This window comes from Epinephelus moara, chromosome 3 (assembly GCF_006386435.1).
Source record: "Epinephelus moara isolate mb chromosome 3, YSFRI_EMoa_1.0, whole genome shotgun sequence".
In the NCBI taxonomy this organism is placed as follows: Eukaryota; Metazoa; Chordata; class Actinopteri; order Perciformes; family Serranidae; genus Epinephelus; species Epinephelus moara.
This window is the reverse complement of record NC_065508.1, coordinates 4,851,630-4,995,808: the sequence shown is the minus strand read 5'-3', so window position 1 is coordinate 4,995,808 and position 144,179 is coordinate 4,851,630. Positions and strand designations below refer to the sequence as shown.

Here is a 144,179-nt window from a genome sequence, read left to right as displayed (position 1 = left end):
TATATAAAAATGTAAGTCACCAAAAACACCAGCAAATTGGCAGGTGGGTTGCAAATTCCACCCACTACTAATGCACAAATGATTCTCACTGACCTCAACATAGTGCTTTAACAATCAAGTTTAAGCTTTCAGACTTCTTTTGAAAACAGCTTGGCTTAAAGTCAAAATGATTTCACAATTTTAACTTTTATTGATTTGCAGCTTTTCTCTAATGGTGTGCTGCTCTAAAAATGTCAAATTTCGAGTATTCCAGTATGCTCAAAATCATATTCTTTTTAGAAGCTGTCAGAGACTGTTGGTCTTTCCAGCTCCTCCTGGAGACTCCCAAGGTGTTCCCAGGCCAGAGGAGATATATCGTCCCTCCAGCATGTTCTGGGTCTGCCCTGGGGTCTCTCTGCCCAGGAGGCCTGCGCTCCCTTCTGATATCTGAGCTCCTCACCCTATCTCTAAGGCTGATCCCAGCCACACTCTGGAGGAAAATCATTTTGGCTGCTTGTACCCGTGATCTTAATCTATAGAACCTTTTACACTGCCTGATTTTCTGCGAATGTTGGGCCGTTTTGCCGGCAAGCTGCGAGTGTTTAGACACACAGAGCCGGATTGGCGAGTTGATCGGAGGTGCCCAATTTTCCGCCTTGTAGGGTAGACATATTGGTGGAACCCTTTTAGTTTAAACAGACCGAGGCAGCCATCTGCAACGGGAGGAGCTGTTGATGACTTGTGGGAGGAGCTGTTGATGACGCGGCACGTGCGACCCACTGGCGGTGGATAAACAGGAAACAGCTGATAGCAGGAATTAGCGAGCAGCTAGTAGCAAGAGGGAAACACAAACCTGACAGACACTGTAAAGATGAGCAACTGGGGAGACAAGGAATTGTGCGCCCTCCTTGTCCTCACATACTAAGAGGCCATTAACCGTCAGATGACGGGGACGGTGAAGAACAGGCCGACTTACAAGAGAATCGCAGAAGGACTGATCAGCCGCGGCTTCCCTCCCACGTCACTGTTTACGTCACACGCTGAGCTACACATTTTGTTACTTGCTCACGCCCCCCATTGCCCCGAAAAAGTATAAACAAAAGTAGGCAGGCGGCATTTTTTTATACTGCCAATGCTGAAAAAAGACTGATTGGGCTTTCCTGCAAATTTGTACAATTCCTATCTAAAAAGGTATCTTCTCTATCATTACCCAAAGCTCACAACCATGGGGGAGGGTTGGGACGTAGATGGAACACTACACAGTCAAGCTCAGCACCCACATCACTGCAGACACCGTGCCAAATCCATCTCACGCTCCATTCTACCCTCACTAGTGTCAGTACTTCAACTCCTTTGCTTAGGGCAGTTACTCTCTCCCAACCTAGAGGGGGCAATCCCCCGTTTTCTGGCACTTCAGTTAAATTCAATTCAAAGAGGCTTTGCTGGTTTGGGAAACATATGTTTACATTTCCAAAGCAAGTGTGAAATAAGAACAAAAAATGTGTGTACAATAAGTAAAGATCTCCCTGAATTTGGTTGACAGCGCTGTGGATTGGGTACGCCTCTGACACACCCACCAAACAAGAGAAAATGTACCTCAAAGCCCATTGCATACCGTTTCGCACCTTTTCAAGGACACATTGTTCCACCTGGAAACCGTAGCCAGACTTAATGTGCCCCTTGTGACGTAGTAAGACTGAATAAGTCTCCTTCATCATACAATTTTTGAAAATTTCCCCAAATTCTTTGCCAGCACACCTGAGAAAAGAAGGTTAATGTGTAATTTTGTATTTATTTTTATTTCGTTCAAAAGTGTATCCCCAAACCAGTTAATTGTTGGGAATTATTTTTAAGTTTTGTAATGTCCGTCTGTCTGCCTTCCTGGGCTTGGAGCTGGTGGGTGGGGTTGGAGAGGTCATCAGGAAACTGCCTGCAGCTGGGTAGATGCAGACAAGGTGTGTGCATCCTCTTGTTTCTGCCCATCTGCTGCATCTCGTGTAATTTAAAAGCTGACATGCCTTATCCTGTGCTTCTTTGTCAATTTCCAAACTCAAATTCCCAATCTCCTGTGGAAAATCTTAGGCCAGTTTTTGGGATTTCGAACAATCTCTGACACTTTCCGCCAACAAATAGAGCCAAACCCCTTGAGTGCCATTTTTGGCATTGCCCCCCACTTGGATTTGTCTCGGGCAGAACTAAATGTGTTGGCTTTTACCTCCCTATTAGCCCGACAAGTTATCTTACTTAGATGGAAAGATCCCCCTTCTTTCCTTGTACAGTCACTGTTTTGTTCATTATGGATAATTAATAAAAAGACCATTGAAAGAAATCATAAATATCCAATATGCATAAAATAAAACAAAAGGTACATATTCAGCTCAAGTAAACAGAATGTCATTTAATTTAAAAGTCATCCTGTCAAAACCTACAAGACATTCCCTGAGGCATTTTTGATATTCATACATATTGGTAAGTTGATTTGCTCAGTACTTGAGTGATAAGGTGGTTGTCTTTTAATGTAAAGGTTTAGAGTTCAAATCCTGCTTTTGCCAACTGCACATGGTCTAAATCTTTTCCTTTTCTGGGATAAGTTTTGACGCTTCTTACATAATAACATTATTTATGCATAAATTAGACATGGAACACATTAGATCTTGAACAATATAAAAATCCAAAACAAATGTAGTCATGTGAAGCACATTTTCACAGAAAGTAAATATATATACTTCAACAGAACATCAGCATAAAGTGATGAATTATTTTAAAGAAAATGAAATGTTCTGCCTCTTGTCAATTAGATAAGAAACAAGCATCCACATGCTCAAAAATCTGCTTGATCTCCGATCATCATTTAGTTACAGTTTTTATAGTTTTTGACTGACACTCCAAAACTGTCACCCAACAGCTGCTAGCGGAGGCAGCAACCAGAAAACTTTACTGTATTGGATTGTCTTGGAAACAAGAAGAAACTTGTAGTTTTCCACTAGAAAAAAAAAGAAGTTTATGATTGTAGATTAAATGGCTTCCAAAAATAGATTTCCCAGCGTACATCACTGACTGCTCTGCAGTGAAACAAGAAACATTTTCACCTTCAATTCTTGTGAAAATTAAACATTCCAGTCAGAAAGAAACATCTGTTTGTCGTTCGTGTTCAGCGCACAGAAACGCTGAAGTTTTTCTTTTCTTATTAGGTACCTTGTAATAATCTCAAAGGACATGAGTGAAACTCTGTTCAAAGTACTTCGGGTGTTAAAACTGTTTTCTAGGGATTTCCTTTTTTTTTTTCCAGAGATATTGGAAAACTACAAAGAAGCAGACAATGCAGAAGGAATTTAATTTGATCAACCACAGCCTGTAGCTGCAGCAATAGATGATGGATTTCCCTGCGGTACAGCAGCCCTGTCCTATAACTGGAATATTAAATTATATTCCTCAACACAGGTTCCACTGGGTCTTAATATACATACAGTGTGTGCGTGTGTGTGTATGCGTGTGAGTGTGTGTGTAGGATGTTGGAGATGAGCAGGTTCATTTGGAGTGAGCTCAGGTGGAGATCCTCAAGAGACGTTCACAAGGCCTTTGAAGATACTTCCGCTCATTCACTTTGCATTACTTATGGGAATGTGTTTGCGCTCGTTATGCATGAATCAATAGTCAAGAAGGCTGGCGATGAAGTGTAACGCTGGTGTGCATGTTGATGCAGCCCACCGTGAAACCATTTTAAATGCAGGATCAAACTGTGTTTGTTCTTGAGGGCTGCACTTTGTTAGCATTGTAAATCTCTGGAATTAAAAGGCCATACTCTGACCATTTTGTTTAATGTGTTAGTACGATTTGCATGTTTAAACATTGCTGATGATAACCTTTAAAAGCAATACCAATTTCCACAGAAAGTACCCATTTCCTTTAACTGAGCAGATCAGTTTCAGCCTATTTTCACCTGACTTTAACACCTCCACATGCTGAAAGGTTGAATTTCATAGAGCAAGAAACATTATCACCACAGTTTATGGTAAACGAGGTTCTCTTTTGATGAACAGCACTACACATCTACCAGATCTCACGGACAGAAATTACAGATACAGCCACATTTGTGTGGCGCTCACTTTCAGGCATGTTTTTTAGATCTGTTTGTCTGTAATTACTGTGTTTTGTGTGTTGATAGTTATGAGTTGTTCACTGACACACAAGTAACTGACAGCTGTGATGTGTTGCCTAGCAACAGCAAGATGCCTCTCATGGCATAGAATAAATCAGTGTGTTTTGGATAAGAGCTCCGGGGAAGGGCTTCATGGTGAGTCTCACGTGACCTCCAGTCTAAGTGTTGAACCACAGTATTTGTGCTGTGCATGGTATTTTTGAACTGCAATTTGTTCAGTCATTTTTTTAAATAACATTTATAATAATTGAAAAAAATGGATCCAACTCAAATAAGTTTGAAGTCTCAAAAAAGATGCAAAGATGGACATGTGCAATAACAGCCCTATTTTTTTTTCTCTTCACACACAAAAGAAAAAACAAATTATATTTCAGCCACCGGGCCCCTTGTTTCCACATCCTCCCTGCTCTGACATATACAGAGCAGCAAAGCATTTTGTGCCTCTGGAGGTCTGAAATTCACTTCTTTCAGTGTGGTTAAATCCGCAGGGTTAATAAGCACCACAGGGTGCTGCCGGAGGAGGGAGTTGAATCGATAATCTGATAGAAGGCTTTCAAGACAAAACAAGGTGTCCTCCAGCTGTGGTGCAGCTGAGCTGATTGAATCCGACGTGTTTTATTACAAGTCCTGGCATGCTGCTCTGTAGTTTACCACCAATTAGGTCCACCGTCCCTCTTACCCTTTCACCTCTACGAGATGAACACTATATATCTGTACACGCAGACTGATGGCGTGACCTGCATCTCAAAGCAGGAGCTGGTCTCTTCAGGCCTCACACACCAGTGGTAGTTATTAGCCTGTAATCTCCCTGTCCATGTTGTTATGTCAGATATAAGGGCAATCCATGCTGCCAGGGTTGTGAAAGACTTTCGGGATTGTTATAAACAACATTTTAAAACAAGATATAAGAGAAAAGATATGCCTCTCTGTAAAGCATCATAGCAGCCATTTATCTGACCCTTCACTAAGCTCTGCTCCCTGTTTGTTAGCTGCTGCAACTCCGTCAAATTATCAGAGCGACAAGGAGCTGACACTGTGACTAACAGTCACTAATTGCACCCCTCTGAAGAAATAATATCTCATTTTTGGAAATACAAAAAAGTTCTTTTAGAGAGAAGCAGAAGGGTCAACAATAACGCCATGTTCACACTGGACATGAAGACACTCAGATCAGTCAGTCAGCAATCTCCTGGCCAGTCACACCAGAAGTGCATTCACCGTGCCGGTCCTCGGCTCTTTTCTAATCACACACAGAGATCTGTCTCTGCTTTCGTGTGTGTGCGTGTGTGTGTGTGTATCTGTGTCTGCTAGTCCCTCTCGCTCTCTGTTTTTACAAAACAGACAAATATGTGAACGCATGGGGTGCATATTTTATCATCATCAGATCATTTATATCATACATAATATCTCCTTTATATCATTTACAATAGATTATCAGTGTCTTTTCTTGCCAGATTCGCTCATGGCTCATTGAAAAAAATAGAGGAGACGCTGAAACTATTGCTGTAGATCCCGAGCGGGCCATGGAGCTCAGTGCCCCAGTGCATCCTGTGTGAACAGCCCCATTACTTAACTAGGGCCCCGTAAGGACGCTGGCAGCGCTCCACAGAAAAGTGTCTTGCTTTGCAGTGCTTCTGCATCCAGCGTGAACCCGCCGTAAGGGTTTGAAAGATATATTCAGGATGTCAAACTGACTCAGCAGCAAAAAAAACAAAAAAAAACAGGTAAAAAGATAAAAATAGAAGCTAAAGCCTACAGATCACAGTGTAGAAGTGAACCAACATATCACCTGGTGAATCAGACTGAGGACAGTGAAACTGAGGCGCAACAGTGTTCTTGTAAAGCAGGGTGGGCCTCTATTCACACAAACAGCAAAAGCAGCATGTATAACTTAAGTATACCTTCAGTAGCTGGCATAGCATAGTAATGTAACATCAGTCGTCAGTCATCGGCACAACATTTTACCTTTAGTAGCTTGAAAGCCACAAAACAGCCTGGAAATCTAAAATGGTTGCATGAGAGCACAGTCATATAGTTGATGGAGCTATGATATTTTAGTCTGCGTTCACTGGCAGGACTTAGTGACGGGTCGATTCAGGCAAATCACCAGCTTTCTATTTGTTGTGAAAATGACATTGTCACCATCAGTTTACTTTTGTTTATCTGCTTTTTTGCTTTTTCATGTCTGTTTTTAATCAAGTTGAAGTCTTGGCTGTCCCCTGTCTGTCAAACACACACACACACAAAAGAAGAAAGAAAAAGCTGGAGTGTTTCCATCAGAACGCCTCAGTATTTAGTTTTGGTTTTGCCAGTAAAAACTGTAAAAACATATGTTCTACAAATGAGTGAAGGGGGAAAAAACCCAGAGGGAGGGAAATTGGCAGTTTCCTCACATTTACATTTTTATATATTTATAATCTTTCAGCAGGAAAGTAAAGTAGAGGTAGACTGGACAGAAAGCCCCAGGGAGCCATCAAGTTGCTCTGAATATTGTGCTGCTGAAAGTAGAGCTTAAAGAATTCTGCTGAATTCGGCTTACATTGTGTGACTCCTGCTAAGAAGGGAAACTATTATACACCTTCATACACACATCCGTCTGTGATGCACAGACAGACTGTTGACATAAAGTGCGAGTCAAATGAAAACAAAAGGGACCGCCAAATTTCAACATCCAGTAGTGCGACCTTTAGTCTTACTCCTTTAATTGATTAAAGTCTTTTGTTACACCAAATAATACTGAGTAATAACTTAACTGATCAGTGATTTATGGTGCGGTTAAATGCTTGTTTACCTTACCAAACTTGCCCTGTGTCATGCCTTACCTCACTGCTGACTGTTTTTATTATTCAACCAAGACCAGATTTTTACAAACCTTAGCCTAAGTGCTTTAAAGGGAAATTTCGGTTTATTTCAACCTGTCTCCTATCGTCCTAAATTTGTTTCAAGTGACTAGTGACATAAAAATAATAGTTAGCATGTTAGCCGTTAGCCTAGATACAGCCGGGGCGCATAGTAGCGTCAGACCTGTTAAAACATAAGTGAACGGGCAACCTTCAAGTGCAAAGTTAGTCCACTAAACAAGCTTTTTTTCCACAAAGACCACCTCATATCGTTAGGATAAATGTCAGAGAACATATAGAAAACGACATGTAAACGTGTTGTCTTACCTTACCGGTGTGGTGCCATGTTTGTTTACCATTTAGCTCTGCTTTCCAAAGCGCGGCCGAAATATCGCGAGAACAAGCAGCAACAGTGGAAGGCAGAACCGGACAGTAGCCTGAAAAGTTCATTCATTTATTTTATGAAAGATTTATAGAATAATGGCTGACTTTTTGCCAGACTATTATTTTTATGTCACTAGTCACTTGAAACAAATTTAGGATGATAGGAGACAGGTTGAAATGAACCGAAATTTCCCTTTAAGTGCATTAACATAAACAATATTTAAATCATGCTGTAGCTGCTAGAATAAGGAAAACAAATGAAAATTATATGCCGTGTCTCAAATTAGATACCTCCATTATTACACTTACATGTAGAACAATGTGCAAATTTAGACAGGTTAGTGTTTCTCAAATCAAACATGGCTGTTGCACATTTACGGAAATAACTGTCTCAAGATTTGACAGCTTTTCCTCTACACACCAGTCGATCTCCCAAGTTGCAAATATTTCATAACTTGCCAGCATCTAACTACTAATCTCTATATATAGTGAAGAAAACAATTAAAATGCATAAACATAATTAGCTTACGCCACAACACATGTAAGTCAATGCCTGATGATAAAATGTGCCACTGTTAGCTAGCTAGCAAGCTAATGTTAGCATTCATGTTATGTTTGTGGTGTCAAACTATTACAGAACTTACCCAAATAAACATACTGATGGCTTACATCCAACATCAGTGTAAAGTGCTCAGAGAATGAGTCCTACAACATGAAAATTAGTTACCATTTTTGCACTCCTGGTTTCCTTTTCTCAAAGTCAATGGTTTTTTGGATAGGTTTTTGGTTAGCTGCCTGAAATAAGGTCTTTGGTTAACAAGTTTTCAAGGCTTTCACATTTTGTTCTACAACATAAAATATGTCTTTACCCCACTCATGAAATTTGAAGCTTTTATGTGTCTTAAAAAAAGGCAGTAGCTAACATGAGGCTAAATGAGACCAAAGAAATGATGGTGATGATGGTGGCAACTTTAAAGGATAACTTCAGTATTTTTCAACCTGGGCCCTATTTCCCCATGTGTATGTGTGCGTATGATTCATAGGTACAACTCATTCTAAAATTGGTTCAGTATTGAGGGAGGCGGATGCAGCCAGCAGCCGCGAAACGAGCTAAAACGGTAACGGGGGCAAATGCGTCCCGTATAAGTTTGCGCATTAAAAGTGCTTTTTTTCGCCACTGACCGGTTCAGATCGCCAGTGCTATCTCTGTAGATAGCATACTAAGCGTTTCCCTTACCTCTGGGCTGTGTGTGACGTCATCTCGCGAGAGCTTTGCTCCACTGTGTCTGTAGCTCTCTCTACTCGTGGGACAGCCGTTTTCTTGAGGAAGAGGTGTTTCGGGATTGGATGTCTTCTCTTCTTCGGCTGGCAGTAGTCATCTTGGGAGAAGTGAGCACTGCAGACCCGATGGTCTGCAAGGTGCAGTGTCTGGACAGGAGTGTTAGCATCCATTTGTAGCACAACTAGTCACAACTTCAACATCTCGCCGTCCGACAAAGGCAGCCTGTGAAAGCTGTACGGGGTGTTGCGCGACATCCTGTTCTTGCAATTCGGATAAGCACAAACACGAACCATTGTTTTCAATCGATGCAGTAAAACTCTCAGCTGTACTCCGGGACAACCAGCGCCACTCGGTGCGGCGCTCTGCATGGCTATGGCTATTTACAGAGATAACACTGGCAATCTGAACCAGTCAGTGGCGCAAAAAAGCACTTTTAATGCCAAACTTATACGGGATGCATTTGCCCCCGTTACCATTTTAGCTCGTTTCGCGGCTCCCGGCTACATCTGCCTCCCTTAATACTGAACCAATTTTAGAACGAGTTGTACCTATGAATCATAGGAAATAGGGCCCAGGTTGAAAAATACTGAAGTTATCCTTTAAGTCTTGCGACCATGGTGTTGGTCGATGACAGCCTAAGGTTAGCCTTTTACATCTGGTGATTGCAGTTATGCTTCAAAAATCATATCTGCTAGCTTACATACAATGTCAAACGTCATCCCTGGAGCACTCTGTAGTGGTGGTGACGAAAAATACACATGTATAAGAATACAATGTTCCGGTTTTCACCGCAGTAGTTGGCCAACATTTCACAAGTTTGAAATGTGTTTGCAGTCCAGCCCCTTGTGCAACATAGGCAACATGGTGACCACTGAGGATGAGATGTGTCCAATGTTCCACATTCAACTTTTTGACTGTTAATGAGTGTACCATCCAGATATTCATGGTCTGCATTTTGCCATACCTGTCAGTGTGAATGCTCTTATGTGCTCAAAATAGCAGGTATAACTACAGAAGTGAGTCACTGCAATTGTCAAGAAATATTTTACTAATTGGATAAATATCAATATTTTGTGAATTACCAAATATGTTAATCAACAACAATTCCTTACTTTGTTCAAAACGCATTCACAAACACATTTTAAGAGATTATGATTGTGCCAAAAATAGCCGAAATAAATAAGCTACATAAATAAATGTATGACACTGGTTGGTCTCAACGCTCTGCACAGTTCAACAACGCCATCAGCGAGACTCCATCTCTCTCTCAGCCTCAGCTTCCCGCTGCGATGCTCTGAGTCACCAGGATATCCATCCAGTTTTGCAGCTGCCTGGGGTAGAAAAACCCATTGAGAGAAAGTTTGCTGACCATGCTGTTTTCTCTTTGTGCTTCACATTGATCCAGTCACAACATGGAGCAGCCCAGTGACAGAACAGCTACATGCCACTGGTGATCTCTGTGCAGCCGGATTTTGCTTGGGGGGGACCTTCTTTGTATCAGTATGCAGCTCTGTTCCTTTTTTGCTGCTTACTATTGGAGCTCTTACTGTCCTTTTGCTTTTACACATGGGTACACTCTAATTATCAGAATTTAGACAGAAAATCAAAGCCGTGGTGAGCTTTTTTAAAAAAAAGGTAAAGTAATGGTTCTCTTTTATTTCACGGCATTAAAGTTTTTATTAAAGTTTTTATGCAGGACTTTATGGTGTCATCAAGTAGGGTTGTGTTTACCATACTCTTGAGAGTTATTATTGTAAGTGGAGAGCTTTTAAATGTTGATAAAGTGCACACACGTCAGCGCAGCGTACACAGAGGCAGTTAGAGCTACAGGCTATAATGAGGCTAAAAACAGAGTTTAAATTATGTTTTTCCAAACAACTTTTTATGTCGGGCTTCAGGACACTTGGATCACTACAGACGAGCAGTATGGAGATATTTTGTGGTTTCAGTTCTGTGTTCTTGGATGTTTTAATCTGGGTCGCCATCAGCCATTAGGTGTGCAGTTGTGCTGCTACCCACTTGCCCCCTCAGATCTTCGTTGTGAGGACTTCACCAGAGCCTCCCACAGCATATGGGTAAGTAGATAATGGCTGAATTTTCATTTTTGGGTGCACTATCCCTTTAATTATTTGTGAAACCTTATTGTGACCTTCTAGTAGGTAGGTTAAGACGTCTCTAGAATACGCCTACTCCAAGTTACAATTTATCGTGAGCCAACACTTGCATAACGCTTTACATTTTAGAGAGCTAGCCTCCTAACATGTTGTGGCTGGGTAAACTTTAGATGTCAGCTGAAAAAATAATGCATGAAATTGTTGGCATTGCATTACAAATCATATAGAACTAAACAATGCAACTATACATTTCTGTGTGAGAGTGATGTAGTATGTAACCTCTGTAAGCCTATGATGCTGCCTTTGTCTCATTCTTTGCCATCTATGTATTATTACTGCTAATCTGATACCAACAATTCTTCCTCTTCTCCATGCTATTGGACAGATGGACTCACAGATTTATACACACAGAGCCAGACAGTGAGTGAGTGGCAGTGTGTGTGTGTGTGTGTGTGTGTGTGTTTCTGAGACAGGGAAAGACACCGAGTGATACAGATGACAAACCAGGACTGAGGCAGTTATTGTCAGATGACAATCTTCCTGACAACTCCGTCTATGTTCACACTCAACAAATCCAAAAGGATGACTGTTCGCTCGGCTCTCTGTCCATCTGCTTGCTTCCTTGCACCTCACATCACTCTGAAAATTTCACCACAGTTCTTTTCACTATAATACTAAACTAATTTGACCACATACGCTATTGGTTCGTTGAATCCTCTAATATGACCCATGGGAGTGTTTTTCTAAAGGCCAGTTCATACCAAAGATTCCAGACGCAACGAAACGGTTTCAGGTCATTGCTGAGAAAAGTTGCAGTGGTCTGAATGACTCAGTTGCATATTGGCTCAGGCTGACTCGTGCAGTTGCAAGGGATTCAACCTGTTCAATCGCGGGCAATGCGTTGCAGACCGTCTTGAACCTTGTAACCAATCAGTGGCAAGCTTGTGCTTTTTTTTTTTGTACAGCTGGATACCCTTGTGGGCCGTACGCATGGGCACACGCACAGTAGTAAACATGGCAGACTTTCGGACAGAGGAGAGAGAAGACAAGCTCTATTATCTTTTGGAAGCACTAACCTGTTTGTATAACACCAGTTTAAAGAGCTACTCCAACAAAATTAAAAAAACATAACGCCAGAAGTTATATCGCGGAGAAACTGGGATGCGGTAAGTTGTTTAAGTTGTTTGCTTGTAGGTTTACGTGATGTCACCAGAGCCAGTCTAAGCTCTGTGTGAACTGTACTGTTGCAAGAGCCTCTCCAGTCACACAAACCAACTAAGGAAGTCTTCTGTGGACCCAAATGTTGGACATGAGCTGATATAGAGGTAAGAAAATGTAAAATGAAATTAAACCCAACAATATCACTGTTGAAATTAAGACAAACTACAACCAGTTGTGGGTGAGGTCAGATTAGCTTTAGGCTGAGAATCAAAGCTCTGTCCTTAAGACGTTGACATATGTTCTGCACTGAATATCCATGGATAGGTGCGGTCAAGCCGGCACGCACATGGTTCCATTCACAGTACAACTGAGGGTTCGTATCAGCCCCCTGCAGTAAAAACTGGAGGGCTGGGAGGTGAGCTTCCCATCCTCCTACTGCCAACATCAGGTGTAACTGAATCCAAGAAGACACTGTTGGGCTGTAAAACATACCTTCACCATGGTGCGGCAGCAGCTGCTGGCTGGACCGCAGTGTCATTGAGTTGACTGGCATGTGGAACAAGAGATTATAGTATTTATTTGTAGCATGCGCAGTTGGGATGCTTGCTATGTTTACAGTCCATATATGAGTTTGTGTAGGCTCTTGCAGACATGGGAGAAGCGGAAACTATGAATTGGGCCTTAGAGGGTATCAGGCTAACTGTGAGGAAACCTTGAAACACAGAGGAGAGTTTTTATTTCCCTGCAGAACCAGCAGGATCTAGAGATCTCCAAGGAAGAGCTACAGTAAGGGAGCGGAGTGCTGGAGAAATGAACAAGTGAGCTCCCCCGCCTGCTCTGATGCTACCTTAATTATGAATCTGACATTTTATAAATGGATGAAACAATTTTTGTGTGCTCAGTTGAACTGGTCAGGTGGAATTTTCGGGTTAACAAATGTCACACTCGTATTGAGATTCATGCTGAAAGGGAGTCTGAATGAGGAGGACTTGTGTGGAGAGATGAGAGGGAATGAGGGCGGAGGGCTCCTTACATCTCATTTGGGTTCTGCTACTTGATTAATGTGGCCCTTCTTTTCAGATTGGGTATTCACCAAGAATTCTGATGAGACAATCAGATTTCCACGGCAACGTTATTCCTACAGCACAATGAATGACTGCACTTTTTATAGGGCCCATTGTTTTAATGATGGATTGCACGTTGCATATTGAGAAAATTGAATACATTACAAGTTTTAATAAGATCATGGAAGTTTTGCAAGCCCTGCTTTTCTACAAATATGATGAAAATATAAAGACATAAAGCCGCTATCCTTGTCTGAATATTTATTTTTATGTTGCTAAAAGTTAAGTGATATTTTAGATAATGCTGAATAAAGTGAAAGTGTAGTGCAAAAGTGTCACTTGTTCTGAACCCACTAAGAATAAACAGCCAGAAACCTGACACTGCAGCATATAGTTGACAGTTACCTTATGGAGGCAATGGCCTACATTGTCAAAGACTATTTATACATGTATGCATGTATGGTTCACAGGGGACATGACAAGGTGCCCCTCTATACATTATTTATCCATTACAAATATAAAATATTGCATGCACAGCACAAAGACACCCCGGAGATTTTAAAAGTGACACCAAATAACTAGGAACAAGTAAGGTCTCAGTCTGAATCACAGAAACAGATTAAGATAAAAATGTAAATTTGCTAATCTGTCCAGTTAGCATAGGTTTATTATCAAGCACTGACTGTATCTGTGTTTACTAAGACAAACAAACAAACAATCAAACAGAAGGGATTCAAATTGTTCTTAAGCCTGCCAAGATAACGTAATAGCACTATCAGATGAAGCATGTTGGTTTGATTGAGTGTGGAGCAATTTACAAGTGAAGAAGAATGTGTGTTATCAGTACAGCCAGCTGCATGCCTACTGTGAACCACTGAGCAGGAGCTGGCATGGGAAAAGTCTTCAGCTAGTGATCTCACTGATAAGCACACCTTTAATCATGAACGGAGGACTAATTAGTGAAATCACCTGTGTGGCGGTTGGTTTGAATGCAACCCTGCAGACTCTCTGAGGGTTTGCAAAAAGAGATCACTGATTGAAAAAAAAGGAGCTTGAGGAGCTTCTTTGTTCACATCAAAGTTGATATACACCAAACTGAGACACATTTACAAAACTGATGCACAACTGCCAGGCTATTGTGTACTGTCTAAAAATGACAGAGACACATTTTTGTTTGATTGGTTTTCCACTGTACTCTCTAAAATGAAATGGTAACGCTTTCTATGAAGAGCACATCTATAATGCATTATAAGGACATTCATAGTGAATTATAATGTATAATGTAGTCTATAGCCATGTTTCCATCAGCCTGTTTAGATGCGCATCTAGAAGTATCGCATCGGAAAAATATGATGGAAACGGCAAAATTCGAATTAAAATCCCCTGATTCGCACAAACTAAAATACGCTCGCTTTAGCCGGGTTTTGGTTGATTCGAAAAAATGTTGATTCGCAAAACGGGGGATGGAAACAGTTATGTTCGAATTAAGTCTGACATAGCGCACCTCTCTCCATGGTGATATCCACACTCCGGGTCGGGAAGGCGGTAATGCATTTACAAGCTGGTTGCCAACCACCAGAAAACGTAGAAGAAGAAGAATGCAAGACTTGTTTTGTTTCCGGTTCTGCGGAAAACTCGCGGGAGTTAGTAGTTTTCACCAAAGTCCGTACATTTAATGGAAACACACAGGATTCGTATTTCTTTTAATGCGCATTTCCCAATGATTCGAATCACTTTTGGATGGAAACATAGCTATTGACTACACACATAAACACTCATGCTTCCTGATGCACTATTTTAACAGTCATACAACATTATAGATGTGACTTAAAATGAATTATAAGTGTCTAGTGTCTTATGGATGCCGATTATAAAGTAGAGGTTGACTGATGGGGCTTATATTGCATTATGAATACCTATACTCAACTATACACGGCCCATTTCAGAATTGCGGGTACATTTCAAGTTTAGACAGAAAACAAAAAATAAGAATTTTTCCATTAAACTTTTTTTCATTCTCATAGAGCATACTTTAAATTTTACATTTCAAGTATTTGCTAACCTTAAACCTGTAAGATTTAAAATATTTAATCTGAAAATCAGTGTACTAACAGAAAAAATTGGTCAACTCTGTTGCAGACAAATTGGGTCAAATAAATATAGTACTCAAATGTAATACAATTTAAAGCCATGTCTTCCCTAGGAGAACTGTTGTCTTTACATCCATTAATTTAACATTAAGTCTTGTAGAATAAAGACTCTTTTTTCTGGAGTAAAAACATTAACACATTTAACTGAAAAGTAGTAAGATGGTTTGCATTTTCTCTAAATACAGCTTTAAAAATAAATGAAATGCTTTGAAATTTCATATAGTGAGAATGTTAGTTATAACACAGCTTCTGATCAATTTGTTAACAATACAACATATTTAATGATCAGTTTTTGAAACAAAACCTTAAACAAACAGAGTTGACATTAATGTAACAGAGCTGACATGAATAACAGAGTTGACAACCCATACTTAAAATACCAAAAACAGTAACATTTGCCTGCCTGACTGAAACTTTTAAAACCATTTTAAATGTAAAAACATTTAATCCTAACAAATACATCTGAATTGCATTCAATATTTCATGAACTTGAACAATAACAACACTGAGCTGGATAAAATAGCTATCACAATATTGCTAGACTGATGATCATATTGTGGTAAATTCGGGGACAATCAGGAGTTGAACTTAGCTTCCCCAGATCATACACAAGCACTCTAACCAATCAGCCAAAGAGTCCAATCTATTCAAGTTAGACTAGAGAGCCCATGGTGGTTATTGCTGCCCTTTCAGGAGGTTTGGCCCCCATGCTTCACCACACCAGCACCTTCACTCCCTCGAAAAATTAGTCAAATTTCTGCTGCTGACAGCTTCATCTTCATCTACCTAGAACAAAAATTATTCCATTTTCTTGACCTGGAAAGCCACAAATCTAACCTTTCCAATAAAACTACCCAGAACCCATAATAAATGTATAAACTAAAGCAAAATGCTCAGAAGTGATTGGGAACATTTGACTCTGTTAGTCATCGTCAACTCTGTTATTGTTCAAATCTTTGAATGATTAACAGAGTTGACGATAACAGAGTTGACATTTTCCACCATTTTGTGCCTTAACTCCATGTGCTAGCTTAAAACCCAGATACCTCATGTCATGTATAAAAACATAATTTTATGACTTTTCATCATATTATTGTTTTTTAAAAACTGAATGTGAGATTCACCATAATATCACAATAACAGATTTGACATATAATTAATCTACTGTTGGTGTATTCTCAACATTTTGTATAAATTAATGAGAGAAGAAGTAAAACATACCATAGCTGTGTTCGAAATCGCTCCCTATCATGGATATAGTGCACTATATAGTGTGTTCGCCATTTTGTAGTGTTGTTCGAATTCTCCGCGGTTAATTTCATTCACTATATAGTGGACTATAAAATACCCACAATGCACAGCAAATGTGAGTGAACAAACGATGTACCCTACATTTTACTCCCGTATACCACAATGCAATGTGGTTGTCTTTTGCCAGAGGAGAAGAACAATTTCCAATGTCCTGTATTTGTATCTGTTAGCTAATGCTACCATTAAAAACTCCGACACAAACGTACTATCTCAACTGTAACGTTGTCGACGTATGGAAAATGCATTGGGATAAAGAATTATTTTTATACACAAAAAGAAAAGAAACGAATAGGATGCTAGTCGGTAACGTTAGCTCACGAGCTAACAATAGCCACTTAGCTCGCACGAGCTAGGTAGCCTGTAGCTCGTGCACTATCGTGGGCTATTACAGCTCACAATGCAGACACACAACCGTAGCTGACAAAACCAAACGTCCACACCATTTCAACAGTTTATTGACAAAAAGTACAACCACCATACAGTTTGATCATCCTCCAAGTGCCCGGTTTGTTTACATGATGCTCGGCGCGTCCACTTGCGTCACAGGAGTATGCGGCGCAGCTACTGACGCAACGACATTCAGAAAATTTCAGTTAGTGTCCGAAATCTCGTTCAGTCGTTCCCCATGTAGTGCACTACATAGTAAACACGAAATAGGGAATAGTGAGTGAGTGAGTGAGAGGATGGTTTCGAACACAGCTCATAATTCCCCCCAAATGTTTTCTGCAAGAGGAAGTGACATCACTGGGTGCAGGTCACATGTTTTTATTTGAATGTTGTAGGGTTTTTTTATGTGGTTTTATAACAGAGATAACAGAGTTGACCAGATCATAGGGACAGATAAAAAATATATATATTTTTAATGCTGAAATCCCATTTAACACAGAAAATAAATACTCTGTGCAACTGATTTTATAACTATTGATAGAGTAAGCACAAAAAACCTGCAAATCATACTGAATTATTTCATGTTAATTCAAGTTGAATGTGTGAATCATGAGCTGAAGACAGTCAATAACGGGTGGGGTGGGAATCATTTACTTAATATTTTATGTATAAATTGTGCCTAAAATACACATCAAGCATTATTATTGATTGAAGTTCAATATCATTTTTTAAGATTTTTTGGGGGGAAATAACAAAAGGTTTTTCTGGGAGACGTAAAATGTAACCGCAATTCTGAAATGAGCCACACACTCCATACTATTCAAGGGCTCTGGCTCGGAACATGCCAACTGCTTAATGCCACTGAAGCGACTGTGTCATATCTTTGGAAAAGGAGGAGCAAGCGGAGTGATAGAGTGAAGAAGGAAAAAAGTGGATAATATTTGCCGCAGCCATCAAAATCCCCTGCAAATATGCTAGGCTATAGCTAGCAAGCTAACCACAGTAGAGGCTATTTGCAAGCTAACACTGGCTACTGGAATGTTTGCTATTAGCCTACAAGCTAACCATATGTTTTAACTAAAGATTAGGCTACTAGCTTAAGAATTCACATCATGTAACCACTTATATGAGTGAAGCTAAAGAACTTCAGTTGACATACAGTTTACTTGTAGGCTAATAGCAAACACTAAAGTAGCTATCATTATCTTACAATATTGAGCATGTTTAGGATGGGGACGGTGGCTAGCTAGCAAGCTAGCTATAGCATATAGCATACTCCCTGGGGCTTTCGAGGGCTGCAACAATTTTGGTGAACATGTTGTCCATTTTGAAGCTAACAATCTTGCAAATAGTGACTCTGCAAGATCCCCAGTCTGCAAAATCTTATTCTGTGACTAAAACCTCTCTGGCTCATGGCACATTTTCTTTAGATGTGAGGGGGTGTCAGACTTTAGTCATTTCGAAGTGTTTTCAAAGTATTCTAGTGTATGGTAGACATTAATCACTTATGATGCCTCATAGACTCTTTTAAACACATGATAATGCAACACACTTTACTTAACACCAGCAATGAAACTTTATGATGAAGCATGTATTATTATAGATGCATCAATAAGTGCTTACTTAACACATACAATGATAACTTATGATACTGCATGCAGTCACTAGCTATGTTTCCATCCAAAAGTGATTCATATCATTGGAAAATGCGCATTAAAAAAAATACGAATCCTGTGTGTTTCCATTAAATGTACGGACTTTGGTGAAATCTACGAACTCACGCGAGTTTTCCGCAGAACCGGAAACAAAACAAGTCTCGCATTCTTCTTCTTCTACGTTTTCTGGTGTTTGGCAACCAGCTTGTAAATGCATTACCGCCTTCCCGACCCGGAGTGTGGATATCATCATGGAGAGAGGTGTGCTACGTCAGACTTAATCAGACTTAATTCGAACATAATTGTTTCCATCCCCCATTTTCGAATCAACATTTTTTCAAATCAACCAAAACCTGGCTAAAGCGAACGTATTTTAGTTTGTGCGAATCGGGATTTTAATTCGAATTTTGGCGTTTCCATCATAATTTTCCAATGCGATACTTCTAGATGCGCATCTAAACATGCTGATGGAAACATGGCTTATGAGTCCTTACTACAGCTGATTGTTGAAGTGTGTATAAGTGAGTATAGGTGGTGCCGTAGCATTGTTCCGACTTCTCATTGTTTCGACCTCTCATTAGTCCGACGTCCCGTTGTTCCGATACGTGATTATACTAGGCTATACTGTATTTGTGTACCATAGAGGATCAGCAATGCAACAAAAGTAGGCTACTGGTCGAGATACAAGTGTCGTAGAGAGAAGAGAGTGAAACACCATAACCTCCTGTTATTAACTCTGGGGTGTGAGTTGTGTGGGGAGCTCTCCACGGTGCTGAATGGCTCCCGGCGGGCGTATTTCTGCCTTGATGGTGCACCGCGACCGGCTCTGAGTCAGCTGGGAAAGGCTTGAGGCGAAGCAGGCTCTTTTTCATTTTAACCCACACCATGATCTTTTCCTAACCCTAACCAAGTGGTTTTTGTGCCTAAACCTAACCAGACCTTAACCACAGGGCATCATGATGATTTCGGAACAATGGGACTTCGGAATAATGGGTTTAATATCGTCGGAACAATGGGATGTCGGACCAATGGGCTGTCGGACCAATGGGCAGACCCCATATAGGTATTCATAGTGTATCATAAGCTTCAATAGTCAACCTCTAGTCTATAACTTAAGAGCATCCATAAGACACTTGACACTCATAATTCATCCTAAGTCACATCTATAATGTTATATGACTGTTATAGTGCACCAGGAAGCATTATTTGTGTTTATGAATGTAGTCATAGAGCATTATAAATGCATTGTAATTTACTATAAATGCCCTCATAATGCATTATAGATGTGGTCTTCATAAAAAGTGATATTAAAGTGCTGACTTTCAGCTTTAAGGTGAGTGTATTCATGATGGGTGGACAGTGTAGGACTTGTAACAATGCCAGCACATAGTCCTGTAGCTATACTAAACATACAGAAATGACTAGGGAGATGGTTTTCTTTAAAATCAATTGCCAGAATAAATGTACATTTCTGAAAACAACAGCTATGTAAAATTTGTATGCTTATATAGTTGATATGTTGACATTTTGCATTTCTTTGTTTGAAAAACACTGTGATTAATGTGTGGTTATATTCATGCACAAAAGCCACTGGGTTACACAGCAGTGCTCTCTAAAAAACATTTTATCTTCAGGTCTCAAGCCATCCACCATCCCCTCTTCATCACATTAGAAATGGTGATATGATACAAACGAAAGGTACAATGTAATGTGCCAATCGTTTGCATGCACACTATCACCACTTTCTTCTTTTTTCCTTTTCTTGTGAATGGGTGTAACCCTGCATGAGTCATTGCTGCAGTTAAGCCACTTCAACATTTCATGCTTCTGCAAACTGACATGTCATTTTGCACATAACTCTTTGACTCAGCTGTTTTTTTACACACCTGAGGTGTCAGTCAGACTACATGACCTTTTCTCACCTCATGTGACCTCTCTTGTCAACAAGGTATTTTTTTCTGCTTTGTTTGGTTTCATTCACTGCAACATTCTCAAACCTGCCCTAAACCTCTGCCTGGACCCGACATTGTTTTTATCATGTTCATAGTTGCTGGTGCATTTGCCCACAGCTACTGTGTGTCCCCTCATCCATTACTGTCACATAAAACAAAACCTGCAACTCTGGTGCCAGTAAACGGCTTTATTAAAAATTCTGCATTGTGAGTCGTCAGCTTTGTGCCACTTTTGCAAACTGCAGCAGCTTTAAAAGGGAGTGACTGAGTGCATCAATCAGCAACAAGCTTCTGACTTAATGTTGAGCTGACAATTTGATTAATTAAATGCTCATTCCAGATGCTTTATGACTGATTATTCTAGTTTTGCAGCCACTGCTGAGTCGAGCCTTTGATGCAGGTTTTTAAATTTAAAACTCGGTGTGTAGTAATCATAATTTAGATAGGTACTGTGTGTGTGTGTGTGTGTGTGTGTGTGTGTGTCAAATTTCTCCATTCTTTTTTCTTTTTTTTCCAATTAAAAGTTAAAAGTTAATTCATCAAAGTTTAATAAAAGTAATAGATGTTGAGAGTGGGACAAGTTTCAATTCCCCATCCACTCAATCAGAACATATGAAAAGAGGTAGGTTGATGGTGCAGGTAAAATACAATGACAGGCTGCCTCTTGCACTAGAAAAGACAAAGCATCTCATCATGCACCACAAAAAGATCTGTTATTTAAAGGAGACATATGAAATATATAATGTTTGGACTCAACCAGGAACTTTTTTAAAAATGAAGTAAGCAAAACTAGAAACTGTCATCGCAATTTTGTATATGATGGGAATCCAGTCTTGAAGTACTGTTGTTTTAAAGACTGTATCTGCCAAGATGTGAAACGTTCACACTGAACATAGTTTTTAAAAAAAAGAACATAAACAGATACATTAACAGATTATTGGGATTATTGGGATTGGGATGATGCAGTGATGCTGGCGCTGTGCCTGTCCGTTGTGGTGAAGAGGGAGTTGAGACAGAAGGCAAAGCTTTTGATTTACTGGTCCATCTACGTTCCAACCCTCACCTATGGTCATGAGCTGTGGATAATAATCTAAAAGATGAGATTGCGGATACAAGCGGCCGAAATGAATTTCCCCCATGGGTTGGCTGGGCTCAGCCTTAGAGATAGGGTAAGGAGCTCGGACATCCGGAGAGAGCTCGGAGTAGAGCTGCTGCTCCTTTGCGTTAAAGTTGAGGTGGTTTGGGCATCAGGATGCCTCCTGGGTGCCTTCTGCTGGGCACGTCCCACTGGTAGGAGGCCCCAGGGCAGACCTGGATTACACTGGAGGATAATACTGTATATCTCATCTAGCCTGGGAATACCTCTGGGTCTCCCAGGAGGAGCTGGAAATACTTGTTGGGGAGAGGGACATCTGGGGTGCTTTGCTTGGCCTGCTGCTCCCGCGACCTGGCCCCGGAAAGTGGATGAAATTGGATGGATGGATGGATGGATGGATTATTGGGATGTAAATGTAAATCCCAGGAGACAGTGACATTTTTCACACACAGAGAACAATGTGAAAGATGCTAATCACACATCAGTTATTTGCACAGTGGTTTCAACACAAGTGAAACCTTGGCCAAAACCTTCCTAACCTACCTTAACCTTCCCATGGACAAAACTAATGAAACCTTATCTTAGCTTCAAAAAACTAAATGTGGCTGTAACTGATAGCTGTCAGAGTTACTATTAAGGTCATGAGAGTATGTTGTATTATTGCATAGAAACAAGATCAGGCTGAGCTTTTAACTAATTAAGTGGGAGAGTCCACATTCTTTACTTCACCTTTTGGGATTGATTCCAAATCGCATACCATACTTCTCTGAATTTGATTTCCGTGTGAGTTTAGCTGAGAAGGTGAGACGCTGTCATTCTGTCACACACGCCTGTATGAACCCTCCATCCCCTTTTTGCTCCATGCTCTTACGTCGGGACTTTCACGGTTGTCCTTCTGTCAGACAGCCTGTGAGCTGTGATGATGTGTGGGCGGAGAGCTGGGTTGATGTAATGAGCCAGAAAAGCAGTGACAGAGGAGAAGCCATGAGGAGCAATCCTGCATCCATCTCTGTCTGCAACAGGTCACCTGGTGACCTTCATGTGCCAGACCCTGAAATCTCGTGAGGTAAAACAGGACTTTCTAACACAAGAAGCCAGGGATGAGTTTGTACTCGTTTTCTCTAATGAAATCCGGACAATGTCTGAAGAATCATGTCTGGACATTGTCTGGAGTTTCCCACAGTGGATTGTGTGTGTCAGAAGCATTCTCACCTATTGGAAAAACTGTTTGGTTTAGGCCAAGTGTGGCACCTGGGTAGAGCGTTCAGGTGGCAAGAGATGAGACGAATAAACCACAGTTCCATAGCTTCCATAATTTGGTCATAAACAACAAAGTCTGTTGCTGTTTCTTGAATTTGTCTGATGGTTCAGCTTCAGTTTTTACCAGTAGAAGTTCCTTAATCTTGTCTTCTCTCCAGTTTGACATTTGTGTTGCCATCTTTGTGTAAATGACCCTTCTTCTTCACCTCTGATGTCTGTTTTCTTCTGGTTTTGTGAAAGCTGCATGACAGAAACATCAACGTCATCACCATGCCTACTTGAGTTTTTAACCACATCTCACCATCTTAGGTAATCGCCACATTGAGTTTGCTCATTTGTCATGGTCACAGACAGGTCATGATATTAGGTGGTCATATATGGGGAAACGTTGTCTCAGCTCAGCGATTTTATTTCTTTTTTACAACGAGTACTTGATGCTAACTGGCTGCAGGGTATTTGTATAATTATGATACTGTTGATTATTTTTATATCACTACTGTGTATACACACACAACAGACAAATAACTCCAGCTAGATCCCACCCACACTCACATGTGACTTCTGTGACCTTTCTGATCTCTGCTTCTTTACATGGCCTTGCCTGGAGGCAGACACACACACACACACACACACACACACACACACACACACACACACACACACACACACACAGAGTATCAATTTTGCCACAGCAGCCTGTATATAAATGCAGAGCAGGGAGCACAATGATGCATCATTATCCCTGAGGCCTAATTGTGCTGCAGTCTTTGGGTTTCATAATCTACGGCTGCAAGGCTTTCTTACCGTCATGTACAAATGTTACTTTCTTCTTTATCCTCTTCTTTGCTCGGGAAAGCAAAACAGCAACCTTTGGATCTTAAACTAATTTTAAATAGTATTTTTTGTTTGTTTGTTTGTTTGTTTGTTTGACCAAACCACTTCCCTTACAGTGTGGCTTTTACTGTATGAGAACTCACATGTATCAGACAGACAGAGGATGAATGGACTTTGCTGCAGGGTGATTTAAGTACTTAGTACTTAGTTTTTATATTCTGTCACACTTATACTAGTTTGCTATTGGCACTGTAATTTATTAATTTTCCAAGCTATGCACAAAGCCACTTTTGAAGCCCGCAGGGAGTGAGTGTTTGATACTTAGCATTAGGTTTCCTGTGGAGATGCATTTACCTTGACACCAACCCAGCCACCAATATAAATATTGTCACTGTACATTTTTGCACACCATGAATATGTAACATTATATGTTCTTATGTTGCAGATATGTTCAAATCTTAAAAATGTGGTCAACGTGTTTGTGTTTTGGTACAAAAACCTCTGGTTAGGAGAAGATTATTATTTAGGCTTAAAATTTTAGTGCCAAAATCACAGCTGAGAAGTGCTGCCAATATCTAGCTTAAACACACCGAGTTTTGGTGACACAGTTACATTGGACATGCTAAAAAAAACAATTAGTTTTACTGTTTGTTGGTCTAAAACAGTGGTCTGCAGCTTGGCAGCCATCTTGCCTAATCTAACTCTATCCACCATCCTCTCCTGATAACAAAATCAGCTCATACTGTATTCTAGTCCATACCCATTGGTAGCTTTGTCACCTTCTACCTATGCCAGTCCTCAAGGCCTATGTGCAGTTTCACATAGATTGACCACGTCAGTGAGTAGAAAAACGTGGGACAGACAGAATGACACACTGACAGTTTCCGTGATTATGTACAGCATACCATACCATGACTTAGTCATACCAAAAATTAGAAAACAACCCAAACATTGGTCCACAGGGGGAGCCACAGTGATCGGTTGCATTTTAGCCATTTTGAAGCATTTTTCTGTTGTTATAGCGCCACCCAGTTGCCAATTAGAGTTAAATTTCTCCAGTCACCTTGAGGCGTCCTGTTCTACATATCTACCAAGTTTAGTAAAAATCCATATGGAGGTTAGGCCTAGATAAGAAATGAGCTCTCTAGCGCCCCCATTTTGTTTGATGGGGTCAATAATGGAGGGGTCCCCTCAGATTATGTGTGGTCATATGCCTACAAAGTTGCGTGGTGATGGGTGAAACCCTTGAGATGTTATACACCTTTATGTGATGAGCCACGCCCTCCGCAATATTCATTGCCTTATAGAAGCTCAGTTTTAGTAAGTTTTCAAACTTTTGCCAAGAGGGAACTTTAGATATTGGTCCCTAGATTATGTTCACCCAGTTTCATGCAGATTGCTCAAAATTCCTAGGAAGAGATCCATTTGAAGTGTTTTTCAAAAAATTCAAAATGGCGGAAAATCTATATGAGTGGAAGTTATGGCAAATGTGTTCCTCATGAGGAGAGGCATCTCTGTGCAAAGTTTCATGTCTCTACGACATACGGGGCATGAGATATGCCCATTCAAAGTTTGCAATTTCAATCGGTTGCTATAGCGCCCCCCTTTGGCCAATTGATGTAATATTGCTTCATTGGCATCCTCCCATGACCCTCTACCACTGTGCCAAATTTCACATGGATTGACCAAGTCAGTGAGGAGAAAAACGTGAACAGACACACAGAGTTTTCGTCATTATATAGTAAGATAAGATGCGTATATGTAACCAGTACGTCACTTCTGACACATTAATATGACACATATGAAATGTAAAAATATAACATATCTGTGATTGGTGGAAACATACAATGCCAACATTTTCTTATGGGGCTTACGAAAATGGATGGATGGATGGATGGATGGATGGATGGATGGATGATACGATACATACCAATTCTAGACTTCAAAAAGTCAATTTATTAACCAGTGAGTGATGTCATAGACATTGTCATGCAATACTGGTTCTATACAGTCACCAGCTATAGGTCCCAAATCCTGAAATTATATGTTTCCAGAGTAATGTGAGTTTTCAGACAAGAGTTCATTAAGATTTGATGGTATTTGATAACAAGAAATGACTGAAAGAAATATTCCACACTTAAGAGGTTTGACTCTTAAATGTCATTGATGAAGGGTAGCCATCACAACATTATGCAAACTGTGATTACATTAAATCACATTTATTCCAAGAGGTCTTTGTGGGTTTGTTGCACAGTGCTTCACAATATGATATTTTCTTCCACGATGTTCACCAGAGTGTCTTTTTCAACCCCTAATGTCATAGTTCTGGATCCATACTCTCTGAGTTGTGAAGCATCCATGTAACTTGAGCTGAAAAACAAGAAGCTTTTCCTCATTTATTATTTAGTCACTTCTCCCTTCGCTCGCAGCTCCTTTTCAAGTTTAGCAAAACTGGCAGGCTGTGTTTACGTTCAGCTCCGGTCTATTATTTATGCAAGATAATCGTCAGTGTGCATGAGTGAGTGTCTGTGTGGGCGGGTAGTGTCGACACAATACAGTATGCATGTAGGGTATTGAGGTGTGTGTGTTTAACAGTCTGGATGTGTATGTCTGTGTTTGGTTGAGATCACTGTACACATTTTTCACACTTTGGGTTATAGGCTGTGTGTGTGTGTGTGTGTGTGTGTGTATGTGCTCTCAGTTAGAAATACATTCTATTTTGGTAGCCTAAACCATTAATGAGACAAGAAACGTATCAACAGAGCAAGCCTTTCAGAGGAAGCAAACAACAAGGCGGTTGGAGTGCAATTCATTGATCTGATTGAAATAATGGATGTGTCTCAGGCGCGACCACAAAGAAGAGAAGCTAGATATCAAGTATGTGTCTAAAGGTCTTGTTTGGCAATATGCAGTGTTGGGGAGTCTACATTAAAACTGTAGTTTACCAAACTACCAGCTACAGCTACTACCATGAGAAGTGGTTGGAGCATGGACTGGACCGAGGTGCGGACATTAATATGATTGACGCTGAGAATAAGGACCTCGGCAGCAAACTGAAAGAGTATGACACCTAGATAACTAGACTTTTATCTATCGCAGGCATCATGGCAAGAAAGTGATTACATGATTCAATCTGAAGAACTGGCAACCCCAAAATCACAAAATAGTAAATGAAGTTGTCAGCACTTCCTAAGGAAAGCCTATGGCTGAAAGGTGTCCATTGTCGTCTTCTGCCTGCATCATTAAAAGTGTCATATACGCATCTGTGGGAGCTGATGACTTAATTTGCAATTTTAAGAAATGTCAACACACTTTCTGCAAAACTCACCATCTATGTAATGTTGTAAATGAATCTCATATCAACAAGTTAAGAACCAATATTTACATAATGATAGTAATGCTCCTCCAAGAATAACACTTCAATCCTACATGCATATACTCTAAGGGGGCGATCACACAGAGATGAAACGCTAGAAGCGTGATGCCAGTAAAACAACTGTTTTCCTATGACACGGCGCGTCTGACTGGCGTTCAAGCGTCTTTTTAGACGCGCGTTTTTGTAGAAGCTTCTTTTTAGACGCGCGTAGACGCTGAAAAGTTAAAATATTTTCAACTTTTTGAGTGTCAGATGCCAGTAGCACCATTCGTCACTGTCGTCATTGGCCCAGGCAGCCAATCAAATCCTCCTTCCTGTTTTGTTGTTGCAGTTACGGCCGTTTGGTCAGTTACGGCAGTTTACGGCAGTTATGAGCGACAGACAACACAATGCAATCCGAAGACGAGAAATTTATCACAATGCAATCCGAAGACGAGAAATTTATCCTGACAATATTTGATTTTTAAGAATTATACAACACGCACACCTCAGTACTCAAACAAACACAGGAGGAGACACGCATGGAGCTGTGTGAGCAGCGCACGCATGGAGCTGTGTGAGCAGCGCAACAAATTTGTCTGGTGAGTACAATGTAATTGACGACGACGACGACGATATCATCGTAGCAGCTAGTTAACTTTCAGACAGTGGGATATGTGAGAGGGCTGGTGACCTTATTTCGTTGTTCACAGTTTTTGTGCTGCATTTTTATGTATGAAAAGTGCTATATGAACAAAGTTGGTTTCGATTAGATAGCTTGTGATAGTTTCATGTAAGCTACTGTCTCTACTGTCTTTGAGGGAAACGATTGATTCAAGTGGAGACACAGGGACATGACAGGAGGTGTGAGTGTGTGTGTTGCACACGCACCCCCGCTCCACAGGCGCTCCTTGCTGTTTTTTTGTCTAGCGCGCATTGAATAAGTGCTTCCAGCGTTTCAAGCGTCTTTGAAGCGTCCGCATCTCTAGCGTCTCATTTCTGTGTGATCGCCCCCTAAGGCGGAATTTACACTTCTGCATTGAATCGATGCCGTAGCTATGGCGTAGGCTCTGCGTCGATGTAGAGCCTACGCCATAGCCTGACATGCACCTCCCCAGAAATTTAACTACAGGTTGCGGTGATGCAGAGCTCCTGTTTATTTTTGTAAGCTGAAACCATTTCTATCAGTGGAAACAACTTTTGTTTAGTTTAATTTCACAGATAAGAAACAATAAATTGTGTAGATACTTAAGCCTCCACAAAGATAGCATTTTAAGTCTTGTGTGTGATTTATCCTTCAGGGATTTATCCTTCAGGGATTTATACTTCGGGATTTATCCTGGCTTCATATGAGCAGAGGGAATCTCCGCTCGTTGCTAGGCTAATTTATACAATGTAAAATGCCATAGACTTGTGTTAATTATGTTGGCATGTTATATTTGTTTGAAAAGCATGTTTAGTATAAGACAGTTGTTTTGTCAGTGAATGTTGTGAGTTGTAATGGAGCCAAATTATGTGCCGTTACCTTTGTTAAATGTTGCTGTTGTCCCTGGTTTTATATGAGAAGATGAAAATTTTGCTAGCTGCTAGGCTAATTTATACAATGTAAAATGCCATAGACTTATGCTAAAAACGTTAGCATGTTGTATTTGTGGGGAAAATGTGTCCAGATAAAGACAAGTGCTTTGTCTGTGAATGCTGCGAGTTATAGTGAAGCCAATTTGTGAACTTGTGTTTGGAATTGTCTCTATTAAGCCATGTTTAATGTGTGTTTAATGTGTGTTTTGAATCAACTAAACTTTTAACACTTCACAGAAACCCTGCCACCTACTGTTTTGGGGGTGTAATTGCAGTATAAATCCCGCTTAAAGAGGAAATGGTAGCTCATATATATATATATGTATATATATATATACGTGTGTGTGTGTGTGTGTGTGTGTGTGTGTGTGTGTGTTTGGTGGTTGATTTTGTACTTTTTTGAGGAAGATTTGAGGAAGAAGAGCAGGGAGGAGGATGAAGAACCCCTGTGCCAATAGTAAGAGGAAAGGGAGTAGTTAACTACAAGACAAGTCTCTCAGCTCACATAAGGAAGACGGTGAGTACATGCTGACATTTCCTTTCCTGTTCATTTCATATGATTCCCTTGCTGTCCGTGTCATTAATGCAAAGATGAGAGATTCAGAATGTAACATGGTGGAAAACCTCATCATAACCTGTCATTAGCAAAAAGGCTGGATTTTCCTGCTCTTACACACTCAGGTTTGGAGTGTGAGCTGTGGAGGGTGTAGTCTACAGTAACACTAAACTAAACAAGCTTCTTTCCTATTCGTCTGCGTACAACTTATTTTACATTATGTGACAAAGATCATTTAGAACATTGAGATATGTGTGTGTAAAGTTGATAGCGATTGAGGCAACCTTGTGGCAGAAGTGTGTCTGGCTCAAGAGACAATCTCAGCAGCCAGCAGCCTCCACCCAAACTGCTGCAGATTTCTCACTCTGATTTCACTGCTCGTCTTTGTTTTGCGCAGGAAAAAAAAGAAGAATAAGACGCTGAGGGAGAAAAACGAGAATGTGACTGCTCAGGTATGACCTCCATGTCATATACTACAGCCAAACTTTGAAGCGTTTAATGGTTGGGTACATGCCAAAGTCACTGATTGAATTGTAGAAAAACCACAGCCACATCTGAGAAGGAAAGTGTTTAGCAGATGTTAATTTCCAAACGTCCTACTTTGAATCCCACTCTCGCTGTGAGCTGCTTCTCTTTCAGCTGGAACGACTCTCTCAGGGAGAGAAACTTAAGGATCAAATTCAGAACCTGAGGGCAGCTGAGCAGGAATTTAAGGTAAAACTTTGTTTCTCACTTTAATTAATATAATGATATACAAACCCCCAAAGTGCTCACCTGTTCAAATAGCTCATTCACTCAGTCAAGTTGGTGAGTTGATGAAAATGTCACTTAATATGAGTGTCTTTGTTTCTGGCAGAAATCCATGACATTGACTCAGATTAACGATGAGATTGAGGCGCTTTTTAACACCATCAAAGTATGTACAGCAGCTGAGCAGGAGACAGGAGGAGCAGATATTGTACTGCCTTATATTTTACTGGTTCTGCTGGTAGAACAGTGGAATTTGGAAACATACTTGAGCAGCATTTTAAAATAAGCCAGTCTGGGTGTAGTGCATTTCAGTGGTTGATGTCAGTGTTCTGTTACAGCAAGCTAACTCCAATAACAGATGTTTGTCTGGAGTTTTCTCACATCTGTCTGTTGTCTGGTTTGTTAGAGCTGCAAAGAGGACATCAAGAGAACAAAGACAGGCGCTGGGCTCTTCAGCGACGGTAAATAAAATATCCAAACACCATTATTAAACATATTCACACAACCACACTGGGACTGAGACCCAAAACTAAACATTACAGCTTTATTTGACCAGCCATGGTGAGCGCTTCCACTAGTTCCACATTGGGAAGTTCCACTTCTTTGCTTTCTTGCTGAGAATTATATGAGAAGTTGCGCTGAAGATTCTCAGGCATCCAGGTCATGGTAATCATAAGTGTTATATCGTAGGCAACTGGACATGCTTGCGTTTCTTGAAGACGTTTCGCCTCTCATCCAAAAAGCTTCCTCAGTTCTTAATGACTGGTGCGGAGTTGCAGGCTTTAAACTCTGTGTAGGTGTGAACCTTTACAGAGTCATTGACACGTTATATTAAAAACATCACATATTGTTATTGTTAATACTGATGCATCAATGCACAATTGTATCATTGTAGCTGCTTGAGGTGGAGCCAGATCATAAACAGTTGAGTGGTTTTGTCAGGTGGTTCCCAATCTAATTTTGGCCCCTTCAAAGAGTCACAGGATGAATCTGATGGGTCATGAGACAATTGATGTGTTAGGAAAGAAGGTTTTGGTCATGGACTTTACACGTCCACATACGATGTGCAAGGTACCCTGGGTGCGTCGGTTGTTGACGTTCTGGGACACCGTGTCAAGTTCTCGTCTTTCAAAATACACTTCCGTTTTCACAGGAAATTTAATGTTTGCATACAGTCTCCTTCAAAATAAACACCCTACGTCAGTACAACACAGCAAATTGACTTTTTTTTCCGTCAGCAACAAACACACATGTTTGGATCTAGGCAACAAAGGGAAGTGGGTAGGTTTAGGAAAAAGAACAGGGTTTGACTTTAGAATCTTACAGGTTGCGAACAGTTGCTGTTTGTTGGACCCATCCACCACCACCTCGGGCCACCCCACTCGGACTTTCACTGCCCTAACTTTCGTCCTTGTCCCGCAGCGTTTCCCCCTGCTGGGCACCGTATCATGCTGACGTTAAAGGACGCCTTTTGTCGTTGGTTTCTGACACTGAAAGACCGTTCTCGTGTAGAGGAAAAACAACACTTTTTGTAGAACTGCTAAAAACTAGACATCTGAAAAGTAACTAGCAGCCCTCAACTACAAACTGCTTTTTTGCGAGGGGTTACACACCAAAACAGTTGGAAACCATTGGTTTAATTTTCTACAAAGCATTGCATTTTATAACATTATCATGAGCTGAAAAGTAACTAGCAACTAAAGCTGTCATATAAATGAAGTGAGGAAAAGATTTTCCTTTGAAATGTTGTGAAGAAGAAGTAGAAGTTGCATAAAATTGAAATATTCAAGTACTTAGGTACAGTTCTTGCATACATGTACTTTTTTGCTTTCCTTCACTCTACTCCAGAATGTGTTCAAGCACGTTGGAGGTGTTTTATCTTGATGAGGTTTGTCAGCAGCACATCCACTGAGGCCGACTGACACATCACAAGTCAACTGCCTGCTCTCTGACACTGCAGTCACATTGAAGGCCACTCTAATAACTGGGGATTTTGAATTAACACTTAAGTTCAACATTGAAATCATTAGCCATTAAACGAAAATATGAGTAATTTGAGAATTTAATGTTAATAATTTAGTGGTTAAATGCCTCCTGTCAACCAACAGTCTGCCTGTGACAGTGTGGACTACACCTCCTTAATCAAATGCTGCAAGAATCAAATTATTGAGAAAAAAAAAGATTTCCATCAGTGTTTTCTCTCTAAAAACTGTTTGAACCAGCCCCATTTTTCTCATTTTACAGCAAGAAATTCCTTCAGTGTTTTTTATAGACTAAGAAGGAAAGACACTTTCACAAAAGCCAGACATAAAAACAGCAGACTCAGAGCCTTTTTATTTGAATTTTTAGGTCTGAGCCAGCACTCAGATTGAAAGTGTAGACATGACTGAATTTAGACTGAGAAATAATCCTCCAAATATTCTCCTGTTACATTTTATTCTGACTCATGTCAGCGCTGTTCTGCATGAGAAACTTGTGTTTCTGTTGAAAAGGCTGCCCTTCTATTAAAACCACCATGTCACTTTTGAGGTATTCTTTTTCAAACCAGAATGAAGCTCAGCAAAGGCCTCCTTCGTCTGTGAAGCCTGACAGAACAGAGAAATCTGACAGACAGCTTGATGTAACACTGATTCTTGTCAGAGGAGAGAGAGGACGGTACCTGTGAGGTGTTAAAGCAGCGTCTGTGTCAGTATGACTGCAGCTCTCTTCCAGAGACTGAACAAGGTGTTTATGCTTTACCTTATTTTTGCAGTACTTTTTAACAAGATCTGAACTGATATTCATTCTAATAGGCACAAAACTCTTAAGAGTTATCAGTTAACCTAATCCCCAATCTGCATGTCTTTGGACTGTGGGAGGAAGCCGGAGTGCCCGGAGAGAACCCACGCTGACACAGGGAGAGCATGCAAACTCCACACAGAAGGGCTCCCACACCCGGGATTGAACCGGCAACCCTCTTGCTGTGAGGCGACAGTGCTAACCACCACACCACCGTGCCGCCCACATTTTTTAAGTTCTTGGTGATATAGGCCATCAGTGATGACTAGAACCCATTGTAGTCAAGCAGGCAGACAGTGATGAGCTGGATTGCAGAAGAGGATCTAAGAGTACTGGAGGGTGTGACCTTTTGAGTCTTAAGAACTATTTTTTAATAAATTTGTGTTTGTTTTATTTTGATAACCATGTCGTAGGTGAAAGTGATTTTTAATCTGTGTGACCTTTTGAGTCTTAAGCACTATTCGGACGGGATTAGTTTTACATGGGCACGTGGGGTAATGTCACTTTACCACAGGACGTCGGTAATATTAACGGCCGATTCGCACGGGATAAGAAATATCAGTAAAACTACCACAAGTGGGAGGGGTAAATCCATTCACGCACCGCCGTCCGCTCCTGTCGTCATGTGCGTATTAGGGCTGTCAAAAGCACCATGAAATTGAGTTCGAATATTTTCTAATTAATTTAGTAGAGTTCGAATAATATTCGAATTTATTATTATTATTCTTTTTTTTATTCTTTTTTTTTTTTACAAAAAAAAACAAAAAAAATAAGATGCTTATTGCTGACGCAATATGAACGTGACACTCGGATGAAAACACCCGTTCTGACCTCACTGAAGTTCCAGGTATGATCAACTTCTGCCTCGCTATCTGAGCAAAGTTTGGATACTTCAGTGCGTAGTTTTCCACCACAAGAGTGGATCCTGGTCAGCTCGTAGTGGTGTCTCATTCTCATTCTGGTAACGTTTCATCTCTTCTTCAAGAAGGGTAGGCAGGGAGGCAGCAGGTGCAACACTCTCCCTGTTTGTCTCCCCGAACAGGTCACACATCGCGGACAGCACAGTGGGTGGTGTTGGCGCAGCGGGCTCCTCCGTCGGCGCCTCTCCCTCCGTTGCTATGTCCCTCTCTGGCCCAGCTTGTGCGCGAGCCATCTCCGCCCGAACAGGATTCGCCGTGATATACAACATTATTGATAGTATTAATTAATCATTAATGATATTCGAATTATTAAATTTAGGTTTGAACTTATAAAAAGTATATATATTCGAATATATTTCAAACTTCGATTTTTTTTTTGCCAGCCCTAACACACATATTTACTGCTGGTCTATTCGCACGGGATTAGTATTACCTGAGGTAATTTTCCGGGACCCTTTTACAGAAGGTAAAAGTCACGGTAATCTTTACTGACATCGTGCGGTAATGATTACTGACATGGCACATTCGGACGGGACTAAAATCTCTGGTAATTATTACTTTACCCCACGAACCTATGTAAAACTAACCCCGAATAGGGCTTTCTAGTGGTTAAGTGCTGTATTAATTTCCTGTGGGTGAAATTCCCCGAGGTGGCATTGTCAACAACACTACAAAGCAGAATAAGAGTCTCCTGTTTTTGCCACAAAAAGATGGAACTTTTTCTTGTTTTAAACAGATATATACTCACGCTTGCAAATAAGATATGTTCCTACAATACAGGTGGTGCACAGAACCACAATGCCTTTCCGTGGATACAGCAGAGTGAAAGGAAGGAAGCCGCTTCCAGTGTTTATTCTGTATCATCCTCCACCCCCGCTGGTCAACCACCAACGCATGTCCTCACAGCTGTTGTGCTACTTACGGCTATGAATTAAAGTATATGATTATGCTACAATTGAACTAAGAGAGCTGCAAATAGTTTAGTGTGTTTGAAGTAATCGATAAAAAGATAAACTCATATTAGTCCTACTTTACTTCCCCAGTTACTGAGCTCGACTTTTTGACTGTACCTACCTAACTACACATCGCAACTACCGAGGGGAAAGATGTTGTAGTCATCATCAATTTCATTTTACGACTGGATGGAAGAGAAGATATTCTCACTGAGAGAGCGTGTAATACACTTCTTAAATAACTCCTAATTCATACTCTTGAGATCTGAATATTTTAAGTGTTTTGGCCTGGCTTACATTTCTAGGATTTCTAGAAGTGATTCTCACAGCCCTGACAAACACTGGCACAGATATGAGGTTTGAGAATACATTTAAGAAACAGCTACACTTTGATTTGCATACTGACAATGAATGGGGTTAGTGGCTCACTTGAACGGCACACATGTCGACTGAATCAGGTTACAGTAATGATCTCTCACCGGGCCACTGAGTCCCTCTCCTCACTAAACATGCTGACAGTTTTTGGAGAAGCAACACTGATGTGAGAATCCATCTTAAATTCATGAGGACTACTGCTAATATTTAATATTTCAGAGTGTAAAAACAGAAGACAGCTTGTGCTGCGAGCTGTTTGTATATTTGTAAACACTTACAGTTTATGGAAAGAAAAGCCAGGATGTGACAGATTATTAAAAAGCTGTCAGACTGTCATGGAATACATCTACTAGCACCTATTTAGGCATCCATTTTTCATCCCAGAAAGCAGAGGTAGAGCAAGGTGGGGGATGTGGATGGGAGGGTGGCATCTGGGGCTCCAGTCCTGAATCTTTTCTCAAAAGCCCCAAAACTTTTAAGTTGTAAGGACCTTAAACTTTGTGTCATGCAGATAAGCCTACACTGTTAATCCTACTATGCTGTTTCTTAAAGAATTCTAATAATTGAGTAAATGGTAGAAATCTCAGGAAAAGCAACTGAGGCAGGCATCAGGCAGGACCACAACAGCAGTGTAACCAGGACCCACGATCCAGGCGTAGCTGCAATTTGAGGGAACCTGTGAGACAGTGGAGCATTAAAGGCTCCAGAGAAGAAGTCAGTGACATACATTAATAGGATATAAATGTTATCAAATTAAGTAGAACCAACTCAGGGGCTCAGTGTATCATAGGAGGTCCCTGGAGCCTATGTCAGCCCAACTAGGGGCTGGTACAAGACAAGCCTGAGCCAGCCCTAACTATAAGCTTTATCAAAAAGGAAAGTCTTAAGTCTAGTCTTAAATGTGGAGATGGTATCTGCCTCCTGGACCGAAACAGGAAGATGATTCCACGGGAGAGGAGCCTGATAGCTGAAGGCTCTGGCTCCTGATCTATTTTTGAAGACTTAAAGGGATAGTGCACCCAAAAATGAAAATGCAGCCATTATCAGGTGAAGTTTTAGAGTCCTCACATCACTTGCGGAGATCCAAGGGGAGAGGAGGTAGCAACACAACTCCACCTAATGGAGGCTGACGGCGACCCAGATTCAAACGTCCAAAAACACATAATTGAAACCAGGTGTTTTTGGACGTTTGAATCTGGGGCATTGGGCCTTGGATCTCCGCAAGTGATGTGAGGACTCTAAAACTTCACCTGAGCTTTCCTCGACATATGGGTGAGTAGATAATGGCTGAATTTTCATTTTTGGGTGCACTATCCCTTTAAAGAATCATGAGTAATCCTGCATTCTCAAAGCGCAGTGTTCTGGTGGGATAATGTGGCACTATGAGCTCTCTAAAGATATGAGGGAGCCTGACCATTTAGAGCTTTGTAAGTTAGGAGAAGGATTTTAAATTCAATTCTGGATTTTACAGGAGCCAGTACGTCAGTACATGTGCCGCTGCATTCTGGATCAGCTGGAGAGTTTTTAAAGGATTGTTAGAACAACGTGATAATAAAGAAATGCAGTAATCCAGCCTAGAGGTAACAAATGCGTGGACCAATGTTTCTGCATCTCTCTGAGACAGGATATGCCTAATTTTTGCAACATAACGTAGATGAAAGAACATAGTCTGTGAAGTTATTTTCAGGTATTTTATCATCTCAAATGGCTTGAAAATAGTTCATAAAGATTCCATAATTAGGTAAAAAATCTCCCTCTGACCCCCCTAGGTTTGGGCTGACCCCTGAATGATTACAAAATCTGGCTCCGCCACTGCCATAGAGGATCACTAAACACTCTAAAATTCACTCTTTTGCCCACAACAGTGCATTAGATGCATCCCAATACAAGTCCATGTGTTGCAGTGGTTTCTCCTGGGAAATTTAACTTTCATCAGTCACAGTTTCTCTCCTTCCTGAAATAGATTTCCAGCCATTACTGGAGCAGCTGGAACAGGGGAAATTGCACCAAGTTTTTTGCAGAGAGTCATTTGGCGAAAATGTAGTTATTGACTTCATAGGACCCCAATGAGTATCTTCAAGTGGAGCAAACTCGTTGTCCTTCAGAGCGCTCCTTCAGCCAAATTGAACTGATGTCAATGTGTGGAGACAAATGGTCAAATTCCATTCCTAGCTCGAGTTATGTCGCGTTAATGAACAGAACCAATTTCCACCAAATTAAAATTCATTTGCATGAGGCTTAAGTGCATCTGCCGGATACATTTCCATAAGCCAGACAGGGCTTAGGGGCAGCACTTGAGGCGTTACTGTGCTTGTAATAACTGAATTAAAATTTTATTAGAAGCAGCTAATTTCAAGTGAAGAAAATTACTCTGACAAGTCGGAGGGTTTTTGGGACACTGAATGGAGGCGAGGCGGGCACATTAGAGAGGCTCTTCACTCTTCACGCTTCTTTATGTGACAGATTCATGCTGCCGAACATGGAGCAAGTTTCTGAAGGTTATTCTGTGTGTGTGTGTGTGTGTGTGTGTGTGTGTGTGTGTGTGTGTGTGTGTGTGCGTGTGCGTGTGCATGCAGTTTTTAGTGTTTGATTTAATGTCTGCAATGAAAATTGCTCCATGAAGGATTAATGAATTTTATGGGCTGGATGAAACTGAACCAAGTAGGTCATGTTTACAGTATGAAGTCTGAAGATTAACACACAGCCAACATTTCCAAGAGGGGCTCTGCCTGCATTGGTGATGAGAAAGAAACTGGCTCAGGGAAACTTAAACCTGCTTTTTCGATATTAATATTGAATCAAATGAATCTGTAATATGATGAAAAGCTACTGGGCTGAAATCATAGAGATAATTTTCACCCACTTCTCCCAGATTAATGAATTTTTTAGCCTCTTTTGACCCATGGTTTTAGTTTTACAACATTTACTGTTTGGTTCAGGCTGAGTGTTCTCATCAGCCTCATTTCCACCCATAGCAGACAGTCGCGTTTAACAAACAAGCTCTTGTTAACTTGCTGTAAGCTACACTACCAGCCCAGCACCAAGTGGCGACAAAGTTAGCAACTAGTATGTAAAAAAAGTGGAACATAAACTATATAAAAGGCTCTCAGGCATAGTGGTGAGCAAAACAGAGCGAAAAGGAGAGTAAATGTTTGAATTCATGAGGGGTCGCAAACACAATACCAAATTAATGCTAATGTTGTGTTGTGTTTGATGACTGTCCAAAAGTGGAATTCTGTGCAAAGTGTTGGGATATATGTGAGAAGAAGTAGCTTGTACAACATGTTGCCCGATACATGTGTATATCAGATCCAAAAGGCCCCATTTGACAGTGGGGCGAAAAGCTGTTCAGAGACCAAGACTTCACAGCATGAAGCTGTGCGGAATGAGAGTGTCCATTTCATAAAGTTGTAGGAATTTTTGAAATCTAATGTCAGTCAGATGTGGGGGGATGGAGTTTCTCAACCCATCTGGCCATTCAAAAAGCACCTTTGAAAAAGCATACTGGTGCCTTAACACATTACTGATTACTCAGAATAACTTTATATGGCCAGGGCTGTGATAGTTCCACAACAACAACCACTCCCATGGCAAACAGAATAAAGACTTCCCCAAACACTGCAGTTGTCCAATATTATGGTAGATTCATTGGTAATGTATTGAATGTCTTGTGGGTGTGGGTTAGGCAGGTGGTAGGAGGCAGGGTCAGCACTGTCACACTTGGGGGTTGGTGGTAATGACACATTAGCTGCTATCAGCCGCACCTGGAGGGAGAGCTGGGGAGGCCTTTGAGCTGAGCGGGCGCACCATGAGGGAGACGCCAGAGGCAAGACATTCAGAAGACAAAAGAGACTGACAAAGCGTTTGACACGCCACCACGAATTATCCATGTAAATGCACACTCACTCTGAACAACCACAAAGAAGAGTGAGCTGGCCGGCCAACTGGTGTGATGGAACAGCACCCAAAGGGTGTCCAGTGGAGTCATCTGGTCCAAGCGAGCTGGTCTTGAGGAGCAAGAGTGGTGGCCTGGGGGTGAGTCAACCACTAGCCCCATAGATAGCTGAGGTCACACCCATCCAGGGAAGTCCAGGCGCATTTCTCGTGTTTGATGCAACACATAGGGAGCGGCACTAAGTTACAGGCTTGCTAGACTTAGTTGATGAGGTTTCACTAGCCAGGTTTAGCAAAGCAGCGTAATACCAAGACTAAATCAAGCATGGGTGCAACACTTTAAACATTCTAATTTGAGAGAATTGTTCTTTTAAAAATCAAGTCTATTTTACACATATTGAAAGACTTCGTAAAGGTCCAGTGGAATTCTGTGAAGAAAAGAATGACTTAATTTATCACAGCCGCGGGTCTAGGATTTCTAGTAATTTACCCAGTGTTTGGGGCGTCGGTGGCTTAGTGGTAGAGCTTAGTGTACAAGGCTGTTGCCGCAGCGGCCCGGGTTCGACTCCAGCCTGTGGCCCTTTGCTGCATGGCTCTCCCTCTCTCTCTCTCTCCCCCTTCACACTTCACTATCCTGTCAATTAAAGGCAAAAATGCCCTGAAAAATATATTTAAAATAAAAAAAAAATAAAATAAAAAATTTACCCAGTGTTAAAAAGAGTACTCCAGTGGTTTAGCATTGTACTTCTACAACACATCTTTTTTTTTATTCCATACAAGGCTTTATACACCTTTTTCCACATCTTAAGTAATACCCCAAGACCTGTAAACTCTTTCTGTAAACTCTTGTAATTTTTTCCTTTGGAGAGAAAGGTCGGACATCATTTGATCATCATCATTATTCCTAATTGGTTGGTCTTTGTAAGACACATCCAGGTTAGGTATTCAGACTGAAGGATGTGTGTTGGAGGGTAGCTTTAGTTTACAGACACTGGTTCTCCCTTGGAGATTTCCCTGATTTTCCTTAAGGATAAAAAAAACTACAGCAGAGCCATAATGGCAGATAAAACTCTCAGTTCATCCTTGCCAAAATTTGAAATTGCAGGGTTGGATTTGTTTTTCTCAATCCATCTTGATCTGCATTAACTGGTGCTATGAGGCATTCATCTATAATCCACTCTGCACAAGGATAATGTCATTGTGTGCACTTGACTGGTTTTTGCATCAGGTGTTGTTATTGGCTTTCTAAGTGTATCTGGATGTGTCTGGAGATTCAGATTCAGGTAAGTGTCAGCATAATTAAACTACTTTGTTTTTCCAGCTATTCTACATCCAATATGAAGATTTGCATTTAGAGTTACTGGGTAAGTGCTCTTCTTCTTTCGGAGCTGCCATGGTGGAAATCATCTGTTTCCACATCTTCCTGTTCTCTAGATCCTCCTCTGTCACGCTAACCATCTGTATGTCCGACCTCACCGCATATACTGTAGATGCCTCCTATTTGGCCTCCCTCTTTTCCTCTTGCCTGGCAGCTCTATCGTCAGCATCACCACCGTCAGCTTAATGTGAAATACATTGCTCTGATTACCTAAGCATTTGGCTTCCAGTGCCCTGTCCAGTGTTCTGATTTAAATTAACTTATTCAGCAAATGTCCTTTATTGTTTCAACTTACTTACCATGTACCAAAGCATATAGTGAATGCAAATGAGGACAATATGCTTTTTATTCTGCTGTGTGGCCTGTAAGGGATTTCTCTGATCCTTCCTGCAATGGCCTTTTATGAAAGAATGAATTGCCATTTTTTTCCTCCCTGTGTTTGCTTCTTTTGTTGGGGGAATGAACACCTCTGTGAATGGATGAGAGGATGAGGATGTGGGCCAAACATGAGAGTCAGTGTTTGTAGAAAGGCAGAGAGGAGCTTAAGGTCGACAGTGGGTTGAGAAAATCAACGTGTGGATTGATCAGAGGCAGGTCAGGGTTGCCTGGGTTACAGGACATGAAAATGTCACCCAGTGGATTCAGGAGATCGATGAAATACATCAGTGATCTAAAAATGAATTCCAAAATAGACTGGGAGGAAATGTAGGGAGATTAAATCAGGAGATAAAGTTATTATTACTGAGTCCTTCCTTCTAGAGCTTCCATTTTGCACTGATGTTCAACAATCATTATACATCTTTTGTAGAAAAAGTACATAGATTTAATGATAATAATTTTTACTTTCACAGTGGTGGAGAAATTATCAGAATTATCTCCCTCTCTCCTGACAATACTGATTTCTGTGCTCATGTGTGTTGCTGAAAGCATTGTCATGGAAATTTTATGGGGTCTGTTGAAAAGCACTCTGGGAAATGTAGGAAATTGACAACTGAAGAAGGTGAGGCAAGGCTTGAGGATAAATGGATACAGAGATTAAATTACACCACTTGATCAAAAAAAAAACACCTCCTGGTGTGCAGTAAACTTCACAGAGCAGTGATATATACCGCGGTGAGAAGGTGGATTTTTCTTTAGTTGTCATCATCCTATCTTAAAAAAGCCCTTGAGCATTCAAATAAATGCACCGAATGTAGGATTGAGCGCGCCGCATGCCATGAGATGTGGCTTAAAACAAGATGAAATGGAATTAAAATGATAGGCCATCTCAGGGGTGCTGAACGAAAAGTGTTTCCTTTTCAGTTTTCTGGCTTTCAAGTGAGCACTTCTGTGTGATCTTAGAAACCCAGGCTTCACATCCATCTCAGCTCCGCCCTCCCTGTACAAATCTGTCAGTTAGGTGAAGAATGCTGCTTTTTTTTTCTTTTCTTTTTCTCGCTGTGGATTGGCCTGATTTTGCAGATGTCGTTCCACAATGTGCTTAGAGGATCCAGAGCCTGCAATCAAATACAAGGGTCTCAATCTTCCACTCATGTATACAATTTATCCTCTTCAAGGGTTTAATGTCTCCTGTGTGATATTTAAAGGAAGAACCCGAGATCATACGAACTGAAATACTAGAGAGAAACTAGATTAAAAGTCTTAAACCGCAGTAGCAGCCCCAGGAGCTGCAGAAAAGGTTATTTGGGCATTCAAATAAAGAATGTTCACCCTCTATGCAAGCATGGATTTGCTCTGCAAAGATAATGACAAACTGCCTTGCTGGTAATTGTGTACTCATGTGCAGAGCGTGATATATGTGGTCCTAGAGGTAGGCCCCTGCTGTGCTGGGAATGTTATGGGTTCATCCTCTGGGGATCAGAAATATGCTTTGTAATTTCATGCTGCTGGTCCCTTCTTTAAACAACTTGTTAGACATTATCACGCCAAGCAAGACAGTGGCAATTCATGTCACCGCAATGCCCATTGGATTTGTATTGCCTTGGCCGAAGTGTTCGTAAAGACCAAACTTTTTTTGGTGACAGGTGTGCTTCCAAGTAACATCCCTCTAACCTTTCTGGTGCAAACCTTCTAACCCCGTAGCCTGAGGAACAGCGACAGAACATAGCTGGTTTGGTCCAGCTCCCATGATAAAAAACATGCCATAGGGTCTGGGAAATGTAGGCCTTGCCAAGGTCTATATGTTAGCCTGAAGGATCAGACAAGCAGAATCATTTCAGCGAACATATGTTTCAAAATTCTTCGAGTAAATGATCACATTTTAACTTAAATAAATGTTGGACTTAAGAACAGTGGGGGATCATTTCAGTGTTGCTGCATGTTTTACCCCATTTAACACAAATCCTGTACGACTGACATCAGTGCTGACAAACTGAAGCATAGTCGTTTTCCATCCTTCTATGCAGTCTGTGGTGTTTATGTTAATTTCTGTACACTAAGGAAATGAACTTGCAGAGACTTCGAACTTGCTTGAGAAAGGTAATCCATCACAGTAGGCATCATGTCAGCTTTTATTTTTGTCAAATTACATGGCTATGCAGTGCAGTTGCTTTCCTATTTGCTGTCCTGATCATGTCAGGAAATAAACTGAAATGAGATAGCGAAGACTAAGTGCAAAGACTAATTTTCAGCATTACAAAACTGACAAATTTTTGTCCATTATAGCACTTTTTGGCATTATTAATGGTACATCCCACAAAGGGGAATATTACCATACAAATATGATAGTTATTGTTCATCTTGCAATGCTGGTGTGGACAGTTTTAAAGCCTGCATGACTGAGTAGTGACCTAAAGTATATGTAATCTCCCTGAAGAGTCTGCTTCTGCGCCCTGAGTCCTGGTTGTTGCTGCTCTTGCAGACACGCAAGAGCATTAACCATTGCTGTTGACGATACTAAACTCAAGCAAGTTTCATGTCTTTGTGAGGTGATTTTCACAATGTCGCTAAATAAACAGAAAAGACTGGCTGCCTAGACTGTGGGGAAAAAACACTAAAAAAGTAAACAACAGCAGTAAATAGTTGATTTGTTGTAAATGGACTGAAAAAACAGAAACACCAGTATAGACCTTGTTATGCAATGTAAACTCTAAACTCTAATTTCCGACTGACATTCTTTACGGCTTTCTCTCAGCTGAAGAGTCAGTGAAGAGCAGTTTGGCTCCTGTACGCGAGCTGCTTTTGGCTGTGTGCCTGGTGCAGGCAACCTGAACAGAATATATAGCATGCTGTATAAATCTGCTCAAAGACGGAGGTGACAGCAGCATGTGTGTGTCGCCAACAACAGCGAGTAACTGACTGCAGTACAATGAGCTGCAGTTTCTGCTTGTGGCTGTCACAACGCTGTTGTTATTCTGCAGTTTCAGTCTGTGATTTACTCACGCAGGTTGGTTGGGTTTATGTAAATATAACAACAGGTATTTAACTACTCTCTGAGCCTCATATAGAATTTGGAGTGGAAAAATATGATTTGCTTAACAGCGAGAGGGATGATGGGAATATGCAGAGTAAGGGACAAGCTGTTGTGTTGAAGGGGAGGAAGGCTGCTGTTTAAACTTAAAACACTTTACAATTTTGACAGTATCATGGCCAGTGTTGGGCTCCTTGCTCTAAAAATCTAATATATTACCCATTACTCGTTACTCTTTTCAAAAGTAATAACATTACGTTACATATTACTCCCTGTCAACAGTAATTGGTTACGCTACTGGTTATATTACTTTTCCGTTACACCCCATAAAGTTTGTATTTGGGTATCTCCCCTAAATTCAGATGTGTGCCTCTGTGTGAATGTCAGGGTTATTGCTGTTAAGTGCAGCTAATGCTAGATAGCATCCATTTACCTGTGTCTTCAGTTGCCTGTAGCTCAAGCAACAGCCAAGAGCCTGCGAAATTCTGCCAGATGATGTAAATGACGTCATCCAGTGGAGTTTGGCCAGGGGGTGAGAAGTTACATCTTGGCACTGGTAAGACGGAGGAAAGTTTATCACTGATCATTTACACATACTACCCACATTGTTTTCATACAATACTGGTTGGAAATCAGCAAAGTACTGTTTTAGGCACCAGTGAGTGGGTGGGCTGGTGCTGCTGCTCAGCTCTTGACCTCGTGTGGCCTGCTCCAATCAGACACAGAACTCTTAATGGCAGATGGCATGGGACCCTGCCTCAGATTCCTGGTTAGTGGACACAAAGTCTGTCAGCTAACTTAGCAACAAAGCAAACAAAGTAAGTTAGTTGCAAATTTGCAGGAAAGCCCAATCAGTCTTTTTTCAGCATTGGCAGTATAAAAACAAAATCGGGGAGTGCAGCAAAATGCTGCCTACCTACTTTTGTTTATACAGAATGCGCCTTTTTCGGGGCAATGGGGGGCGTGAGCAAGTAACAAAACGCGTAGCTCAGAGTGTGACGTAAACAGTGACGTGGGAGGGAAGCCGCGGCTGGTCAGTCCTTCGGCTATTCTCTCATAAGTCGTCCCGTTCTTCACCGTCCCCATCATCTGACGGTTAATGGCCTCTTCGTCTGCGAGGGCAAGGAGGGCGCGCAATTCCTTGTCTCCCTAGTTGCTCATCTTTACAGTGTCTGTCAGGTTTGCGTTTCCCTCTTGCGACGAACTGCTCATTCCTGCTATCAGCTGTTTCCTGTTTATCCACTGCCAGTGGGTCGCACGTGCGGCGTCACCAACAGCTCTTCCCATAAGTCATCAACAGCCCCTCCTGTGGCGGAAGGCCGCCTCGTTCGCTTTAAACCAAAAAGGTTCCGCTAATATGTTTACCCCATACGCATCGGAAAATTGGGCACCTCGGATCAAGCTAATCCGGCTCTTTGTGTCTAAACACTCGCAGCTTGCCCGCAAAATGGCCCAACATTCGCAGAAAATCTGGCAGTGTAAAAGGGGCTATAGAGACAGGGTTTGGGATGCATCTAACCACCCCCTTTACTAACCCAATGCCTTTATCCCACACAGATCACACACATGTACTCTAATTTGGCTTTTAAAGATAGTCTGACACACCAAGAGGAAACTCAAAGCTCCCGCTCCACGTGCTCTATTGTTCCTCTAACCAAAAACATGTGTTTATAAAAAGCAAAGACCTCTCTCAGTCACCATTCTTGAGGTGGCTATCTTTGTGGTTTTCTTTTGTCCAGCATATGTTTTTAGGCCATGCAGCCTCCATTCTGAACACAGACGGTCAATTTGTCTTTGTCTGTTCATGGTCATACACACACACACACACACACACACACACACACACACACACACTTTTGGTGTCCATTCAGTGTATAAAAGTGAATCTTGCCAACCGCTTCTATTTAAGGCTCCAAATCCTTTAACCATTACTACTGTAATGAAAATTTTGGTTAGATCATTATCTTACTATATAATAATGAAAACTCTGTCTGTGTTTCTGTTCACGTTTTTCTCCTCACTGACTTGGTCAATCCATGTGAAATTTGGCACAGTGGTAGAGGGTCATGGGAGGATGCNGCAACTGGGTGGCGCTATAACAACAGAAAAATGCTTCAAAATGGCAAAAATGTGACCGATCGCTGTGGCTCCCCCTGTGGACCAATGTTTGGGGTTTGTTTTTTCTAAGGTTTGGTATGACTAAGTCATGGTATGGTATGCTGTACATAATCACGGAAACTGTCAGTGTATCATTCGGTATGCTGTACATAATCACGGAAACTGTCAGTGTATCATTCTGTCAGTCAGTCAGTCATTCTGTCTGTCCCACGTTTTTCTACTCACTGACGTGGTCAATCTATGTGATACTGCACATAGGCATTGAGGATTGGCATAGGTAGAAGGTGACAAAGCTACCAATGGACTAGTTTTGATTATTAATCAGAGTTCCAAATTGATAGTTTAGTATATTTTATGAGACTTAGAAGCTAATTAATATCCCTTTATCGTAGGGTGGTGCCCCTTTATGATTTAATGTTAATTAAATCATATTATTTAACATAATTAATATTCATTTTTTTATACTTATTAATTATTTCTGATAGCTAGTTTAGAGCTTGCAAGTCCCCACATTGTAAATGTGGAGTGTGGACAGAAAATCAATGGTATCCAGACTGGAATATGCACAAACAAGTGGCAACGTCATGAAAACGTCCTTGTAGAACAGCTCCAAACTGCCTTTTTAAACAGCGAGGCGTGTTAAAGGATTTGACCCGAATATGTCCACCCATGTCCCTGGTGACTTGAGCCTGCCACTGCAACACTGCCACGGCCGTGATTTTCCATTAGTGTGTGACAGCGGGACCGTTTATAGCAGTGAAGCCCTGTGGAGAAGCAGGTTAGCTGTAATTATTCAGCTGATAGGTTATGAGCAGCCTGTCACACCTCTCATGGCTCCCTGGACTGAAGGAATCAGAAGCCAGGAGCATTTGGTTATTAGTTAGACTAGCAGCAGGCGTCTCACCAGAAGGAGAAAATGCACTCTTGGGTACATCCTGGACAGGTCATCAGGCAATCACAGGGCTGACACATTGTGACAGAGAACTATTCACACTCACATTCAAACCTGCAGGAAATTTAGAGTTCCTCTAACCTCCATGTCTTTGGACTGTCCAAGCATCTGGAGAAACCCCAAGCTAACCTCAGAGAAGGGCTGCCAGCCAGCAGGTTCAAACCCTCAACCCTCTTGTTCTGAGGCGATATATGAGCGTATATATTGTATTTGTTTGTTTCAGTTTTTGTATTTGGCTTGCATCTATCTTTCTGTTTAATGCTAATATTCATATTGCACATCATCAGAAGGAGTGGATGCAATTTGCAGGGTCATAATATGATGGAGGCAAATGTGGAACTGGAAATGGAATTCAAGTGACAGTGGGTCTCTCCCCCTTTGTGAAATTGACTCGACACAGCGCATTACACATAAAGCACCAGAGTCAGTAATTGCGAAGATTACCCGCCATTCACTTCTGATTGTCTCTGCATTTGTTTGGAGCTCAAGATGTCAAAGTTTCAATCGCACATCTCCTCAAACAACACTCCCAGCGACGAGCAGAAAGTGAAAATATTCTGTTTAATCAGAACACGAGCCGGTCTGTCACTTCAAACTCATTCCACTTCAGAGCGGCACAGCCAATGAGCTTGTCTACCAACGTTTCTATAAGCATGAATTGATTGTGTGAGAAGTCATCTCAGTTTTTGATATTTATTTTACTTGTAGAGCTGCAAATTCTGAAAGCAGAAGAGGCTCTGATGGGATTCAGTTCCAAGGCAGGCAGAGGGCATGTTGATTAAAGCAGTTAAACTTGTACTGACTTGTGCTGAAGCAAAAAAAAAAAAAAGGGCTTTTTATCTTTGTTTCTTTAATTGGACGTTTTTAGTGTGGGACGCATCATCACTGACCTCTGTGGTGAGAAAACATGGATGCTTTCTGTGCGGTGTAATTTCACATCACACACTTTTGTTTAGAGTCTGTTCAGAGTGTTGTAATGTTAATGAATATTGCCCCATAATGCTATACACAAAGGAAATGGAAGAGCAAACCACAGCTGCAGCTCTTGGACAGTAAACTATTACATTTTTTGAAAAAATATGTATTTCCAGCATAATTGCCAAAACAGCACGCTATGAAATGAGAATACGTCCTACACAAAGTGAAGTGTTTTTGAAAGGTCTTACAGTAATGAATGTTTACTCTTGACCTCAGCAGCCATGTTCATTCATGTTCAAGTTTACAGAAGTGGTGTGTGGGAAAACATACTTTTAATATTCAAGAGAGCTTTATTGTCATTGTTGCAGACGAGCAAACTGCAGTTGCATCTCTGATCAAGATATGAGAATCAATAGAAGTACAATATATGTACACAAACTTAAAATATAATTTTTCAAGGAAAAAAAGAGTCTTCATATTATCATTATTGTCAAGTCAGCATTGGGTGAATAGCAGTGAGTGTATGTCTCACAAATTCTGACTAACAAGTTGAAAAAAAAGCTGCAGAGAGAGAACTGTGTGACGGAGAAGCGTGGGTCATGTTACATTCCCTCCTGCATTAATCTCTGGTGGTTTCCTGTAGATAATTTCTCTGCAATGAACGAAACAACACTGTTCTTTTTCCTCATTTCTTTCTCCCTCAGGTGTCTCTTAGGCCTCGAAATAACGTCTTACAGGTGTATGTTATAGCTTAAAGGACTCATATATGTCATGACAGCCTCTTTTATCTGTACTGTATGTACCATATAGGGGCTATGAAGTGGATTTCCATTACGCCTAATGCTGGGATGTCATTTTGTGCCACTATGACTAATGTAAGCTGTCCAATGTGGGCTATGGAAAAGCTTTTCTATTGGATTGTTAGCATTTGTGCTGTGTATTGAGTCTGAAGCTGCATACATGTGTATCCATAAATGGATGTATGAAAGCTCAAAGGTTGTTTTTTAACGTCCATGTTAAGATAAGAAATTTGGTGAAATAGATTTCTGACGGCCAAGGACTAATATTGAAAGCCTGGTATTTAGAGAGCAATAGCGTGCAAAAAGATCATGTTTAGAGCATATTTTGCAGTTGATTCCACTTGTTTGACCACAGTGGCATTCGATAGGCATTAATATCAGATTCATGCTCACAGTATATTGGCATTGCCCCTCAGCTTGATGACTAAAGCCTAGTTCACATTACATGATTTTCACCACGATTTTGACATCGCAGAGGATCTTGAGAGCCACCTTGGGTCGGACGTGCGGCAGATAGTCTGCAATGACGAGTCCTCGTGTGTGAACAAGCCTACGAGCAAGTCGCCTCCTCGTCTGTGACTGGGACTGGATATCTGGCATGCTAGAAAACTGGAGAAGGCTGACACTACTGACAAAGAGCATCAGCAAATGAGAGGCGGGATACGTCCCACATCAGCACGCAGGAGGACGGAAGAAATGTGAGGACAAGCCGCAGGGTTGCCAGGTCCGCTTATTAGCCACAACTTTGAGCTTGTTTTTTTGTAAAGTCGCATACAAATATTGGTAGTCGCGGGTTACGTTTTTTTGGGCTTGTTTCTAAAGTGGAGTTGCTTATTTGGGCTTGCTCTCTAAACGTCGTCTTTCTCTATATCCTCCTGGGTCCTGACAATTCATTTTTGTCCTCTGTGGAGGACATTAGTCTAACTAGTGTAACTCAAGTATTATTTATGCTATCCATTTGGGTCAAATTGTGTTCTGAAGAGAACATCCAGGGCTTTCTAATGATGTAGACATTATGTGGGTGGGGTTAACAGGGCAGACACACACCCTTTTCAAAATGGCTGCCATTACGTTTTTCGCTGCCAGAGTGGTAATTGATCATTTTCTGGCAAAAGTTATGATTATTTTGTTAATATTTAATTAGTTTCCTGAATATAAGGGTCTTAACTTTAATTTAGAGAGATTTCATAAATCCAGAGTAATTTCAACCTTTTCAAAATACACCTTGAGATTTCATAAATCCAGAGTAATTTCAACCTTTTCAAAATACACCTTTTATTCAGTGTCCTCTGTAGAGGACAGCAGGACTTAGTACCCCCTGTCTTTTAACCAGTTTCCATGATTCAGCAGGCAGAAGGCCATTAAGGGGAATGACGGTTTTTTCTCATAATTTCTAATACATTTTAAAGGTTAGTCAGTGTGAAAGCAGAAATTTGGCTTGGAGTGAGACTCTGAAGTAATGTGTATGCAAGAATTTGGAGGTTTATTGGAAAAAAAGAACACCTTAGGTGAACGTACATTCCCATGCATCTATGGTAGGATACTACCTAAAAGGAGGATTTCGAGAAACTTCTTGCTCTATTTCCTTTAAACAATGACAATTCTTGCTGAGAGTGTATTCACACATACAATAGTATCTATAAAGCTTCACTCCACTGTTCTTTACCCTTCCTAGGCCACCACACACAATAAAGTTTACCTGGTCTTTGGGGTCTGTCACATAGGGGTCATGGGTCAAACTATGGGGCTCCCCATCACTTCTTATTGCCTGGGCGAGTGTTAAATGTCTACATAGCAAGCATTACACCTCATCACATCATAGATAGTGAGGGGTGAGTGCAGTTGGACCACTAGGCCCTTAAACCCAGTGGTACAGGGTACCAATCCTGCACCCTGACTGCAACGTCAGGCCCATTGGTATAGCTATTAAGAATACACTCTACCTTGCTACAGCTATCCATCATAGTGTTAAGCATTGAAGACAGCCACATAATAATTCCAGGGGAGTAAAAGTCCTTTGTAGCTTATATATTTAGAGATAAAGCATAAAATACCCCATAGTCCCATTGTAACTCAATTGAAACTCATTGGCTAACTCTGGAAATTTAAGACCCGACTAAGTCCTGATGTCCTCTACAGAGGACATGTGATAAACAATAAATAAATAATATTTTTGAAATTTTTATTGATGCAAAATGTTTCTCTCAAGTCTAATACTTAAATTACATAAAACAAATCTTGATCTCAAAACTTTTTTCTTCTGGGTCCCAAATATCCATCGCTTCTTTTGGGCTTGTTTCCATAGCCCTGGTTGCTTGTTTGTCTCCCAAGATCTGGCAACACTGACAAGCCGGCAAGCAACAACAACGACGGTGTCCACAGGATCACGGGGAGCGTGTTGTGTTTGGACCCAGGCCCTGGAGGCAGATCTGATTCAACACTGGGAAGAATATCCATGCCTTTACGATGTGTCGTCTCCAAGTTAAAAAACGTAGTGTGGTGACGTCACCGCGTTATCTGGGGCTCTGTCGGCGAGGGCTCAGTGGAGAAATCTTGTGGTGTGCACACACAGGTCTTAACGCAGTTGGCGAGACTCCCGATGACAGAAACACACGTAGCCAGGTATGAACACTCAAAAGATTACAATAGTCTCCGCGATGCAAAATCGGGATGAAAATCATGTAATGTGAACTAGGCTTTAGTCTGCCCGTAAGAAAGTGAAACTGGTAAATGATCTTTGAGCCTCTGCAGCTGCTGTCCCTTGTAGGGAAACGTTAGCTTGCTGTGCAGGTTTCCTCAACAAACTGAGCAGAGATGAGGAGCTTGTGTGACCTCGGTTTTACAGGTGCTGAGTCAAGGACCTGAGTGGTCAAATACATGGTGCCTGAGTTGGCTGTGGGTGTAGTGTGTATGGTAATTTAGAAAATATAATCTTTTTTTGTTATTATCATGTAAATGTTTCCACAATGGCTTTTGTCTCCAGCTCTGATTGTTTTGCAAGCATTTATAAAAATGACCCTGGACTTCTTTAGCATTGCAAGCAGAAGTAAAACAGCTGGAAAGAGGTGAAGCTTACTGCCTCATGCGCTTAAAAGGTGCCGCACCATTTGGTTTGAATGTCTCATTCTCTTGTACTGTAGATGGGATTGAAGAGGACCCATCTTACTCACTGCAGGTTATCTTATGTGTATCATCTTAACTATAAAGCACATGTTTAGTATGCCTAATTCTGGGAAGTCATTTTGCATACTATGACTGAGTCATGTGGAAATAACAACATCAGCTACTGCATGGTGTTTACAGTGTAGGTTGCCTGCATCTCTTAGACGGTATTTGATAAGATATGGGATTAGGTTGCTGTATAAAATGAACTGTACTCATATGTGTTTTTTCTTTACTTGCAAAGGCTATGGGGAGTAGTGCCCCACACATTTTGCTAACCAAACAATCATTAGAAGGTCGGAGAATGTGTGTTTGCCATTACTGCTTAAAGGAGAAGGAGAAGGAGAAGTCAAGTTACCTGTAAATCATCAGACAGCAAAATATTGTACGTATTTTAATAAAAAAAATCATCTCACAATAGAAACTGACATAAAATAACTGTGTTGCTTTATTGCTCAGTAGGAAAAAATTGCACTTTCAAGATGAGTCTTTATAGATATATATAGTCTTGCGATGCGTCTGCACACTGTGCAGGAGTGATTGTTTTATGTTTTGCTTTTTTTTTTCATATCTTGCAAAAAGTCCCACATTTGCTTTTTGGTACCTTGGATGAAAACATCTGGAGCAAGTATTTCCCATTGTTGGAATTGTTAAGGCAACAACTGAAAAAGACAAGGTGACAAGACAATCCATTAAATACAGCAGAGTTCGTGTTTGTGTTTCCGACTCTTGGAAATTCTTGAGGTCTGTAAGAGCTCTGTTGTTTTATTGGATTTCCACAAGACAATCAGGTTTCGATGTGGTTCTCCCACCCTGTGGAAGGACAGAATGCAGACAGTGAATTAAACTTTTTTGTTTTAAATCAGTTTTTCATCACAAATGTGGTGGCACTGGTGCTCAGGTAAGCATGTCTCTTGTTTACCTTCTTCCTCATCACAAGCTCATGATGTATGACTGTGTTCTGGTTGTTGGGTGTGGTCCGACCAGCTCTTCTGCTCTCAGCCAGCACGCTGCCTTGCTGCTGTACCACTGGGAATGTTTCTGAAGCGGCACGTCATTCACTTGTAGCTTCCAGTCTTATCTGGGAACATTGACAGACAGCTTACAGCTCCTCAGACAATGTGTTGTTCAATTAGACAGGCTGATATTTAACAGTTCAAAGAATCAAACTGCTGCTTTTCTTATTAACAATTCCCATGAAAAGTTGATTAAAGTCAACTGAAAGCATCATTTTGCTTCTGACAAAACAGTAAAATACAAGTTACTGTTGTATTACTCACCTGATCAAAGGTGATCATTGTTTCATGGCCTTTTTCTTTGGAAGACGCCTTATCTCATTGTCCAGTGGCCTCAATTAGCGCCCCGGTTGAAGTGCTCCAGGACGGTGGCGTTGGTTCTCTCAAACAGCCACTGCTGGCTAAGAGAGGAGGGGTCGCACGCGTTCATGAAGACTCGCCGCTCGCTTGGGCTGCTGTCGATACAGCTGTTACTGACGGGGTGATACAGACTTTTATCCTGGTGGAGAGTAGTGAAAAGAACAAACAGGTAGAACATGGCATTTATTTCCTTCTTGATTAATTAATGAAGCAGTATCACATAGGAGGGAGTGCGGTTGTGCTGTATATCAGCACAGTTGTGATTCGGTCATAGGTAACAGCACGACCTCGAGTTGTGATAATGCTTTTATACAACATTTCTACAAGCGCCATTTATTTATTCGTAACAATAAAAAGCAGCAACAGGTTATGATTTGTTTGTTTATTTCATGATTTATTTGGCCCCACCAACACGAATGGTTCTGCATCTTGACTCAGACTGGACTGTTGCCAAACAACACATAAACATTAGTGCACACTTAGTAGTTGCTGCTCTGTGTAGGTCGACACTTACCACAGACCAGCTACTTTGTATCATGATCACATACATCACAGCTCCATCTGTGTGTTTCCATTTATTTTGCAACCAGTGAAATAAGTCTGTCAACAGTCACTTTTGTGGCATATGTGTAATGCCAGTCAGCACGTTGCGTTGTCTCCTGAAGTCATATGAGCATACCTGGAGGTTTGCAGTGAAGTATCAGGCTTCTTTCCGTCTCGTCATCCTTTTCTGACGACTATTAATCATTTAACTCAAATGTTATCTCTGGAATATGTTTCTCTTTGTTGTATTAAGTTTGTTATGACGACCCTTAATGTAGGCTAAATAACGGTAAACGTGATTAATAGCTCAGAACACCTGTAAAGCAGAGTGAAACATGGAGATTCAAAAGTCCCAGTGCTGTTATACTGTATATTAGCACTCATGGAGTACCTCCATTTTATACAAGAAATGGACTCCAAAGTCTCCACTTTCCTCTGCCATACCTCTCTGTAGCGCCACAGCTGGTTCCCCTTCATGCCGTGACAGTCGTACAGGGTGACGAGACTGTTGTGGGAGACGGCATCAAAGCAGACTTTCCTTGTGTGCATGGGGTCACCCACCCGGATATCCTCCCTCCAACCAAATGTTAACACCTGCAGAGAAGACGTGACAAACATCAGACCGTGTCTCTCCTCTGTTGTTCTTCCTGAGGTTTGAATCATTGTTTCCCTATGGGTTCAAAAATTGAAACCTCATGTGCCATTTTATAAAAGGAAGTGTTAAGAATGACCCTCACCTGTCCATGACTCCAGGCCACCTCGCCCCGTCCTTTCACACAGCTCTCCAGGCGGATGGGACTCCCTGACACAAAGTGTTTGATCTCCATACACATCCCACTACCCACATTCCGGATCTAAAAAACACACACATGAACACAAGTCACAACAACAGGGAGTGCTCTTTAGTCATGGACAATCATGGAACAGGTCCCATCAGATGCTGTTTGTAATCCAGCCAAATCGGAATGAAGCCTTCATGAGTCCCTGTGTTTTTAATTGAAACTGTACCAACGTGAAACACTGATTTATTAAAGATCGTGTGTGTGTGTGTGTGTGTGTGTGTGTGTGTGTGTTTGTTAGCTTGAGGCCCTGCTTGGAGAACATTCCCCACTGTATTTCACCAACATTTCTTCTCACTTTAGTATCTATAAAATGACATCTGGGTAAAAACTGGCTTTAGATCTGCTTAAAATGACCCTATTTCAGTATATCCACTTTTACTTGTGCCCTTCTTTAACAATTATTTGATTTCACCTCTTTTTGAAAATCCCAACTGAAATGTACCTGCATTCTAGAGGACTCTGTGATGTCAGTTTGCCGTTCGTTTGTACCCACAGAAATTTAATGTTTTTGTTTTTTTTCACATTCTTGGAAGGGCCCAAAGGCATGTTTGGCCCCTGGGTGTGCACCCAAAATTCTCTGATGATAGTTGCAACATGCAGGAGGAGAAGGCAGAAAAATGCTGTGTTATTGCAAACATGTTTCATCACTGTTTCTTGTCTGTTGTTTCTACTGAGAATTTTGCTATCGCTATCTCCAGCTTGATTCACACCCCTTTTGCAACGTGGAAAACTCCCTCTAGTCCTCCGTTTTTGTTAAGTCAAAATCCTGTGTTGAATTGAACATGATATGTGCCTTGCAATGTTCACCTTTGTATGCAGCACACTTGCATCATGTAGTGTTTGTGCTACATACAGACTGCTTTGCAACCCGATCAAATCCTCACACCAACAAATGTAACTCTGCTACAGCATCACTAGTAGAGAAATTGTTTTCCTTCCCATGTCCAGCTTTAGGTACATGTCTCCACTGACCTTAGTTGGATGAGATTTGCACAGTCCATTTCTTGTATGAACCACACAATACTTTTAACAACCTACATACATAAAGTCCATCTCTGAATTCACCGACAAAGGTAGACTGAAGGAAGCAGTTCATAGATTTGTCAATACTGTGCTACCACGACTTGACTCTGAATAATAATGATAAGCTCACCAAGTATAGTCATGGTGAATACACTCATTTTAATCTGTTAGGGTGTTCTGAGTTCCAGAGATGGAAAAGAAGCCTTTAGGTATTCAAAAGTTCTCCAGATGATTTAAGGGGAGGTAGAAACCACTGACATTTTCAAAAATCACTGCTTTAACTTTGCTTTTAGCAAAGGAGCACTTTATGCTCATTTCTTCCTACCTCTGTTATTGTTACTCTTACTTTTTTCCCTGCAGATTTTCTTAAAATTTCTGAAAATCATAGGGAGGTAGAGAAACTTCATCAGTTATGAACAGATTTGTTAATAATAATAATAGGTGGGAGTTCATGCCTTATTACCCGAGTCAGTCAGGTATGTATTTGAGCATATACAGTACATCTCTGAAATGAAATGTGCAAATAAAAGGCTATAAAGTTTGATGTAATGATGAGTTCAAGAACTAGAGATGTGCTACTTTCTAAGGTCTTATCCATCCCAGCAGCTTTTTATTGATACTTGTTAAGAATAATGCTGTGTCTCAAAACACATACTTCAGTTAGTACACTTCCATGTAGTACACTATGTGCACTATGTACCTATGTACTTATTGGCGTAGTGCACGAATTTCGAGTTTGCGGTACCAAATCATTACAGACTGCTAAATTAACCCAATAAACATACTGCTGGCTTATATCCAACAACAGTATAGTGGTGCTTAGTGCAAAAAACACATGTATTTGTACAATGCAGCGACGCTCACAGTCGCACAGTCCTCGGCCACCATTTCCAGTTTTAAAAGTGGTCCCTCCCCTTCTGCTACGTAGCCAAGATGGCGACCATTGAGGGCGAGAAGTGTCCATAGTTCCACACTAAACTTCTTGACCGTTTTGAGTGCACCATCCTGGTACTCATAGTGCACTGCATTTTTCCATACTTCTCAGTGTGAAGGCACTTATGCACTCAAAATAATAAGTGTAAGTACAGAAGTACGCAATTTGAGACACAGTGTAAGTTAAGTTAATTAAGGTAAAACCCAGCTCTCACCAGATGTATCACTTCAGAAAGACACTGGACTCTAACGTCAGACACATTAAATTTTGGTTGAAGGGAAAATTATAATTTTTTGTTATGTGGACTTTAACATCATGATGATTTGCGGAAATTGGGTTTTGTTGTCCATACCCTACGACGAAATGTTGCTTGGAAGGTGTCAGATTAATTACCAACACAACAATAAAACAACAAACTCAACGTCATCTGTTGTGAGTATTCTACGTAAAATTGACGGTTGCATCAGGCATTGTCCTGACATTGGATTTTTGTCAGCTGGGATTAATAAATCCAAATTTGTGTATATTCCTCTGTACATTTTCCTCTCCATGCAGTTGTTGAATCTAACATCTCGCTTGGACATTGTTTCCCCACACTAGTTTCCTAAACTATTCCTTACTTCTCCCCATGCAGCAGCAGGAGGTTCCACCATTGGGTAGTGTTTGGGCAGATCCCAGGCCACCTCGCTCATGAACCACTTGAAGCTCTTGCAGTTGAGGCGGTTCCTCAGCTCCTTCTGGGCCGTCATGTCACCCGCTGACAGGTGTCTGTACTCGGGCCGACGCTGGTAGACGTATTCGGCGTATTCATCCATCCATACCTCTGCCACACGCTTTAGGTTCTGAAATCAAGTCAAAGAGCGAGTCAGCCGCATATATGCATTCACTAAACAGCCCACTTTTCTCAGCAGGGATCTGAAGTCTGACAGAATGTCTTTGAGCCTCCCACAAATAAACACAAAATCCCACCATCCTTGGCAGTGAGGTTGATCTTGTGGAACCACATTGGACTGTTTTGTGAACATAAATGTTTACATAGTCTGCTGTTAGTACTGTAGATTGGCCTCAGGGAGTCTACTCTGACAATGGAATCCATTTATTGACTGTGCCTCAGAATAACCCAACTTAACAGCAACATTTTTCTACTTTGCTGCAGCTGTTAAAACTCTTTACCACTGAAATTCATTTTGAGCCAACTGAATTCAAGCTGACCTTATCTGTTTAGCTGGAGTACTGCAGCACTTCAATCAAATGGAAAAGTGTGAAGAATAAAGTAAAAAAAAAAAAGTGCATCCCTGACAATGAAACGGGCTATTTCACTTTTTGCAGAGAATTTATTTTTAGTACCTTTCTGTAAATGTTCTCCTTCATCTGAGGCTGATTCAGGACCATCAGCATTCCACTGAGGTCCAGTTTAAAGACTGTTGGTCAGAATAGAAAGTCAAAACAAAGGCCAGCGCCTTTCCGTTGCATACTGAGCCATGCTCCAGGCTGCGGCAGAGGCATACATAATGAATGGTGCTCGGCTACACCCCAGATGATTTACCGGTTTTAGACAATTTCTCATTCTGTGTAAGTACTTTGAAGTGTACAAGGAACAAAGAAACTTAAGCTCATTCTTCACAGCAACACCTGCAAGGGCCATAAGTTGTAGATAGTGGATACACTGCATACTACTGTCTCTCGTCTGGTGGTCTTTTGTTAGTAGTTGCTGAGCTGACTGTAAAATTCTCTCGAGCATGGAGGAGAAAGAGGAGAGTACTTAGTAGAGGACGTACAAAGGAAAAACGCTGTCATTTGTTAAAGCGCACCACTTAAAGACTCGCTGGGATGATGCTTGTAACTGTATGTAACTGTCTGTTTATTTGTGTGCTTAAGCTTGATTAGACAAAAGTTCACTCACTCATTCTTGTTAAGTCATATATCCAGCGACATCTAATTTTGGTTCAGTTTCACTGTTTAAGGATTCATAAGTTGCTTTTACAGTTTTTGTTTGTTTGTGTTTGCATAAAAAATGACTTCCCCAAATCTATTTTACTCCAATACCAAAGTATTTCCTGAGATAAATTTGGTTTAACACCAAGTCATATTTCAGCACAAATCCAAATATGCTGTTTTTGCCGTTGCGTGAACTTAATTTAACTGTAATTTAAATGCTGAAGAGCCCCGTGTGTGATGCAGCAGAATACTAATAAAGTTCAAATCAGTTTTGCTGATAAGATGGCACTTTTAATATAGCACGAGCATAATTGGATTTTGCCTCATTTATTGTTTGTTTAATCAATAAACCTTACTGATAACAGCTTTTTAAAGAGACACATGAACAAATAAAGAGCCATGAAATAAAGAGGAACTGCGACTATAATGGGACTGTTATAAACATGTGAGATAATGTATTGTTGCTGTGAATGAGCTTTGCAGTCTGTGCCTTTCAAAGGCAAAGATTACCTAACAATGGAATTGTAACATTCAGAGCTGATGAATGGGCAGTATTAAAATGAACCAGACCTCCATCTCAGGATAAAAAAATGGTATTATTACTACTTCAAACCACTCAGCCTGTAAAACGGCTGCGCAATGTCTTCAGTGGCTCTAAAAGGAGCTTTATCAACTATGATGAAAAATAACCCTGATGATGTCTTCATGTTGTCTTCAGGGTCAAGCTTGGGCTTAGAGACTTTAATTTCTTAACAGACCTGCTCTACAAACCTGGGGCATTTAGACTGAACAATGTTAATTTTTGTAAGGCAGGTACTGTCTAACAAAAAGACTGAATTGCTTTATTAGAGTGTAAGATCCAGGGTTTTGGGAGCTTGGCCAATACACGGCACTAAAAGTTTCTCAACCTCAACATTAATTTGGACCAATATTTTTATACTTTTAAGACCTGCACCTTTATGAAAGTGCAATATAAAATTGCAGGAATTGTCTGAAATTAGTAAAACTAAAGACATGGAATTTATGTATCACAATATAGCCTGCATTACAGCTGTTTTATATGGTTTCCTGTTATATTTTGTATTTGTCCTATACTCTCAGTGTAAGGACCTTTGATTAGTTAGGTTTGACCTATATTCATCCCCTGATGATCCACATAATTCAGTTCAAATATGGAGTTTTGTAGTGTGGGGCACCTCAGAAATGTTGCTAAATCAGAGGCACAAACATTACACATACTATAGGTTCCACTTCTCTTAGTGGAGCTCAAAGGAGTGTCAGACATCAGATGTACCCTTTGTTTTATGCCACCAGTGCTAACATGATTATACAAACATAGGATCTCAAATGTTTAACCTTTAAACCTCTTACAAGTCCTCTAAAACGTACCTAAATACAGCGAAAATACCAATCAATGGCATACCTTAAGTAAATTGAAGGCTCTTCTTGTTCCATTTTTAGAATAGGCATGTGCATGGCCTCATCTGAAAGTTCACATTTGAACATTTTCTCCCCCACAGTCAAGAATCACTGTATGTGTTTCTGTTATCGAGTCGAATAAGTTTCAATGAAAGATTTTAATTCAGCTTAATTTTACTTATTGCCTATTTATTTTTGCCTGAAATAATAGGTTGAATAATAACAATATAAATATGAATATTTAAAAAAGACCTTTCCTCCTTAAGGTAACAGAGTAGCCATTTATTTATCATTTCTGTGCATTTCTAACAATCAGATGCAAGGAGTTCAAACCTCCTGCATAAGTTTATGGCTTTTGATTGGCTATGAGACCAGGAAGTGTGAGGGATGCGTTCTGCCTTCAACACAGATCCTCTTTGGCTATCTAGCCATAGCAACAGCACTGAAAGCTCCTGTTGGCTTAAGTGAGGTGTCGATGAAAAGGTCAGGAGTTCACCTTCATGTTAACAACAAGTAACAGGCACATTTCCATGTGAATAGAAGAAATTATGGATAATATATAGAGAAATATGAACATCTGAAATGATGCAATGGCAGTTCATGGATGTCTGTGAATGTAATAATGTTTTTGGACTTAATAGTTCACTGGATTTATATTGTTTGGACCTTTGGGAGTGTATGAGAACTGCACAAGGACCATTTCTGTTGGATAATATTGATCTATGGATTAACATAACGCTTATAAATGAGTTTATGACTGTTAATTTGTTGTTGTTGTTTATTTGTCTGACAGAAGCGATTATTAAACCATTTGTCGTGGTTGTAAATCATCAGCATCAATGGAACTGCAAGGAACTATAAGTTGAATGAGTAAACCACTTCAACACAGTAAATACAGCAGTTGCTTGCATATAATAATCATCAAATAAAACCTTATGAGGACCCATAGACAAGCTTTTGGATTTCAAAGAGGAACAGCCAATACAGATCCATTGTGCTTCGATTTGCCCTGCTGTCTTACAGATTAATACGACTACAGAAAAAAACAAAAAAACAAAACACATCCATTGTTGTGAAATAGATGTAACAAAGGTGATGTGACAGCATTGTACTAACACTGCGCCCTCGTATCAGACTGTTATAGTACATGGAAAATCTGTGACTGATCTGCTGTATTGTATTTGTATGAACCACGGAGGCATACAGTACAGCGTGAAGAATTACCTTCGCCAAGCTGATCCCACCAGGGACCTTGTAGGGGACGTATTTTCTATAGATGTGTCCTACCCTGGAGCAAGGGATGTCCTCCATCCGACCACCACACATCCACACCTACAGAGACACACAGAGAGCGAGACAGCTCTTTGATCAGACTGATCTCTGTTGTATATAGAACCTTTGTCCAGCTCAGCATACAAAGACAGAAAGTTGTGGAAAGGTAAAGGAAGGTGAAGGAAGGAGACAATCTAGGAGATGAGCAGGAGACTGATGGCTATGAAGAAAGATGCATATAGTACAGTGGATTTAACAGGCTTATAAATCCTGGGAGAATAGGAGGAGAGAGGAGTGAATTTGGAAGAAGAGGCAATAAAGATGAAATGGCAGGATAGTGGAGGAAGAAGAGAAGACACCAAAAGCAAATTATGATATGATAGTGACCTGACTTCACCTGAGCAGCAGGGTCAGATAAGAGAAAGACTGGAGTATAAGTCTTTGGTACAGTATCTTATGACAGTGCTTAAATTTAGCTGACTATGAAGAAACAATAGAAACTGCAGACTGGCTCCTCGGGAAAATCAGTGCATGCTGCCGGTTTGAAATATTAAAATTATACAATTAGATTTAAGTTTTAAGAACTCTAATGTGCTTGTCGCAAGTAAAAACAAACCTTCATTTCCAGCAATTTTATCTCGTTTATTTTCATTTCCCTTGTCTATCGCACAGACCAGAGACATCCAGCAGTGGCTCCTCATTTTAATCCTTCAAATATAATGGAGACAACAGTGAGGATTCTTTTTCTTGGCTCGCGATGTTGAAAATAAACCTTGAGAAAGAAAGGGAGGCATGGAGGATGACGATGAAAGAAGGACTTAGAGACAGCCGGCGAGATGGGAAAAGGGTTTTGTTTTAAAGACAATAGCAATATGAAAAGTGGGGAAATGAAAAGCTGGATTTAAACATGAAAACAAACAAGTTAAATTTGGGAAGACAGAGGGGTAACACTTCCAAATTGTTTCTGCACAGCGGTCCTTTAATATGCTATTCGAAGGTTAGAGGCAGGCTGAAGCTGCTGAGAACGGGAACTGCCCATTGGTTCGACAGCCCATTGGTTCGACATCCCATTGTTCCGACCATATTAAACTCATTGTTCCGAAGTCCGTTCCGAAATCATCATGATGCCCTGTGGTTAAGGTCTGGTTAGGTTTAGGCACAAAAACCACTTGGTTAGGGTCAGGAAAAGATCATGGTGTGGGTTAAAATGAAAAAGAAAGTGACAAACACATAAGCCGTGAGCCTGCTCCGCCTCAAGCCTGTCGCGGCGCACCATATGCCTGCCGCGAGCCGTACAGCACCGCGGACAGTCGGACTAATGGGATGTCGAACCAATGGGCTGTCGAACCAATGACATGGACCCCTGAGAACATGGGCAGGAATGATATAACGGCATCCTCTGGCCTAATAGGACAGCAGCCTTGGAACTTTACAGACATAACATCATTGGTGACATAAGGCAGACGTAACTGCAATGGCTGGGCCATGTGTTTCAAATGGGCCCAAAGGTTTTGACTCATCCAGGAATAAGAAAACTTAGAAGACCAAAAATGGCCAAAATTTTTGCATCTCTTTGTGGTCATTGTAAGTGCTGTTTCATAGATTCTGAGTTCATGATACAGTGATAAGTGACGTCATAATTCCGTGCAATGAATACCCAAATAAATAAATAATTAATTTGATGTCAGGTTAAAATGGATGTGTTAAAATCTGATGTGAAACAGGTAAAAGCTGATGTGAATTACTACAAATGTTGTAACAACATATGCATTAGTTCATTGTTTAAATTATATGGTTTTGCCCGGAACTAATGTTCCTCGTTTGCAGTTCCCCTGTGATCAAGTTCAACGTGGAACTATATACAACGCAATGTGTACGTTGTCTCATCAGCCTTTGCTATTGTATTCATTCAAGTTATGTTCACGTCTGAAGCTCTAGCAGATGGTTATAGGGACTTTAAGAAACCTCCAAGAAACTTTCGAAGGACTTTTCAAGGACTTTAAACCTCTTGAGCATCATTTTGTGTTTACTTTCGTTTTCATGTCATGTGCCTCATAATTTATTGAGATATTTGTACTGTGTTTATTCATGAATGTAGTTCTCACGACATAAGGCGTGATGGTGTGACAAAGGTGAGGATGCAGCAGAGAAACAAGACATGCCCAAGCAATAAACGCTGTGGTTTTGTGTCTTTTTGAGGTCATTTTGTATCTTTGTTGGTTATTCTCTGTCTCTTTCCAGCCCCTTTGCATCTTTTTCTGGTCAATTCGAGTCTCTTACTGGTCTGTACGCATACAGTAATTTGAGTGAAATTTTACAGCAGATGAAGGCCAAGGGGGCAATGGACACTTTGGGCCCTTGGGTCTGTGCCCGGTAGGCCCAGTCATTAATCTATTCATGATTAAAGCCTATAATATTAAAGACTTAAAAACAACAACTTGTTGCGTTTTTTCCCCCCTTTGTTTCTGGGCATATCGCAATTGACCGGACAGTGGGTAAAACCATATGACGTTGGGCACTTTTCTGTGCTGAGTTGAAGTTTTCATTCAGGGCACTCCTGCAGAAATGGAGAGGCATATAAAGCAGTAAAAAGCAATGCCATCAGAAACACAAAAGCAGCCAGCTAACTCTCATTGATGACAGCTGCAAAAATGAATAAGAGAATCCCCAGAGAATGAACCTTGGGACCTTTCTCCTGAAAAATGCACATTTGCTCTTCAGCTAAAACTAGAGCCGCTGTTTAAGGCTACTGTGGCCTTTTAATTCAGCCTATGTTCAAAATTCCTTGTTTCCCTTTTATTTGAAACATTCTCACTTACTCAGAGCCAGTCTGTACTGTTACAAAACAACTCGCTACATGGGAATAATTTCAAGCACCCATTAGCATTAAACATGTTACCAGAGTCACTGAAATATAGCATATACTGAACTATATGTGTTAATGTTTTATTGATTTAAAGACACCAATACAGACAATTTGAGTTTTAGTTGCACTTTTAGTCCGTGCTGGATTTTGTCTTACAGCATTATGTTTTATTCATACAGTCGGAGTGAAGTGTGTTGTTCTGTTTCTATCAGCTGAGCCTGTGTACACTCTTGTGATCTGAGTTGGTTCACTGGTGGTGGAACTTCATCTGCAACAAACCATATAGAGAGTGGCTGTGCTGCAGTGGCAATGATGTCAACAAAGGGCAGTGAAAACTTGTTGGTTATGTCTGGGTGGTTTGAAAGCTTCCACTACATGAATAATAATGACCCAACCAAGGCTGGCAGCAATAAATGTAAAATCAGGATATGGGCCATGAGGCATTGGACTACTTTACCCACTGCACAGAATATACCCCTCGCCCCATTATCACTTCCAGCTCTGTCCAACACAACAGTGCTGATTAGACCGAGCTAGTAATGAGCCTGACCCAAGGCTTTAATCTCAAATAATTTTAGGAAGCAGACAGCCATTAAGAAAACTAGAAATTCAGATTTAGATGTTCGCAAAGCATATTTATTATTATGACAATAAATGCGCCATGACGTCAAATCAATGCCATTTGCATCTTGTAACAATGTCAAGCAATTATTATCATTATTATTTATTTTCTAATAGGTTTCTAAATGGAATATGGTTCATATGAGTAATAGCACTGAAGTTACATGAATAAACAAAACAACAACAGCAAAAAAACGTCATGTATTTTTTTTTTAATATATGCTTTTAGAAAGTTTTTCTGCCATCCTTATGCCACTTCATTTTTACTCTGAATAACTTTTTCTTTTTTTTGGCTCCATCCACAGAGGTTTAATTATTTCCTCCTCGAGAGCAGCTCTGTCTCTGAGAAATGTTTGCATAACTGAAACAATCTGCCGGGGCGATTAAAAAAAAAAAAAAATCCATCAGTTTTATGCCGCGCACTATCCTCTGGCTCAGCATGTGAGGTCATATTATCACTGTGCTCTGTGTGCCTGCATGTGCTGACATTATTTCACTGTGTGAGTTGAAAATGCTTGACGTTCCCACATAGCAGTGTGACCAAGATGGAGCTTTAGATTAGCTGTACCCGTGAATGAAGTGATTGTGTTTCACATGCGAGCAGGGCCAGGCTGTCTGTGGGAGCAGCAGTTTGGATGTAAGGATTAGTATGAGAGCCTGTTAATCTTTTCACCTCAGGAGACTGGCTGTCTGCTCCGTATCAGCTAATGGGGATCTTAATAAAAAGGATACCAAATTGAATATCTGAGGGCATAAAGTAGACTTAAGACGCACAGCTAGGCATGTGCTGATAGCAAAGTTTAATAGTATGATAAGCTTGGCCAAACTAATAACCTTGGTATTGGATATTATCTCAGTAATTACTTAAACAAGATGAAACACTTCAAAACAGCACTAAAACAGAAGAGTTTTCGCATCAGGCTCATCTCTGGGTCACGGCCTATGTTGGCTAAGGCCTACTGTTTTATAGTCACAGCTTTAAATGTACAAAATCCTCATCTTTTGCTCACTGTTTCAAAATAAAGAGATCAATTGCAGGGTTAGCTTTACATTTTTGGTTTAAGGTGGAATTATACTTCTGCATCACAGTGTAGAGGAACAGTTGTAAGTGCCTCAGGTTTCGGAATTGATTTTCTTTGATTATATACCCCCAGGAAATTGTGTTGGAAATGGGTTTGAGATTACTGAGCCCTCCTTTAACTCTTGATATCTGCAGGGTTAACACTGCCATTGGAACAGTTGTTAAAGTGCATCGACAAAATACAATGTTGCCTTCCAAAACAACCCATATGAGCATTTTCTAATGCAACACTGCTTTCACAAGGATGTCACTGACTTCCAACAGCTGTTACAAATGACTGTTCAAAGAAACCTCACATGAATTTCCTCTGATCCACCACTGCATTGGCTAAGGTTTGGTTATGTTTAGTCACAAAAACGACTTGGTTGAAATCAGGGAAAGATTGTAGTCACGATTAAAAGAACCAGTAGGAAAGAGGAAACAAAACAGAAAGCAGCACCCTCTTGTAAAAACGATATATATTAGAATAAAATAATAAGAATTCTAAAACAAGTAGAAAAGCAAGTCATTTTGATGGACGTTAGGGAATATTCTTCTCTGGTAAAACCCAAAACATGAAGGTCAGACGTCAGCTACACAACAGCCTCCAAGGAGATGGTTTCAAGTTGTTGTGGGATGGGACCACTGCCAATTTCATAACTGTTTCTAAAACTGTCTGAGTTTTTTTTTTCTTTAAATCCTCATCAGGAAAACCAAAAGGGGATATTCAGACTGTCTTCTTCTGTAAGCTCTGTCATTGATTTTGGCTGATGGAGAGAACATGATCACAAAAAGGTTTGCTTAATTAGAAGTGAGGAGAAAAGAAGAACGGTCCCATGAACATTCTTCCTCCATTATATTGAACTTTCCCTGATGCTGAATCTGGTCTTTAAAGAGTACACCTGCTGATTTTGTAACCAACTTTGTATTAAAACATTTTGGGTAGTATATGTAAATCAACTGTGGTAAACGTCCTTCCATCTAACCAGTACCCAGATATCCCTCCTCGCCCCCGTCATCCGAGTTCTGCAAGCTCTAGGACTGTTGCTCAAACAAAAAGCTGTACTTCCACATTTTCGTATTACCTCACCCATGTCGCCATTACGGAAACAAACAGTATAGAAGCAGAAGAGACGGACCTCCCCCTCACTTTCTCTTTCTCAAACTCGGACCGAATCAAATTAAATGTTCAAACTAAGCAGTGCTAATTGAATATGTATCATGATTATGTTACTGTATTGCCTATTTCTCGCCTACAATGTTTTTAGAAACATATTTTAGTGTCGTGTTAAGCGGGCACCATAGTGTTTCCTGCGCAGTGAAAATGGAGGCTGAAAAAACTGAGATCAAATGGTAAAACTAGACAGTGCTGATCAAATATAAACAAATATACAAATGTTTCCAGAAACATGTTTTAGCTTACTATTTAACTGTAATACGAGATCGTTTCTTGCCGATCTGCCGCCATTGTGTCAAACAGACGTGCTTGCATTTCGTCACCCACCAGCAGGAGCATTAATTGGTCTGGTGCGGCGCTGTGCATTCTGGTAGTTGTGGGTTTTCTCCCTCTTTTGCAAAACCGCCTTTTTTTGTGTTATGGTTATATAGCACCACTTTCAAAAGTGTTTGCATCATTCCACTGCATAGACATCCTAGTTTTATTAAAAGTGAAAATACTTCTTTAGACGTGAATAACCATTGCCTGGATTTTTAATGCTGCTGAGCTATTGAAAATGTGGATGAAGAGTAACCAGAGGGAAATTCTAATGGATTTGAAGGGGAACATTAAAAACAGAGCAGGACTCTTAAAAACAAATAAAGAGGGTGTCCTTGAAAGAGAAGAAAAGACAATGATAGGATTATTTGGGAACTAAATAAATATCTAAGAGGATATATATTATCATTATTATTATGTGATTGACCCTAATGCAATGACGGAGTCAAAAGGAGTCAGAATGGTTGGTTATAGAGTGTTGAGTAAAAACAGTAAATTCAAGACATCCTATCTGCAGCATAAATTGAAATTTAAATAACAATAAAAGAGCATTAAATTCGCCAGTGGTTAATGAACAAAGAGAAAAATTATTGAACTTTTTGTCCACAAAATATAGAAAAGTGTGTATCTACAATTTAACTGTTGTTGTGATCATTTGTACCTTGAAGGAGATCTCGTACTGTTCTCCTCCCCAGATCTCCAGACCCGTGTCATAGCCTCCCAACTCCCAGAACCACTTCCTGTCCACAGCAAACAGCCCACCTGCCATCACTGGTGACCTGCAGGACACACAAAATACAACACACACTCACTATTTGCAGTGCATTTTGTACAACAGAAACCGTTCCATTTGTGCAGAGCGGCAGCATCATTTTCCACTTCTCACCTACTAAAGAAAACATCTGAATAGATGCAAGATTTACTCACAAACATCTGCAAGTACTAACAAGATCCCTGAACTCATCACTTCAACAGAGTCAAATGAACAAAGATGGAGAGAGAGACAGCGAGGAGACAATCAGAAATCATCACTTCGAACATCTGAAATGTCAAAAAATGTCTACAGCAGGGACTTCTCAGGAGATAAATAGAGGTAGACATAAGCAGATGACAGACATTGAATCATGAGGCACTATGAAAACTTCATCCTTGTAACTTCTTATGGGTGGTGCAAGGTGTATCGGTGTTTCACAAGGTTATATGACATTCAAATGAGGTTTGAAGTAAACCAAAGATGCATGCTTGCTGTACAGAAAGGTCCCTTGTGTTGGAAATGTTGTGATATTTTTTTTAAATATAAAATGATGGAGATATAAATGTTCACCAGTAACCAAGAAATTTGGTTTGGAACTAATCGTATCTATCCAATTAAACGTACCAAACTAGGGTCTGTATGCCACATCTCTAATTCAACCTGAAAGCATACAGCAAACAAAACCATTGAAGCAACATCAGCCATACAACTGTTTAGTTTGCTTGAAACAAACTAAACTTATGAATCGTAGGCTGAATAGTGGATTGTGCTGCAGGAGTGGTTTGAAAGTTTTTTATGTTCTTTGCTGTGCTTCTGGGTCTCGGTTGGAATCCACTGCAACTGCTCTAAATCCAAGCTGACTGCAGCTGCTGTCCACCGTGAGGGAGAATCAAACTTTTCTGAGCCACCTTTGTAAGGCTACAGGATTGAAAACTCATATAACAAAAACAAGAACAAAAAAAGGTCTGAATAGGAGCAAGAAAACAACACAGAGATGCAGACAGCGAGCCAGAGTTCATGTATTTATGGTGGCACTATTTCTCACCAGATAATGAAGATGCACTTAGCAGTGCAGAACCAATTAACCCACTATAGAGCACTGTGGCTTCTGTCTGCTGTGACAAGCTCTGTGCTGCTGAGTGCAGGGCTTGTTAGCCGTTGTGTTTCTGCTGTACGTGATTGTAGCTGCAGCACACCTGAGGCAGAAAAACTGGGGCAAGAGGTGCAGACACACAAATGTATACTTAATTTCTTGTGAGACTCTCCCTACACGTGTGTGTCTGTAACCCGATTACTGTGACACTGATCTTAACAATCACTCAAAACGCAATTGTATTTTTCTCTTGTTCTTGCAGTCCTCCTCAGTGCAGGAATATCGCCATACATGCTTGCAGGTGCACCAGGTTGTCATAGTTACGAGCTTTTCATCAGGTAGACGTCGGAGGCAAGCAGCCAGCAGGTAGTCTGCTCTCGCCAAAGTCGTCCCTGAGGAGGATCAATTAAAGGCAAACAGGGCAGCTACTGTACTGTCAGCAGTGAGGAACACTCCGGGGCTTCCCACGCCTCATGAGCAGTGAGCACAGATACGAGTCCCGTGGTGATAACAGCCAGGTTTCTGAAGTTTTCTTTCTCCAAGGGTGAAAAGGATGAAATGAATGTAGCTGTGATTACAGAAACCTATGTACTGTACTACTCCCCGGCATTCTTACTTATATATTTATATATCTTAATGCATCTGACAAACAGTGTTGTCTTTAACACTCAAGCAGCTTGTTCACAGTACTTGTTCTTTTTTTGTAATGTAAGTAAAACATCGTTTGCTGTACCTGCTGTGGTTGTGCTATCCTGATGGAAAAATTACTGCTACAGCTAAACGATGTGCATGTGTGAGTGGCTCTGTTTGGCTCTGTGCACAGGGGCTTTGTCATGTTGAGAAAAAGGTCTTGAAAGCACACTGATGGCTGACCGCATGTCCACATACTTTTGGTCAGTATAGTGTATAACCACTATACCAACTTTTATCGTGCAACAAAGCAGCATTCCAGACAAGGCTTTTTTGCATGGTTTTTGCCTTTCATGGTGCAGACAGCTGTATAAATAAAGAATTAGGTGGATGTGTCTGATCAGACAGGCACATCTGGTGTGGACGGTGTTCTGGATTCCCATTGGCTGAAATGGTTTTACTGTAAAGCAGCTGCAATCAGATCACACACAAGTGTTTGACTTTGCTTGGAATAATGACCCGCTGCTAAAAAAAAAAGAAGGTCTAAATCTATATTAGTATAATTTTGAGCACAAAGCATTAGTTTGAAACATTACAAGGGAATGGACTTAATTACCACTGAGACAAAGTGAAGCAAAGGAGTAGATGGAGCTACCAGCTGTAGAAACTTCAGCCTTCGTGTGTTGTATTAATTAATCAAGAAAGCTAATACTGCATTAAAAAACAACACATTGTGCAGCCCTAATTATCCTCAGAGATGATATTGTGCATGGAGGAAATCAAATTTCACACTCAAACTAGTGAGAGTTTGTTTTCCACACATACATAAACATGCACTCCTTCCTTCCTCCCTTCCCCCACTGCCACATGGGACAGGAGGCAAGGAGGAACAGGCGAAGGCCATTTGGGGCATTTAATTAGCTGTCTGCAACACAGAAAAGGTCTGCTGTAGCTGATAAAGTGACTCCAGTCCACAGTATATAGGTTATACATATTAATAAGGGGGAAAAGAATCACAAATGGGCATTTGGCACCTGTTCGTAGGTGTCTCACACGTAGAGTGCTGTGGTACAACTGTGTGGCTGTAAGTCAGAGAACCACTGAGCACAATGTTTAATTCATGTGTTGACACAGTGTCTAGCTATAGTTAGAAGAGTGCACCAGTGAAGTGGCTTTTTGGCTTCCACTGTACTGACTGGTGTACAAGCACATGGGCTTCCTCCATGCTGGGCTCGCAGTTATAGTTCAGTAATGAAACACTGACTTTTAGCCTGTCCCCACCTCCTACACACTTTTTCTGTCTCTACAGCACATCCAGTGAGTGCTCAGGATGTCACCTGACATGTGGTAAATGAAGCAATGCCATCACCTCCACTAAAAGTCATCCTGGCCAGATGGAGGGGTGTATTTTTCTCTTAGTGTGATTAAGGGAAACAGCAAGGAGATACCAGACAGACACTTTCAACAGATCAACCCGTTAGAAGGAGAGATGATGAGTGAAACCTGTTGGAGGAGTATGAAACAAAGTTACCATCAGTGATAAAATACAATTTAATCTAAGTAAAGTGTGTTGCCACTCACTCAAAGGGTTCACTGGGGTCATCCCCCTGCAGCTCTGGAGGGATGGGTATCCGTTTGTAGTACATTTCCCAGTCGAACGCTCCTCGCATGGCGTCCCCCGCCTGCGTGTCATAGCCAAAGTTGTCATGGTCGATCACGTCAATCATTGGACACACGATGGTCTTCCTGTTCTGGGCGATTCGGTCTGAGAGACACAGAGGGAGGCAGATGGTAGATGTTTGGTTCAGTTTATGAAAAGCTTTTAAATGAAGAACCACAGCAAACAAACAAGGCTTTAATGTTACAGGACTTGGAGTTGTGTTTGTTTGTGTAAAATATGTCCTTCATCTACAGTGGTAAAGGAAGAAGTAAGTGGGTCCCCAGGAAGAAAGACAGTTATTACGTGTGTGTGCGTATGTCTGTTCACTGAGCTCTAAACCCATGTCGGACGCAGATCTACTGTCCTTGAAAAGGGTTGCCAGTGTATTAACTCAGTGACAAAAGGTCTGGAGAGGGATGAAGAACGGAAACAGCCCCTGCTGTCCTCTTTACTGCTCACAGCCAAAACCATTTCCACTGCTGAGGTTTTATAATTTGATTTTTAATAAATAATCTGATGTTTTGACCACATAGTGGTCCTTCACTTCAGCTCTTACAAAGTGGCTTTTCCAGATCAGACTGCATCCTGTGCCCCCTCACCGGATATTCATTTTGAAGAGTACAGATTAATGTCTATTTGAATTCTTTTTTCTTTTTTTTTTTGCAGCAAGTCTAGTCTGGTTTTCAAGCTCACCTTGAACACAAAGTATAAATATTTTCAAGCTAACTTATGAGTGAAGATGCAGACTTGCAGTCCCTTTGATTAGATGACATTCAGCACAGTTCTGTAGCTGTGTGGTCCTTTTTAAAAGTGATATTTCCCCTTCCTCCTTTAAATCGGAAATAAAAATATTTAAGGCTGCCCCCATAGTAGTCGGCCAAACATTAGTCGACCAGAAAGGTCATTAGTCGGCAAGATTATATTGGTCGCTTAGTTGCAGAAAAATGACTGGACCATGTGGGAATTTACTTTGAAAGGACAGACACAGGAAGTGGCCACGCCCAGCAGTCAGACAGGAGTCTCGTTACAAACCAATCACAGCCGACAGATATCTTTCCCTTCTTCTGTAAATATTCAGTCTGATAAACATGGAAAAGTTGATCATGTTAGTGCAGGGCTACCCAGAGCTTTACATCTCTCTCACGGATGATAGGCCTACACACTTATAAACAGCTCCCGGAAGAAGATCAGCTCTGCACTCAGGATTTCAGGTAAACAGGCTATACAGAGCTTGTTAAGTTGCTTAGCAACCTGAGGCGCAACCTGCCACCACATACTTGAAAAATGGGCAAAAAAGGCACAAGAATAGCGCCCAGCACCCGACCTCGCGTTTACCAGGTGGTTAAAGACGTGACGTGTACAGCCCCTAATTTCCAGGGCTGGTACCTGCAGTTATTCCACAGGGTAGTTAATAACATGTCGGGCAGGAAATCCAAAGTGTGGGATCATTTTGAGAAGGTGAAGGACGAACCCAAGGTGATATGTAAACTCATCTTCATTGGTCGACTACAAACATGACGTATCATCTGAAACATGGAAGTAGCTACATGCCCATTAGCCCACAGCGTCATTAACAGGCGGCTCGCTCAGTGTGTGACGTGCACTTGTAGATAAAATATAGGCCTATATTAATGAAGGTTCATTAGTACGGTTTTGTATTTCTCTGTAATGTAGCACAGTGTTAACAATGTTACTGATACTATTCTTTCTCACACCTTCAACTCAAACCACCAAAATATATCATTTAATAATTACATTATTATCGTTAACATGCGGGCCACTAGTTGACTAATGGCCCTAAATGACGACTATTGGTCGACTAGGAAAATTCTTAGTCGGGTGCAGCCCTACAAATATGGTTGTTATTTCATTGCCACACATGATCTGAGCCTACATTTAATATGAAGCTGTACTGATCATTTTGTCAAAGCCTCCTTACCCTCTCTCCATTATCAAAATTTTGAGTGTCAAAACATGTAACAAACACAATGACCGCCTGTTTGTGTTACACAGTGGCAGACACACACTCCATTCCCAAGAATTGTGTGTACAGCTTGACATAGAGGCAACATGGGTCATAAAGTTTGTTGTTAAAAGGGTTCCACATGGGACGGCGCCGTGCTGGGAAACGGAGCCGAACACGGGTCCTTAATGGAAAAAGGGTAATTGAGAAAGTGGGACTGTTGGTGAGCAACTCCATCAGCCAGGAGAGGAAGCGCTTAGTCTCACAGCAGGGGTGGTGTGTGAGTGTGTGTTTGTTTGTGTGTGTTCTCTTACTTCAATCTGTCAGTGGACCTTGACATTGAGGACATTATTTTTAAAGAGAGGACATGGTGGAAGATTTAAACTTTTCGGAAAGGCATGGATATTTTTGAAAATGAGATATTTTCATGAAAGAGGACATTTTAATATGAAAATTTGCTGGAAAAGGGGGACATTTTAAGAAAGACCTAGCAGCAGAAAACATGGCGGATGGCAACCATGATCTGAACCTTATCTGTATTCAGGAAATTCTGCTGTGACAATAGGTGGAATGGTTCTTCCTCACTGTTTGCATTAGTCAATGTATGTGTAAGAGGCAGATTAAAAAGAAGACATTGCTGATGTTCATGACTGCATCCTGTGTCAGCTTTCTTCACAGCTGAAAGTGGACTGATTTTCAAAGTTCAAATTTTATTGACTGAAACTAGGTATACTTTTAGTTATAGGTTATATTTGAGCTGGGTTTAAGAAAGGCTAAAGCCTTAAGGCCCTAACATACTCGGGTGGAACGTACGCGGAGGTCCGCGCGGACTCAAAGCGGACGTCCGCAAGCCCTGTGCGCGCAAAGCTCAGATTTTACGGCCGTGCGGACTCCGCTCTGCGCACCAGTGACTGTTCGGCATGTATTTTTCACATCGCGGGGATTTTTCGCGGGGATTTTTACAGGAAACTACAACGTGGAAGTGCACTCGACTATGAAAGCCCGAATGACTGCGGACATTCCTCGCGGAGTCCGCTCTGCTTATACTACGCCCGAGTATGTTCGGGCCTTTAGCATCAATTTGTTGGCTACAGCTTATGGATCTACCTCTAATGTAACTACAGCTAACTGTAAGGTTGTGGGTAAAGACTTCGAGTCATTCTTTTATCTGCTGGTTTGAAACTGAAAAAGCCTCGCTGAAGGGAGTCAGGCTGTTCAAGGAATAAAACATATCAAATAATTTTCAGTCCACTATGAATGAAGAGAACTTCTTATCACTGTTCAGCTGTGATGAGCTTTACATTGTATCTTAAAAGGACGTTTGATGTAACTGATCATTCACATCACTGTGCATGTGTTTGATCCTCACCCAGCAGTGGGGGCAGCCAGTTGACGTTGGCCTCACAGTGGGAGTCCAGGAAGGTGATGACTTCTCCTTTAGCTGCAGCGGCTCCAAGCAGGCGAGTCCTAATCAGCCCCTCCCTCTTCTTGGTCCTCAGGATGCGAACCTTTGGCATCCGCATCATGTACTCCTCCAGTGCTACCTTTAGGTGCTCTGCAGGATGGAAGAGATACAGAGGAGGGTGAGAACATTACTCTTATGTTCATTGCTATCATGTGCTATCAATTTTTTCCCCCTCTCAGTCCAACACACAGACACATCTTCCTCAGAAATTTCCTTGGTTCCCATGATTTATGAACAACATATCTGGTGTGCATTTTTTGACTCTGTTCATGGAGAAATCTGTCTCTACATGATGGACTTCAGTTTGTATGATTGCTTAAGAGTACAAAGTGGTGGCTGTAGAAAGAAGAGTGTGATTCCATAAACAGGCATTAAAACCAGCGGCAAATAACGAAACTAAATCTGGAATAATGGTTTGTCACCATGTTATTTATGTGTTGTTGTTTTTTTGTCTTTTTTTTGTTGACATTTTTACATAAAAAAAACACAACTTTTTGTAGTTTTTAATTTGTGAGATGAGCAGCATGTGCAACCATTGTAACTCACAAGAGCCTTGACTGATGCCATTAAAAATACACTTGGAGTAAGAGCATACAAATACTTTCCTGTTGGAGGACCAACGCCAAATTATATTTTCAGTGCACTCCAAAACTGATTAAATACATTTTAAAATGATAAAACTTGTTTTGTGCTACACCAGTGTATTTTATATATAGCAGTGTGGACATATATAATCAGGAATGAAGGAAACGAAACAGTGTCTATCCAGAATCCAAGGGACACAACCGATATGTTCAAGAACTTCACTGTATTTACAGCATATAGGTTGCAACGCTACAGTACCCTGTGATAGACTGGCAACCTGTCCAGGGCCTCTTGCCCAATGCATGCTGGCAGTTGGGACTGGCTCCAGCCCTCTGCAACCCTGCACCAGATAAGCGGTTTAGAAAATGGATGGATGCTGACTGCAGAAGCAGTGAAGGACAGAATCAGGATGGGTAACTTTTCAAACTACAAAAGTCGTACAGGCCCCCCAATGCCTTTACATAACAAATGTTACTCATAACTTTTCTTCCGTTTTCTCACTGTGGGATTGTCACATTTTTAACACAGACATAACAGACAGAACGTTAAGCCACACAGGCAATGAATCAGACTGACAAGCTGCACGGAAGTGTTGCTTTATTGATGCAGGACAAATGTCTTTAAATAAAAGAATGAATGATAGTTACATTGCATCAGTGAACAGTCTAAACAGCCCACAACTCTGTGCTGCTGACCTAGACGTGTATTGATTAATGACTAAGAGCCAAAACTGTACAAAATTTGCTTTAAGGAGAAAAGAGACAGGAACAAATGGATATAGACAAACTTGAATCTCCTTTTTGAGGACTAAAATCCAGCTGATTATCCATTATGTTGCTACATCAATGAACTTTCTTCCTGAATTGTGTTTTCTTGTACTTGCAACAATAACTGCCCTTGCAGAAAGATGCCAAAGGCAATATCAGCAATCAGCAGTGTTACTTTTAAGGACATTTAATGTTATTTATTTATTTTTTTAATTTTATATATTTTATTAATCCCCGAGGGGAAATTCAATTTTTCACTCTGTTTGTCAATTACACACAGGTCCGAACACACACATGCACAAACTGGACCTATACATGCACTAAGTGTAGAGATGTCAGAGTGGGCTGCCCATGACAGGCGCTCTGAGCGGTTGGGGGGTTCGGTGCCTTGCTCGGGGGCACCTCGGCAGTGCCCAGGAGGTGAACTGGCACCTCTCCAGCTACCAGTCCACGCTCCATATTTTTTTGGTCCGGACGGGGACTTGAACTTGAACTTGAACTTGACTTGAACAGGCGACCCTCCGGTTCCCAACCCAAGTCCCTATGGACTGAGCTACTGCCGCCCCCCAAATATAGGACAACCATGGGCCCTTGACTACCACTGTGATCAGATCACATCGATCACTAGGATCAAGTCTCTTTGCAAAGTTTAGCCATTAGTCATAGAACCAGGTTAGTTTAATGGGTTCCCTGAAGAGAAAAGAGTCTCTTTGTTACATGAGTTAGATGAAATCCATTCATGTTTTATTGCTCTTTATTCGATAATTTAATGGGTATAATTCCTAGTAAAATGTCCTTCATCCCCATCTTTTGATGGATGATCATTAAAAACTTGGGCCATGTTTTTGGAGGGTAGTTTTTGTGCCAGAGTTAGGCAGACCTTGGTAGAAGAGACATATTTCTTTGTGTGCAAATGAAAAGCTTTATATAAGAAGTTATTATCTGACAAGAGTTGTCTTCTCACGACAGTATATTGGGTATGTTTGTCGTGACAGCTGTAGGGTTGAGCGTCTAAACTTGATATTCTAATGAAAATGGCACAAAGTCACACTTTGACAATTAAAAAGGATTTTGCCGCCCATTCGGAGGACATGATTTTATTTATTTTTTTACACTAAAATTCAAATTTTTAGTATAACAGCGTGAGCCCTGAGCGCTCTCAGTGGTTTGAATAGAAATCATCCCTGAAACTGTCAAAACATGAAACATTATTTTGACAGATTCTTTACAAAAAGCCACAATACTGCCTGTTGACAAGAGTGCAGAGACAATGAGGACCTTTTAAGTTCATCCATTGGAAATTTTATTTACTTTCATGCCAATTGCAGATCTAACTGAGCTGAAGTTGACAGAGTTAGAGAAACACAAAGCGCTTGGAAAGGCTACCCTACGAATATAAAGACAGACGACCTTCAGCGGGAGGAAAAATAACAGTTAATTGTTTTCTTTTATGATATTCTAAGGGAGGGAGAGGAGGAAAAAACTTACAGGGTGAAGTGCAATGAAAAGGGGGAGGCTTAAAAATTGATATTCTCCAAACTTCACAGAGCCATGCCTTTCTGTTTCCATTCTTCCATCCACCCCAGTATCCTCACTCCCCCCTGTTTTTTTCTTTCTCTTTTCTTTTTGGTTTCTTCTTTTTATACTGATCCATTATGAATAAAACTATATTTTTGTCACAGAGAAACATGAAGCACCTTTAGGGACGAGGAAGGATCCTTTCTACAAGGGCAACAGGGAGGATGTGACAGGAATCATTCAGTCTGACCTAAATATTTCTCTCTGTTCTAACGACTGCTTAGAAGTGCTGGTATGCAAGGCTTTTTTCCTCATCTATGGACACTGTGCTTTTCTCTCAGTTGTTGATTTGTCTTCCTCTCCTCTCTGGATGAGCTGTGCCCCAGCGCCCTCTATTAAACTCTACTCTTTTGGGGGTACTTGACCTGTGATGTGGCACTGGATATATGTACAACGCCTATTTTCCTTTCCCACCAATCTTTGCATCCGTCCTCAGTATACCCACTTATTATGTGCAGGATGACTGGCGGTTAGAGCCTATTATCACAGGGCTGACACAGACTCCCATTCACACTCATATCAACACCAAAAGACAATTTTGAGTCCTCAGTTAACCTAACCTCCATATTTTTGGATGTGGAAGTAAAATGACACTGCTACAGTGGCCTCAGATTAGTCCAATTCAATTACTAGGTATCATCACGCATGTGAGTGGTGTTATATGTATACGACGATGATGATGAAAAACATTTCATGCAATTTAAATTGTTTGGTTTCTCATCAAGCTTTGGGGGTAAAAATGAGAAAGTGAATTACCTGTGAGCTACACCGGGGTCCTTTATTTTTTTTTCAATCTATCCTCCTGAGACCCTGTATCCTCATATGAGGACATCTCATTTTACTTGACCTTACACTTCATTCTACTTAACTTAGACCTGTTGTTCTTGTTCCTGAACACTTTTTTGTCCCATCTAGTACCCCTGGTAGAGCGCCGAGAAGACGATCATACTTGACTATCTAGATGAAGTAAAAGTTGTAACGAGGTTTCTGTCGGTGAACATGTAGAAGTATAATTTGCACAATACACTAATCCATGAAAAAACAACATGGCGGCCATCTCTGCCAAGTCAGTCTGCAGCTGATCCCAATATAGATGTAGACAAGGTCCAAAACTTGATCACATTAAATGGTTGTAACTTGTTTATCTATGATTAATAATGTTTGTAGTTTGATATGGAATACAAATGTGACTCATTTTGGTAACAGTAACAAGCTGAGACACTGTTTATTAGGGCTTACACATTTAAGGACATTGGGACAATGTTTCTTATGCTTCTTGGGTTTTACTGATTTCAAATAAGCCAGGAGAAATTAAAAATGCATGTAAAACAAAAGTTTGGGTCTCAGGAGGAATCGAGAGAATTGTGCACTCTGTGACAAGTTTCTGAAATTTGGCATAGTGTAAAGTAAAAACCAAGCTGGGAGATCCACAAATTTCAATATGGCCCTCACCGGAGATTTGGATCTGCTCCAAATTTTAATGGGTTCCATGTTGGACCATGTTATACCTCTCCACCAAGTTTAACACTATGCCAAATTTCAAAAACTTGTCACCAAGTGCACAATTTTTTCAATTTCCCTCTCAGCTAGCGATGAAACTTGTAAAACCATGTATATAATGTAAATATTATTGTTAAGGAAAGTATATTTTCATGTACTCGCAAAACCATACTTTTGTCAACCCTGTTACGTCAACCCTGTTACGCTAGAATGGTAACAGGGTTGACAGTAACAGAGTTGGTGGTAACAGGGTTGACGAAAAATGTTCTTGGCAGCCATGACTAGCCATGTGGTGAAGGTCATGAGACCACATGGTGTGCATTCATTAGAGGCTTAAATCATGTTATTTATGTACATAAAAATTTCTAACAAATATCTTTTTAACATGTCGTCTTGTGGAACCAGGGCTGACACAATGAGCTTGTCCCCCTCTGTCAAACATTATATAACTCTAAGAAAAATCATGAAAAGAAGAGGACACTTATTTGTCTTTTCACCAGCATGTTCACAAAAGGAAGCTGATTTCACTCCCAGGAAATGATGCAACTTTCGGAGCAGTCCATTATCTCAGAAGGGGTGTTTTCATTAAAAGTAACACGGTTGACGACTACCTGGCGACCCGACTAAATTGATGTTTTTTACAACATTTTACATATATTAAGAATAAAACCCATTCATGAGTAATGAAAGGACACTTGAGACTTTATATATAAGTTTATGTTTTTATGATTGTTTGACTTTTTGGGCCTTAATAGCTAGTAAAAATAGAACAATCATATTGAGGGACAGGCCATTTTTACAGCTTTTGAATGATGCTTCATACAAAAAAGTGTTTAAAACTCTTTGAAAACAAAAGAAATAAACTTTTACATTGTTTTAATGTTACAAGAGATATCATGGGAAATAAATTCTAAAATGATTATAGTGTATTTATTTTCTATTGACATTTATAGCACAGTTTTGTTCGAGGGACACAAAATGGCACATTTTCGTATAATAACCCTATTAATTGATTAAGAAGCAATATCTAAAGGAGTACATTATTAAGTGATATCTAGACTCACAAGTCAGTCTTTAGACGCTTTGCTTAACTAAAGACTGATAACTTTCTCCCTGATTTTGTGTTTAGATGGGCGGATACAATTTCAGAGTTTAAAAAAACTCCCTACGTTGCAGAACCAATAGTAAATCCGCAGGGCGGTCCTTTGGTGGCTCGCTGAACTCTTGTGCTTGTAAACATAGTCCCACTAGAAACACGTGTAGCGGTACAAAATGGCTCAGCTGTGCTCGTAGAAAACGCTGTCAAAGTTAGTGAATGTTTGTCGCATTTGCGGTGACACATTCTCGCCAACTAAAAGAAACAAACATAATCTTTTACAAAGCCATGACTCATCCGTCCGGCCGGACTATAGAGGGAATCGCCTTGTTGTTTACAAATACTTCCGGGTAGAAAACCAGCAGAGCTTTTAGCTATATATATATATATATATATATATATATATGTGTATATATCGCATTTTTCACATCACCGTTTAGACTAATCCGATGTTTGTAAAGTCTATAAACACAGTGATTGAACAAACATTACTATTTCTTAGCCGTTAGCAGTGTCTGTAATAGGTAATAACTCATTAAACAGTCCGTGGGACTGCGGATATCTTAGTTACAAGATGATTGAGCTAGCAAAGCAGTTTTGTGTTGCTATGTGTGGTAACGTTATTTATTCAGTTTTGGGAAATCACGATGTCTAGAAAGCATCAGTGGCTGCAGCTGACAGGGACAGCTAACACTAGCAGCAAAGCTAACATCAGGACATCATCAGTTAAAAGCCTCCTGTTGTCGAATACGACATGAAACTACTCCAGTTAGCTCAATCATGTTATAACTAAGACATCCGCTGGAAAAAATATTTTCTTCACGGATGAGCACACGTTTGATAAAATGGAGTTTAATCTCTCAGCATCCATTTTCAAGCTCTCTGTGTGTTTGTTTCCTTGCAGACGAGAAAAGGGGGAGCGTACATTTCCGAGAAGGCGTGTCCTTTTCAAAAATGCAAGAGGCGTTGCTTTGTTGCCGGCCGTTTTCGCCGGTGTGGTAAACACACTTTAGAAAGGAGTGTCCCCAGACTATCAGAAGGCGGAAATCTCTGATTGTCTGGTGGCGAGACTAAGTGATATCTAAAGAGATGTGTGGATGTTTATCACCACTGACTTTAAAGATACACCACAAGCTCTACATAAAGTGAGTAGCACCCATTCCAGCATTATTTGTATGATATCTGTGTGTTCTAGTTCGACTGAGTTATGACTCTAATAAGGAGTGCATGGACTGGGCACCAAAATGACAAATAGATGTGAAAGAAGTGCAAAGACACAAAATAAGTACATAAAGGGGCAAATTAACCAAAGGAAAACACAAAACGACCAAAAAATACACACAGTTGCCTCAAAGTGACACAAAACGACTGGGAAGAGATACAAAACCACAAAAAGACGCATTACGACCACAAAGACATGGGCGCTAACATCTAATGCATGATTCTTTATATCTGCTGCATTTCTCTCTCAATCAGTTTGAATGCTTTACATCCAGTTTATAATCAAACTGTTCATCGTGCTGCATGAGGATGCAGGTTTAGTGTAGGACGCTGAAACACGGCCTAAATACAGCAATCAGTTCTGCAAATAACTAACTCCACCTTCAACCTTCAAGCTTAGTGTTTGTGATGCTATTTAAAGCCATCACTCACTTTTTTTAAATCTCATACGCCTTCCTCAATATCACCTCATCAAAAAACGAATCCCAAATCTAATCCCTCCATAGTTCCATCCCTGATTTTCAAACTTATGTGCCGTCTTTGTCTTTCCTTTCCAGATTCTCTCCTCTCTCCAGCGAAGGTCAGCCAACTTTATTTTCCATTGCTGTGTTTATTGTGTTGCACAGCAGCTGACCAACGCGCTGTAAAGTGTGACATTGCAACAAGGACGGAAGGGCTCCAAGAGGTCGGCGCCAAACTGTGTGGAAAAGGCGAGCTGTCCTCCCTGAATGCTCCTGCAATAAATCAACCCATTAAAAACTGACCATTACGAGCCTGACTTCAGCTCTTTATAAACGCTCACCCTACACAAAGTGACGCTTACATCATCCTGCTAATGACAGGAAGCGAGGCAAAATTAATCAACGAACATTCGCCCTGTGTGTGAAGAGAGCTTGTATGGGGAGAGGTGAGGGAGAAAGATCAGAGCATTTAATTATGATTGGTTAATTTTCACTGAATAAATTGGAATACTGCTCATACTGTTTACCGAAAGCAAGGAGGCAATTAATCACGCTAATGAGAGCGAGCTGATGTCGGCAAACACATTAGTCTTTATTAAAACGTGAAGCGGAGGAGATTGGAGGGCTGAGGCGTCGTGGATGTCGGGGTCAATTCACAGAATGCAGCAGAGGGCTGAATCGCTCACCACATACCAGGTTGGTGATTAAAAACCCAGACCATTTTTTCAGCACATACTAGACTCCTCCTGAACTCCCAGTATGCCATCCATCCCTTTCTGTTTTTTTGTACCTCCCCGTAGTCAATCACTCACTCTTTTCTCTTGTGGATGGCGTTTGAGCTGCACGGCCTTCTTTCATCTGCTCACATGGGGCCGTACTCAAACACGAATTAGCAGTTAGCAGATGAAAAGCACGGCAGTTGGCCTCGGGCTCTTGTCGAAGTGCCTATGTGCATTTAAAATGTCACTGATAAAATGTACGTGTGTTTTTAGCTTATGCTTTTCTCACTTTGATGCATGTCTTGTGAACTGACATCACACCCGCTGACTGGAGTGTTTAAAGGAGTGGTTAGTCAATTAAGGTCTTTCACTACATAACAAGCACCTTAATAGCTAAATTTATCTCTTAGCATGTTATACTTGTGTGGAAATAAGTCCTCATACCTAAATTACTCTAACAAGTATTTTCTGATCTGCTGCCTTAATATATACTTCAATAAAAATCCTTCCTGGATGGTTTTGCAGTGATGGAATGTCAAGGCACTTGTTTTTCTTTAGTAGGTAAGTGCCCTTGTCCTTCCTATACAGAAGAGGAAAAAATAGCTCCCCTTTTGTCTGCATGAGGAAACATAAACGCAGGTCATTGCATTATTTTTTTTTTCTTTAGTCTCTTAAAAAAAATCTATTTAGTGTGTTGCATATATAAAGTAAGTGTCAGCCCGTGGCATAGGAGATACAGGCGAATGCTAAGGGCGCTGTCATCCACAGGGGGCACCATATATAGGGGGAAAAATGTATCTTTTAATTTTTTAATTCTTATTTTCTACTAATACTATTTTATTATTACTATTACTAATACTATATTATATTAAAGGCCACAGCAGCATAACTACATAACAAAGCTTACTAAATAAGAGGCCGGCATCACATGACGTTATCCGAAGTCACATGAACCCTGAAACATGCTGTACCGCATGCTTTTTGGTGCCTACTCAACCATCACTACACCACTGAGAGGAGTGTGAAAAAAAAGAAATAAATAAAAAAAAAAAAAAAAACAGCTCACAGAGGTGATGACATTGCGATGCGTTCAAGTTCTATTCAGTAAAAATTAGTATTGGGTGAGGGTAAATTATATATTGCCCAGGGTACCAAATGTGCCAGGACCGCCACTGCATAAATTGACATATCTTTGAAAACAAGGATGAACAGGTGATAACAAAAGTCACTTCCTAGCGTTCAAGCAGTCAAGAGATCCTAAACATTCATAAGTAGTGTATCTTTCAATTTAAATTACAGTGATCAACCACTTATATGGATCAAAAAGCTTGGGACCGTATCATTCAAATGCTGTTTAATAATTTGCTTAGTAATCAAGTAGCCTGCATAGAGTTTAACATGTAGAAAAAGTATTTGAAACTACAGTAATTCTATTTTTTCTTTAAACTTTATTCCCATGATACTTTGCTTTGCGGTAACCAGTCTATTTCCAGCTGGCTACCTGAGGCTGGTGCTGCGTGCACATTGACATCATGGCGGAAAACAGAAAGTCATTTTTCCTCAAAGACAAACATAGTCTCCTCGAAGCTTATGGCTGCTGGTAATGCCCCCTTGAGCGGGCCCTTGGTGAGGGAAAATGCAGAAGAACTGGCAGTGAGCCTGGGAGACAAAGTTTTTTAAATCCAGAGTGATTTAAAAAGAGAGAGAACGTGTCTTTGGGAAACTGCACAGGGAGGCTGCTGAGGCTGACATTGTATATAGCAAATGGTGGGGAAGTTGTCATTTCATTATTTTATATTTATAAAATAAATATGCAAATGTCAATAAGAGTATCATATGCATAGAAATAAAGAAAATGGTAAAAAATAAAAAGGGCTATAAAAATCATTTGCTTATAGTTATCGATACTAACAGGAGAGATGTGATCACTAAGTGATTTCCATTGCATTTTGTTACATAACCTGTTCCAAGAGTTCACGAATGAACCACTGGTGTAAAACAGGCCTGTGTTTTTGTATTATAATGTATATATGTAAATATATTTAAAAATGATGGCCAAAAATGACATATTAGGCATTTCAATATATGAAATGCTTCACACCTTATCAACAGTCAGAAGAGGTATGAGCTCTTTGGGATTACAAGTGGGCTTCCTGCATGACTCACAAACTCGTATACAATCGTATAGGTGCCCACACACACATTCGCACCACAGATACCACCAGCAACATCCTCCCTAATGCTTTTTTTTTTTTTTAAATTTAATTAGCATTGAGACACAGTGGATCCAACATAGCATGCTGAGCTCTGTTTCCAGGGTGGTGGATTAATCCCAAAATGCTCTGGCACACCACCAAGCACTGGAGCTGCTCGTTTATTCCCTCTGCAAAATATTCCAATGCCCTTGTGAACTCCATCACACTCTGTCAATTTTCTCTCTGCAGCAGCTCAAATTTTCACTTGTATCGTTCAAAAAAAGGGTTTTTGAAGGAGTGACTGAAGTTTATGTTTGTGTTTGATGCATTGTTTGGGACAGAACATACAAGGAAGTGAGGGAGGTATGTGGCAAACCGTCAAGCTTCAGCATACTTGCATATAAATCTCAGTTTTAATACTGTTCATTCCTTTACCACAGCAATCCAGTGACATTGCAATACAGCTGATGTTGCATTAATGAGCCTGTCAGTCTCACGCTCTGTCTTAACCACAAACAAGAACCCAAGATATGTAAGCTCCCTCAGTTGAGGCAGCAACTCATTTTCCAACCTGAAGTGGACAATTAATTGTGTACTCTGGCAGTTCTATATTGCAATTATGGCATATATGAAGGGACTGCCTTTAACTCCTTGTGTCAGATATAAATCCAGCTTTATATTTGGCTGCAATGTGCAAAAGTTTGTGCTGAAGGTAACGGGTTTATAAAGCCATATAACCACATCATCTGCAAAAGCAGAGATGCAACCCTGAGGCACCTGAATCTGACACCCTTCAATTCTTGCCTGCTACTGTACAACAGATTCTGTTCATGAAAATCACAAACTGACAATTGTGACAAGGACCAGTGGTGTAGTCTGAATGATACAAAGGTATATGCCATATTACCCACTAAGAAAGCTCCATGATCTCTGTATACCTACATAAAATGTGCAAGGATAAGTAACAACAAAGTTTTCTGAAATAATTTTCTCAATATTTATTTTCACAAATACAGAGTAAAGAGATGTAACAGCAAACTGAAGCTCTGTCCTTGCCCCTGCCCTGCTGAGCTCCATGCATAGTGTGTGTTTGGTTGAGCAAAGGAGCATGAAAGATGCTGTTACAATCGAAGCAGAAAGATAGCAGCAAAGATGTCAAGTGGTTACTGTACAGTGTAGGTTTTACATCATCCATGAATAAACAATCACTTTATAAACTCCACTACACCACTGACAAGGACCAGCCTTGGCAGAGTCCAGTGTGTCAAACCAACATTTTTTTCTGATAAAATTTACTAGAAAAAGCAACCAGCTGAAATGACAGCTCAGAAATACGGTCTCTGTAAGCAACATCACTGTCACACTATGATCAGGGCAGTAACAGATTTAATTTAAGAAAGAATCAGAATACCCAGACGGTACTTGGACATCTAAATTTAGTGAGCTTAAACTCACCTGACACTGTGAGATAATAAAAACCAGAATCACAACAGAGTTTTAAAAGCAGGCTTACAAAGCAGGTAAATTTAAGAATAGTCCTTCAAGGCCTCAGCAAATTATTTGCAGCTCTTTGTAAGACAAGGTTACACAGGGAAAACAAAGGCGACAAAAGCTGTGTAAAAAAAAAAGCACTGTACTGTACGATATTCTTTAGAAAATTTGAGACTTCCATATTTGGTACCTCACATAAAAACTTGGACGTATTCTTTGATATGATAATGGAGCCTACGATGGGACTGGAAAAGACTCCTTAAAGGTCTATAGGATTTAGTGGCATCTAGCAGGGAGGTTGCAGAACAGAAACCTCTCTCGTTTGCCAAGCATATGGTGTCAATTTTAGGACATCCTCAGGTGTCAGAGTGTGGTGTCAGACCCTTAGATGACAAAGCTCGGGAACTCGGGAAACCTCTGTTAGACTTCAGATGAAACAACCTCAAACAAAATGGCCTCAGATAAAAAGGTCTCAGACGAAACAGCTTCAGAAAAAGCAGTCTTAGATGGAAAGGTCTCAAAAAACTCAGTCTCATAGAAAACGGAAATCTATTTATTGATTATTGATATTGATTTATTGATCAATTAGCAGGGAATACATGAAACATCATCAAGACACAACAGTACCAGAAGGGAAAATAATTACGTTATCAAGTTGCGACCTCAACAATCCTGGCAGGCGCTGGGTGTGCAAGATTAACTGGTGGCTGAATCAACTGGTGATAGAGACAGATGTGTGGTAGGCGTGGCCTTTGAGAACCCATTGTCAACAAACCAGGAAGTAAACATTTTGATCGCTTCGCACCTCGATTACATTCATTTAACACTGTTGTTTGAAACATGATGATAGGAACCGTTTGCTGGGTGTTGATTTTATGAATGAATCAACATTTCCACTGATGCTGTCCAAAGTACTTTGAGCCACGGAGATATCAAGTCAAGAAGAGTAAGGAGAGCACGATTACCTGTGACTTTCAGTAAATGCTTCACAATAATAAAACCTTAATGTATCAAAAATGTGAGCGAGTTGATATGTTGTAGTCTGACATTATAAAGGTTGAGGTTGTTTCATCTGAAGTCTGACAGAGGTTTTTCTGAGACCTGGGGTCCGTTTCACAAAGCAGGTTCAACAAACTCTGAGTCTAATCCTGAACTCTGAGTTGATGTACTCTGAGATAGGAAACTTTGAGTTTCCGGTTCCAGAACAGCTGATTTGAATCAGTTTAATCAACTCGGAGTAGTTTCACCTGGAGTTAAGCACGTGCACCTCAACTATAAAAAACCAGCATCAATGGAGCCCCGATTCGACAAGTCACCATGGCAACGGGGAAGAGGAGGGCTGCGTTTTTCACCCCACTAGAATTAGAAATCTTAATGCGCTCATATGGCGAGTTTGCACACGTTTTCAAAAAGAAGTGCAACACCACTGCAGCTGCAAAAGAGAAACGAACGAAGAAAAAAGAAAAGAACATCTATATCATGTTCTGTTAAATAATTAAGCCTGTTTAAACTAACACAGACTTCTACTCAGCCAACAGAAAGAAGGCAGATGCCCGTAAAACGAGCACACTTTTCTGACCGCCCTGCATACATTTGCCTTACTCAAGTGCTCAGCATCTCCGACATTGTACAAAAAAATTCCATTTGCAAAGAAACGCAGGGCAACACACAATATCTGCTGGGATATGAGAGCATGACTACGATTGGTAATGTTGCAAATGTAAGGACGGATTAGATTGTGTATGTAGACGATGGACTGTGACGTGAAACGGTACCGCTCAAAAAGATAATTGTCTGGAAATGCTAGAACATCTACGCGCAGTCTGATAACCATCTCCTGACGAATATTTAATTCTCTGCACAGTAATGCTACACCTTCATCCACGGGATCGTTATCAAAAGGACATCATGATTTTTTTAAATGACAGACGGCAGAACTAGGCTACGCCAAATCTCGCCTGCTGACTGAATGAATGAGGAAATCAAATGGAGTGTGTGGCTCTGAAAGAGGGCGGAGACAGAGAGAAACTCGAGGTTCATTGAGAAAAACCTGGTCCAAGACGGCTTTCTTCCAAATAAGCCAAATATGTTGAAAGAACTGAAGGCTAGTCTTAGTGGGATGAAAAAGGGTCTCACTCAGGATGATTCTGATATTTTAAGGGAGAGAAACAGGGAGACTAGAGGAGAGGCAAGAAGGGAAATCAAAATAATAGGATGTCTTGATGCATGTCCAAATTAATGTGTGATGGTCTAAGCAGCTGGTGTTGATGGCGAAACAGAAAAAGTAGAATGGAACAATTTATCCTTTGAGTGGGTGGTTTCTGAAGTATTCATTCGAGCTTTGTTTGAAAGAACCTCTGCAGCACACCCCTACATATTCCCCATTACACCAACTACTTTACAGAAGAAGGTTGTGGTCAGCCCTGCATGTTTTAAGCTCTGTAAAGCTCCAGGCCCTGATGCTCTGTAGTGGCAAGAAGTCAGATTGTGTTCTTAACCTAAAAAAGGTTCCTATTGAGCTCTTCTGATGTGCGCTGAACACATGGGGTGTGCCGCCTTCCTGGAAAAGGTCAAACATCTAAAAACCAAATAATGCTGCCCCACAGATATCTCCAAATGTAGCTCCATTACAGTGTTTTACTGATAGATTTTAGCTACGCTACATTTGAGCACACATCGCACTCCAGAGTTCAGATGAGTAGAGATAATGAAATCCCCATTGTTTGCTGATTTTCTAAATATAAGCTCTTCCTAAAACTGCACATCAAATAAATATGCATGAGCAAAAATTTGAACAAAGAACAAAAACAAGACAATGAGCTGTAACAGAAGAAATACTTTTTTAAGTTGACTCACTACTGTCCAGGGGGGTGGGTTGAACCCACAACCTGAGTGACTTTCACGCCTTTGTATGACTTTGTCCACTGAGAACTGTACATGTAGCAGTAATCAGAGTTCACTTAAAGGGAAAAATGGCTTCACTGTACCCATTAACGTACTGTACTCTGTATGCAGTTAAAATACATCGAAGTCCAGATCACAGATGAAAAGAGGTGAACTTGCTCAGTAGCTTTTCAGTGAAGCCCGAGAACATATTCTAGGTTTTAGCTTAATGCAGAGGTCAATAAATACATCGGCAAAGCTACAGAAGACAACGTCCTTACACAGCTAACGTGACTCTTCAGAAAGACGTTTGAATCGATCAGCTCCCACTGATGGCTCAACATCTCTAAATGGGAACACTTAATTAGCTCCTTTTGTCCTCTGTCGTCTTTCTCCCTCTCATCCTCCCTCTTCATATCACTCTCTCCCTCGTCTCTCCGTCACACTTCACTGAGCACCATTACCTCATTATCTCCCTACACCCGCAGTCACATACGCAAACAGATACACACACACACACACACACACACACACACACACTGACATGAATGAATAAACATACTGAACTTTGTTCAGTCTTTCTGCATTGCTGCCTCTCTCTCCCGCCGCACTCGCCTCTGTCGCTGCCTGTCTCACAAATCGTCTCTCCTATCTCCCCATCACCGCTGCATCCTCTCCCCACCTCTCCATCATGCAGATGGTTAGGCTGCTGGTGTTGATAAGACTGTTCAAAGTAGCTCTACACTGCTGACAGCAGTTTTCTCAGGCAGCCAATGCAACTTAATCATTAATAAAACTGTCCTGAAATGAAATCAGTCCATTAAGCACCCATCAGAAACTGTGTTTACAGTGTGTATGTTTATTTATACACTAGCTCCGAGCTGATGCCACAGTGTTTGCCTGCTAATGGGCATGGCCAAGGGATATTGTTTAATGGGTCTCTCGGTCAGTTACATCTGCTGTGAATATTCATGGTCCACAGAGGATGACTTTCATCAACCACCACCTCCAGAGGCCTGTAGTACAAGGCAGGATTTGAAGTTAGCGAGTTAACTTCAGGGTTTACCCAGAGTTTTCAGTACTACAAAGCTGGTGACCGGCATGAATCACCGTGGTAACTTATGCTTAACCTGTTAACACCCCAACCACTGACCAATCAGATTACTGGAAAAAAGTATCCCCACATGGGCAAAAGTCCAGAGTGACAGGTATAAAGGAGCAGCTTATATATTGTCCCAGGGCTCTATTTCCACTCTGGTTTTAAAACAGAACTTCTAACAAACAGAGAGATCTTTTAAAAAACTAAACACTTGATAAGGATTTTAGCTGCATTTTAACATAAGCAAAGTGTATTGTATCCCTGGAGTGATAGCTGACAGTGTGGCTATATTTATACACTGATTCCAACACTGCAGCTCAGAATAACACCTGTGTAATGAGAACTGGAAATAGAAACGAGAGAATATTTTTAATGAGGAAAATATTCCACTCACTGTTAATTGGCTCCTGTTATTATAAATGCAACATTTCTGTCAGATAGACCTCATCAGTCATTAGGCTAATTACTTCTACACTCTTTACTTCAGTAGCATTAACAGTCTGGTGTTCGTGGTTTATGTGACATATTCAGAGTACTCATTTTCCAGCTAAATAGCAAAAAAACTCACTCCTACTTATTTTAATTAGCCTAAAATTATACCTACACTTATATAAACTCGTGGTGTACTTTTAATATTTGGGAATCATTTCAAGTGTTCCTACATTTGCATGTTCTGTTGCAAGACAGAAGGCAATCAATTATATTATATTCCAATGAGTATGACTTATTGCTGTTCCACAAACAGAATATCCACACAAGATATCACTATCACCATTTCATCTCATATAATATGAAGTAAGCTACTTCACTCATGGTTCTGAGGATGTTGCTCGTAATGAACAACTCTGCCTTCTTCACATGAACATGCCCATGGCTGAATGTTTAAACCCAGAGCTGACTGAACAAGCTGATAACCAGCTTCATGATACTGGTTCTTCAGACAGTCAATGTTGGGGTTAGTGAAGCCAGATAATGAAAAACATATCTTGAACCAGCTTCACTGTAAAGGCCTCAGGTTGATATTTTTCCTCCCTCAAAATAATAATTAAAATAAAAATAATTCTGTTTTTCCTTGAGGAAATATTATGAGAAATGTACATGGAACCTGTCATGGATATTCTTGGTCTCCAGAGGATGCATCCTAATGGTTTTGGTGCTTTCAGTAGCTTTCCTCCAGGGCCACCATTGAGCCAAAGTTCAAATTGTACCATTTTTCAAAATGTAATGGTCATCACCAAAGGATGACACATATTAGAATTAGAGTTTTTCTAATGTGCTAAAAGTGATGCTACACATTAGATGAAACCTTCCATCTATTGCCAGGCCAGCATAAGATCAAATCATGACTGAAAAAATATTAATCAAATATTGGTCAAATTGGAAGGAACCCCAGTGTGCAGAAATAATTTTGAAATGTGGAAATGTTTCTTTTTCCCTCACCAAAATTCTGCGTAACTTTTAAGCATTATTTGGCCCCTTTTTTGACAAGATAGCATAGCATTGTTACCAATGGATGCCTTAGGTCCTCTAGTTTAATATTATATCCGTATTTTCAGTGTAGCTTTAAAATTGAGCACACTCATTTTCTTGTTTTCTCTGTACCCTGGCTTTTCCTTTAGGAGCCCCTGATTATTGATGAGGCATTCGGACTTAGGTAATCACGCTGCTAACGTTAGCGGTGCCTCTGAGTTCTCTACATCGCACATCATCAGATGGACCGCATCATTTCACAATACAAGTAGAGGGGGGTGGGAGCATCAGATGGCACATTGAAATATGTTTTAATGATAGAAAGACATTTATTAATCATGTCTATACATATAACTTGTATTTTCAGTGATGTAACTCAGCAAGTAAGTTATTGTACTTGATCCAATTTAAAGGTCAACCATAGTCCTTTTCATGGGCCTTGGCCTTGGGCTGGGGTCATCTGTACCCTTTGACCCCCCCCCTGACGTTGGGCCTGTCTGTTGCCACTCTCAGAAATATTAATTCAGCAGGTTTTAGAAAATGATCTGACAATATTGTTTGAATTGAAAGTTGTTACGTGTAGTGCTCAGTAGTTTAGAATCCAGATAAAGAAAAGAACAAAGTAGGGCCTTAACAAATGCAATAAATACAAAAACATGGAGAGAACCAATACCTAAAAGAATGCACTTATAAAGGAGGATTTTTTTAAAACTAAACCCAACTGGTCTCAACACAAAGAACCACATTTTGAAGCCTCTAAAAACTAAGATAAATACAGGCACTCACAGGAAAATTGTCTGACAAACACATCCCAGCATTCAGACTCCATTAGTGCAATCTTGTATGTTGTATTCACACTGTGCTGTAAAAGTAACTGCATGGCAGTAAAAAGCAAAATTACTGTCATGGCCATTCTGACAGAGAAACAGTATTGCTCTTTGATTTTCATTTTCAGTATTTCATTTTGAAAATGGCTCCTGCTTTTTCACTACTTTATCCTCCACATAAGAAATGAATAAGAGCAGTCACAAAAATGTCTCTGGATTTAATTCACAAGTAGCTGTGGTTGGCGGCACTGTGCATCAGCACTGGCAGAGGTTACAGTTATTTTCCTTCTGAACACAATGAAAATCTGTTTGCCACCAAAATGTGAGACATATTTCTGCACAATTAGCAGTGGACCTTGTGGTCAGCTCTGTGGTGGCTCCAGGTTGGAGGCTGTGCTGGTGCCTGCTGGGAGCCATGCTGTCTGACCGCCAAACTGCCTCTGTATCCGACTGGAAATACATCAAAAGTCACTCTGCATAAGCGCGGTGTATAGGCCACTCCTTATTTGAAATGAAGTATCGCAGCCATTTGCTCAAGTGATCCCATCAGGGAGCAGAAAATAGGAAAGTAATTGGGCGATCAATCTGCCAATGGCAGGTTTCCATCACAAAGTAGCTGATAGCACAGTGTGCCACCACGGTCCCACTGAGTAAATCCAGGCTTTGTTCCTGGCTGTGATTACATGACACAAGTCTTTTTCATTCTGAATAAAAAAAAATCAATGTTATTAACAAATATAACAAAATAATAGAAGAAAGTGTCCTGTTTACAGGGTTTGCAGTGGCCAAACATAAAGAGGAGTTTTCATCTAAATCCAACACTCCACCATGGTCAAAGAGGAACCTGGATTCAACATTTGGCACAGTCATTGATTTTTTTCTGCAGTGCTTTCCACTGAAGCAACTGTTTGATCAATGTACATCACTGCTGCAGTCAAGGTTAACCAAAAAATGGATGCCATGTTATATGAGAAAGAGCAGTAGAGCACCATACAAAGTTTGTGTTCACTTGGCAGTGCTGGGCGATATGGAGACAATATTTTTGACTAACTACCTCAATATGAGGTTGATAAACAATCATCGGTAATATGGATATAATGACTAAGAGGGTAAAGGCAAATAAAAGAACAGCTGGAACAGTCTGATAAGTTCAGAAAATTACATCACTTTACAACACATTCCCACCCCAAATTCATTGCATATTGAGGTTTTGGTCATGGACTTTCCTAGCCTGGAACAAATTCATTGCATATTGAGGTTTTGGTCATGGACTTTCCTAGCCTGGAAACCCAGACCCAAATCTAGAAAGATTTAGGGTCTGGCCATGAGTAATGAAAATGGCCCAACTCGAGGGTCTGGCCATGAGTAATGAAAATGGCCCAACTCGAGGGGCGGCACCAAGCATGTACTTGTAAATATCACTGCACGCAATTGGATAACACTACGACCAATCAGAACAATACACGGGGTGACGTATCCAGAGCTTAGCTACCAGCGGAGCTAACTGGTAGATTAGACTCTTGCCGTATCCGGTCGGCAAAACAGCAAAAACGTCCTTCTTGCAAAGGAAAGATTCGAGCGCCGTCTTCTGTTCCTCTTTTAGAGAAAAAGCCAAGTCTAACTCGTTCATTGTAGCGGCCAAAGCCGTTTCAAACAACTGGTGTTCATCCGTAGCCATCTTGCAATGTTTACTGACTGATTCCGGACTTCGTCGTCGCAGCGCTGTCGTCATCTGTTTAGCTCGCCTCTGGTCCGCCTATATCAGATACACCGATGTGATTGGTGCAGCTCGGTTTCATGGGCATGGGTAATGAGCATCATTACTGATTGCCAGAGTGACTCGCTGAGCAAATTCAAATTGTGCTCTCACGAGAACTCTGGATTTCCAGGGTAGGACTTTCCATGTCCACCTACAACATGCAAGCCTGGGTGCGTTGGTTGTTGACGTTCTGGGACACCATGTCAAGTTCTCTTCTTTCAAGATACACTTCTGTTTTCACAGGATATTTAACGTTTACATGCACTACATTGGTACAACACCGCAAATTGGCTTTTTTCTTCCTTCAACAACAAACGCACATGGTTGACTTTAGGCAACAAAAACACGTGGTTAGGTTTAGGAAAACAGACCAGGGTTTGGCTTTAGAATCTTATGGGATGCGAACACTGCTCTCCCTTAAACTATAACGGCAACCGGCCGGGTAGCATGCTGACGTTAAAGTCTTTTTTTGTTGGCTTCTGACGCTGCAACTCACTGCCCAAGTGCTGGATTTCGACGACTACGGAGTGAGACCGTGCTCCACTTTACTGTAATGCAGCCATTAAAACCAGGGAAACAACACTTACAATATAACCATTTCCAAAATCTAAGAAAATATCTTGTCTCATGTCATGATATCAGTATAATACTGATATATTGCCCAGCCTAGTTATGAAAGGGAAGGGCTTATAAATGACAAAACATTGGGAGAGAATTACAGTCAAGTATCTTCAAAGAGAATGTCACTGTTTAAAACACTTGTGCATAAACAGCACTGGTGCGCTACTCATCCAGGCCTGAGACTAATTATGTGGAAGTGTCTTGTACGTATAATAACATTTTGAGCAGAAATGCACGCATTTGCGAAGCACTGAGCATACGACTGGATAAATGAGACTTGGATTATACTGCAGAAGTTGTGTGAGAGTTTGTAAACAGCTATTCTGTATGATTTTGCTGTTGTTAAATGTTAAACATTACCGTTCAGTGGGTCTCAGCTTTGAATTGAGAAATGCAATATGTTTTTCAGACTGAGTTATTGCCACATAGTTTTAAACGAATAGTCATGATTATATTAAACACAAAAACAAACCAACTTCTTGGCAACTCACTTCACCCCTTTGAAACCCCACTGTGACATGGCCAAGGGGAATGAATGAACAACACCTCTCCCTGCATCATTAACTCCTGTCAGCCTGATGAACAAAGCTTTCAGCCCCAAACTGCTCTACTGGTGCTGTTTGTTTGGTGGTAGACTCAGGCAGTGGTGGTACTGGCCTATTCCCTGGTGTCAAGGTGTGAATATGTACAACGTTCCCCCGCAGCTGTGGATGTAAACAATGTTTTGTTTTGTTTTAATCATCTTGATTTCATTAAAAAACTTCACAGTCCCAAAGTGAGTGTTCATGCGGTGAGAAAATCCAGGATGTGATAGTGAGGTAATGATGTGTCTTAGAAAGAAACAAATTAACAACATCTTAGATCATTTGCAGACATGCTTAATATGAAGGCTTTGTTTAACCAACATATAGTTAACATTTTGATGATCACAAAGCAAATTCTGGTAGCATTATGCTGTAGTCACAACAGATACAGTGGACTCCAACAGCAGCCCACTGTGAAAAACCTTTGACAGGAAGTTGTGAGATTACCTCTGCTGCAAAATTCACTTCCTTTTTATTCTATTTATTTATTTTTCATACTAAATATGTTTCAAATAATCACGTTTTCACCTAAAAATGGCTATATACTGTGCACATCTTGTCACTTGCATGGAAAACTTAACACCTAACTGCATTAAAGTGAACAAATGGTAGCTGTAATTTGGCTACATAACTAAATAGAATAAATGGCTATGGTTATGTGGCAGAGCTTCAGGCCTGTGCCAGAAGTGTAGAAGCAATAAGGGTATTTAGCAATTAATTGAGAGTGTGATGAGTAACTTACTGAGCTTACAAAAGGAGTGAGATGTTACTATTACTGTTTTGGTACATTCTTCCCTTGAAAACAGGTCCCAGTTGGAATCCATTATAACCACTTGGAATCCAATTGGACGACAGCAGCTGTCCACCATGAAGGAGCAAGCTACAAACATTTCAGAGCCCCATGTCAAGGCTTTTGATACTTAGACATTGATTCTTGGTGGAGTATTCCCACTGGATGAGCTATTCTAAGTCAACAGCAGTCAGGATTGGGAGCAGAGGTGAGGTCTGAAAATATGAGTACTGCAGTAACTGAACTGATTCTGGTGGATCCACGAGTCAGATTTAGGGAGCTTTGATGATCTGATCCCAAGAAAAGCTGGAAAATGATGGAACATGTGAGGCTCCAGCACGCAGGCACATACTCACACACACTCTTACATACAGCGCTGCCTCTCCCCGCCTTCCGTGCGCTATTTTCTGTTCCCTGATGTTTAGAGCAGAGAAGCAGCTTTCTCGTCTTTTCTGTTTCTGTATGTGACAAGTTACAGCTATTTTCCCTTTCCCCGTCTGGCCATAAATCCGTGAAATGACTTGGGCTCCACCAGCAGAATTCATTGCTCATGCTCATCCACCAATGCTATGCTGCCAGGCACACACCCAAGCGTTTACCCAGTGTGACCATATTTTCACAGCAGCAGGGAAGCTTTGGGTGTCAGTCTATTATTATAATCACATTAAGGTTGGGGTAGATGTTAACCATTTTACAGGGGTTAACAAACCCAGTTAACACTACATATGATATTTAATCTAAACTAGGAGTGGCTGATGATCATCAAGAAAAATAAGTGGAAGAAGGGCATTGGTCACCTGATCAAATCTTGGAAAGGCATTCACAAAAGGTTCCTTTCATTTGTTAGAGTCTGTTAGATTAGCAGTGTAATAAGCTCCAAGGGTACTGTAAAGACGATTTCATTGAAAAGAGATTGGAGTAAAATACTGGCAAGTCCAATGTGATTTATTCTTTAATGCTGGATTTTTTTTGGAGGGAATTAGTGTGTGACAGATGGACAGATCCAGAGTAACAGCAGACAGATTGAAGCCAGTGGTAAAGATTTTTCTCTGACTTTGAATAAAGCAATCTGCATGAGGTCAGGTCTTCTTCCCAGTTTGCAAAGTGGATGAAAAAGAGGAAGTTGCTATTTGTGTTTTGGCAGCACAATGACATTTAGACTATTTTGAAATAAACCAATATTAGTGGCCATCACATCAAATCTGAGAACGTTTTATTCAAGAAAATATTTCACATATGGGGTTTAAATTTAGATATTTCACTATATTGTGGAGGGATGAAGAAACGGGAGATATAAAAGAGCCGCTGTCAGCTCTGATAGCAACACTTGCTCACTGTCTGTAGCTCAGTGTCACGCTTGAGCTGCTGACTGTAAATCAGATCCGCCTGCAGGTCAGATGTGGGAACACAGTGAGGGTGAGAAAGGCAGAGCCAGGGATAAACAGAGAAGCAGAGACTGAATGATAGGGGTCACTCTACCCTGACATGATGAAAGGGCTTTCACTGAAACCTGTAATTAAAGGAAATATTATGTGGAAGGTGTAAAAACCTGAGGATAAGGAGAGTGTGAAGGAGTGAGTGGATTTTATAATTTACTCTCTAACAAGACTGAAGGGCCATTATATGTAGGAGGGAGAGGGCAGATGCTTTAGTGCCAAATCTGCAATCTGCAGCAGGGTTTAAATTAAGAGAATAAAAAGAAAATGAAAATGCTCCATTCTTAGTTTCCACTGTTATTTGACAGCAGGGGGGGAATTCCATGGATATCTTCTTTTTAGTGGAAAACTGTTACCTTTAGTAATTTGAAAAGGCAAGAAAAGCACTAGTCCAACTCTGATCGTACAAAATAAGCATGATGAGACAATCTCCGGTCCTCATCTAACTAGAAATAGAGCATTTTTCTTTTAAGAATCCAATCACAGCCAAGGACATGAAATTGTATTGATACAAGGATTAAGGATAGTAAAAAGATAATTAGGGAACTTGTTTTCCTGTGCATTCTGCTTGATTAGTAGAGTGGTAAAAAAGAAGAAACGTGAGCAAACCAAACCTTGATTGAGAATCTTAATGTATTTCACTACATGTTCTGAATTAAATGGAGTTGGTATATGAGAGAAAGGCAAAAAGCCTGTAAAAGTCCATCGTTCTAAACTACAGTTAGATGCTTATATCTGATTTGCAGTTCCAGGGTGACGATCAAAAGGGTTTATGGCAGATCTTAAACAGAGCCAACTGTTCTCATTCCCAGGTTGTCAAATACTGACCCTTTGTCACACCCCTCGGTAGGGCATTAACAGAAAAGTCTATTTGTCGACGTGTCAACGTCAGTGGCACAAGTCGACACTTGTGCCACAAGTCGTGTGTTTTTTCCCCCTCTCTCTCTCTGTGCTTGTGTACGGAATGCAATCGCTGCCTTGACGGCGTACTATAAGCGGAGCAGACTCCGCGAGAAATGTCCGCAGTCATTCGGGCTTTCATAGTCAAGCGCACTTCCGCGTTGTAGTTTCCTGTAAAACATAGTCAAGCGCACTTCCGCGTTGTAGTTTCCTGTAAAAATGTCTGTGAAAAATCCCCGCGATATGAAAAATACATGCCGAGCAGTCACTGGTGCGCGGAGCGGAGTCCGCGCGGTCGTAAAATCTGAGCTTTGCGCGCACAGGGCTTGCGGATGTCCGCTTTGAGTCCGCGCGGACCTCTGCAGAGTCCGTTCCGCGTACGTTCCACCCAAGTATGTTCGGGCCTTGACAGACACACATCACATGTGTGGAGATACTTCACTTTCCTCTGCCGTGTCAATGTGATGACGTCATCAAATGACTTGTCGACTCGACTCGACTTTATTGACAGATAAGTCGACCTGAAAAAAATCAAAGTCGTTAATGCCCTACCCCTTGGTGTCTGAAACGAACGCACAAGGCACCCTTTAGCATCTGTATGAGACACACTGGGCTTTCAACTAACTCCAATGTAAGCCCATGTGAAACCAAAAGTCAGTGTCATTTAAACCCAAACCATGATCCTTTCCTAAACTAAACCAGGTAGTTTTGGTGCCCAAAAACAAACCCCAAACTGACACAGTCAAAGCTGACAGTAGAGGGGTACCTAGAGTGTTATGGTTTGAAGCATATGGCCACTGACCAAGTTGCTGTATTTGACAAGTTAGGAGTGAGAACGTGTTGGTAGGGCATAGGTTTCATTCCAAACTATTGTAAAATTGGGTTTCTTTTGAATGTGAAGTGGTCTGGATGAGAGTCAGCACCTCCAAGTTTGAGGCCATGGTTCTCTGCCGGCAAACTGAGGATTGCACCCTCCGGGTTGGGAATGAGTTACTGCCCCAAATGAGGGAGTTCAAGTATCTCTTGTCTTGTTCATGAGTGAGGGTAGAATGGAGCTTGAGATAGATCAGTGGGTTGAAGCAGCATCTGCAATGATGTGGGCGCTGCACTGGATCATCGTGGTGAAGACAGAGCTAGGCCAGAAGGTAAAGCTTTGAATTTACTGCTCCATCTACCTCCCAACCCTCACCTATGGTCATGAGCTATGAGTAATGACTGAAAGAATGAGGTCGCTGATACAAGCAGACGAAATGAGTTTCCTCCAAAGGGTGTCTGGGCTCTGCCTAAGAGATAGGGTAATAAGCTCGGACATAAGGAGGGAGCTCGTAGTAGAGCCGCTGCTCCTTCATGTTGAAAGGGGTCAGTTTAGGTGGTACGGGCATCTGATCAGGATGCCTCCTAGGCACCTCCTGTTAAAGGTGTTCTGGATACTTCCCACTGGTAAGAGACTCCGGATTAGGCCCAGAACACGCTGGAAGGATTATAGACCTTGTCTGGTCTGGGAACTCCTTAGGATCCCTCAGGAGGAGCTGGAAAGCGTTGCTGGAGAGAAAGGCATCTGGAATACTTAGCTCAGCCTGCTGCCCCTATGACCTGGCTTTGGATAAGCAGTTGAAAATGGATGGATGGATGCCTGTGGATATTCTCATTCATCCAGGTCATAGTTATCTCAAGGCAATTGAATCGAACGCAACTGGACTTGGTTTTGTCTTAGAAGACGTTGCTTGTCTGACTACTACTACTACTAGGCTACTACTACTAGGCTGGAACTAGTCTGACAAACTAGTTTGTCAGACTAGTACCAGCCTAGTCAGACAAGCATGAACTGATGAAGCCTCTTGGATAAGAGGTGAAACGTCTTCTAAGATAAAACCAAGTCCAGTTGCGTTCGATTCAATTGCCTTGAGATGGATGGATGGTTTCTCTCACACTCCCTTTGGTAAGCTGGTTTATTAATTTAGAAAAGTAGAGGTAAATCCAGTTATAAAGTGCATAACTCAAATCGTACACAATTAGCAACCATCTGAAGTGAAGAGCACCAATGCTAACATCACCTCACTGGTTTCAAAACATCTTGCCAAAAGACTGCATTGAAAATTAGCCTGCTGGCTAACACGGAAATGTTGATTAAAGTGTGTTATCCCTGTAAATAAGTAAATAAAACACCAGGCGAAATAAATGCACTTGAAATATATGAGTTTTAAGGAAAATTAGCAGTGTCACCACACAAGACTGCACTATTGCCTGGGGGAAACTGTGAAACTTGGAGAAACTGTGTCCTTGGTGGCTAACCCCCCTAAAAAAAGCCACAGGTGTGAACAGACAGATTGTGGTTTGATGAATGAAAGCACAAGAGGTTACTCTCACAGGCAGTTTTCCCACCACACCTCTGGGGCTCTCGTTGCTATGATATCTCTCTAAAATCACTGCTACCTGACAAAAAACATTTGTCATCTGTGGCTCGCTGTGAAACAGGCGGCGTCTAAACATGGAGTTTTTACATGTCTCCTAAGAGCCGCTTGGACGTTTGGTTTTAGTCTTTAGAAATCTGTAGGAGAATGTTGGCAGACTGCTGACTGACTACACCAACACTGTTTTAGTACATCATACTCTTTTCATGTTTTGAGCCAGCAATGTAAATATGTGCATTAAAGAATTCACCTGCTGTTGGTGAGCTTTCCTAAAAAATGTGGTCTTGTTGCCGCACTGTTAAAGCAGTTGGGGCAAAAAATTGACAAATTTGTTCAGATGCAGTGAGAGAGTCAGTGTGGGGAGGATGCAGTTTTGCAGAAATGATCCACATCTCTCCATGATCTGATAAAGGTTTATGATCCTCAGTAGATAATAAAAACTCTCTGGTGGAACTTACTGAGCCATGGGAGGAGGGTGGCCAAGCTTGAATAAAAGATGAAAAGCTTTCCCAACAGCAGCATCAGTATGGCTATGCAATATTGCTGACACCTTTCAGCATTAACAAGAAGATGAAAACTGAATAATGTCAGAAAAGCCACCATTGACTCTGAATGCATCTATTAATGTATGCTGCGAATGTGTAAATAGATGTGTAACAGCCCACAGGGATGAATGGTCGACTGGCTACCAGTACTTACAGATGATTTGCTCCTTCCTTATGCTAATCAACTATGGGTGTTTGCAATTCCAATCTGATTCTCTATACCAAAATGAGACTGTTGTTTGAAGAAACAGACTGTTAATGAATGGCTATAAATCACACATTTACTCTGCGCGGCGCTCTGCCACTCAGAGTGTGGTGCTCTGAATAACCGAACCGGACATTCCAACGGCGCTCCAAATTCACAAGCAGTCCAGTTTGTGCTGGACTGTGCTCCTAATGCACCCACTATAAAGAGCCAATATGGTGGCAGATGTGCTCCAGAGGTTTGTAGGGGTGGACTGCTGTTTATATTGATCTTGTTTTCTCTTGTCTATCTTAGTTAGTGAGGTAAATCATTGGAAATTAGTTTGTTTATTTTGTTAGGTTATGTTGCTTACTTATATATAAGTAAATATGCTGAACCATTGCGATGGATTCAGAGTTTGCAGTGACGCCAATTATGTTCCGCCTCGTTAGTTCACCGCACGGACCGTTTAACCTGGCAACAACTGCAGCCGGCTCAAACGTGATTGGTCAATATCACGCGGACTACAAACAGCCTACAACCGGAAACCAGGGCTCTTCCGCTCTTCTTCCGGAGGCAAGATCTCCGGGGTTTGCCTACAGACTCTACATTCACTGAATAGAGACTAGCACTTGATTAACTGGATGCTATCACAACATATCTCCGAAGTTTAGATTTAAATCTTCAAAGATGTGAATGAAGGATGAGTGACATAATCGAGTTTGAAGAGAACAGCTGTTTCATTTTAGCTTGTTTAAACAGCATCAAAGCTCCACTGCTGGTTGATAAGGGACAGAGAGGGGTTGATATGGAAAACTGTGCTCACTCTCAGCAACACTGGAGGGATTCTTTAACAACCACATTAATAAAACTCGAGGTCACTTCTATAATTACAACATGTGTAAGATTACTCACCTTACAGGCAAACTTCACAATGTTAAAAAAAACTGCCTCATCATGAGTTAATTTGCTCCAGGATAACTGCTACAAGCAGTTCTGGTGCATAATGAAGTTATAAATATAACAGGGCATTAGTATGACTGTGGGCTCTGTGAATGCTGTTAAGCAGAGCGAGGTAACTCAGCGTCAGCAGAACTGATTGGGAAGGTTTCTTTCCATCTGTGAGTGTGTATTATGAAAAGAGAAGTACCTTTGTCAGGGTGGGCCGGGACGTTAATGACTCGCATAGATTGATTCCGTTTTGTGAATGAGAATTAGATCACGAGCTGCTAAAGAACAATCATCTTTTATTTCAACTCTCACTAAAGAGACCAAGCTAGAACAACATTAGCTGTGTTGTTAGCTAGTTTACTAGGTAGTGAAATACTAGATCATGACCAAGATCTGGAGATCCTTTCATTTCTGACACTTTTTTTTTTTTGGTTTTAATTTTGTCTGATTACTCAAACATGGGGCACATCAGAAACCAAAAACCATACCTGAATTCTTTTGTGCTGTTGGTGTATAGTGTATAGGCTAGTTGAACACTATGTAAATATGAGAGTTGAGGAATCACATACTGATATCCTTTGGTTACCTAATTTACAGTTAATGTTACTAATAATCTGATATGAATAGACTATACTGGTATACAGCTTCAATTTCACAGAGTAAATTGATTGTAAGGAACAAAACATTTAGTGGGAACAAGCCCTCTCAAGGACAGACTCGTGGGTACCCATAGAACTCATTTTCATTCAGATATCTTGAGGTGAGAGTTCAAGGAACCCCTTTTAAAAATTGCCATGCCATTTGTTCCCTCGCCAAAATGTAGCTTAAGTTTGGAGCGTTATTCAACCACCTTCACACCAAGCTACGCCAATATAGTTGGTGCAAATGGATATCTTAGGTCAGGGGTCGGCAAGGCTCTCATCAAGTGTTTGAGTGTGTAGCCTTTGTGTGTCCTTCCCTTTGTATCATTCTGTGTCACCTCTTTAAATTTGGAGGTGTTTGCAGGTCCATGAACACATCGTGAAACTCCTCATACAATATCTTTCATCCCCCGCTCGATAGGTTGCCAAAGCATGAATGTTCAGTTGGTAATTTAAGGATCGATGCTGACCTGTGGTTCAGTCATGTGAAGAGAAAAAACTTATTTCAATAGACAGACTGGCTCCTCCTTTTAGAACATGTCCACCTTGCCTGTTTTTTTTCGGCAAAGGACTGATTAGACAGTTTGCCAGATAGAATGTGAGGATCCTTGTGGTGACTTCATGAGGATTTATAACATTTAGCTTGCAAGTGTGGGTCAGAAAAGGCCTGAGAGCCTATAAACAACAACACACAATAACAGAAATACAACAGTTTTTTTTTTTTTATAAATTCACAAACATTGCTGTAAAAAGGTATTGAGATAAAAAAAAAGACCACCAAATATCTACACTGTTATAGTTGATTAATTTAGTTTAAAAGAAATAGACTTGCCTTTATTTTGTAAGAGCTACTGTGTCTGTATAAATTAGAGCTGGAACAAAATAAAACATCTGTAAGGTTTTATTGACATTAAACTGGGCTATGTGTTGTGGATCTAATTCTCTCTCCCTGTGGGTATGTTGTTGTGTTTAAATGATTGTTTTAGTGGTTCCTGCTGTGCTGCCTTAAATGCACTGCACAACCCCACGGGTGTTTTTTATTTATTTATTTTTTATGCTGCTCTGAATAAAAGTGGGTGAAACTATTCTGGGATGTATGTGAGGTCACCAGATTCCTTGAATTAATTCTGAATGACAAAGATGTAATTTGTATTGGAAGTGGTGCCAAAAAGCTGACAAGAAAGTCAGGAAGATGTCAATCAAACAGTCTGAATGCACCCGAACGCCTGAGGTGAGGGCTAATCAGCCAGGATAAGTTAAATCACCTGTGTAGGTGCACCATAGTTGTGCAGGGCTTTTCAGTTTGTGCATGCACTCCTCTTTCCAGGTCACACAAGTCAACATGCTGTTGCATGTAGTTACTGTAAAAAGTCCGGCTTACAAACAGATTGCTTATTTCAGGGATTTTTTTTTGCTGTTGTTAAGAAATGAAGTGTATTGACTAAGATCCATTTTGATTATTATTTCAATTCAATTCAATTCAATTCAATTCAATTCAATTTAATTTAATATTGTTTTATTTTATTTTATTTTATTTTTTGCTGAAGCCTACACTCATTTAACTTTGCCAAAAAAACAAACAAAAAAAAAGCTTTAGGGGCTGAATTCTAAGTACACAGTGAAACACACAGGCACACATTTTTCTCTTCTTTCCCACAATCTTACAGAAAGTTATTCCTCAGCTTGGTAAATTAATGTGTGAACTAGAAATTAAGCACCACACTGGAAGTATAAACCACATTTTATAATCAATCACGTTTTCCTCTCCCCCACTGTAATGCACATGCTCCCTAATTTATTATGCAAGGGTTCAATGCTGAGCATTGATTTGTGGGATTCTGCACAGAAACTCTCCAGGATTATTCTCTCCGACATTGTAACACCAGCCGCTCAACCAGAGACCAGAACTGATTGAAGTTCACTTTGTCCTCGTGTCTCCAAAGCCTTAATTACAGCCCGACTCATTTCTTATCAAAGGACAGTGGCAGTGAGAGGGAGTGTTAGAGCAGACGGCCTGCAGAGGTTAAATCCCTTCCCCGCAGCTGTGTAATGTTTTCCCATCCATCCTGAAGACAGAGGGCCCAGACCCATCCATGGTTTCAGGCTATTTTCACACAACTGAGCTGTTCTTTGCCTCCCACCCACAGGGACGTGTGAGGGGAGAGGGAAAGGGATGTTGTAGGAAAAGGTTTGCAATTTTCTCTGTCTGAATTTTTATATAAAGCTTCATTCATTTTGATTAAAAGTGCTGAACAATCACTTGTAAGGTAAAATTGATGTGTTCATGATGTGACCTATTGATTTCCTTCCTGTGGGTATTTGCCTTAGGAGGACCTGGAAAAAGGGAGCTGTGATCCCATTCCCTCAAAATAAATAAATAACTAAATAAATACCATATTTCTGTAGCACTACTTTCACCATTTTTTGTTATACTCCACTGCAGCAGTAGTGGGAGGGTTTGGTCTCTGAGCTCTGATGGGTGTTAACCTCTAAATGAGTCTGAGGCAGTGGAACATCTCATTACCGTGGAGACGAGAGGTAAACACATCCTTCAACGAGGGACCGTGACAGAGAGCACTAATTAACAAGGAATTAAACACTTTCTTAAGAGGGCTAGTGAAGGGAGAGTGAAAGAGAAAATAACACTCAGACAGGTGCGCACGCACACACACACACACACACACACACACACACACACACACAGACATAACGCTATGCAACAATGGAGAGGAGATGATTACTGCAAAGAGCTGCTGAGGAGCCAGAGATACACAAACAAAAGCAAACCCACACATGCTGAACAGAGTGGACCAGGGCGGTACACACTGCAGTAGTGAAGTATTTTTCCTTTGTAAGATGTGGTTAAATTTTCATAATTCCAGTAGAAATTATGCAGCTGTCATTAAATGACCAATTACTGCAGTCCTCAGCTACCAGGAGACATTCTGCCGAACATGTGCTACAGATGTCTTCACTCCCTCCAAGTAAACACAGACTTTTTTCCCTGAGCATTTATTCACCAGAAAATATCTGACTGCACACTTGATGTACATCTCACATCCATCCAGCTTGTTATTTTCTGCAGCTTGTGAGCATCCAGGTCGACTCTTCATTCATTAAGATGTACACATTGCTGCCACAGGTGCACTGCCACTTAAAAAGCTCAGAGAAATAAGCATTTTACATTCATTTTCCCAACCCAGGTCGTAACAGAAAGGTTTGAATCTGAATTTGAGACTTTGTGTGTGTCTTCACACCGTGTAGCGAAAACACACCCGCCTCAATGGTAACAAATTTCAGGTGTTTCTTACACACTGTTTGTACGTATGACTATGAAAAGCAGTACATCACAATTCATATATTGTGGTATAATTCCGCTGCGAGGGTCCAAAGGACAGAGGGATGTGTGATATTGGGCTTATAAATAAAATTAATTGATTGAATTGATTATATACAACTCATGTAATCATGAGCCAGTAATATGTGTATAATTCATGTAATCAGGAAGGCTGTGATCATGTGACCATTGCATTGACAGAAGTAAAGAAGGAAGTAGTATAAAGACCACGTGAGGAGGCAGCTTGGTGGTGGCAGATGGGTCATACAACATAGGACTTTCCACCAGGAGACTGGTGTTCGCAACCATGTGAAACCAATGGTAGGTCTCAAATCACATACTTTCGTTAGTTCACTTCTATATAGAATACTATGTGCACTATGTATTCATTGGCATAGTGCGCAAATTTCGACAGGGTAGTGTTGTCTCAAACCTAGTCGACATTCAGTGAATGTAGAGTCTGTAGGCAAACCCCGGAGATCTTGCCTCTGGAAGAAGAGCAGAAGAGCCCTGGTTTCCGGTTGTAGGCTGTTTGTAGTCTGCGTGATACTGACCAATTACATTTGAGCCGGCTGCAGTTGTTGCCAGGTTAAACGGTCCGTGCGGTGAACTAATGAGGCGGAACATAATTGGCGTCACTGCAAACTCTGAATCCATCACAATGGTTCAGCATATTTACTTATATATGAACGGAAGTCGGAAACGGAAATTCGCCTCCTCAAACCGGAATGCCAAAAAATCGGGGTCTGCCCCCAGAGGCTGTATCGTCGTCTGCCGGAAGTCAGACGCCAAATACAGCCAATGGGTTCTGAGAATGTCTCAAACCAAACACGGCTGTTGTGCATTAGCTAGTTAGCAAACTAGCATTAGCATTCGCATTATCATTCGCGGTACCAAATCATTACAGACTGCTAAATTAACCCAATGAACATAGTAAACATAGTGCACATAGTGCAAAAAACACATGTATTTGTACAATGCAGCAACGTTCACAGTCGCACAGTCTTCGGCCGCTATTTCCAGTTTGAAAAGTGGTCCCTCCCCTTCTGCTACGTAACCAAGATGGTGACCATTGAGAGCGAGAAGTGTCCATAGTTCCACACTCAGCTTCTTGACCGTTTTGAGTGCACCATCCTGGTACTCATAGTGCACTGCATTTTTCCATACTTCTCAGTGTGAACGCACTTATGCACTCAAATATATTAAGTGTAAGTACAGAAGTACGCGATTTGAGACACAGCACAAGTGAACTCTGAGTTATTTTAAGGTACATCGTCAGCATATTTCTTTTCCTTAACCAAATCAAAGTAACTTTGCAAATACTTTGCAAATTTGTGTATTACTAAATGACTTTATATGCTTATATATATGTATATACTAAATATTTTTATCATATCTTTATTATATCCATATACTTTCTTAGAGCAATACATGCCAACCCTCCCAGTCAGAGACTGCACGAAAAGTTTGTTGGGGTAGTTGGAACTGAGCAGGTACGAAACACACACACATGCACTTGTAGTTGTAGTTGAGTAAATGGCAAATAAACAGCTCTTGAATTTTAATCAAATCCAAATATTGAGATAAAGTTTGTTTCTTTTGAAGACTCATTCAATGAACATGATTCATGAGGAGTAATTCACACCAAACGGTTTGCTAATTAGTGGCTATTGGTAAGACAGATGGTGGTTCGACAACTGCGCAGATAGCTGGCATTCATCTGAACCTATCAAGCCAGTACACAATGTAGCATAAAGCAGATACAATGTGTGTAGATATATATATATATATATATATATATATATAAATATATATATAAAATCAGAGTAGGCCAAGCCACAGAGTGTCTTCTCTTTGCTTGGGTGAGAGAAGGATGGGCAGCTTAAAGGTACTTTAGGTCAGACATCATTTAGCACGAACTCTGGGCTTTCACAGGAATGCTCACCCAACTTTTGGCACATTTCTCTGCTGCTTAGAGTCGATGGAAAATGCTGGAATTATTCTACTTGTTCTGTTTTCTGGTTTGAGCTTTAGAGCTGAAATGTCTCACATAAAGTGCCATTCTCAGATGAAAGTGTGAGGTCTCTCCACAAAACCAGTCCACATGGTGCTTGTAGTCTTGCAAGGCTCACTATGCATTTCATTAAGACAGGCTTCATCAACAGCTGACAGTATGTTTTATCACTGTGACTGACCCTTTCCTAAACCTGATCTCTGGTGGCAGAAAGAGAGATCCAGCATGTCGAGTTATCATCTAAGAAATTCCCAATAGTCCGCTGATTAGTCTGGTTTCCAGCGGCCGGGTTTAGTCTCTTCTTTGTGAATGTTCCCATGCTAATATCTCAGAACCAGAGCTTACATAATTTAGGTGGATTTGTGAGGCTGAGTGTGAGGAGGTCAGAGACAGACTGAGAATTTTTTAAAACCCTCTTGGACGAGTAGTTTTTCTTTCAGAAGTGTATGAGGCTTCAAAGGAGGTTGGGAACCCTGAATTCTTCGCCCCCTGGCTAGGTAGTTATTGTGTCTTTGGTCTGATCAGTAACTTTACTTTTCTGCTATTTGGCTGGAAAACTCTTCCTCGCAATCCCTTGAAATTTTAACTCCCAGTCCCCAGATGGATGGAGAACATGCTCACCTGTCAGCACCGTCAGGAATACAAATAAGTTCCTCCCTTCCCAGAAAACACTGACTATAGACACTAAACAAACAAGCCACTGCTACACATGGAGGCTTCTGTGACTCAGGTCCATTCAGTAAGATACTATTATTCTTCAGTCAGTATGTTTACCTGCCTCTTGATGCTACAAGGTTTTAGAATTGCATGGTGAATTTTATTTATCTGATTGAATATAATGAGAAAGTGCACTGTGTTGTGAACAGAAGTCACTGATGGAAACGTCACAAATCAGACACTGTTTTTCTGGCACAGTGTGTGAGTGTGTGTCCTCTGTACCTTTGTCGCTGAAGTCGTCGACCAGGATGACCTCTGCGATGAGCTGTGGAGGGGAGCGGTTGAGCACGCTGTGGACCGTCCTCAGCAGCGACGACCAGCCCTCGTTATGGAACGGGATGATGATGCTGGTGTTGGGCAGCTTCTCTGCATACAGCTTCTGTTTACAGCTGCAAACAGGCAAAAATAAATATTACTCGTCATTTTTCAACTGTCCATGTTTTTCTCCATCTACCTGCAGGTGTGGGAAGGTGGATGCTGGGTGTGCTGCAGCACCCCCTATTGACAAGGGGCTGAACAACACAGTCTGTAAATAGTTGGCAATTTTACTATAACTATCGGGCTGAACATGTATTTTAAATTTTGAACTGCATATGATAAAGTGTCTCTAAGAAAATATATGAAAAAAACGACTATACAAATATGCAAATTCAATTAACCCCTGCGATCTGACGTGACAACAACATCACATTAGGTCACAGTGCAAGTGTCGGGGTCAGGTCATGGGTCGGCTAAACTGGGAAAGAGATTTTTGATAGTTGGAGTTAATCAACAGTCAGAAACAGTTAAAAAAAGGATAGTTTTGAAGCTGCTTTTTAGATCCATAAAATTCCTTGGATGCAAGGGACTTACAGTGTGAGGGCATATAGCCACTGGGATGGAGTTTTATGGTCGCTTACATCATTGATGGAGCAGATGACAAGTGGACATATGATTTGCCCCATGGAAATGAGTGGCAACGGGACAACAAGATGTCTGGCTCCATTCAAAATGCAATATTACAAATATTGACACATGCAGTCCATAGAGAAATAGTGAGTGAAGTGAAGGGATGCACATGCTTCTGACTAACAGCTGATGGAACCACTAATGTAAGTACATCTGAGGATTTTTCCTGTAGCCACTGTGTAAGCTCTTGTACATACATAGTAATGCAGTAATGTATTTATACAGTGCAGCATCCCTTCAGCGAAAGTATGTTCCCGCACGCCTGCATCCACCTCATTGAGGGAAGGAACAAAGCATCTCAATCACATCCCTCATCCAGCAACCTTTGTTCTGGTTACACACTCGCCTCCTCAGCAGATCTCAGGTCACTGAGGTGACATATGGATTTAGTGCTCAAATGTATGTGCCTGAGCAGGCTGAAGACAGCATTTCTACTCAGCTCACTGAAATCCACGTGCAATCTTCTCTGAAACCACTGTTCAATCCATTTTCTATCATTTGCTACACTGTGAAAATGGTAAAATGGTATTTGCTCACCACTCAGAGAGAGAGAAGAAAACAAGGAGAAAACATTTTCAAAGAACCCATTATATTTCATATATACAGTACGTACATATCAATTTTTGGTTTTGACACCAAATTGTCTCCTGGTGTGTTGCAGAAAAATAATATAGAATGCTAAAAAACCCCACAGATGATCACATTCTTTAAGAAAACAATGTTGTTTTGTCAGTGAAGAGATATAGCTAGAGCTAAAAGTGAATGGTGAGGTGTAAAATAATCTCTCAAAAAAGAAATCTCTCGGAGCAACATGTGTTGTTGGGTGCCCTGACAGTGACAAAAATAAAATAAAATAAAATAAAATAAATTTAAAATAAAATAAAATAAAATAAAACAAAATAAAATTGCTAAGTAATGGATATAACCTCATAAGCTCCCTGTTGGACTGTGATTATGATTCTTCTTCCAGAATTTACAAAACTAAGGCAGTTATGTAAAAAAATATGAGAAGAAACTGCTTCAAGTCTTCCATACCAAATGTCAAAATACATTGTTTGGCACTGTCTTTAAAAACAACCCATATACGTGTTTTCTGATCAAGACAGCATTGTTAAACTAACATTGTTGGAGCCTTTCAACACCATAACATATCACTAATTCATAGAAGTGTTTCTGATCTGACATGACTTTTGTCCTTCCTACATGGACGTTAAGGTACCATAGCATCATCACACTACTTTTATCTTCACTCCTGACAGACAAGACCCATAGAAACAAAATTGATCATGATAAAACAAGAATTCCACCGGTTTTATTTGGACCCTGAATGGAGCTCAGTGCAGCATCATCTGCAGTGAAGCCACTCACGTGTCCCTCCTGCATCAGAGACAGCTTCAGTATTATTATTTACAGCACATACAGCTCATATCAGTTGCTGTAGCTGTGAACAAGTGCTCCGATGACAGGTAACAGCGATCACCTAGTACATGATCACACAGCAGGCGGTGGGAGCCCTTGCTTAGGAGCTAATCATGGGAAGAGAGTTACGGCCCCCCGCTGATGGAGAGAGAGAAAGTGTGTAGCGAACTGTGTCAGTCGATCAATGTCCGTGTTGAACATCAGCCCGCGTGTTATTCATTCCAATATTAATGCTAGGAGACATGCAGGAGGAGTGATAGGCAGGCAGTCGGCTGGTGACTCTTAACAAACCCTGTCCAATTCCACAGGGGATGGAGGTGTGTGTGTGTGTGTGTGTGTGTGTGTGTGTGTGTGTGTGTGTGTGCGTGCGTGCGTGCGTGCGTGTGTGCGTGTGTGTGCGTGCTTGTGTGTGTGTGTGCTTCAATTAAAATCTTGTCAGCGTGCAGAAATCGAATGTGTCAGTCGCAGGTCTGGAACTGTCTGCCTCTGAGGCACCGACAACATGCCAATCACCAAGAGGCAGACGCTGCCTACAGGGCAGACTGGGTGAAGGAAGTTTAAGGGGGGGGGTGCAGGTGTGTTCATTTGATTGGTCACAGGAGGGTGACAAGTGTCTGGCAGCCACTGGGGGCTACATCAGCCCTTAACACCATTTACATGCTAATAATTCAATTACAACCGCTTTAAAGCAAGAGCAGATTATAGCAGTTGTCAAGTAAACACTTGATGAAGGTACAGATAATGGGTGATGACTTGATTTAGTTGAGACTCGTCTACCTGAAGGCTTGATATAGAAATATATGCAAGTCTTTTTTTTTTAACATTTCTCCAGACAGGTCTTGTATTGCTGCACACATGGATGGATTACTGAATGAGCCTACCAGCCAGAGGCCCAGGGGCCTTAAGTGTCAGGGGCCCCTTTAGCTTTCATCTGCAACAACATTTCACTCAAATTAACACATATTGACCAAGAAAAGTCTCAAAATAAACCCAAATAAACATTAAATGACTACAAAGAGATGCAGAACAGCTGCGAAAAGAAAGAAAGAGACTCACGATGACTGTGAAAATGGGCAAAAGAACCACAAAGAGGCACAAAATGACAACAAAGAGACACAAAGCAACTACACAGAGACTAACAATGACTACAAAAAGCGGCAAAACAAGCACAAAGAGGCACAAAATGACTACAAAGAGAGGAAAGCAACTACAAAGAGACTCAAAATGACTACAAAGAGAGGAAAGCAACTACAAAGAGACTCAAAATGACTACAAAGAGATGCAGAGCAACTATGAAAATGGGCAAAACAACCCACAAAAACACTACAAACAGACATAAAACCACAGAGAGATGTATAACGACTACAAAAATACATAAAATGACAATAAAAAGAGGCTAAACAACTATAAAATCTGTGTTCTGTATCAGTTGAGGAGAGGTGGTGGGGCCGTCTGCATGTCTGCGCTCAGGGGCCCATTGTCTCATAATCCATCCAAGGCTACACACCTTTAATATTTACTTATTGTATAGAACTGATGTGGTCTCAGTTAGGTAAAAATAACATTAATAGCAGCTTTAATCAGGAAATATCAAAATGCTGTGTCATTGTTTTGATCAGCATTTATAGACCTGAAAGACTTGGATCTTGACTTGCAATCCTCTTACGAAGATTTGTCTTGGACATGCCTAGAAAGACTTGACTGAGCGAAAAGACATCAGACATGCTCTGACATCTGCATGCACGAGTGTTGAAAATGGGCATGAGTGGATTTAATAAGAAGCTTAAGCTGCCTACCACGTCTGTCCGAAACCCAGGATTCACATTTTGCTCATGCACCTACATCAGTCAGCATGAGAACTAAAGCGCAGGCTTGTACAGAAACTAGCTATGCGAGGTTGATTTTAGGTGTTGCACTTTTTCTAAAGTACCTGTCAGCACAGACGAATCACTGCAAGAGACGTGTAAGGTCAGAGGAGGTCTGCTATTATAAACACTGATAAAAAACAAGAATCAGTCCTCCTGGGGAAATTGACAGACAGGAAGCGTTCAAAGCTGTTTTCCACATGAAAGAAACACAAGGGTCAAAAGTCAGATGTTAGTCCTCGTCAGGCAAAAGAAAAAGTGTGATTAAAGGCTTTCCACAATGCCAATCTGGGATTGAAAGGGAGCGCACAGTTCACAGGAGTCTGCAGAGGTCATGGCTTCTAAATTCTAAAACTTTAAAAAAAAAAAAGAAAAAGAAAACATAAATAAATATATATATATATATATATATATATATTTCCTGATGCAGCAGAGCTCCAGCAGTAATCCTTGACAAATACTGCACTATACATGCTCTCCACGACCTGCTATTCCCGTGAGGATGAATACACAGGTGGATGTCAGGGACTTTCACAATACTGCCACTTTTTTTTTTTTTTTTTTGACGCACTATATCAAGCAATCTTACACAACACATCTATATCACACCAAATCAGGTTTAATCATACCCACAATTGTGGTTATGATGGCATTAATTGCCGGGCTGTTTTTGGACTTGGCGTTTATTTATATTCATTAAATATTCCTCATCTGTGCATTTCACCAACAAGCCAATGCATTCAACGTGCATGCATTTTTGATTGTGCATAGCAAGTTTCTGACTTTGTTTAAGCAGCATGTTCATTAATTTACCTGGAGGCACAAATGCATATATACACACACACACACACCAACACAAACATCACTCACTTTGCATGGCGGATGTCAGGCAGGGAGCGGTTGAGGGAGATCCGGTCACTTATGTAAATGTTGAAGCCGTTCTCCCTGTAGGCCTGGTCGACCCGGTCGGATTCTGTCAGAGGGAACGGCTTCCCCTGTTCACTGTTACCTGTATCAAAAACACATGCACAGGTTGGTGAAAAAACCTACTCTAAAGTACCCATCTGTATGCATCCCACACACATGCATTTCAAGTCAAACACAGCTTTGTATGAATGCTAATATTGCTCTGTGTCTGCTGTGATGTTTCAATATGCAACTGTCTGCTAACATTTCAACTTTTTAAGATGACTATATCAGGCTCTAATTGTGTAAATGAGTTGAGGATTTCTGTTTGTAAGAAACCAGATGAAACAGGATATTATATTATTATATATTATACATTATATACGATATTCTATAATAATATTTATGATACATCACCTGTGACATATAAAGACAACAGAGTGAAATACAATATGAACAAAGGTTGGATTGAGAGTATGAATACAAAAAAAGTTTGTCTTCAATTCCATTACTCTAAGATTAAAATCTATTTGTTTTACAGGATATTTAAGCATGCTAAAACTCCTAATTATTTTATCCTTTATATAAACAGGAAGTCTCTTGAGACACAATATTGCTTTTAAAAGAGAAACCTCAACAAACTAGCTACAATGCAAGGGTATATGTTTCATTTCAACATTAGTAGAGACACATTTTAAGTGGGGGGCTGGGGTCCTTCACCAGGACACTTCATTCCCTGCATTCTGGTGATGTTAATGCACCAATATATAGTGGAAATGTCTTTATTTATGTAAAGGAAAGCACAAAATTAAGGTGATATGGGACAATTTAAAACATAAAAACAGGCAATAAGGGAATTTAATGCAGTAGGGCTCTCAGGTATTCTGTATTGCTTTTAATTATTTACTCTCATATAAGTCAAGTGCTTATTTAATGTCATCCCTGTTAAATCAGTAAACATGTTGGCATAGTTTACTTTCACATCCTCCTTTGTGTCTCTTGTTTGGGTAAGTAACCACTTAAAAGTACATATCGTATCTATTCACATCAGTGAGAAACAAAGTTTTATTCATTTATAAACCCCCTGGACTTTAATAGTTCTGATGTCACAACTTTCTGCACATTCACAACACATCCCACATGCATGTGTTCTCTGAGAAGTCGAGGAAAAAGTTATTCTATTGTATCGTATCAATATAATAAATCCTAATTTAATAATGAGAATAAAGTTGAAATATTTTAAGAAAAAAAAATCTGCCTGCCCTATAGGCCGCTGTGCATTACATAATTGCTCTGTTGACAGGTCCCTTCATATCATCTGACAGACACAGAATCCGGTTTGGGACAATCTGGATGAGACAAAGTTTAAGTCTCTGTGCGCTGCTCTACATCAGAGGTGGAATACCAAACCTAATTGGAATCACTGCTCATCAGGTATAATACAGGATCTTCCTGTAGCCTATTGAGAAAATATAATGCACTGTCCCTTACTGAATCAATACAAGACACCATTTGTCCCGTATTTTCATGCACAGAGCTGTTAAGATGAGTATTATGTGAACATGTTTGCTCAAATACTGGTGGAGACATTTCTGTCCTCCCAAAATACTGGCAGGGAAACTTGCCTACAGTCCATATGCAAACCTCCACCCTTACAACCTAAGGCAATTATTCTCAAGATTGATTAACCTGCTGATTTTTTTCCTGATTAAGCGTTGCTCAGTCAGATCTATGAAATTTCAAAAAAAAATAATAATAATTTTTTTTTTCTTAATGTAAAAAATGCTTCCGTTATCAGAAGTTCAACAAGTTGCTTGTTTTTTCCAGTCCAAAACCCAAAGATATTCAGTTTAGTATCGTTAAAGAATACTAAAATCAACACATATTCAGATTCAAGACTTAAACAAAGTATATACCAATAAGTTTACAGTCTATTGAGTAATTCATTAATCAACTAATCAATTCAGCTCTGAGACAATCAATATATATCTAAGGTACATACATTCTAGAAACACTATTTGGTATATCACTTAGCTTATATATAAGACACGTACACCAAAGCATTGCACCTAATCGCTCTCCAAAAACCCTCCCCACACAAACATTATGAAATCTGAGCTCATTTCAGAAGTGCATCAAATTACACTGTGCTGCATGTTTCATTAGCCACTCATCAATGCACTCCACACAAACACACAAAGACGCATGCATGGAGGCTGATCTATAGTCAGAGGAGAGCATCAAATTAAAGTGAGCTGCCTTGTTCCATTAGGCAGAAATGATCTGTCTACATTCCTGAAGGTAATAACTGTGGAAAATAACTCCTCACTTTAATGGCTCATTTCAGAGATAAACTCCTCTACTTAACATTGTGCTTCCCCCCCGCATAATAAACTTGTTACATAGATCACCTAAATAATGCTTTCTAGTCCTCCCAGGCAAATCTGAACCCTGAGAAAACTTTTAAAAATTACCTTATAATATTCTTCTTTGAGATGCAGTTTATTAGTGATTTTCTTCAGAAAATTGATATTCAGGTGTCTCACTTGTGCTTTTACCGAGCAATGCACATTACACACTTGTGTGCTTAGCTGGTGGCATGTGAAGTGCTCCAGATAGGTTTGAACATTGAGACATACACACTTGGTCTCGCTTTCAGTGCCTCCTTCTCTCTCTCGGCAGCTAAGCCATTTAAACTCTCTCAACGTGACTCCCTCCTTGATGCTGGAACATTCAAACACAAGCTGTGTGCTAAAGTCATACTAGATATTTACTCTGCAGGTTTTGAGGATGACATGCGTGTTTACACTAGAAAAGTGACTAAAAACAGTCAGTATACATGCTAATAAATGGTTGTTTTTGAATGCCCTATACACGGGCACTTGTCCTTCAATGATAATACACAACGGAAAAGGTAGAAGGTGTGATAAATTGTAGGTAGTATTGAGATGGCTCCAGAAAGACCTTGGAAAATAATTCTAAGTATTAAATCTTTAGAAAGACATGTTGGTGTCTCTTTGAGAAGTTTCGCTGGCAGTCGCATTTCAAAGTCCCAGTTTGATTGACATCCAACGGCGCAGGCATTGTGTGGGAGGTGCAGCTGGTTCTGAAGCATTTTTCCCCCACTCTGTATTCCCGTTTCAAATGTTTCACTTAATGATAGCCTCAATGTTTTCCAACACAGAAACACAGGAGTCTCCTGGATAATTCAACAGTTCTGTCATTTCACGTTATGGTTGCAGCTTTGTTTCTGAGACATCGTGTTTTATTTCCCTCAATTTTGGCGTGGCGAATGTCTCTAAATACAACCCCCATTAGCCTCAGCATTGATATAAAGAAAGATCAGCAAATCAAAACTGTAGCATTCAAAACACATCCCTGCTAGAATTATGAACAACACTTGATATCATAGCTGCTGAACTGAACCAGAAATGAGGGTAAATTCATTTAAGCTGCACACTGTGTTATTAGTGCTCTGATAACATGTTAATGTGTAACAGAATTTATCTCAACGTGCTCCTCTTCATGGCACTTAAAGTACATAAACCCCAAACTATTGTGTTTTTCCTCAAAGTCTATCTCTTAGAGTCTCAGTCCACCTGGTAGTCTCTCACAAATCCAGCTCATTTGTTACTTAAGTACCACCTTATACTAGAAGTCCAGTTAAATCTGTTACATTTGTAATAAAAAGACAAAGGTATGTTTCCCACTCAAGGCCCGAGGGCGAATCAATGCTTATTGTAGAAGATTAACTGTGTTTAATTATGAACTCGGAACTGTACTCGCAGCATTGATTCACTTTGCTGCTGAGAGAGAAAAATCCACTTGGAAAGAATTAAGAGAAGCAAAAAAAAAAAAAAAGAGTTGAACTAGAGTGCTACAGTGTGTGTGTGTGTGTGTGTGTGTGTGTGTGTGGTCTTGTGCTGAAACAGAGCAGATGTTCTCAGCAAATATGCCCAAAACAAAACAGCAGCATCAGCACAGAGTCTGGACCTACCTGAGCGAGCAGCATCTCTCCTCATCGCTTCGTAGTCGTGCCAGTCTACCCGCCGCACGCCATCCAGTCCCACCTGAGCGACCTTCCTCATCTGGTTCAAACCCTGCAAGAGCACACAGAGAAAGTACAAACCATTAAGACTTCCGTCATGTCTTTTGCCGGATCACTCAGGAGCTCTTCATCTCATTATATGAGAAATAAAAGCTTCCTCCAAAAGAGCAACGAGATCCATTCATGGAAACATGATTAACTCAATCACTGTTGTCATGACAATAAAGGATATTTTGCTTTCATAAGAGTTCTCACCCTTTTTTTGAGATATGTCCTTGAAAACAGAAGTGTTTCCGTGAAATACAATCGGATTTCAAGTAGTGGTAAAAGAGGAAAAGGAAAAAGTCATGTCTGTCTTCAATATAAAAAGCAGAAAAATATAAATGACATTTTTTTCATCTCAAATTTTGTGTGTTGGTGTGGCACATCAACATGCTCATTAAACACAACTATACTTTGAGCTAATTACAATAAAGGGTTACTCTAAAATGTGCTGGTTTATCTTGAGAAAAGAAATGTTTTAGGCACTCTGAACTATGATTTCACATCATCACTAAGGCAACAGATTCACATCTTTTCATTCACATGGGATTCATTTGTGAAGAGAACACTTCTCCAAAGTGCCTGACATCACTGAAGGTGAGCATTTGTCCGTTCAAGACAGGTATGACAACAAACTGAAGATAGGTCAAGACTCTGCTGAGGATGAGGAGCATGCAGATGAGCTTCCCTGAGATAGTTTCTGATAATCTGTGCAGGAGTTCTTTGGTTGTGCCAACCACGTGGTTTGTGGTTGGCACTAAAGAAAGGCTGGTTGGATGTACTGTCAAATTCACAGAAACAGCATTGGAGACATTGGACATTCCTGTGGTCAGCATGACAATGGCACACTCCCTCAAAACTTATGGCTTTGTATTGTGTGATAAAACTGCACGTTTTAGAGTCGCCTTTCATTGTGACCACCCTAAGGTACACCTGTGTATTAATGATGTTATTTAATCAGCATCTTGATACTGTATGCCACACCTGTCAGGTGGATGGATTATCTTGGAAAAGGAGACGTGCTCAGTAACACAGATTTCACAAATTTGTGCACAAATCGAAAAACAAGTATTTTATGTGCATAGAAAAAGTCTAAGATCTCTTATTTTAACTTTAAAAGCAAGTTGGATATGTTGTAGTTATATTTGTGTTCACTGTAATATCAATATGATCCATAAGAATCCATATAATTTGAATTGCTGCAATGAAATACCTGAATACAAGATACAGCTCTTTTCTTTTTTTAACAAACACACAGAAGAAAGAAACAGTAGCGTAACAGACTTTCTATCAGTTTCACTTTCCTCCTGGATCTCAGCCAAAATTTGCACATCTTTTTTTTTGATTACTATTTTTTTGTTCCAAAGTGTTGTTGACAGCTGAGGGTATAGAAAAAGGAAAACAAAAACTCAGGGTTTTTTCTTTATTTGTATGACACCCAGATTGGTATACAATTTCAATTCAGTTTTATTGCCATTACACACACACACACACACACACACACACACACACACCCTTATCACCACAAGCTATTATTCTCTACAGCATTAAAATGCAAAAGCAGCCATTTATGAAATTCTCTCCGCTTTAGAAATGACTTTCAGTGACTCAAGATATTACGGGATCACAGCACAATGATAAATCAATTAGCTCCACGGGAGGATGCAATTAGTGAAATGTTTTTCATACAAAGACACGTCTGACTGCATGGAACACTATTAGCCAGGCTGTTAGCTGATACCACGGTACGGTCGAACAAATCACTGTGGGTGCAATGGGAGTGTGTGCTCGTGTGAGTGTGCCCACAGCAGCTGCCTCCAGTCTGCTTGACGTGTCAGAGTCAGCAAAGGTGGTAGATACTGTGTAAAACATGGATAAAACCTTGCATCAATATTCCATACTGTATTTCAATTGTATACAACACATACTAATCTTAACAGTATACTGTTTGTAGTTAATATACAATAAATCAACACTTGTGCTGTCAGATTTCAGTCAAATTGTGACTCTAGAACATCATAGATAATCAAACTTTTTACAGAGGGCAAAAAGATTTTCAAATATGAATTATTTAGATTTATTCTGGACTTGGTTTGTGCATTGCATTGTTGGGGTGAAACTTAGAACTTAGAAACACTTTGACAACACATTTTTTCACACTGTACTCAAAACACATTTACGGCCTAGACACATGCCGCTTCTTTTACCGCCTGGAAAATGAAGGTTGGGTTGTGCCTACTCTGTGCCAGCCTGATGTTGCTAAGCGACCATGACCAGCACTGTTTCATAGCTTATCTACGATAAATCCCAAGTCTGAGGCTAATCTTCTCCCGGGCATTGTTTTTTAAGATTTTATTAGTCCTAAAATGCCCTGCACTAAAATGGTCAACTTCTCCTTTATGTTTTTCATAGACTGATAGGAAAAGATCATGGTGTGGGTTAAAATGAAAAAGAAAGTGGCAAACACATAAGCTGTGAGCCTGCTTCGCCTCAAGCTTTTCCCAGCTGACCCAGAGCTGGTTGCAGTGCACCATCAAGGCAGGAATACGCCCGCCGGGAGCCGTTCAGCACCGTGGAGAGCTCCCCACACAACCCAGACCCCAGAGTTAATAACAGGAGGTTATGGTGTTTCACTCTCTCCTCTCTATGACACTTATATCTCGACCAGTAGCCTACTTTTGTTGCGTTGCTGATCCTCTATGGTACACAAATACAGTATAGCCTAGTATAATCACATATCGGAACAACATCGGACTAATGAGAGGTCGGAACAATGCTACGGCACCCTTTGAGCATGCCCATCTACATTGACAACAATACATATGAGGACAAAAAAAAGGGGGAATGTGTACGGGCCCTGGTATGAATTTAAGGAGCAGCTAATGTCTAAATCTTGGCTTGTGTCCTCTAGAGCAGTGGTTCCCAACTGGTGGGTCGTGGTCCAAAAGTGGGTTGTGGGTTCAAACAGAAGTGACTTGCAAATATGTCAAGTTTGTAAAAAACACCCTTTACTTTTAAGTACAGTGGATTTCCAGCACAGAGCTTTTATTTTGAAGTGCCATTTCCTGCTGTAGATTGAGTGACTAATTGACAGCTACTTGACAGAGACAGCAAACTACCTCAACGATGTGGCCAAAAACAAGTATGATGCTTTATCTATTAAACTGTGTGGACCTTGAACCAATGACGAAGGAGACATCTGGACCCCGGGGCTGGACCAGTTGGGAACCACTGCTCTAGAGGCTGCAATGACTATACCACAGCACCATTCGAAAGTACTGGAACTTAAAGGGATAGTGCACCCAAAAATGAAAATTCAGCCATTATCTACTTACCCATATGCCGATGGAGGCCCTGGTGAAGTTTTAGAGTCCTCACAACACTTGCAGAGATCCAAGGGGAGAGGAGGTAGCAACACAACTCCACCTAATGGAGGCTGACGGCGCCCCAGATTCAAACGTCCAAAAACACATAATTGAAACCACAAAATATCTCCATACTGCTCGTCCGTAGTGATCCAAGTGTCCTGAAGCCCCGACATAAAAAGTTGTTTGGAAAAACGTCATTTGAAATCTGTTTTTAGCCTCATTGTAGCCTGTAGCTTGCCCGCAAGACTGTGAGACATGGGCACAGCGTTCATGTATGTTCACGTGCTTTTGCTGGTCTCGCAGACAAGCGCGCACATGAGCACGGTGCTCAGAGAGGCAGTTAGAGCTACAGGCTTCAATGAGGCTAAAAACAGTGTTCAAATGACATTTTTCCAAACAACTTTTTATGTCGGGGCTTCAGGACACTTGGATCACTACGGACGAGCAGTATGGAGATATTTTGTGGTTTCAGTTATGTGTTTTTGGACGTTTGAATCTGGGGCGCCATCAGCCTCCATTAGGTGGAGTTGTGTTGCTACTCCCTCTCCCCTTGGATCTCCGGAAGTGTTGTGAGGATTCTAAAACTTTACCTGAGCCTCCATCGGCATATAAGTGACTAGATAATGGCTGAATTTTCATTTTTGGGTGCACTATCCCTTTAATGTTTAAGTATATTAGCCAAATTTTAAAATATATACATTTTAACATACTGTATATTGGTTAGCTTGTGTGGTGTAACTGTGGCTAAAATGAATCTCCCCTCCCCTGATATCAGTGTCTCTTTGAAACTCTAATAAAACTGGACTCAGCAATGAGAAAACAAACTACAGTATACAAGCTAATGAGCACATGTCATTCATATGTGTACGTGTGATGAAAGTTTGAGAGGCAGTGAGTGGTTTGACAGACAGATTGGCTAGATTTAAGGCACCAGAACAGGCATTTGAAACACAAAGCTTTAATAATGCCACAGCTATTTAAGTATAATTAGTTGTGGGAAATCAGCATCTTGATTGTTCAGTAGCTCTTTTAAGAATAATTAGCGTTTAATTATTCTGATTAATGGTGTTAATGATGTGGTCGATTCTGAATGATTTGTATGAGGAGGTTAATGAACAGAAGTAGGCACCAATACCACTATGAAACAAAGGATGGAGAGAATCACAGTGATTTCTTTAGGATCAATGTGGATCTGCAAGATAAAACACCAGAGTAGATTGAAGCAACAGAAGTATCATCATTTTCTGTTTCTGTTAAATCTGGTTATTTTTTTCCTTAAGTGAAATGCTGGTATAATTACTAACAGTTTCGTCCCTCTCTTCTCTTTTTGCTTCATATTTCTTCTCAGTGTGTCACACCAAGACCTGACATGATGCGAGAGTCCATCTGTGTGTGTTCTACTGAAAGGATGCAACTGTGCCAGCAGATGTAGGGGACTTTGCAGAGAACAAACAACAAGGGGACTGTGACTCCCAGAAAAGCTGTCTTAATCACTCAACACTAATATGCAGGAAATGAAACTGGACACCACATTAACCCAGCATTCTAGTGGAACATCCATTTCTTCCCCTCCATTCATTTTCATTCAATTCATTTAAGTTCAGTTTGAATTTACTGTCATTCTGCAACATACTGGTGCGCAGCTAAAGGAAATACCACTTCTCTTCAGGCTACAGTGGAAACAAAACTAATGTCGATGAAGTACAAGTACAGTGCAATAAATCCATGCAAAAAAAGTGCAATATAAGCACTGGTGTATCACAGTTTTAACAGTCTAAAGCACAGCTGCAGTGGTATTTCATATTCTTTTAAATAAGTTTTGGTGTTAGTCCACCAGAACTCGCAGATCTACAAGGTCTTTCCAGAGCCGCCTTTTTGCACTGAAGTTCAAAAATCATGCAGGGAAAAATCCACTGCAGAAGAGCCAAAGATTCATGTCTACACCCACAGCAAGGCCAACAGACAGGAATGTAATGCAGCCATAAGAAAAGACAAGCAAACTATACTTCTTCTTTTTTTTTGCTCAGCTGTCACTCATCAGTTCTCCTTTATTGGTTTACTATAGAGGAAGATGCTTTGTGCAGCAAGGCAACTTGGTGGATAAGTATAAAAAACTGCAGGAGATAAGAGTGTAAAATGAACCCAATGACTAGCCTGCGTCTCTCACAGAACTGTTGCTCTACAGAGCTGTTAAAGCTGTTTCACACCAAGCATGGATTCTTGACGTAAAATGTGCACGGAAATTGGGGGGGGGGGGATTCAGACAGACTTCAATCTCACCGGCGGAAATACATTTTTTGACCAATGTTTGGTTTCTGGTTTGTTTCTGCTTCAGCTGAGGTATGTTAAAGATAGTGTAGCTGATATGCACTTGCAAATGTTACATGTTGGTTACAGAACAGGGCTAGCTACAACGGCTAACATCAGCATTAGAATCAACTTTGGGGTCCGGTTTGTTGGTAGTGTATTGGTTAACATTAGCTTCTGAGACCTTCCTCTGGTTGTGTGTAGTGGACACAAGAAATATTTAAAGGAAAACTTTCTCTTTTTTTGACAAAAATGGAACAGGGAACATGTGGATAATTTGTAGTGGACACATTGTGCATAGTTGCCATGTGGAAAATTTTAATGTGGATTTTGTGCATTTCTGCCCTGCACTTCACAACACCTTCTCATTCCCAACTCGTCTAATACCGATGCTTGATCAGTGGCTCTACACATCAAACTATGACACTTAAGGTAATTCCCCAGCATCAGTTGTGGATGCATACAGTGTCTTTTCAAAATAAAGTTAGAACATCGGTGAAAAAAAAGGAAGAAAAAAAAGGGGTTTTTGTAGGTTTGCTTCAATAAGATTGGGCAACAGAAGCAACTGATATAATAAAAAAAAATAGAAAAAAATCATGGTTTGGCTGAAAATGTAATATCACATGAGAAATGTCACATATGTCACAACACATACTAGCACACTATGTTAATAAAATAACTCAACTGAGTTTTGGTTTCACACACACAGCGATCTCCAAGTGAAGTCTGGCATAAGTTTAACCAATCCACCTCCCCTTTCACACACCCTACGCAGGCATTCTTGCTCCTTACACTACGGCAGTTGCGTGTCTTGTCGTGTCTCATGCTGCTGCTAAATGGTGCCTCTGTGTGTCTGTATCTGACACGCAGGGCCACTGACCAAGCATTAGTATCTAATGAATTGACCTATTGCTAAGCCACGCCCCCCTCCACTCACTCGGACAAACTATCAGCATTCAGTGACCGCCGCTATGGCAGGTGTCACAGTACACGGCATTTCACAGGAGGTAATTGATGGTTTTTGGAGACATAACGATCAGATGTCATTGAGAAGTAACCAAAAGGGCCTAAACTACGCATTGGAGGGATATATTCATCATTTTATTGTTGAGAAGGTCGATGAAAAGCTTAAATTACAAGCCAAAATTTACAGGTCACAGTGTACGCTTGTGAACCGCATCTCGTTGCCGTCGCCATCAAAGACAACAAGTTAAAGTGCCACTGAAGTTAAGGTTTTTGGCTCAGAATATGAGAAAAGGATAACGGCCTTTTTACCATCTTTACCAAGAGTGTCTCTCCGTTAGTTTGGTGCTACAGTATTTACACTGAATCATTCAGCATAACGTTTGCCAACCTTTGTTATCTCTGCCATTACAGATAAGTTAATGAAGCTAAGCTCCAGAAGTTAACGTTAGCTTAACTAGAGCCCTTTGGACAACAGCTAACAATGATGTACGATCACCAAAGTACAAAACTAGAACAAAATAGGCTAATGAACTCCCAGCAAACAAGGTGACATGATGAACAACGCAGCTAGGAGCTAACGTTAGGCTAACTTTAGCTAACGTTAGCTAGAGATGTTAAAGATAACTTTATATTTCTTTCCAGCAAAGTGACAATATGTTGCCTCAAACACAATGTTGACTTACCTTAGAACAGATGTAGACATCATTGTTAATCTTATTCACGTTGAGTTGATGTTGTGGTCTAACGTTACCACACAACTTTATCCAAAGGATAAAAAACTGACTTTCTGTAATGCATTTCAATGGACGTCCAGGCAGAGAATGTCCGAGTGTATGGGAATGGCTATACACACTGTGATTGGGTCATCACATTTGAGGGCGGGACTTAGCCATAGGTCAGTTGGGAGTGAGCATGGGGTTGTCTCATCCACATAATTTCCAGCAGCAGCCATTGTCAGCTGTATGCTTTCTGCCCAGCACCAGCTGTTAACCATTACCTGATGAAGCAGCTTCTTTTTCAAAGCAGAGCTACAAGGAAGATGAATTTGAGACTCATCACACATCAGTACTGTTGCTGTATGCCAATGTTGTATCCATTTTAACATCAGTAATATGGTTTTCACTTTGTACAGGCCAGCTTGTGCTAATGTTTTTCTGCCTCCTAGTGGCCAATCATTTATTGCAGCTTTAAACATCTTATTACATTAACAGAAACACCTTTTCACCATATCTGGGCAGCATTCGTCTCAGACTGGGAGGAAGGTTGCAGAGCAAGGTCAGGTCAGTGAACACTGTCACTACTTTGGTCTCAATGAGATACTGATTACACCATAACCATCATAACCAAGAATTTAATTCTGGACAAAAATAAATGAGGCAGTCAATACATTTTTCAAAAGATACACACGAACCTTTCAGCCGACCTAACCATCATTTCTCCTCCGTCTCACAGTGCCTCACCCGCTGCTACCTCACTAAACAAACCCCCAGGGTTGCCTGACCCTTTCTCATCCACCCAACACTTGAAAAAGATCCAATTCAACTGGCAAGGCAGGTGGCGTAGGATTTTCAAAGAAAGGAGTGAATTTACACTGGGTCCGTATTGTGTAGTATCAGCCACATCACCAACACCCACCTCATATAAGCTGGTGTAAGTGCTGTTCCCATTGTGTAATAACAGGAAAGAAACACAAGAGTAAACACAGTAATCTTTATTCTACGCTTTGTGTTGCTTCCTGTGCCTCCCTGCTGCGCGCTCTGCTGCTACTTTCCTAATGGCCATCATCACAGGGACGAGGCTTCACGCTGCCACAAACACATTTCTGCTCCGGGCACTTTTCTACTTCATCAATATTCAAGGTGCAGCATAAACTGGCTAATAGGGCATGACAGGAGCTACACCAGAAACCATGCAGCCCATGTTTTATCTCCATCAAATATTCAATCATTAATTACAAAGCGCTGTGTCAGATGGGTGACAGGCTGGAATGGAAATTCATACTTTATCGAGCAAAACATTCAGCTTACAGCACAAAGAGGGGGAAGAGAGTGAGAGTGTGGCCAATTTCACCTGCATGAGTGATCACTAATTAACTTTCATGTAGCCTTTTAATGGTCTATTCATCTATTCACCTAATGTTTGCTGCTTACAAAGTATCTGTCCCTAGGTGGGGATAAACATTATGAGTTCCACTTTGAAGTATTTTATGGATTTGTGTTTGTGTGTGTGTGTGTGTGTGTGTGTGTGTGTGTGTGTGTTAAAAAGAAAAAGTGACATATATTGCCCAAACACAAACAAAGAAACTGAGTTTGACTTCTTCAGCACCAAAAAACAGAGTCGGAGTTAAAGGGCCCTCTTTTCACAAAGCAATTGACTATTGGCTAAAACCATCCCCTAACAACTGTCCAATCAAAGCTTAGCAACTGTAACTAGGCTCAAGGGACCTGTCAAGCTTTGGATTTCACCCCATGCTTGAACCATGTGCTCAGTGATACTTGGTTTCTAACGATTTTTTTTTTGTTAGTTTTTTTGTCACACAGCTATGCAGCCAGCTAAACACACTTCCAAAAATACTGATGACAGCATTTGGCCTTTGAAGCTTATACTGGTAGCAATTGTGGAACTGTTGTAAGGCCAAAGTTATTGTTAAAAAATTAGTTGGTAAGGTCACAAGAAAACTGGATTCACAAAAGCACAGATTAGCTGTCAAAATAGTCCACCAACACTTATTTAACCTCCCAAGACCCAAGCTTTTGTTTGGTATGCATTTTTAATTTCTCCTAGCTATTTGGGATCAGTAGGACCTGATAAGTATAAAAAACATAACACTGTCAGAGATAATTAAGCCCCAGTGTCCTCAAACGAGACATCACGGAAGTCCCAATAGTTATGTTTCCATCCAAAAGTGATTCGAATCATTGGGAAATGTGCATTAAAAGAAATACAAATCCTGTGTGTTTCCATTAAATGTACAGACTTTGGTGAAAACTACAAACTCGCGCGAGTTTTCCACAGAACCGGAAATAAAACAAGTCTTGCATTCTTCTTCTTCTACATTTTCTGGCGGTTGGCAACCAGCTTGTAAATGCATTACTGCCTTCCTGACCCGGAGTGTGGATGTCACCATGGAGAGAGGTGCGCTATGTCAGACTTAATTTGAACATAACTGTTTCCATCCCCCGTTTTCAGACTTAATTTGAACATAACTGTTTCCATCCCCCGTTTTGCGAATCAACATTTTTTCGAGTCAACCAAAACCTGACTAAAGTGAGCGTATTTTAGTTTGTGCGAATCAGGGGATTTTAATTCGAATTTTGGCGTTCCTTCATAATTTTCCGATGCGATACTTCTAGATGCGCATCTAAACAGGCTGATGGAAACATGGCTAATGTATTCAAACGAGTACTTCTTAATTAACAGTGTCCTAGCTTGTTACTGTTGCTATAATTGGTCAATTTTGTTGCCATATCAATGTACAAACATTACTAATCATAAATAAACAAGTTTCAACCATAAAATGTGATCAGGTTTCGTCCACTTTTGTGTTGGGATTGGCTGCAACCTGACTTGGCACAGATGTCTGCCATCTTGTATTTACATTGATTAGTGTATTGTGCTCTTACTACCACTAGATGGCACAAGAAAGTGTCCACAAACGAGGACAACAGGTCTAAGTTAAGTAGAATGAAATATAAGGTCAAGTAAACCCAGAATGTGATGTCCTCATATGAGGACACAGGGTCTCAGGAGGTTAAAATGTTGAAATGGCACCGCTTTAGCTTCAGACAGCTCGTGCAGTGACTGCAATAACGGTTACTAGGTGGAAAGAGAGGCTTGCTTTAGTTTGCCTTGGTGTAAAATCAAAGACCCACTGTGTTAAAACTTATTAAGAATTTTGAGTGATAAATCTGCCACCGTTTCAATATGAATATGCCATTCCAGACTGAAAGCTTGATAGGCGTCACAAGCTTTAGTAACTAAGGTGGGTAGGGCTAAATAAACTTTCAGTTGCACTTCAGGAACACGAAGATCTACCCTGTTCTCTACTCTGTGCAGCACTGCACTCTTTGATTCTATTTTAACCTTTATAGTTCTCCGTTACTCCTTATTCTTGACATATCTCCTAACTATTTTGTGCCATCTCCCGCTGGTTTCTGAAAATGTCTTACACGTCGCACCTGACCAGACTTGAAAAGGTCTTCAACACCTCAAAAAACCAATGACAGCTGCGCCACAATGAATGGAAATGCCATGCTAACCTCTGAGGCATCACCTTTTCTGCAAAGAGTTACCTCATCATGCTTTGTGGCAGTGGCTTTATTCTTCAGTGGATGTGTTATGGCACAAAGGAGGACCTTTTCTCCTGAGAAATAAGTGACAGCAAAATCAGAACAAAATGCCAGTGACCTCTAAGGTCTCACTTGTACCTTCTAAACTTTATTTTGAATCATACTGGAAAACTTTGCAGAGGAAAAAACTAAGAGGTTAGAATGCCTGGTTTTTAGCACATGTGGTGGTATTCAAATGTTTTTAGGACTATTCTGAATAAATCCCACAGGGGTTTGTTTTGCTCTCTGTATATTATTTATCATACCACTATGTATTTCAGATTGCTGTGCTGTATTACTGCATTGGGAAGCATTCCCAAAGGTATAACCAAACTTCCAAGTAAGAGCTTTATGAATATTTAAACTCATGCTGAGAATGTTTCATGGCAGAAATTAGCATTACATCACAACACTGTACAAATTTGTATTTACATTTGTGAAAGACCAGATTCTCAGTAGATGTTGGTGTTTACAGTACGAGCTGCTGGCTCTATCTCCAGAGAGTTGTCTAAAAAAATGTGAGCATTGGCCTCCTCGAAACTGCTTAACTTGGCACAAAACTGTCTTGTATAAATAATGCCTGTGATGGGTTCAATTCCCAGTAGGACAAAATGCAAAATGTATGTAGTGTATGTATTTTCTGAAAGGACGAAAGTTAGGGTGGTGAGAGTCAGATTGGGGCAGACGGGGGGCGTGGTGGATGTCACCAGCAAACACGACTTTCACCTAAGAGACCAGTGTTTGTGTCCCATAAGACTCTAAAGCCAAACCCTGTTCTTTTTCCCCAAACCTAACCACGTGTTTTTTTGCCTAAACCCAACAATGTGTGTTTGTTGTTGAAGGAAATAAAAAACATCAATTTGCGGTGTTGTACCAACACAGTGCATTTATTTTGAGAGAGACTGTATGTAAATTTTAAATTTCCTGTGAAAACGGAAGTGTATCTTGGTGTCCCAGAACTCAGGGTACCCTGCACATCGTATGTGGACATGGAAATTCCATGACCAAAATGTCAATATGTGATGAGGTCGGAGTGAGTGCTAACCTTTATGATAGCAGCTGATGTCTGCTGATGTCTCATATCTAGCACCCACTTTTGAACAGACAATGCTTGTTTTCAGCTGCTTTCAGGTCTGTTGTGCTGAACAAAGACAAGCAGTGAACAAGGAGAGATAGAGGACTACTATTGGACTGCCTTTGTTTGGTGTAGGGGGAAAAGCTGATATTACCAGCAGAGCAGTAAGTCTGATAAGAGCCGAGCTGCCCATTCATTCTCTCAGGACGAATCAGACCACCTTGGGTCAATACTTCCCTTTTCTGTTTCCTTTCCCCCTACTGAGAGTCGACAGTAGCTCGTAGTGAGAAGAGGAAGCTTTTTCTGTTCTTTTTTTTCTTCTCCTTCCTGTTCTGTCAGATCACAGACGGATCTGTCTCGACCCCCAGAGACACAATTACCTGTCTTTCCTATTTCACCTCACCCTCTGCTCCTCCTCCTCCACCTTCAACCACTTCACAGGCAAGTCAATCACAAATCCCCCTGTTACCTCTTCTGAGAACATGAAACTTCTGCATGCACTAACTGACCCACTCCTGCTTTAGTTCAGTGAGAGGCCAGACCAGAGAGAGGTGAGTAAGTCCTTTGACTGTTCATTCACAAGTCATAACACTGGCTAAAAATGCTGCAGCGGACACAGAGCAACAATATCATCCCACTTGAATCGTGAGAGACACCATTATAAAATTCGATACGGTGTTTCAAAACATTCAGCTCTATTTTGATGCACATGCAAATGCCTATAGGCATCCGCTCTCTCTACTGTGTGACTCAGACATGAGCCCGAGGCAACGGACCTCCAGGCGGCGGCCCCTGCAGTGAAGCACTCCAAACCCCCTCAAAGAAAAGCTCAGCAAGGCCACTGCACAGTCCATTATCTCCCAAAAGGAGTCATTATCCAGAGCCCCGCTGAGAGGGAGAGAGCAGGAAGAGGACCAGAGAGAGGCCAGGACTCATGGAGTCTTCCGCCTCCTGCAGTCTCAGACTTTCTGCTCAGATATTGATAGATTGTGATGTGAACGCTGGTCTTACAAAATGTTGACCACCTGCTGTTTCCCACGGCCACAAGAGATAGATCCAGATGAAGACTCTCTCCTTTTTGATTTTAGCTATTAATATATCAAAGTAAAGATCAAGTATTCGATAAAGACAGGTACACAAGAACATTGTGGGATTCTGCCAGCGGGCGTGTTTTAACACAGTGTTTTTGTTTTTGCTGAAAAAAAAAAAGGGAATGGGAACAAATCTTGCAGCCAGTTTCCAAAACCTTATGGAAAACCTGAAAACACAAGAATGGAGGCTACCATAGCAGCAGATTGCTGCCCATATGGGTGTAATGTTGTGTCCACATATTTTTGACCACATAACGGACTTTTTCTCTCACTCTGCCACACATATATCTGTGTGTACACACACACACATAGTAAACAAACAGCGGCAAAAAGGGAAACGGAGATCACCCTAGGACGTACACACTGAGGTCTCTGACACACCAAGCTGACGGTCGGCCATTGGTCAATGTCAGGCTGTCGGTGAGTGTCTGTCGTCCTAGCTTGTGCTGTGTGTCCCACACCAATTGGCATTAGTCAGCCCTGGTTTGCTTTTTAGCATGTTGATTCGACATCAGAGACGATGGAGTCTGTTGGTGAATAAATTTACTGATTGGCAGTTCAGCTGAGTGCACAAGCAGAGAAACAGAAGTGAGAAGGGCAAACAAACAACTAAAGTTTAGAGGCCGTGAGATCAAAACAAACTTGTTATATAAGGGAAGATTTTTTTTTAGCCATTCAGCTCTTTGCAGACATGGTACATAGTAGTTTGTGTTACTGTTGGCTAGCACGCGGTAAATACTGTTTTTTCTTTAAGCAATGTGCTACCAGAGACTTTAATCTGTCTTATTGTTCTTCCAGTTTCCCTTTTTGAATGACGAATACAGACCACCTCCATCTGCTGCCATGGAGATGTATTACCTCTCATGCAGGTAGTCGGTGTTCTAGTGCAACTATTTGGCCGAGACACAGGCGACGCAAGGCAACACAACAGTTGGCGTTTGTCGCCAGTAGTTCTTTGATGCTGGTGTTGGTGTCTGGGCCTTAAGAGAACAGATAAACAGCCAGTTGTATTTGATCACAAACAAAAGAAAGGACCTCACTAACACACTGAAGAGGCTAAACTGTGCAACTGTACACAAACACCTCCAGCTAAAAGCAATCCTGCTATCACCTACCAACAGCTGACTGCAGAGAGTCTCCCAAACAGCTTAAAGGATATTAATAAAAACGGTTGGCGGATACAGCTGGCAAACATGCATATATCTGAATTTAAACTACATTTAAACTCTAAGTGCACACAATAAGGCTGACCTGACTTATCAAGCTCAATGCTGCAGGAGTTTTTTTAAACAGTTTCTGTGAAAAGTTTTCATTGGAACTACTTTCTACCAAAGGAGCAGTCCCTATGGAAATTGCTGAGAGCGATGTCTGTGGATTATGTATTACTGTGAAGGGTTTTTAAAATGTCATTTTCCAATACTTTTAGGAGGACACACGAAATTCCATTCCCCTCCATTGTACGGGGTGACTGTTGCTGTTTCATAGATACATATCTCAAAACCTTGGCACATTAAACTGAAAATATCTGTGTGGCCAGACACCGCTCAGGGTAAGTTAGAAAATGTGGGGTTTTTTATAATGTGGGTGAACGGACCCTTAGGCAGGGAGAAAAAAAGCCTTTTAAACACCCTTGCACAGGATTTTGACTTGCCAACAAAGGAGCATACAAAAACACATCATGAGCTCTAAGCATGGTGTGATGGACCTGCTGGGGGGGTTCAGTGGTAATTTACAGCTGTGTTGGTTCTGCTGGGATCACCACCTCTACTGGCTCCAGTCCAAACCCATCTGAGCTGTTCAAATAAGCTCCTTATTATCATGTCTGAGGGAGAGGAAGGCTGGGGAAACAGCACAGAAATACCAGCTTCTCCCAGCTTGTCCCGTCCCAGCTTGAAGCGAAGGCGAGGTAACAGTTTAGGGAAAGGTAAGGGAACACTGAAATGAGGTCACTATACTAGTGATTTCTTTTCACATGGTTGTGGAATTAAATTACAATAGTAGCATGACATTTTACTGTCTAAAGAAAGAGGGTGAGTCACAAAGCATGCAACTTTACAAGTAAAATGGAGGTTCAGGATCTGGACACCGCACTCAATGCCGCCCTACGGACTGTCTGCGGATGTCTATGAGCCACCCCAACAAACCAGCAGCCACATTGGCCCTCGCTTAAAACACAAACTAGTGAATCCCACCTTCTCCACAAGATCACTACGGAGAACACATAATAACCAGCTGCCCCAAACACTGGCCACTGATTGGCGATCATGGTCTAATTGACCTGGATGCTGAAACACTGGACTGGTTTGTCTCAACAGAGCTGAAGGTCTAAGGACATACGCTAGAAGAAGAAGAAGTCATATGGGTTCTTTTGGTGGGCGTTATAGACCATATATATAACAAACTATATATATATTTTAAACAAATTACAGTTGATTCAGAATGCTGCAGCCAGACTCATTACCAGGTCCAACAGGAGAGAACACATCACACCGATTTTAAAATCCCTTCACTGGCTCCCAGTCCGTTTTAGAGTGGATTTTAAAATTTTAATTATTACTTTCAAGGCTCGTATGGGGCTAGCCCCTATAATAATAAATAATAATACATTTTATTTATATAGTGCTTTTACAGCTCTCAAAGACGCTTTACATTTAAACAAAGAAAAGAAGTACATACATATAGCCCCTGAATATATAGCTGACCTCCTGACCCCATATGAGCCCGAACGCAACCTGAGATCCTCTGGTAGGTCATTCCTGGCCATCCCTTAGTCCAACTTGAAGACCAAGGGTGACCAGGCCATTTCTGTTCGAGCCCCTCGTCTATGGAGTGACCTGCAGGAGGAGATCAGGGAAGCTTGTCTTCTTTTAAGTCCCTTTTAAAAACTCACTACTTCAGACTTGCTTTTAACGAATTTGAATTATCTGTTTGCTTTTATTGTCTCTCATTTTGTGTTTTATTTTATTATTTTTATTTGTTTTATTTCACTAACTGCCTACTTACTGTCTTTTAATATGTAAAGCACTTTGTAACTTGTTTTTGAAAAGCGCTTTATAAATAAATAAAGATATTACATATGGATGGACAACACATCTCTTCTTCCTCCCAATGTACAAAAATGAAGCCAAAACATCCCAGAAATGGATGCTGCCACCTTGCACTGGTGACATCATTTGGAGCCAGAGTCTGTGCAGAAGTGATTTCCGCAGTTTTGAGTTCCTCCCCATACACCCATCCAACAAATCGCGAGCAGCGCCATTGATTGCAAGCACACCAGCTGGATACACAACAGAATACGCAGTGGTGATTGTCATTAGAGGCAGTGCCTTGTTTTAGGGATGAAAGCTACCACAAACTGTATCTATTCATCAGTGTCATGTTTGAAGAGCTACAAACAAAAGTCTAAGACACAAGACAGGCAGTAGCAGCGGCAGCCCTGCAGTCCTCTCTCCCCCTCTGTGTGAATGTCTCTCTGTCAGTAGAACTCAAGACCACAGATGAGTGACTTGTCTCTGCTTGTTGCTTCTGAGCTTTGCTCCGTTCAGCGTGAGGCTACTAAACGGACAGATGTGACTAATACTAACTCACCTAACCCTCCCCCCAGCTTCACTCCACATTCCCCCACCTAAAGCACTCTGCTCAGCTGGGCCTGAGTCGCAGAGTGTTGTGCTGAGGTGAGGAGGCAGAGACATGTCGTTCCTTCGCTCTACCACACTGATCAATGCTTAGTATGGTTAAGAGGCACAAATAAATCGGCTCAACACAAAGAGCTGCCAGTGTGCTGCTGAAAGCATTTAGCCACACTGGTGTGTACACTGTAGGGCAAGTCACCTCAAGGCCAGTTTATTTTCAAATAGGGGTGAGCAAAGCCAGCTTTTTGCGCCTTTACTTTGTGTGTCGTTTGGCAGCAAAATCTGGAAAAATCAAACATTTAAAATCTTTCGATAAAATGGAAACTTGGCTCACATACTGAATACAAACAGTGCTGCTGCTGCTCAGCTTTGTTTAGGCTAAAACATTTAAAGATTTCATGCTTCTGGCCACAACTTAATCACAGATAGTTTGTGTTCAACATGCTCTACAACGAGTGCTTTTCTTTCAGCTAATTATTCTTCCTCCCGTCCTCGCTTCTTTGTCCTGCAGCCCGACTCACAAATCAACTGAGGTCCGATACAACAACTCCTTGAATGCTTCTTGCAGGGGATGAGGAACAAGGAGAGAGGACGCTTTAGGGGAGCCATTAAATTTTTTGATTGTTTGTTTGTTCTTTTACCAGATGCCAACGCCCCTTCAAAGTGAATCTGTTTAGTGATTGGTCTGATTTAATGGGACAGCAAAAGAAATACAGCCAACTGTTCCAAAAGACTGAACAGATCTATAATCAGTACTGGAATGGCAGTGAGTACTTAATTCTTTCTACACATTATAAGACCATAGAGATGGTGTGCCTCAGGATTATTTGCAGTCTCCTCAAAATGATGCTGGACTGAACAAGCATAGTGACGTTTAACAAAATAAAATGTCTAAACAAGCCACTGAGGGGCGAACAGGTGATCCTGGTCTGGACGCATGTTCTGGACAAAGAGTAAAGTAATGTCCAGTGCACGTTATCTCTTTGTTTTTGGCGATCCAAGTATTCTCAATACAATGTACCGATGCTCACCATAACATAGAAGACAACAGCACTGTCAATATTCAATCATTATTCCATTCAGCAAATTCAGTTTTCCACGTCAATACTCACGACACGCTTACATAACATGGTCAAAAACTGTGTGCCTGATTCCCAAGCCCGGTCTCACTCCGAAGTTGTAGAAAATCCAGCGCTCAGGCAGTGACTTTCAGCGCCAGAAATCAACGAAAAAGTCAGAAATAGAAATAGTTTAACGTTGCCCAGCAGCATCAGGGGGAAACGCGGCGGGACAAAAATGAAAGTTAAGGCGGCGAAAGTCTGACTGGGGCGGGCGACTGTTCGCGTCCCGTAAGATTCTAAAGCCAAACCCTGTTCTTTTTTCCCTAACCTAACGACTTGTTTTTGTTGCCTAAATCCAACCGTGTGTTTGTTGTTGAAGGGAAAAAAAACGTCAATTCGCGGTCAAATTTCCTGTGAAAACGGAAGTATATCTTGAAAGAAGACAAACGCCTTGCACATCGCATGTGGACGTGGAAACATCCATATGTGACGAGGTCGGAGTGAGAATGTGTTGGATTCCCATTACCTGGAGCTTGCCTATACGCACTTCACACATGAATGCTCCACCCTGTGTTCAGTGTCATAACTACATGTGTATATTTATATTTACCTTGTTTAGATAAGGATGAAATAAACAAGAAATACATTATGGCTCCAACGTGAGGACGCGTCGTTTCATTTTCTGCACTCTACATTCCTGTCTGAGTTAAGACCTGAGAAAGAGACGTGACTGAGGGAGGAAGGAGCGAAGTTATGAGAACACCGATTTTCAACATATAGAGAAAAAATATAGCAGTAGTTCACCTCCCTATGTAAGCCAGTGTGGTAGTGCTCTTGAATGGGTGGGAGGGTAAAAAAAAAACATGTGGACCCCAAATGAAATGTAAGTTATATTTTTCCTCAAAGTATTGAAATGGCATTGTAAAACTTCATCAGCAACCTCAAGAAAGTGTGTTACTCTGGATAATCCACAGAACACATTTCTATAGCCGGTACTTCCAATGAAATCTGTTGCAACTGCACTTTCAATCTCCACAGAGCAGCTTCATGTCAGGCGGTCATGCTCTGTCCAACCTCTGCTGCTGCTACGATGCCCTACACCAAAAATATATCTCTTCAGTATAAGACCCAGTGTAGACTTAAAAAGGAGAGCTGCAGGCAAACAGTTGTTGCTTCCTTTAATATATTTCCCAATACTTTATACTTTTGGTTGCATTTTAGAGCTATTGGGAAATTATGTTTGTAACAATGATGGAGAAACTGACTTTCTGAACATAATGAGCATATTGACAATAGTGGAGAAGTGGACAAAGTTGCACGAGTGATCTGAGAGGATTCAATGGATGCCTGGATAATTTTTGACACTTGTTTGGCATGACTGGGTGTCACTGTTGGAATCCACTCTACAGGCTGTGAATCCAAGCTGACCACTGCTCTGTAGTCCTCCTTGAAGGAGCTAAAAACATTGTGAAAGTAAACTGCAAATTCCTTGAGTGAAACTTGCCCCGGGGCAAACAGCAAAAAAACTAGTTGTGCAAAAAGTCTCCTCCTCCTCTCTGTGTAAACACATCTTAAAAAAAACAATATGTGAATGCTGTTCATTTATATTCTATTTTATCTAAGACATCAATGAGACGGAGACTGCGTATGAATGAGACTGCAGCTCATTCTGTTTCTGTTTAATCGGCTGTGATCTTATTCTGATGGTTTAAGCGCTGTGTCGTCTACAAGTGAAGCAGACAGAAACCAACAAGGGGGGGAAGGAAATATCCGCTACAAATGTCTCTAACAAGACTTATGTGGGAAAAGGCTGGATGGGATAAGGGTATTGATTTTTATGTACTTCAGTGAAGCCATAACAGCCCACAGGGAGCACTCAAACACACCACACAAACACACATATTGTTCCTTCCTTCTTCCTCATTTATCCTTGGTTTCATTTGTCTTTTGCTATTAAAAGTTTGCAAGAAAAAAAAGACAGAGGAGGAATGCTTGCAGCCAGTCTCTGGCAGTTTTATTAGAGCCTAGAATAAGACAAATGTTAGCGCTGCCTGATGTGAGTCTGGCAGACTGGCCCGTGTGTTCCCCTGCTTTGTGCCAAACGCATGCTGGAAGAGCCCTCAGTGACCACATGACACTAAAATAACAGCACATAAATGGCACGTGGGAGTTAAAGCAGTTACCTACCTCACAACAACAGCCACTCCAATATATACGACTTTATAACTTAAAACCAAACATATCTGGATGCCTTACATGAGCCAAACCCAGTGTGACTGTGTTATACTCACCAGCCTCTGTAACAAGTCCTGTGTAAACCAATTACTGAACAACCCTCTGCACTAAATGACATTGTTTTCATTTGTTATTTGTAATTTCCCTTCAGTATGGTATAGATTTTTTAGATCTAATGCCTTCAGTGGCAGGATGGCACTTAACAATGTGCCTTGTATTCATTCATTCACACACACACACACACACCGGCGACAGTGAGCCACCATGCAAGGTGCTGGCTCAACCATCGGGAGCAATTTGTGTTTCATTATCTGGCCCCAAGGACACTTTAAACATGTGGAGAAGAGGAGCCGGAGATCGAACAGCCAACCATGCAATTAGAGGACGACCCGCTCTACCTCCCCCCGAATTACTTCTTTGTTTGGCTTCCTTTATCTGCAGACCTTGCTGCGGTAGCACAACTTCAAACACCTGCCCTGACACACAACATGTTTGATAACCTACCAGGAAGATCGTATGTCATCCATTACATGTCTAAAACCCACTGACAGAAGCAAATCAGGTTCACTTTCTTTTTACAACTTTATAAAGCCAGTCTAGAAGCACCATTTAAACAGCATAAATATAAATATGCTCTGACTCTATCAGGGTATGTAGCATGAGACATTGTTCCAATACCACTCAGAAATGAAGATATATAATTAGCCTTTATGATGTTGAGTTCATGAGGGAAATTAGAGGCAATCTCTGCTAAATGTCCTCTACGGATGATATCAAATGAAATTTGTTCCACATCGCAGAGCGTCTGAGAGTTTACACCAGCAATACAATAAATTTTGACTGTATATATATATACCACAGCGGCATTCTTAGGGATAAATGACTGAGGACTATCATACTGGAAAATTGAATTAATACCAATTGAAATTGCTGATTTTCACAGTGATGTTTCCACGAATCCTTCACTGGAGAAAAAAGGCAGAGCAACAAACTTGTTTCATGAAATATTGAGGTATGAATCACGATTCTGCGGCTGTTTCTCTAATCCTTGATATTTCATAAATGATCAGTTAATCCTCACTTTCATCAATCGCGCAAATAACCTCTGGGAAGCTTGGTTGTTCCCCATGGCAACGGCTACAGACTACATGTTGAAGGGCAGAGACATCAATTAAAACGTGATCACTGAATGAAATCATCTGCAGCTGCTTCTAAACGAAGATCAGCCATGTTATTGCTGAATGCAGGACATCTAACACAATGATCTGGAGCTGAGATTAACAGCAACGAACAGCAAAACTAACGACTTTACAAGAGATGGAAACCGAACCTCGTGCCTATCCTCTGCGTCTACAGCTGTTTTGGGGGCTGTTGGAAACCTCACAATCACTGCTTTAGTTGAGTCCACAAACACACTATGAGCTAAATAAACCAATAAAGTCTGTGTCCATTGTTTGGACGTCCTCACGCTTGAACCACAGAGCCCGTCTCGTCTGATGCCTGAAGTCTCTGCGCTCTCCATGGTGCTGAACCGGAGCAGCGCTGGACGTGAAGCGCTCTCCATGGTCCTGACTCTGCACCCTGACACTTTATTTGATTCTCTCCATGCTCCTGCTTTCTGTTATGATTACTGACACTTCTGAAGTCACCTACGTGCTGTGTGTTCTTGATGTCAGATTGTCGAGTCCTAAGCAGAGCAGACTTCCTTAAATTGAGTAGAAACCGAGGAGACACGAAATAATCCATTTATTTTAAGACTCCCTGAACATGCCAGGACTACAGTTTAGGAAGCAATACACGAGGAGTGTTATAACCGACATTCTCTGACCTGTATCCGGAGGATGCCGCCTGGTCCGTCCGCTGTGGCGGGTGAGTTGTCGAAGACTCGGTCCCTGTACAAAGACCACAGCCCGACGTTGGGGAGGAAAAGAAGAGCCGCTATGAGCAGCCCGGCGAACTGCAGCAGCCTCTTCTCCTTCCGCCTCATCTCTCCGGGAGAAAGCGTGTGAAGCAGCGGCGGTGGAAACTAGCGAGTCCTGGCTGCCTGCTCTTCCAGCTGGAGACAACTTTCACTCTGGCTGACTGAGGGGACGGAGCTGCTTTCAAGCTACTTGAAATACCCCCGACGGACGCCACGTCCCGTCGTGACTTTCACAATAAAACACCTCAGCCTAATATGTTGCCTTGACGATCCTCAGTGATAAATAAAAAAATAAAAAAAGATAAAATAGACTAAAATAAAATAAAATAAGATAGANTAAATAAAAAAATTAAAAAAAGATAAAATAGACTAAAATAAAATAAAATAAGATAGAAAAAGAATTAGAATAAAATAAAAAATAAAATAAGATAGAAAAAGAATTAGAATAAAATAAAATAAATACTTTTATTCTCACTCTATAAATAGTGTCTGTTGTAGTTAAAGCAATGCTATATTTAGTCAAGATATCTTTATAATGCCAGGAAAATGTGACATGCAGATTCCAGATTCACAATCAAAAAAACATGGCATGCCCATAAAATGACTTACATATATATGCAACAATATCCCCCCAAACATTCATTTATTTATTTTCCTTGCAATTACAATGTCATATAAAAGTTTCACATTCTGAAATTAAATGAATCTCAGTAATTGAGTTTGGTATTGTGTGCATGCACAGCAAATAGTCCTGGTGTTTTCACAGTTCACCAGTGTGTATCAGCGTAATAAGAAGCAGGCAAGACAAGTCCAATAAAACATAAAAGAAGAGATTAAAAAGAAAGAAAACAACTTAATTGGCTCTAAATATCAGATCAAAAGAGGCAGGGAAATGCATCCTCCCTGCAGTATATGTACACTCAGTGTGCACAGCTATGCTTTCACAGCTGGCACACGACCAAACTTCAACATTGAAATTATGTGTTGTTGTTTCAACATTAGAACAACATCATTACAACATTTTAATTCTGATGGTTGTAAAAAAAAGTGAACAAAATTCTCCTAAATCAACACTGAAATCTCAGAAATATCTGTTTCACTGTTGAAAAAAATATTGAAACAATGTTTAAAGTTTATGAAACAACACTGCAAAATCAAAGTTAATTCAGCTTTCAAAATCCAAAACGTAATTAGAATGCTGGGTTATAAATAGACTTAGTCATATGTATGTTAAAAGTTACATTATCTACTCACACCATCCCCAATCACTAATGTAAATTTAATATAAAATTTTAAACAAATCATATCATGTGGTCCAGAGATAGACAGATATCATACAGTATGGTAATGAAATAATGCACATCAGTTTGTGATCATGTCTAAGACAAAAACTGTCTATTTATATCCAAAGCTGAGGCAAAGTGCTGCAAAATTGGAGCTTAGTTGGTGCCAGAACAATCTACCAAATTATACAGTGCGAACACACCCCTGTACACAATTTGAAAGCACCCATACAGTTAGTTCAGGTTCTGCACAGCTCCCAGTTTTCAGCAACTTTGACTCAGACTGATTTTCTTATGAATATATTTTACTGTTTATTTAGTCATCACATATCTTTATAGGTTTTATATTTCTTTACTAAACCACTTGTGTCACTGTAATATCTTCAAGTACTTTGATATTGTCCTGCACACCCACTTTCTGTCCCCACTCTCTTGCAAATGACTGAATTGATGCTTTTGTTTTGAAGGGTAACTTACCCTGACTTCCTGTGGTTTTCTGAGTCTCTCCTTGAAGCTTGACGCAGTTTATCATTCTGAAAGAAGACTTGGAGGGATAATCAGTGGATCACACGTTTGATACATTTAGTTCTCTACATGCAATGCTTTCTCAGACTGAAAATAAAAACTCTCTTTTGTCCTGTGGTGGCAGCAAAACTACAAACATGCTGAGATACCTGTTAGGTGGAGACGGAAAAAATGAAAATATGAACGGCATTGTGGGTCTGATGACAAGCTGTACTTTCTGCTTGGACAGTTGTGTATCTGATCATCTCAACAAAACTCCTTCAGTGTGGCCCAATAATACCTTTGGGATGATCACTGATGACTTTTATCCAGACATCTCAAATCAATCAGCAATTACAACTGCATTCAAAGCCAGAATGTACTGTAAGTTTTACTTGTATAGATTTGGAGCTCTTTGTGACAGTTAACTAAATGTAAATTATGATGTTAAATGACTCTTTAAAAAGAAACTAAAACAAACCAGTGGTGGCAGCTGTAATGTGTCACTGTGTTGCTGCTGCTTTCCAGTATGTGTCACTGTCCTCATCCTACAGACTCATTGCAAAGCCAAAGTGCATCTGAACACTTTCTCAGATAACACTAGATGCATCCATGCGGTTAAATTTCTCTCAACCCTCCTCCACCGCCTCCCGATTTTCCTCTCTTATGCAATTTTTCTAAAGGCTACACTTGCAGACAGAGACAGTGAATACAATTACTGCATTATAAAGTGCATTGTCACTGCACTCCTCACTTCTTAATTAACACCAGCCATGCTTGACTTTAGACTCTGAATCAGAGCTTCCACCTGATATTATTCCAGCTGGAAACTGTGCAGGCAGAGCAGGTGACAGCTCAACAGAGAGAATATTCTTCCACCAAATTCCTACATGCATCCTGCGGTGGCCCTGAGTAGGAAAATGGATTCCTGATCACGAAGGAGATATCATATCATAGTCACAGTGGGCCCCTGCCCCTCTCAGTACATCCATGACACCTGGGCGAGATGACTGCCAAGTAGCAGACAGCAGCACACACTGTTTGTGATCAACAAATGACAAAAGGAGATGATTTCGACATCATGTTGGGACATTCCCAGCCGTGTTTGTGGTGACAAAACTGGGTATTTTCTAACAACACATTGGGACATCTCCAGCCATGTTAGTGGTATTTTTTTAAAGACACATATAATAATAATAATAATAAATTTTATTTGTATTGCACTTTACATTTTAGCAATCTCAAAGTGCTATAGAGCAGATAAAAATTATTAAAAATGATCAGAAACGATAAACAGTTAAAAGGAGAACCTATAAATGACATTTAGTAGAATGCAATTGTGAAAAGATAGGTTTTTAGGTCTCGTTTAAAAACATCAGTAGTCTGTGAGGCCCTGAGGTGGTCAGGGAGGGCGTTCCACAGCCTCGGAGCAGCAGAGGAAAAGGCCCGGTCACCCATGGTGCGGAGCTTGGTTCTGGGGGCTTGGAGGGTGTTTGTGTTTGCAGAACGGAGGGTGCGTGAGGAGGTCTGGGGGGTGAGGAGTTCCTTGAGGTAAAGGGGGGCATGTCCGTGAATGCACTGGTGGGTAAGGAGGGAGACCTTGTACTCAATTCTGAGTGGGACAGGGAGCCAGTGAAGCGATTTCAGGATGGGGGTGATGTGATCGTGTTTGCGCACCCTCATCAGGATCCTGGCAGCGCTGTTCTGAATGTATTGCAGTCTCTGTATGCTCTTGCCAGAGATCCCGATGAGGAGTGCATTACAGTAGTCGAGCCTGGAGGAGACAAAGGCGTGGACGAGCTTCTCTGCATCTGCCAGGGTGAGTGTTGGACGGAGTTTGGCGATGTTCCTGAGGTGGTGGAATGAGGTCTTGCAGAGGTGTTTGATGTGGGTGTCAAAGGTGAGTTGAGAGTCCATTTT

General features: G+C 40.8%; 1 protein-coding gene across 1 annotated transcript; it reads right to left on the bottom strand.

The window, feature by feature from the left end:
• Nucleotides 1-51,938: 51,938 nt before the first annotated feature.
• LOC126387854 (polypeptide N-acetylgalactosaminyltransferase 10-like) lies at nucleotides 51,939-140,621 on the bottom strand. The gene is made up of 14 exons (XM_050040579.1): nucleotides 140,380-140,621; nucleotides 118,396-118,498; nucleotides 114,363-114,501; nucleotides 109,483-109,649; nucleotides 74,383-74,568; nucleotides 70,972-71,155; nucleotides 67,575-67,692; nucleotides 60,824-60,931; nucleotides 56,863-57,084; nucleotides 54,181-54,297; nucleotides 53,888-54,037; nucleotides 52,805-53,039; nucleotides 52,447-52,605; nucleotides 51,939-52,337 (listed from the first exon to the last, which is right to left on the bottom strand). The coding sequence occupies exons 1-12, from the start codon at nucleotides 140,536-140,538 to the stop codon at nucleotides 52,875-52,877; spliced, it is 1,818 nt and encodes a 605-aa protein (XP_049896536.1). The 5' UTR covers nucleotides 140,539-140,621; the 3' UTR covers nucleotides 51,939-52,337; nucleotides 52,447-52,605; nucleotides 52,805-52,874.
• Nucleotides 140,622-144,179: the final 3,558 nt, after the last annotated feature.

Excerpts from the sequence above, each read along its gene's own strand:
- LOC126387854 (XM_050040579.1), bottom strand. The coding sequence starts at position 140,538 with ATGAGGCGGAAGGAGAAGAGGCTGCTGCAGTTCGCCGGGCTGCTCATA. Across the intron at positions 71,156-74,382 it reads CTGGCTGCCCCCACTGCTGG|ACCGAATCGCCCAGAACAGG; the intron begins GTGAGGATCAAA and ends TGTGTCTCTCAG. Across the intron at positions 67,693-70,971 it reads GACCCCAGTGAACCCTTTGA|GTCACCAGTGATGGCAGGTG; the intron begins GTGAGTGGCAAC and ends TGTGTCCTGCAG.